At 39.2% G+C, this 144,179-nt stretch overlaps 1 protein-coding gene across 1 annotated transcript; it reads left to right on the top strand.

The window, feature by feature from the left end:
* The first annotated feature begins 35,307 nt into the window (after positions 1-35,307).
* RGS7BP (regulator of G protein signaling 7 binding protein) lies at positions 35,308-137,272 on the top strand. The gene is made up of 6 exons (XM_046670933.1): positions 35,308-35,476; positions 36,363-36,529; positions 100,307-100,437; positions 117,885-118,032; positions 121,106-121,176; positions 131,941-137,272. Exons 1-6 carry the CDS (start codon positions 35,312-35,314, stop codon positions 132,030-132,032), a joined length of 774 nt encoding a protein of 257 aa, XP_046526889.1. The 5' UTR covers positions 35,308-35,311; the 3' UTR covers positions 132,033-137,272.
* The last annotated feature ends 6,907 nt before the right edge of the window (positions 137,273-144,179 follow it).

The following is a 144,179-nucleotide window of genomic DNA, read 5'->3' as shown; positions in this document are numbered from 1 at the left end:
CAGTCTGTGTGGGCCCAGGGTCTGAGAGGGAGAAGGCCCCACAGCATCCAGTGTCTTCACCAGGTTTCCGCTCACCGCCTTCCATCTCCATCCATCCACCGCCCCCGCCTGGGGACTGGAAGGGGAACTTAGCAGCCACACCTAGCGGCACCCCCACGGGCTCCGCCCCCCCCCCCCGGCCTCCGGGCAACGTAGTGAACAACCTTGAAGTGAAGGAAGGTCAAGTCATAGGGCCTGATGTATCCCTGACCTGTCCCCCAGGTCATGGGAGAGGGCTCAGCCTCCAGCTCTGACGGCCGAGGCTGGGCCACCTGGGAGCTTCTTCCGGCGCCTCCACTTCCCAAGAGAGCGCTGGGCGCTGACCGAGTGGGTGGAGCGGCCCGCGCTGCTCCAGCAGCTCGTGGCCTTCAGGCAACGCCCGCCAGGCCTGGGGCTGGAGATATGGGCTAGGTGGCCGCGGGCTCTCCAGGGCCTAACGGAAGCCCTGTGCATCTCATCTCTTTTCACTGGGACGCTTGAAGTGGATCTGAAACTGGCAGAGCTCTTGGCTCAAAGAGGTTCGTCAAAGCTCATTGCTGTAAAATCTTAACGGGGAAACGTTCTTGTCTATGAACCTCACACCTCTTCTCTCTGAGGATTTTGGCCTCTTTACAGAAAAATAGGTCATTAGTCAAGAACTCTTTAAATAAAACCCTGTCTGCACCCACTTCTGTGGTTCTGCCCCTCTCTCTCATTCTGAGTCTTTCAATTTATCCATTAATTCAACGTAATTAAATACCCTTGTTCCAGGCACTTGTGCGTGGAGCTGGGGCTAAAAAGGACAGGATAAGCACAGCCTTTGCCCTCAGGGAGACTGCACCAGATGCCTTCACCTCCCCCTCCACCAGTTCTTTTCATTCTTTGTCACAATCCTAGAGGCCCTTTTCTGCCTCTATCATAATCCTAACGTATGTGGACACAAATAATCCATAACCAATTTATAAATCGATATTGGGTGAGTTTATTATGAGCCAGATTTGAAGACCATATAGCCAGGGAGAGTCCTTTCACAAAGGGATAGAGCACTCCAAAGACGTAGGGGTGCACAGCGTGGTTATAAACAGTCAAAGAGCATGTTTCACTTATGATTGAAATGTCCCTTTTACAATGGTCACAGAATTGCCCTGTCAGCATATCGATTTATGGACACAACAGGCAGCAGGTCTGTTGTCTCCTGTTGGGTGGTCACAGGGTGGACGCAGCAATCAATTCCTAGCCTAGGGAGAGATGCTTATCCTAAAGGAAATGACAATGTGGGCATTATCTTAAGGGCATTATTTTCTTGTCTTTGGGACATAGCAAATGCTTAAAGCAAATATACAATGCATGCTCAATGGCCTCATCAGGCCCTTTTGGAAAAAACAAGGTTAGGTAGAATTAGTTTAACACCAAACGGTTTCCTCATACACACCAGAATATCCTATTGCTTACCATTTGTTTATCACGTACCTTTCCTTCTTTCACTTGTACTTAGAATCTAGGCACTTCACAATTTTCTTTCTGATTTACCACATGACTCTTCAGCTGTAGTTTTCTATCATATCTAATATTGCAACACTGAAATGCTGTCTTCCATTGTGGTGTGGGCTCTGACATTCCTTGTTGGGATGGCGTAGGAGAGAAACTAATGTTTATATTGAATTATATTTTACAGTAGTTATTATGAATGGTGGAATCCCAGTTAATCAATAAAGTACCCCAGAGTACTGCAACCTCTTGGAACATTGCCAGTTGGTCATTTGCTAAATTGAACCTGGATTAAATGGATACATCTAGAAGAATACAAAGTGCCAAATTTGATAAAATAACAGTAATAAAACTTTAACAAGTAAGTGAACATTAAAGAAATTGAAATGGTGGCCAAAGATCTCTCCTTTTAAAGAGCTGCAGGCCAAGAAGGTTTAACAGATGAATTGTATAAAGCTACTCAGTTTATCGCATGAAGCTAGGGTAATCATGATTCCAAAATCAGATAATAACAGAAAAAGAAAAAATTATATACTCATTTTATTTACAAATGTGAGTATAAAATTACTTTAAAGAAAACCAACTAAATCCAATAGTACATCTAAAAATTACAGTGTTTAGAATTTATCCAAAGAATGTAAGTATGGATTAGCATCAAAAAAATCTATCAATATAACTCACCATATTAACATACTGAAATACAAAGCTGAAATGATTATAGCAAATAATGAAAAAAAGTCTTTAATAAAGTTAAGTAGTATTTATTATTAAAAATTTATAAAAATCTAAGGAATAAATGGACCTTTCTCAGCTTAGTGAACCAACAGCAAAATTTTACATAGTAAACTAACTTTAAATATGTTCCCTATAGGATCAAAAATAAGACAAGGCTGTCCTCAACCACCACCACTGATTAGCAATTATTGGAGGTCCTAGAAAATACTATGAGGAAAAGAAAAGGAGAAAGCAAAGGAAGAAAAAGTAGAAGAGGACAACACCCACACAATCACCTCAATAGACACAGAAAAAGCATTTGACAAAATCCAGTGCCTATGCTCAACAAATGAGAAATAGAAATGAACTTCCTCAACTTGATAAAAGACATCTCTGTAAAGCCTACAGTTAATATTGTACTTAATGGTAAGAGTCTGAACACTTTCCCCCTAAGATTAGGAACAAGGCAAGGATGTCCACTCTTACCGCTTCTATTCAGCATTAAACTGGATGTTCTAGCCAGTGCAATCATGCAAGAAAAAGAAATAAAAGACATCTAGATTATAAAGAAGTAAAAGTCTCTTTATCTGCATATGAAATGATCCTATATGAAGAAAATTCTAAGAAATCCACATACCAAACAACTATTTGAATTAATAAAGGAGTTCAGCAAAAATCACAGGATATACGATCAATTTATAGAAATCAATCTTATTTCTATATACTACCAATAGTCCCTCTGAAAACAATTCCATTCATAACAGCATCAAAAACAGCAAAATACTCAGGAACAAATTTAACAAAAGCAGTGGGAGACTTGTATGGCAAAAATTACAAAATGTTGTTGAGAAAAATTAGAGAATATCTAAATAAATGGAGAGAGACATTCTATGTTCATAGATTTGAAGACTCAATATTATTAAGATGTCAGTTCTCTCCAAATTGATCGATAGATTCAGTATAATTCCTATGAAAATCTCTGCAGGCTCTTTTGCAGAAATTGATAAGCTGATTCTGAAATTTATATGGAACAGGAAAGAATCAAAACTTTTTGACCAAGAAGAACATTTATTTTTAGCTCGTTGAACATATTTTCCTTGAATTCTATGAATGCATGTATAATAGTTGCTTTGAAGTCTTGGTCTCCTAATCAACATCTGGGCCCACTTGGAGTCATTTTCTATTGACTCCCATTTTTCCTGAGTATGAGTCACACTTTCCTGTTTATTTGCAGATCTAGTGATATTTGGTGGGAAACTAGATGTTATACAATAATATGTTGTAGTGACTTAGAATTCTGTTGTGTTATCTGCAGAGTGTTGTCTTTTTGTTCTATTGGGTAATTCACTTGCTTAGATTCAAATTGCAAACATAGTCTTCCCTGTGTTTATGCAACTGCTGATCTATCTGTTCAATCTTATGGTTTGTAGTTACTGCTCTGTTAGCCTGCGCACACCCTGTGTCTGTGTAATTTCACAGTCATCCAAAGATTTGGACAGACATTATACTTGTATTTGAGGGCTCACTCTAGGGAACCCACATTCCCAATTGCAAGATAATCCACCATGCTCAGTTTCTGTCCTCTGACTTGTCAAGCCCTAAATTTTCAGGTTTATCCTGCCCAAACTGCATATGATTAGGAAATGCACTTGGTTAAAAAAAAAAAAAAAAAGGCAGCAAATTCACAGCTCTTACTCTATTAAGCTCTCTCTTTCAAGTATCTCTTTTTTGCTGTATATCCAAAGTTCCTTCTACACATGGGTAGTTTAGCTGTCAGCCAGGAATTTAGGGAGAGTTTATACTCAGATTTTGGGTCTTACTCTTCATTATTGTCCCACTCAGAATTTCTCCTTATATTTCCAGCTGCTTTTTCAATCCTGAAGTCTGATCTGGCGCCTTGTTGAGCTGGTATGGCTGTGGTTTACATCTGCAGTTTTCTAACTCCATAGACTTGGAGGTTAGGAGGATTCTTGAGGTGAAGCCCTTCTCAGGCCAGTTCACAACCTTTCAATTCTTACCCCTCCAATTTCAGTTTTTCAAAAGAAAACTCTCCTTTGTCTTCTATTTCAGATGCCTACCAGTACCCTTAATTCATTGCATTTTAAAATACTTTATCCAGTTAATATAATTATTATCTATGGTGTGATTCACATAATTATGTCACTCCACAGCCTTTTACTAGAAGTTTCCCTTCCTCTTCTTTACTTTAAAATTTCCAATGATTTGGAAGTTCTTTTAAATTCTATTAGTGGTGACCTTTAAAGACACTATTTAATTTATTTTTGTTTCTGTTAAAGTTGATACTAAGCAACATATTTAGATTCTCCCTGTTTGAGGCCAATGGTATGGGAGAGGGTGAGCAGTGGAAGCAGTCTCAATGGGTTTAGGAAATTTAAATGGTTTAGAGAATTTAAAAACAAGAATAAAACCAACTTAAAGTTGGTCAGCTTTTTATTATTACCTTGCACCAGCAATTCTGAACAATGTCATTGATTATATACTACTCCCCTCTCTCTGAGTATGACATTGTTGTTGTAGCACATTTTAACCCCACATCCTCCTCCCCTCTAGTTCTCAGTTTTTCATGACAATATGTGAGATTTGAGATCTAGATTATTATTATGATATTTTATTTATACCTTATAACTTCTTTTCCAAGGTAAGTTAATAACAAGTGGTATCACAATTGCTGATAGCTAACTTTGTTTGGGCTGATTTTAATGCTTGCCCCCATTCCTCTTATATTCGTAGTTCTTAGCTTTGGTTAACAAAGTCTAAGGCTTGAGGTCTAAAGTATTGCTATTGTGTTATATTTATACCACATATTGCCTCTTTTAAAACTAGTTATATAACAAGAGTTGGTGTTAAGATGGCAGTGTAGGCAGACTCTGAACTCACCTCCTCCCATGAACACAACCAAGCTACAACTAATCGTGGAACAATTATCCCTGACAGACAACTGAAAATTGGATAAAAAGAACCCCTGCAACAAAGGACAGTCCTAACTCAGGTGGAAGAGGCAGAAATTCCTTCTGGAGAGAAAAAAACTCACTTCCACAAGCCATGGTGCTTCACAGTGAGCCAAGAGCAACCCTAAGGTAGGCAGCCTTCCCTGGAGCAGCAGGGTACCTGAATATGGGAGTGTTACTGCTATAAGCATCCTTCAGACTCAGCACAATTGAGACAAGTCCCATAATATCTTGCTTTGCTATTTAGTAACTACAATGGAGAATACCGCTAGAAAAGGTATCAAACATAAGCGGAAAAAAACTGGCTCTTAACCGGCCCATACGCAAATTCACCCATTTCGGAAAACAATCGAAAATCACAAGAAAGGTGCACAGTCCTTTGATAAAAAGAGACTCACTTGATAGGCTCTGGGTGCATCTCTGTGAGACGTGAGACCTCTCCAGAGACTGAGACACTGGTGGAAGCCATTATTGTGTCCTAGTACAAGTGTGCTGACACAGACGCTTGCAGACGCCATTGGAGTTCTTCCACTGGCCCGTTAACACCAGGATCTGACTCACTCACTAGAGGGCCAGTTTAATTCAGCTCAGCCAGGGTGGCAGCCACCCTAGTGACTGGCCCCACCCAAGAACAAGCCCATGAGCAACTTTTTGACCTGCATAGACTAGGTGCCTGGATCCTCTGCAGGCAGCTGAGTGGTTCCACCTCAGTGTGGAGGGCCTGCATGAGGAGCGGTGGAGTGGGTGGGGTGTTGGTGGAGCATATGGGGGCCTCTGCAGTGGGACAACTGCATACACTCCAGGGGGCTGGGACATGCACAGGTGCCAGGACTGTGTGACAGTGTGTGTGGACCTGTGGGCTGTAGGGCTTATCAGCAACAGAAGACCTGTGATTCACAAACAGCCCCATAGGGGATGAGCTCTGCCTTCCAAAGCCTGAAACAACTGGGTGCTCCTGTGCCTGGGACAGCCCTACTCAGCTGGAATCCTGAGAGAGCTGACAAAAATCTTGCAGGCCAGAGGCCTCCAGCAGTTATAAGCCCCTAAGCCTAGCAGCCAACCATGCTGGGGGGCCACTCACTTAACAGAAAAACTGCAACAGGAATGTGCTATTGACCTTGCAGCCCACTGTGGTGGGGCTACCAAAACCCGATAAAGTGACTCAAAGGTCCGTAGCAGCTGCATGCAGCTGAGAATTATAACCAGATGGCCAGGGGCACAGCCTAGCTTCCCTGGGCACCTGCAGCAAAACCAACCCTTCCACAACAGAAGGACACATGTAGCCCACACAGGGGTCACTCCTGGCACATCTGGAACTGGTGACAAGAGGAAAGCACACTGCTGGGCCTCAAAAGGCATCTCTTACTTAAGGCCACTTCTCCAAGATCAGGAGACATAACTGACCCACCTAATATACAGATACAAGCATAGAGAAAGATGCAAAATGAGGAGGAAATGGATAACTTTCTAAGCTAGGGAACACAATAAAAGCCCAGAAAAAGAACAAAATGAAACAGAAATAAAGAATCTACCTGTCAAAGAGTTCAAACAAAAACTCATAAGGATGCTCACTAATCATGGGAGAAGAATGGATGAACTCAGTGAGAATATCAACAAAGAATTGGAAAATATAAAAAAAGAACTAATCAGAAATGAAGAATACAATACTGGAAATGAAAAAGGCACTAGAGGGACTAAATAGCAGAGTAGATGATACAGAAGAATGGATCAGTGAGCTGGATGAAAGACTAGAGGAAATCACCCAAGCTGAAAAGATAAAAGTAAAAAGAATTAAAAAGAACAAACATAGTCTAAGGGAACTCTGGGACAACATCAAGCACACTAACATTCTTATTATAGGTGTGCAAGAAGGAGAAGAGGAAAACAAAGGGGCAGAGAATCTATTTGAAGAAATAATAGCTGAAAACTTTTGTAACCTAAAGAAGGAAACAGACATCCAAGTACAGGAAGCACAGAGACCACCAAACAAGATAAACCCAAAGAGGACCACACCAAGAAACATTGTAATTAAAATGTCCAAAATTAAAGGTGAAGAGAGAATCTTGAAAGTTGCAAGAGAAAGGCAACAAGTGACATACAAAGGAAACCCCATAAGGCTATCAGCTGACTTCTCAGCTGAAAACTTACAGGCTAGAAGGGAGTGGCCCAATATATTTAAAGTGCTTCAGGAAAAAACATACAGCCAAGAATACTGTACCCAGCAAGGTTATCATTCAGAATGGAAAGGAAAGATAAAGAGTTTCCCAGATAAGTAAAAATTAAAGGAGTTGATCACCAAGAAACCAGTTCTACAAGAAATGCCAAAGTGACTTATTTAAGTGGGAAAGGGAAGACCACAAATAGGAAGAAGAAAGTTATAAAAAAAAAAAAAGCAGCCAAAAAAATCACTGGTAAAGGCAAAAATACAGTAAAGGTAGCAGACCTGTGAAGATACTATGGAGGTCAAAAGACAAAAGTACTAAAATTATCTATTTTGATGATAAGAAGGTAATGGATACACACAAAATAAGAGGTTAGATATGATATCAAAAACATAAAATGTAGGAGGAGGGGAGCAAAAGAGTAGAGCTTTTAGAAAGAGGTAAAACTAAAGAGACCACAAACTCAATACAAATGGCTATATACATAGATTATTATATATGAACCTCATGGTAATCACAAACCAGAAACCTGTAATAAATACACAAACAATTAAGAAAAGCAAACCAAACATAATACTAAAGAAAGCCATCAAACCACAAGAGAAGAGAGCAAGAGAAGAAGAAACAAACAAAGAAGAATACAAAAACACCCAGAAAAAAGTAACAAAATGGCAATAAATACATATTTATCAACAGCTATTTTAAATGTCAATGGACTAAATGCTCCAATCAAAAGACAGACGGTGGCTGACTGGATAAAAAAACAAGACCCATATACATGCTGCATACAAAGGACACATTTCAGATCTAAAGAAATTCACAAACTGAAAGTGAAAGGATGGAAAAAGATACTCCATGCAAATGACAAAGAAAAGAAAGCTGGGGGAGCAATACTTGTATCAGACAAAATGGACTTTAAACTAAAACTGTAGCAAGAGTCAAAGAAAGGCATTACATAATGATAAAGGGAACAATCCAACAACAGGGTTTAATACTTGTAAACATCTATGCACCCAACATAGGAGCACCTAAACATATAAACCAATTATTAACAGACATAAAAGGAGAAATAGACAATAACACAATAATAGTAGGTGACTTTAACACTCGACTTACACCAATGAATAGATCAGACAAACAGAAGATCAATAAGGAAACATTGGCCTTAAATGACACATTAGACCAGATGGACTTAGTAGATATATATAGAACATTTCATCCAAAAATTGCAGAATACACATTCTTTTCAAATGCACGTGGAACATTCTCTAGAATTGATCACATCGTAGGCCACAAAACTCAATAAATTGAAGAAGATTGAAATAATACCAACCATCTTTTCTGACCACAAAGGTATAAAATTAGAAATCAACTACAGGAAGAAAATCAGAAAAGCCACAAATATGTGGAGATTAAACAAAATGCTACTGAACAATGATTGGGTCAACAGGGAAAGGAAAAATTAACTGGAGACAAATGAAAATGAAAATACGACATGCCAAAATCTATGGGATACAGCAAAAGCGGTTCTAAGAGGGAAGTTGTTAGAAATACAGGCCTACCTCAACAAAAAAGGAAAATCCCAAGTAAACAATCCAAAAGTGCACCTGAAGGAACTGGAAAAAGAAGAATAAACAAAGCCCAAAATTAGTAGAAGGAAGGAAATAATAAAAATCAGAGAAGAAATAAATGAAATAAGGACTGAAAAACAACAGAAAAAATCAATGAAACCAAGATCTGGTTCTTGAAAAGATAAGCAAAATTCACAAACCTTTAGCTAGATTCACGAAGAAAAAAGAGAGAAGGCTCAAATAAGTAAAATCAGAAATGGAAGAGGAGAAATTACAATGGACAGGTCAGAAATACAAAAGATTATAAGAGAATGCTATGAAAAGCTATCTACCAACAAATTGGATAATCTAGAAGAAAGGGATAAATTCTGAGAATCATACAACCTTCCAAAACTGACTCAAGAAGAAATAGAGAATTTGAATAGACCAATCACGACTAAGGAGATCAAAACAGTAATCAAAAACCTCCCCAAAAATAAAAGTCTAGGACCAGATAGCTTCCTTGGTGAATTCTACCAAACATTCAAAGAAAACTTAATACCTATACTTCTTAAACTCTCCCAAAAAATTGAAGAGGAAGGGGAGCTTCCTAACTCATTCTACAAAGCCAACATTACCCTGATACCAAAACCAGACAAGGACAAGGACATGACAGAAAAAGAAAATTACAGTCCAATATCATTAATGAACATTAATGCAAAAATCCTCAACAAAATACTAGCAAATCGAATACAAGAATACATTAAAAATATCATACACCATGATCAAGTGGGATTCATTCCAGGGATGCAGGGATGGTTCAACATCCACAAATAATCAGTGTGAGGCACCACTTTAACAAAATGAGGAATAAAAATCACATGATCATCTCAATACAAAGAGAGAAACCATTTGACAAGATAGAGAATCCATTCATGATGAAAACTCTGAATAAAAATGGGTATAGAAGGAAAGTATCTCAACATAATAAAGGTCATAAATTACAAATCCACAGTTAAGATCACTCTCAATGGAGAAAAACTGAAAGCTCTCCCTTGAAGAACAGGAACCAGACAAGGATGCCCACTGTCAACACTCTTATTTAACATAGTATTGGAAGTCCTAGCCAGAGCAATCAGGCAAGGAAAAGAAATAAAATAGATCAAAATTAGAAAGGAAGAAGTGATACTGTCACTATTTGCAGATGACATGATTTTATATTTAGAAAACCCTAAAGAGTCTACAAAAATCTTTTAGAAATAATAAATGAATGCAGTCAATTTTCAGGATACAAATCAACATAGCAATATCAGTTGCATTTTTATACACTAACAACGAAGTAGCAGAAACAGAAATTAAGAATACAATTCCATTTACAATTGCAACAAAAAGAATAAAATATCTAGGAATGAACTTAACCAAAGAGGTGAAATATCTGTACACTGAAAACTATAATACATTGTTGAAAGAAATTGAAGAAGACAGAAAGAAATGGAAAGGGATTCCATTGCTCTTGGATTGGAAGAATTAACGTAGTTAAAATGCCCAAACTTCCTAAAGCAATCTATAGATTCAATGCAATCCCTATCGAAGTTCCAACAACACTTTTCACAGAAATAGAACAAAGAATCCTAAAATTTATGTGGTACAACAAAAGACCCCGAATAGCCAAAGGAATCCTGAGTAAAAAGAACAAAGCTGGAGGTATCACACTCCCTGATTTCAAAATATGCTACAAAGCTATAGTAACCAAAATGGCATGGTACCGGCACAAAAACAGATACACAGATCAATGAAACAGAATTGAGAGCCCAGAAATAAACTCACACATCTACGGACAGCTGAGTTTTTGACAAGGGAGCCAAGAATATACAATGGAGGAATGAAAATCTCTTCAACAAATGGTGTTGGGAAAACCGGACAGCCACATGCAAAAGAATGAAAGTAGACCATTATCTTACACTATACACCAAGATTAACTCAAAGTGGATTAAAGACCTGGATATAAGACCTGAAACCATGAAACCTCTGGAAGAAAACAGAGACAGTGCGCTCTTTGACATCAGTCCTAGCAGCATATTTTCAAGTATCATGTCTGACCAGGCAAGGTAAACAATAGAAAAAATAAATAAATGGGACTATATCAAACTAAAAACCTTCTTCACAGCAAAGGAAACCATGAGCAAGACAAAAAGACAACCTAACAATTGGGGGAAGATACTTGCAAACCATATATCTGATAAGGGGTTAATATCTAAAATATACAAAGAACTCATACATCTCAACAACAAAAAAACCTAACAACCCAATTGAAAAGTGGCAAAAGACCTCAACAGACATTTCTCCAAAGAAGATTACAGATGGCCAATAGGCACATGAAAAGATATTCAACATCATTAACTATCAGGGAAATGCAAATCAAAACTACAATGAGATATCATCTCAATCTTGTCAGAATGGCTATAATTAACAAGACAGGAAACAATAAGTGTCAGAGAGGATATGGAAGAAGGCAAACCTCATACACCACTGGTGGGAATGCAAACTGGTGCAGCCACTATGGAAAACAGTATGGAGATTCCTTAAAAAATTACAAATGGATCTACCATATGATCCAGCTATCCCACTGCTGGCTATTTTTCCAAAGAACATGAAAACACAAATGCATAAAGATATAAGCACCCCTATGGTCATCGCAGCATTATCCACAATAGCCAAGACTTGCAAGCAACCTAGGTGCCCACGAAGGGACAAATGAATAAAGAAAATATGGTATGTATACATACAATGGAATTATGCTAAGTGAAATAAGTCAGAGGAAGAAAGTCAAATACTGTATGATCTCACTCATAAGTAGAAGATAAAAACAACTACAAAAAAAGCACACAGAAACACATTGGATTGGTGGTTACCAGAGGAGAAGGGGGGAGGCAAGAGGGCAGAAGGGGTGATTAGGCACATATGTGTGGTGATGGATGATAATTAGACTTTGGGCCAAGAACATGATATAATCTACACAGAAATCAAAATGATGTACGATCAAAATTTACATAATGTTATAAACCAATGTTACCACAATTAAATAAATAGATAGATAAATAAATAAATAAATGAAATGAGTTATATAACCAGATCAACTAAATTAATCATATTTAGCATTGTTTTTTATTCTTCTGCCACTCTTGAGCTCTTAATTCTGTTTCACCTATCAATAATTTTATCAGGAAAAATATATGCCACTAAATATAAGAAATGTCTTTCTTTTACTCTCACATATAGAAAAAATTTGAGAATTAAAATCTTTTTCACTTATGACTCTATATACCTTACTCATTGTCTTCTGGTATTTAATATTGCAAAAGAAATCTGAAGTCAGCCTGATTTTTGTTACTTTGTAATTAACCTACTTTCCTACCTTTTTGCTTGTAGGATTTTTTTTTATCATGATGTTTGAAATATTTTGCAAGCATGTATTTGGGTGTAGGTCTCTTTTCATTTATTTTTACCTGGACTGCAATGAGCTTTTCCAATCTGTATCCATAGATGAGAGATTTGGGACTGGCTTAGGGGGCACCAGAGAAGCTACTAAAATTTCAGTGGGAGAATGAAAACTAGAAGGACGATGTGACTTGGAGGGGGAGCTTAAGTTTCCCCCAAGGGAATCTGATAATAGAAGAGGAATTCATATTTTTTTATTTTAAATTTCAGGAAGTTCATATTGCTAATTTTATATTATTTTACTACGTTGTCATCTGGTGACCTCCTTTTTCTATGAACTCAGTTGGACCATGTTACTGACCATAAGTTAAGATAGGAAGTAGAATTAGAGGTGAATTCTTGGCCTAGGGTTTAAGGAAGCCTCAAATTACTTAGGTATTGTTTTGGTTTTGATCATTTTAGAAGTTTCAGAGGACGACTCCAATAGGAAGGAGTAGTGGTAAAAATTGAAGAAGCAACCAAGAAAGTTACAGATAGGAATTCTCTGATATTCCTTCAATCTCTTTCTCTCCAAAGGAAATAAAATCATAACTTTCGTAAACCAGTGGGAAAATTTTAAGACCATTAATTTAGATTAAAAAAACTAAAAAAAGAAAGAAAGAAAAAAAAAAAAGCATAGGAATGTTGGCCTCCAGAGAGAAGAAATTGAATGCTCTTCTCCATTCCTCTTCCCAAAACACACACATTTCATACCATCCTCAGAAAAATGACTGTTACCATTGACCAAGCATAGGGACATTTAATTGGCCACTATACCTGGTTAAAATTTTAAACAGATATGTGGACACTTTCATCATCTCTCATATTACCATGTGACTAGATTATTAAACAGGCCTGTGCTGGCCCAGCCACCCTTCATTTTTTCTCTCTTTCTCTCTGGCTTTTTCAGACTCTTTTCCAAGACTGTGGAGAATTAAACATTAGCTGGAACTTAATCCCTTTGCCGTGCTGTCTCTTTCTTTCACTCTCATGGTCTCACAAAGGTTATATGGAGCATCTAGAGCAGTTTTCCTCTTCATATAATCACTGTTCTTCGAGTGTCTACTATATGCACAATTCTAGAAATCTGGCGGGCATTTTCTGAATATATTTTAAAATAATAATTGAATGAATAAGCCTATCATCAGCTCGATTTTTATTTGGGACTCTTGAACCACTTGAGGCTTTTCCTGGATCTAAAACTATCTTCTTTTCTTTCTTCCTTATCCTGTGTGTGTGTGTGTGTGTATGTGTGTGCTTATGTATGATATTCTAATGTTTTTCAGTTCCTCTGAAACAAAATAATAATTTTCACTAAAAACACAGAAAAGCAGATTAAAAGATAATAGTAATCAATCTTTCTTACTATACATCTTATGTGTCAGAAAAAAAACAAATCATTTGTGGGTAGAAAGCAAAAATTAAAACTGGAAAAGAATTTACAACAAATATAGAAAAATGACAATATTCTTACTACAATCAGAACAACCAATTTTTTAAATCATAAAGATACTTGAACTACTATAGATAAGTGGGAAAAGGAGATAGAAGGAGAATCTACAGAAAAATACAAGGGGGTTAGAAACATGAAAAATTTTCAACCTCACTAGTAATCAAGGAAATACCAAATAAAATAGAAAGCAAATTCCTATTGTCTAGGTTCATTAATTGGAACAGATGTACCTCCCTGGTGGGGGAGATTGTTAGTAGGGGAGGCTATGCATGTATGGGTGCAAAGCATATGGGGAATCTCCGTAACTTCCTCTCAATTTTGCTGTAAATCTAAAACTGATCTAAAAATTAAAGTCCCTTTAAAAAACTCCTATTGTCAAAATAGCAAAGATAAATTTAAATGATAATATTAAACGCCTGTTCGGTTTCATAAGTTGAAAACAATCTGATGGTTGCAGTTTAATTAATCTGACAGAACTTAGAGAACAATTTGCTAATACTTATTAAGGGTCTTTAGGATATTTATGGTCTTAAAGGAGTATAATGGACCAATGTCTTTAGGACTTTAGGGTCTTAAAGGTAGGCCCTATTTTAAGAATGTATCATAAAGACGCACTGTGAAATGAAGACAAATACCTTTACTACACGGTTATTTACAATGTTGAAACATTTGAAAACTCTGTAAGCATTTGGAAAATCAACAAGTAATTATTGTCATCCACATAAGAGAATATTATGTCAATAAAATGATATTTTAAATAATTTTTAACAACAAAGAAAATGCAAAGATAAAATGAAAAGTAAGGTTACAAAACATATATATATAAAACACAATGTTAACTATGTAAAATAAAGTGTACAAAAAAATTTTTTTTAATGTTAAAAAAAAGATTACAGGGGGCCAGCTGGTGGCATTATGGTCAAGTTTGCACGCTCTGCTTTGGCAGCCCAGGGCTCACAGGTTCAGATCGTGGGCACGGACCTGGCACTGCTCGTCATCAAGCCACACTGTAGCAGCATCCCACATAAAAATATAGAGGAAGATTGGCACAGATGTTAGCTCAGTGACAATCTTCCTCAGGCAAAAAGAGGAGATTGGCAACAGATGTTAGCTCAGGACCAATCTTCTTCACCAAAATGAAAAAAAAATTAAAAGATTACAGGAAGATACACCAACATGTTATCTCTGTTTCTGGGTGTTAAGATTATAAATAATGATTTTCTTTTTCTTTTATGCCATCTAACTTTTTAACTATGAGCATGTTTTACTTATTTTAATTATAACAATTTACTGGTAGGTTATTTTAAGTTTTCTATATTGATAGAATAATTCCTTTCCAATCCTATTCTTTTTATTTCTTCTTACATTATCATAATGGCTATATCCCAAATTCAATGTTGAATTGAAGTAGTGATAGCAGGCACCCTGGTAGTTTTTCTCATCTTAAAGGGAATGATTTCAGGGTTTCATTAATCTTTCTTCTATTTCCTAGATTGCTCATAGACTGTTTATGTTGAACAGCTGCCAATTTTTATCAAATAGTTTTATCTGTTAAAGTCATCATACAGTTTTTCTCCTTTCAGCCTTCATCTTTCAAAATATGAAAAATTACTTTGGTTTTCTTATATTAAACCAACCTTTCATAGAAGAAATGAACTCAACTTGGTAATGATATATTAACATTTTCATACATAGATTTCGATTGCTAATGCTCGGTTTAGAGTTTTTGCATATACACCAATGAGTGGGATTGACTTGTACTTTTCCTTTCTTGTACTATTCTTGTCAAAATTATGCTAGTGTCAAGCTAAGTCAGGAATATTCCCTCCTTAACTATATTCTGGAACAGTTTGCTTAAGATTGGAATTATTTTTTGCTTAAACGTTTGATAAAACTTGCCTGCAAAGCCATCTGGGGTTTGTATTTTTCTTTGTGAAACGAATTTTGTCTTAACTTCTTAACATAAGTTTTTCTAAGAATTTTTCTATGTCATCTAATTTTGGAGTGTGTTGGAATAAAGTTGTTCCTAACAGCTTCTTACTGTCTTTATGTCTTCAACATCTGTAATAATGATCTATATATTAGATCAAGAATATTGTTTATACATTTCTCCTCTCTAACTCAAGTTTGTCAGAGGTTTATGAAACATATTAATCTTTCAAAAATCCAACCTTAGTCTTGTTGATCTTTTCTATTCTCAGTTTGTTCTTATCTTTATTATTTTCTTCCTCATATTTTTTTAGGTATTTTTCCTGCTATTCTTTTTCTAACATCTTGACTTGGATACTTAACTCATTAATTTAGCCCTTCTTCTGTTCTTATTTAAACAACTAAAGTTCTAAATAACCCTCTAGATACTACTTTAGATGGATCAAACAAATTTTGATATATACTACTTTAATATCATCTAATATAAATACTTTTAAATTTGAATTATGAGTTACTTGACATATAATTATTAGAAGCATGCTTTTCATCAATTTCCAACATATGAAATTTTCTAGTTATCAATTTGTAATTCTAACCTAACTGTTAGTCAAAGAATACTGGAGTCAAAGAATAAAGTTTGAATGCTTCCAGTTCTTTGAAAATTGTTGACACATGATTTATGGCCCAGCATGGAGTTGATTTTCCTAAGTGTATATATTTTGTTGCTTTAGAATCCAGGGCATATGTCAATTCATTGTCCTATATAGATCTACACTACTATTGAATGTTTTAACAGTTTGATCTACTAATTATTGAGGAAGGTATGTTAAAATCCTCCATTATAGTTGTGGATTTGTCTATTTCTCCTTGTAATTAAGTCAATTTTTATTTTATATATTTTGAGGTTATGTTAACAAATAGCTTCCTAGTAAGTTAAAGTTTTTACCATGAAGGAGTGACTCTCATCTGACATTAGTGCCTCTTATTTATCTTATTTTTTGTCTTCAAATAATTCCTCTTATTTTAAAGTCTGTTTTTTCCAATATTAATATATCTATTAACATAATTTTGGTTATTATTTTCATGGAATATATTTTCTCATCCTTTAACTTTCCACCTTTTTCTATATTTATATTTAAATGCATCTCTTATAGAGGAGAGAACACATCCAAAATCATTTTACAATGCCAGCATTACCCTGATACCAAAACCAGACAGGGAAACCTCAAGAAAAGAAAATTACAGGCTAATATTCCTGATTAACATAGATGCAAAAATCCTCAACAAAATATTAGCAAACCAAACTCAACAATACTTTAAAAAGATCATACGCTATGATCAAGTGGGATTTATTCCAGGAATGCAAGGATGGTTCAACATCCACAAATCAATCAATGTGATACACCACATTAACAAAATGGAGAATAAAAATCACATGCTCATTTCAATAGAAGCAAAAAAAGTATGCAACAAAATTCAATATCTGTTTATGATTTTTAAAAAACTCTCAAAAAGTGGGTATAGATGGAATGTACCTCAACACAATAAAGGCAATATATGACAAGCCCACAGCTAACATCATACTCAATGGTAAAAAGCTGCAAGATTTTCCTCTAAGATCAGGAACAAGAAAGGATGCCTACTCTTGCCACTTTCATTCAACATAGTATTGGAAGTCCTAGCCAGAGAAATTAGTCAAGAAAAAGAAATAAAAGCATTGAAATTGGAAAGAAAGAGGTAAACTGTCACTATTTGCAGATGACAAGATATTATATATAGAAAACCCTGAAGATTCCATCAAAAAAGTGTTAGAACTAATAAATGAATTCAGTAAAGTTGCAGGACACAAAATCCAAATGCAGAAATCTATTGCATTTCTATACACCAGTAATGAACTATCAGAAAGAAAAATTAACAAAACAATTGTATTTACAATTGCATCAAAAAGAGTAAAATACCTAGGAATAAATTTAACCAAGGAAGTGAAAGACCTGTACACTGAAAACTATAAGACATTGATGAAAGATGTTGAATAAGATGGAAATAAATGGAAGGATATTCCATGCTCATGGACTGCAAGAATTAATATTGCTAAAATGTTCATACTACCCAAAAAATCTACAGAGTCAATGCAACCCCTATCAAAATTCCAATAGCACTTTTCACAGAAATAGAACAAATACAGAAACATCAACTTAAAATGGATCAAAGACTTGAAAGTAAGATTAGAAACCACAAAACTCCTAGAAGAAAACATGTGGTAAACTTCTTGACATCCATCTCGGTGATGATGTTTTGGGTTTGACACCAAAAGCAAAGGCAACAAAAGCAAAAATAAACAAATGGGACTACATCAAATTAAAAAGCTTCTGCACAGGAAACGAAACCATCAACAAAATGAAAAGGCAACCTACTGAATGCGAGGAACTATTTGCAAATCATATATATGATAAGAGGTTAATATCCAAAATATGTAAAGAACTCATACAACTCAATAGCAATAAGCAAACGATCCAATTAAAAAATGGGCAAAAGACCTGAATATTTTTCCAAAGAAGACATACAGATGGCCAACAGGTACATGAAAAGGTGCTCAATATCACTAATTTTCAGGGAAGTACAAATCAAAACCACAGTGAGATATCACCTCACACATATTAGAATGGCTATTATTGAAAAGACAAGAAGTAAATATTACCAACAAAGTGAAGAAAAGAGAATCCATGTGCACTGTTGGTGGGAATGTAAATTGATGTAGCCACTATGCAAAATATTTTGAGGATCCTCAGAAAATTAAAAATACAACTACCATATGATCCAGCAATTCCACATCTGGGTATTAATCCAAAGAAAATAAAAACACTAACTCAAAAAATATATACACCACCCTGTTCATTGCAGCATTATTCACAGTAGCCAAGACATGGAAACAACCTGTGTCCATCAATAGATGAATGGATAAAGAAAATGTAATATATATATATATATATATATATATATATATATATATATATACAATGGAGTATTTAGCCATTAAAGAAAATGAAGTCTTGCCATTTGTGACAACATGGATGGAACTTGTGGGCGTTATGCTAAGTGAAATGAGTCAGACAGAGAAAGACAAATACCCATGATCTCATTTATATGTGGAATCTTAAAAAAACAAAAACAAAACAACAAGCTCACAGATACAGAGAACAAATTGATGGTTGCCGTGGCAGAGGGGTGGGGTGGGAAAAATGGGTAGAGGGAATCAAAAGATACAAACTTCCAGTTATAAAATAAATAAGTCCTGGGGATATAATGTACATTTTGGCAACTATATTTAATAATACTGTATTGTATATTTGAAAGTCACTAAGAGAGTAGATCTTAAAAGTTCTCATCACAAGTAAAACATCCTATAACTATGTATGGTGACAGATGTTAACTAGACTGATTGTGGTGATCATTTTGCAATATATACAATTATCAAATCATTATGTTGTACACTTGAAACTAATATAATGTATGTCAATTATACCCCAATAAAAAATCTAATAAACAAATGTGTCTCCTATAGACAGCAATTTTTTAAGCTTTTTATTTTGAAATAATTAGAGATTTACAGGAAGTTGGAAAGGTATTACAGAGAGGTTCTGTATGCCTTCACCCAGTTTCCCCTAATGGTTACCTCTTACGTAAGCATAGTCCAATACCAAAACCAGGAAACTGATATTGGTACATTGTGTGTGTATAGATCTATGTCATTTTATCATATGTGTAGTATTGTGTAACTACCACTGCAGTCAAGATACAGTACTATTCCATCATCACAAACATCTAAGCAGCCAAATGAACAAGATGACTTATCCAAGTGATGTTAGTTTGTCAGTGCTGCCCTCTCCCCTCTCCACTGTTGGTATGATGACTTATAAATGAAGTGGCCATGTAGGCAGATATGGTATAGGACTACATTTAGGAGTGTCTGGTTCTAGGGATTCAAATGAAGTCATTAGGACCCTGTCTCTGCTTTCCTCTACGTTGGCTTTATTGTCAGGCAGGCTTTCTCTATGTGGTACATAAGAGGGCTATAGGAAGCTTCTGGCTCCCATCACCTATATAGCTAGTGCTTCCAGAGAAAAGAGTTAAGCCCTCTTTACCCCAGTCTCCAGGCTAAATACTAAAAGGTCACTGAGTCATGTCCCTACCTTTGGACCAGTCACTATTTCTAGGAGATGGATGCTTTGAATATCCAGATGGGGTTGCAGGTCCTCCTTTATGGTGGGGAAGTGGGACCATATAATTGTAGGCCCTCCCCCCCCCCATCACCACCAGAGTCATATGGAGAGGAAGAGACTCAGTTTCTACAACGAAAAGAGGTCTTCTGTCATCAGAAGAGGGGGCAGGCAGAAACAACAAAACTAGCGATTTTAATACACGGCTTGAGTGGAGAATCGCAGTTCTAATATGTTCTCCTGGAGAATCATCTATTCTCAGGGCTTAAACTTTCACTTCTACCAGGAGCATCCTCAGACATATATCTTGAGCTCTAATCTCTTTACTGAATTCCAGACCTGGCATTTATAATTATCTGCATGACTTCTTCCCTGAGATGTCTCATTATCACCTCAGTTTAACACATCTAAATCCAAGGTAATTATTTTTCCACCAAACCAGCTTCTCCTCTGGATTTTGGGATATCGGGAAATGCTCCCATTATTATTCAGCCTCCTAAATATAAAACTCTGGAGACATTCTTAATACTTCCTGTTAAGTATTCCTTTGTAATGTCTTTCACAATTCTTCCTTTCCTTTCCCAAAGCTACTTTTGAATTCCAGGCTCCATGATCCTATGGCAATAGTCTTTTTCATTCTAATCTCCACCTTATCCAGTCTATACACTGATACCAGATTAATCTTTTCAAAATATTGCCAGACTTTCACTCCCAAAATAAAAGGTAAAATCAATTTTCTCTGTTGTTTATAGAATACAGCCAGAAATACTTAGCCTGGTATTTCAAGATCTCTGATAATCTGGTTCCAATATTCCAATCTACTCGATTATTATTTATTTATACAAACCCTCTGATCCAGCCAAACTGATGTATTTATCATTCTCCACACAACTATGTACATGTGAGCTCCCCTTTTGAGCTTTTGTTCATAGATTCTCCTGCTGTGAATGCTTCCCTCATTCTTTTCTCCATATTTAAGTCCCACTTCTTTTCTCTAAGACCCACTTCAAATTTCATTTTTCTCTGACACTTTTCTTCACAACTTCAGTAATAAGCTGGCTCCCTCCTCTATGTCCTCCTCTATGGCCCACTCCTCATTTAGTAACAAAATGTGCGTCCCTCCCTTTTATAGTCAAATAAGTCACTGTGTGTGCCACAAGCTGACTCATCTACTCCCAGCTCCCAAGACACTCCTCTCTAAGGCAGGTAGTGAGCTAGAAATCTCCACATCTAAAATCAGCCTTGTTGGCAAAGGCCAGATGCCTGGTGTGAATTAGTTTGTACATACATGTGGTCAATGAATTGTAGCCTTTCTCTGTTCCCAAGAGTGCTCTCAATGATCCATATCACTGAACTTCTGCTTTAAATTTTTCTTCAGCTTTCTAGTTCCTTCTGGGAAATGGAGCCCAGCTCTGTACGTCAGACTACTTCTCTGTGACCCCAGAATCTTGTTGAGCTCAGGTCAGTCTGCTTCCCTATTTCCATGTCTGCTGGGAGACTACTCACTCCCAACAAATTTCTCTCACAGATGATACTGCCACCCTATATATTGCTTGCCATTTCTACTTCTGTTACTGTCAGTTCCTCTTTGGAAAAGATTTACCTTATTTGTCTTTGTATCCCCAGCAACTAGTACATAATACTAAACATGAGTCTTGTTTCTTGAACCCAAAAAAAAATCTCCACTAACTAAATTAGACCTCCATGAACATTTGTTCTAATATGAATCATGACAATTTTGTCCTGTCTCTGGATGTGACATAATGGACAGTTATTTCCCTACAAAAGTTCAGTTGTCCTTATTCCAGTCCTGTCTAGATTTTCTTCTTCCTCTTCTTTATCAGTCCATATTACTAATTTCCTAGAATGCCTCATGGTCAGGCATAAGTTATGACATTTAGCATTTGCTATCTTAGACTGATGTCTGTTTGGATGTCTCTGAGAGTGGAAACTATGTCATCTAATTTATTTGACTCCCTATTGCGCAGCCTAGTTCCCTGAAAACACCAAAGGTAATAAAGTTTTGTTGATGATGATCTGAGTTTATTGCATAAAACTGATGTGCTCCATTGTCTTTTAGTCTTGTAAAGAAGAATTATCTATCAATTATTCAATATTACTTTCTTATTCCTCAATATATCCCTGGATTGTGCCAAATTCAGATACTTCCTCCAGATGTGGAGTTCTTGGTCTACTTAATTAAGAACTTTTTGATAACTTTCATTGCAATCATAACTACACAGTAACAAGAAGGATTAGATTTATAAAAAGGAGGGCGTTATTAGCTTATTTTAATGTGCAAAAAAGTAGTCAAATAATATTTAAACAAAGCACTTTCCTTTTGATATTTCTGGATATATCAACCTTTATTTCTGTCTTAACGTCTTCTCTCTCTTTCAGACCTGGTCTAAAAGCCTATTGTTACATTTTTTCTCTTACTAGTATTATCATATAAGATAAGAATTATCTTATATCTGTCATTTGGATCACAAAGTCAATGTAGATTATTAAAGAAATTTAATTTCAAAAGTAGTAGTTAGTGCCTCAATGTATCAGTTAAATATAATATGAAGATATAACAAAGTTTCTTTTACTTTTAATCAGGTTACTATTAGAGACCTTATTATAGAGGTTAGTTTCAATTATCTTGAAATAAAAAATGATTGTGTACATCTTTGAGGGAAGGAGGAAGGAACTAAATTACTTTTGCCTGGAAGGAAAAAACCTGAAAGGTGACTTGATATGATTCTTTAAGGATGTAAGGGTTACTGTCACAAGGATTGTGGCCTCATTTTACCCATGGTTGTGCAACAAATCTGTACAGCTGGTGACGGACTCTGCGCTGGCAGTTTTGAAAAAGCCAGAGGTACTGCGGATGCATTTGCTGCCAAACTGAAAGTCAGACCTCCTCTCCTTCTGCCAGACTACCAGAACAGAGACATCAGATAAGTCCTTCCAACATCCACAGAAATGGAGAAAGGACAGAATGAGCCAGACTGAAGGGGCTAGAATCCATCCTGGTCTGACGTTGAAACCTCCATCTCACAACCCTCTGGAAGGGCCATCTTATTTCCCAATTCCCTCAGGGAGGAAAAACCCTGGATCCTCTATGCCTTGGAGTTAAGAGACACTCTCTCATCCTAATTCTTTCTCCATTTCTGTCAGAGTTTAAAAGACTTGGCTACACCATCATTCTCCAAAGCCAGTTTTTATTTTAACTCATCTATTTTTCTTCAAGTCTGGCAACAAATGCTATTTATTTCCTATATTCACTAAGGAAATGGAATTAAATTGCTCCAGGAAGAAATTTAGAACATACATAAAGAACAATGTCCTGATTGCAAAGTTTGTTGGATGCTAGCACAAGTTATTGAGAGGAATTGTAGAATATTTTTCCAGAACTAGCCTTGAGGAAAAAACACAAGCCAGGTTCTAAGCTGGCATCTCTAGTGGGAGACTCCGAATGTCCCTTACCCCCACTCAGATGCATCAGAATTTCAGTAATTCTATTGAAAACTCAAGAGTTCAAATGCCACAATCCTCAAAGCCAGCTAATGGTGTTATTTTGCAGCCCTTTTTTTACTCAATAGATTATTTTACTAACATATTTTTAGGACCTAGCTACTGTAAATCTGTATTTTATTTTCAGTGTTGAACTGAGATCAACAACCCTGAATTTCTATTAAGGACCCTTGAAAAGATTGTCTAGACTCTTTTGATTTCCAAAAAATCAGTAAAGTTCCATTCATTTGCACATTAGACTACATTTTTTCTTCTCTCCTCTGATGTCTCTTTCCTATAATTATACCTTTTTATTAAAGTAACATCTATCTTTGCTTATCACTGGCTCTTCCCTTCTTTTTCAAATATATCCCTTAAAAGGCAAATGCATACTTACCAGAAGCTACTGTTCTGTAACAATTGTCCTATCTCTTTCCTTGCCCTCATATAGGTGCCTATCTGCTTCTTCCACTTCTTATCCTCATTGTTCACTTACAACTTAGATTTTACTCCTTCCATTAATTGGATAAACACAACTTTGCACAATGCTACAAGGTATTTTTCTGAGTCCTTTTTCTCCTTGATACCTCTAGGACAACATACAGCTCACTCCTTGAAGTGGATCTGCCCTTTGCTCTGTGATGCTGCATTCAGGGATTCTTCTTCCGTCTTTTTGGCAGCGGCTTCTCCATCCCTCTGCTGACTCTTTGCCTCATGCCACCTCTTCTCTATTGAATGCCTCAGGACTTAATCCTGCCTCTGCCTTTTTTCCTTTCTACACTTACTCCTTCCTGGAAACACATCCATCCTCAAGGCTTCATTGACCACTTTTTGCTTCTGACTGCTAAATTTACATATCCATATCTGCTATCTAGTCTACTATTTTTGATTGTCCAAGTCCATCAGGGAAAGCTCCATTTTATAATTTCTCAGACTGGAAAGTTTGAATTCATTTTTAACTCTTTTCTCTCATCACTACTCTGCCTATTTTCCCCAATAGTAAGCAATTTGGAAGCCCACTCTTTCACAGATGGGTTGCACCCACTCAGGGCTACTCATGTGAGCAGAAGGCCTAGGTCCATGATGGGCAGAAGGATAGGGTGAGTGTGGAGGGGATCATTACCAGTCTAGAGAGTATCAGTCTGTAGAGATTCTTTGCTAAGAGGGATTAAATCAGTGGAAGCCTGGGAAGACAAATTGGGAGGCTGAGAGGTAAGAATATAGCATCAATATCAGAGAAATGCAAATCAAAACTACAATGAGATATCATCTCACTCCAGTCAGAATGGCTATAATTAACAAGACAGGAAACAACAAATGTTGGAGAGGATGTGGAGAGAAAGGAACGCTTGTACACTGCTGGTGGGAGTACAAACTGGTGCAACCACTATGGAAAGCAGTATAGAGGATCCTCAGAAAATTAAGAATAGATCTACCATATGATCCAGCTATTCCACTGCTGGGTATTTATCCAAAGAACTTGAAAACACAAATGCATAAAGATACATGCACCCCTGTGTTCATCGCAGCCTTATTCACAATATCCAAGACTTGGAAGCACCCTAGGTACCCATCCAGGGATGAATGGATAAAGAAGATGTGGTATATATACATAATGGAATACTACTCAGCCATAAGAAATGATTAAATCCAGCCATTTGTGACAACATGGATGGACCTTGAGGATATTATGCTAAGTGAAATAAGTCAGAGGGAGAAAGTCAAATACCGTATGATATCACTCATAAGTAGAAGATAAAAACAGTGACAAACAAACACATAGCAACAAAGATTGGATTGGTGGTTACCATAGGGGGAGGGGGGAAGCAGGAGGGCAAAAGGGGGATTAGGCACACATGTGTGGTGATGGACTATAATTAGTTTTTGGGTGGTGAACACGATGTAATCTACATAGAATTCGAAATACATTACGATGTACTTCTGAAAGCTATATAATGTTATAATCCAATGTTATTGCAATAAAAAAAGAAAAACAAAAAAAATTAAAAAAAAGAATATAGCATCAAGATAGAAAGTCAAATGGCCACAAATTTAAAAGTTTAATGATATCAAATTGACCAGCGTGTGGGGAAACAGGTACTTTCATAAACATCCAGCATATATGTATTTGATACAGCCACTTTAGAAAGAAATTTCAGTGTCTCCGACAAATGTAAATGCATATACTCTCTGACCTAGAGATTTCCCTTCTTCGTATATACTTATGAAATATATACCATCATATGAAGAAAGTGGCATGCTTAAGAATTTCATTGCAGCATTGTTAATAATATTAAAATATTGGGAATAATCTAAATGTCTCAACTAGGGAATGGTTTAGTAAACTGTGATATATTTATTATTCTAAGATACTACACAGAAGTACAAGATTGATGTAGATGTGCACTAATACAGAAGTCTCTCCAAAGACACAGTGTTGAGGAGAAAGAAGAAAGGCATTTTGCAGAACAACACATATCATTCTTTAAAAAACACACACATACACAACTCTAAAACACTACAGGTATTTTCAGGGAGATGTGAGTATACAATGATGTAATAGAAGATATACACAGCAAGCTGATAAGCATTATTTCTGAGGAGGCAGGAGGGTACTAAGGCTGGGATGGTGGTCAAAGAGGACTTAATCCTTATCTGCAATGTAATTTTTTAGAATAAGAAAAAGTTATGCTTGTATTAATTGTGGATTATTAGAAAGATAGAGAGGAAGAGGAAAAAAAAGAGAGAGAGAGAATGAGAAATAGCAAAGAGAAACCAGAGAATGAAGCAAAGGTAGGAAATGAGGCTGGGCACAGAAGGATCAAAGGACAGTTAAGAAACCGAGTCTACAGACTCAGCCTGTCCACTGCAGTGTTCCTCCAATGCATGTTTCAGCATACTTGGCAGGCCGAGAAGTGTCCGTAAAGGAACCAAATTGTGTTAGAAGGAGTGACCATTGCAGACAGGGTTGGTGGGGACAGCAGAAGTAAATAGGGCCAGCAAAACAGTGGCTGACTAGTGTCTGGGTATTGTGTGGTGCAGATTAAGTTCAGACCAAAGTTGTGGTTGGCTAGAAAGAGGTCTAGTCAATGGGCAAGAGGTCTCAGTAGAATCCATAGACAAGGCAGTCAGGATTTTGGCCAATGGGTACATGTCCTGTGTACTTAGAAGGCAGGAAAGAGTATATAGAGTCAGAGTTAAATGCAAATTTCAGGGATAATAGTCAAGGAGCTTTGTTATTTCCATGGGAGTTTGACATACCTGTTGGTTTTTACCTTGGATAGTTCATATTGTTCTTTTAGTTAGCCCTGTTATGAAGTAATACTCTAACCTTAAAACTCTCTTAAATTTTTCCCTGATTCTTAAGGACACAGCTAGGTTCCACCTCCAATTGGGTTATTATAGTAGCATAATAAATGGCTTCACTATCTCTTCATTCCAATGCATCCTATTCATCACTGCCAAATTACTTTTATTAAAGTATCACTTGCCTCTTATTAATTCACTTAATGAGGAAATGGCAGTGGCCCTCTTTTGCCCATGGTCTATCCTAACCCAGCATCAGGATCAAACTCCTCTGTTTTGCTCTAAAAGCTCTACATCATGTGAACCATGTCATTCAAAGCTACTATTAACTCCCGTTCTACCCACAACTTGGATCATTTATTCCTCAGAACATTGGAGTTCAGCCCCCAACTCCACTCCTTCAAAAGTATAGGAAGTCAGTGGTGGACATCAGATTAGTCCTTTCGTGCATCTACTTCCCCATGTGGCCTCAAATCATGTACATTATTATCATCCAAAGAAAATTGTTAAGTTATCCCTGCTTCTCACCTACTGTCCTCCTTCCATTCCTAAACCAAAGGAACTGGGTCATTTATCCTACTTCTGTGACCTCAGCCATGCCACTTTCACACTACCTCTCTTCCTTTTCTTCAATTCAGGTCAGGCTGTTCGTGAACTCCACTCTTGTGCCTTTGCCAACTCCTGAAAAACTCTCCCCACTCCTCCGTCTATCCAGATCCTACAAATACCTACCTCAGGTTGCATCTCTATTATGTAGCCTTTTCTAGTAACTTCAGCTTACAGAGGTTGATCCCATCAGTAAATTCCTGCAGTATCTACATATATCAGGGGAAACCAGTGATGTATATTTTATTCTTCTTCATGATTTCATGTGTGTGTGTTCATCGCCCCAGCATAAGCACCTTTGAAAGAAGAATCATATATTTAATTTTATTGTATTCTCTCTAGTCTTTAATGCAATGCCTTGTTCATAGTGAACAGTGAATAAATACCAGGTGATGGATTGATTTGATGTATCTATACTTGTGTACAAGTATTCTCTGCATATTGTATTAATCAGGACTCTTTTGGTTGCAAAAGAGGAGTTAATGATAATAACCAAAATCAAACTGACATTTAAAAAGGATTTGGTTCATCTAACTGAAATTGTAAGTGTAGTCTGACTTAAAGCAAAGCTGGATTCATCTGCTCAGATAATATCATTAAGAATCAATCTTCTTCCAATTGCATCAAAAAGAATAAAATACTTAGGAATAAATTTAACCAAGGAGGTGAAAGACTTGTACATTGAAAACTGTAAGACATTGATGAAAGAAATTGAAGAAGACACAAATAAATGAAAAGATATTCTGTGCTCACAGATTGGAAGAATTGATGTTGTTAAAATGTCTATACTACCCGAAGAAATCCACAGATTCAATACAATCCCTATCAAAATTCCAATGGCGTTTTTCACAGAAATAAAACAAATAATCTTAAAATTAGTATGGAACCACAAAAGATCCCAAATAGCCAAAGCAATCTTGAGAAAGAAGAACAAAGCTGGCGACATCACATTCTCTGATTTCAAACTATATTACAAAGTCATAATAATCAAAACAGTATGGTACTGGCATAAAAATAGATGCACAGATCAATGGAACAGAATAGAGAGCCTAGTAATAAACCCAAACAAACATGGTCAAGTAGTTTACAGCAAAGCAGCCAAAAATACAAGATGGGGAAAGAACAGTCTCTTTAATAAATGGTGTTGGGAAAACTGGAGAGCCAGATGCAAAAGAATGAAACTGGACCACTATCTTACACCATACAGAAAAATCATCTAAAAATGGATCAAGGACTTGAATGTAAGACCTGAAACCATAAAACTCCTAGAAGAAAATACAGGTGTCAATCTCCTTGACATCAGTTTTGGCAATGATTTTTAGGATTTGAACCAAAAGCAAGGGCAACAAAAGCAAAAATAACCAAGTGGGGCTACGTCAAACTAAAAAGCTTCTGTACAGCAAACGAAACCATCAACAAAATGAAAAAGCAACCTACTGAGTGAAAGAAAATATTTGCAAATCATGTATCTGTTAAGGGGTTAATATCCAAAATATATAAAGAACTCATATGACTCAGTAGCAAAAAAACAAACAACCCAATTAAAAAACGGGCAGAGGATCTGAATAGATATTTTTCCAAAGAAGACATACAGATGGCCAACAGGTACATGAAAAGGTGCTCAACATCACTAATCATCAGGGAAATGCAAATCAAAAACACAATAAGATATTGCCTCACACATATCAGAATGGCTATTATCAAAAAGACAAGAAATAACAAGTGTTGGTGAGGATGTGGAAAAAAGGGAACCTTGTACACTGTTGGTGGGAATGTAAATTGGTGCAGCCACCATGGAAAACAGTATGGAAGTTTCCCAAAAAATTAAAAATAGAACTATCATTACAATCCAGCAATCCTACTTCTGAGTATTTATCCAAAGGAAAAAAAAACACCAACTCAAAAGATATATCCATCCTCATGTTCATTGTAGCACTATTTACAATATCCCAGACATGGAAACATCCTAAGTATTCATTAATGAATTAATGGCTAAAGAAAATGTAGTGTATATATATGTACAATAGAATATTATTCAGCCATAAAAAAGAATGAAATCTTGCCACTTGCAACAACATAGATGGACCTAGAGGGCATTATGCTAAGTAAAATAAGTCAGACAGAGAAAGACAAATACCATATGATCTCATTTATACGTGAAATCTTTTTCAAAAAGAAAAAATCAAGTTTATAGATACAAAGAACGGATTGGTGGTTCTCAGAGTCAGGGGATGGGAGATGGGTGAAATGGGTGAAGGGAGTCAAAAGATACAAATTTCCAGTTGTAAAATAAAAAAGACCTGAGCCCTAATTATGAAGATGGGTGCATAGAGCTGTTTGTCCTAACATGACCTTGTGGATGGAGCCAATGGAGCCTCAGAAATCAACCCTCTGGATCAATGACCAATTGCTTTACTTGGCTCCCTTACAGTGCAGTTCTCTGGGACATGCTCAGACTTTCTGGCCATCAGAGAGCAATTGTCAAGATTTGTCAAGATTCTGGGACAGGTTTCATCATCCCTAATTCAAGTTTGCGTGGAGCAAGAAATAGACTCACTTAGAAACAAAACAAAAATAAATAAAAGGCCCTAGGGGTATAATGTACATTTTGGCAACTATAGTTAATAATACTGTACTGCATATTTGAAAGTTGATAAGAGACTAAATCTTAAAAGTCTCATGACAAGAAAAAAATTCTATAACTATGTATGGTGACAGATGTTAACTAGACTTACTGTGGTGATTATTTCACAAAATGTTCAAATGTCAAATCATTATGTTGTACACCTGAAACTAATATGATGTTGTATGCCAACTATACCTCAATAAGAAGAGAATCCACCTTTCTCCATCTCTCCATTCTGATTTCCTCTGGTTTGGCTTTCAGGCAGCCTGTTGACTATGAGTCCAAAGATGGCCACCAGAAACTCCAAGATTTCTTCTTCTCACCCTAGGAACTCAGTGGAAAGAAATCCTTAATATTAGGTTGAAATATAAGAAAGTGCCATTTATGTAGGTCAAAAAATTTTACACAATGGCAATTTCATATGTTTCAACCTAATAGTTCCAGAAAAAGTTCCAAGGCCCAAAGTTCATTGGTTCAGCTTAGACTTCACGCCCCTTATTAAACCAATCATTGTGGCAACTAGAATGTAGTATTACTCTTATTGGCCAGGTCTGAGTCACATGCCCACCCATGAGCCATGCAGCAAAAAGTAAGATTGATTCCTCAAAGGAAATTTAAAGTGCTATCATCAGAAAAGGGAGAATAAAAACAGAGGAGGCAAAACACCAGATGCCCACGGTGCATAGAATAGACACCAAATGTGGAAACTTCCCATAAAGGTAATAAAGCCTAAACTTCAGGGAACCTCACTTGTATTGGCTCCTTCTAAAACCAAATATCTAACTTTATAGCTAAATTTTTGGATTCTTTTCCCTAAAGGGCTCCCAAATTATATAAGCTTAAGGACCAACAAAACCTAATAAAATCACTCAAAAATATTTGTGAAATTAACATGTTCCCAACATATTGTACTTCTTCCTGTTTTTATTGGAAATAAACCATTTAATAGATAGTTTATTCACTAAATTCTTCACAATAACTTAATTTCTTTTGACACTAACAGAAAATAACTTGGTCATTCCCTTCAGATCTCCCCCAACTTCTCAGAACTCAGCATCTTAATGTATTTTTTTTGCTTCTGTCACAGACCCACGCAGATAAGGTCCTTTATCATTTTTGCTCCTCCTGGAACTACACTCCCATATGAAACCTGCCTCCCAGTATCTCCTTTCATGAGAAGCGAGCCCAGTTTGAGACACACATCTCTGGGTCCCAGTGTGGTTCCTTATAGCACCAATCTGAAGAGACTTACCAGTTGTTCAGATTCACTATAAACTAGTATTCATTTTTTTTAAATTCCAAAGCAAAATGAACTCTAAAATTACTGGAGAGAGAACATGAAATGCAAGGTGGGTCTTATATTGGAGTGAATCTAGGATGTGACTTGGGTCAAAGCCATATACCTGAGGAGGACCCATTATGAGGGTTGTGCCAAAATGGGGCCTGTATAACCAGAAAATGTGCCCTTGTTGTTGGGATTTCCAATTGCACTTTACCCTTCTACTTGGCAGTCAGACAGCCCCAGGAATGTAAATTCATGCTGTTTTGAATGTGGGGGAAGGTGAGGGAACAAAGCCTGCCTGCTGCTCTTCTGATTCCAGCATTTGTCCCTGGAAGAGACAGCTCTGGGATTGATGCTATTTTTCTCCTCTCTCAGGAAAATGGCTTGGGCTGTGTATCAGGGAAGACCAAGGGACACCTACAAATGACAGTTTCTGTCATTTAATCTCCCATTAATCTCCCAGCAGTTTTCCAAATCTGTAGTCCTTCAGATGTGGCATTGCATTGGACCCATTTATTTCCCCCCAACACGCATACACACCTCCTGCAAGAAATATGGCACAGAAACAGGGCAGCACAATCATGTTGCCTTTTTTTTTCTTTTTATTTGTTGAAATTGTTTCCAGGCAGAAGAAGCTGGGAGTAGAAACCAGATGGTTGTAGCTGGAGTAGAAACCTACTACTCAGCAGCTTTGAGATGCTCAAATCTCGTGGCAGTCACTATTTTCCTGCAGGGAAAGGGGATGAAATAACAGAGTGGTGGCCAAAGATTTCCAGAAGCCTGACCTCCAGCATCCTGTTTTCTCTATCCTATGTCCACACACGTAAAATGCAGCTCTGTTTCCTTTAATTCTCCAATGCACCACCAACCACAGGCTAGAGCAGAATTTTAAGTTTGGTGATAGTGGGGGGAAGGGTAGTTAATGGTAACAAAAGGGGTTTGTATCATGGGACTTAAACAATTTACAAATGAGTGTTATCTATCCCTCCTAAAGTCCCTCAGCCTTCCTGTACCTTCCTCCTCAGCACCCCAACCACTCACCAAACCCCAGCAAATATCACCAAATCACTTGATACGTTCCTCAACCTCTCCTCCCTACACACGAGTTAACCTCTTTTTTTTAAGAGTATCTTTTATTTTATTTTATTTTATTTTTATTTTTGAGGAAGATTAGCCCTGAGCTAACTACTGCCAATCCTCCTCTTTTTGCTGAGGAAGACTAGCCCTGAGCTAACATCGGTGTCCATGTTTCTCTGCTTTATACATGGGACGCCTACCGCAGCATGGCTTTTGCCAAGCGGTGCCATGTCAGCACCCAGGATCCGAACTGGCAAACCCCGGGGTGGCCAAAGCGCACTTAACCGCTGAGCCACTGGGCCGGCCCCATGAGTTAACCTCTTTTATCTTCCTATATTTGGAGAGATTCAGCCAACAGAAGAGCCTTTCATGCCTGTCTTAGCATCTAAACACCTGGAGGATAGCAGGTACCAAGGTCTGGGATGGGGGCTGAGGCCTCGCTCCCCTACTCTGGTTAGGGAAAACTGACTCTCAATGTTCTGTGAAGTACTATGCAAATGCAGCTGAGTATCCACTCAGATATTCACCTGTTAGGTTTTTTTCCTCCCCAACCAAATACCTGGAGTCCTTTTCAACAGTACTTCTCCAAATATCCAACACCAATGCATCCTACAACTCAGTTCAATTCAGACACTAACTACCGAGAGTCAGCATCAGACTCCACAGGTTTGAGGGCTCAGTCCCAAGAGACTGCCCTCACTTCACAGACCAGTCACAGGCATCAAGTCCCCAGGTTATCTGCTCTTTTCTCTGACTAGGTTACAAATTTTGGGGTTCCCATAAGTCCCCCTCAGATTAGATAATTTGCTAGAGTGACTCACGAAACTTGGGAAAGTGCTTTACTTACCTGTGTTATAAAGGACGCAACTCAGAAACAGCCAAATGGAAGAGATGCACAGGGCAAGGAATGGGGGGGGGAGGGGGTGCGCAGAGCTTCCATGCCTTCTCTGGGCGTGCCACCCTCCCAGCAACTCCATGTCTTCAACTCAGAAGCTCCCTGAATCCATTGTTTAGGGGTTTTTAGGGAGGTTTCCTTATGTAGGCGTGATTGATTAAGTCATTGGCTATTTGTGATTAAGTCAATCTCCAGACCCCTCTGCTCCCCAGAAGTTGGGGGATGGGACCGAAAGTTCAAACCTCTAATCCAGGCTTGGTGTTTCTGGTGACAAGAGGTTCTTATCACCCTTATCACTCAGGAAATTCCAAGAGTTTTAGGAGCTCTGTGTCAGGAACTGGGAGCAAAGACCAAACATCTTTCTTATTATACCACATCACCTTGCCATGTTTCCCTGTCTTTTAAAACCCTTCTAGAGACATCCTCCTTAGAGGCCTCCTCTGAGCCCTCCTGGCTCTTTCTGGCTCCCCCTCTGTGTGTACTCTCCATATTCCTGTAAGAGATTGACCAGGAACCTCGTGTTATTCTTCATTAGGCTTTTCAACATATAATTAGTTCCCCTATGGCAGACCTTTTTAACAAGCTCCCCTCCAAATAAATCATTCATGGGAACAAGCATTCTCAGAGCACTGGAGTGAAGGCCCACCCGACTCTCTTCCGCTCAGAAGAATCTTAGGATGTCAGCCATAAGGGTGGACTTAAATGGCCCAGGAACTCACTGCAGCCCATTTCATGCAGGCATCCTCTCCACTTTGGGGGCCACCTCCATTGGTCTCTGGGTCACTGACATCCCATAAAGGAGAACTGGATCCATCTGAGCGTCCAGGGAGGCCTGTTGGCTCTGACTTCTTCAACTCTCTGTGGGGAAACTCTCAGAGCTGGGTCCTGAGACTCTGGGGACCAAGACCAGGAGCTTTACTAGTTAAAATGGGATGGGTTGAGGATCAATTTGCCAGCAGGCCTCTGTGTATTCTGCCCCACTGGCTGGCCATCCCTGTCCCTGCACACACTCAACAGGACAGAAAACAGAAACACAACAACAAAAACCTCAGGAAACAAAGCTTTTCTGTTATGTTATTAAGAGATCTTCCTTTTGAAGCAAAAACCTGACTCCCTCCTTGGTTTGGGCTTTGATACTCTGCACCCGAGTCTCAGATGGTGAGGGCCTCAAGCCCACACTGGTAGATTTGAAATCCTTATTTAGGTCCCAGCATGTGGCAATGTGCTCCACTCTGATGACACTTTTCCTTTCTAATAATAGAGCAGATGAAGTAATATTGCAATTGATGTTCCTGGGGATTTGATTGGATAAGTGCATAAACTGTGGAGGTAGAAGGGGGTTGCATGGACGGATCACATTAGTATTCCCGTCCTATCAATGTGCGGGGCCGCGGACAACGTCAGCCGGACCGATTCCCTGCGTCTGCCAGTCCCGCCACGGATTCATCTGGGATCCTCAAACAGACGAGCCCGTAACGACGAGGGATCAAGGCAGCCCATCAGAGCCAATTGCCTGCTTCGGGGACTGCCAGCCTTCCAGGTCTGGTGACGGGGGAGGGAGGGGAAAGACAAACGAGCGCTGCTGCGGGAAGACACTGAGGCAAGAGCGACACTCGCCCCCCACCCCCCACCCCCCTTGCAGCAGAGGCTTTGAAAGCTGCTCCCCCATCTGAATGGAAACTCGGAACCACCGGGCGGCTCGTTCCTTCTCACCCAGCCTTGCAATCCATGCCGAGGGGAAGGCGGTGCGAGCCCGCACCAGCTTCCAGCTCCTGGGACAGGGCCGGCAATGCTGCTGAGCAGAACTTGACCGAGCCCCTTCCTCGCTGCTAGTGGAAGAGATGCTGCACGGCACAGCCAGCGCTTCCCCGGCTCTCCTTCAAGCTGAAGGTTACCCGCCCGCGCAGCCAGCCCCAACCCTGTGAGCGCCGCGCCTCCGGTCCCGGCTCCTGCTGCTTGGCGGCGGCGCGCAGGGTAACCACCGGGCCGCCCGCGCCGGGGCGCACTGCACCAGCGGCTTCGGCTTGGTGGATGTGTATGCATGAGTTCTGCACCGAATGGGCGCAAAAAGCGCCCCAGCCGGTCCACCCGCTCTTCGATCTTCCAGATCAGCAAGCCCCCGCTGCAGAGCGGGGATTGGGAGCGCAGGGGCAGCGGCTCCGAGAGCGCCCACAAAACCCAACGAGCCCTGGACGACTGCAAGATGGTAGGTGAAAACTATGCCTCTATTTTTTTTTTTTTTCTTTTTTGGAGGTGGGAGAACTGCATGTATTAATCGTTTGCTTGAACGCCAGCCACTCCCCCACCCTCAGCGCCTCCATGCCGATCACGCGCACATGTACTATTTTAAAATCTGCAGTCCCCCAGATTCCGGGTGATACCGGGTCGTAATGGCCCCGCAAAGAAGTGCCACGGCAAAGGTCTTGGGGTCAGCGGCTGTAGGTCGCGCCTCTACCCCCTCGGAGAATGGTGGACGCGAAAGACGCGGTGAACTGACTTGCTCACTAAAGGAAGGAGGGAATGGAGAGGTGGGGGTGCTGCTCTGTGGGGAGACAGTAGCAAACAAACCCAAACGGACCTCACAGGGCTCTGCGGAAGGGACGAAGGTTCCAACGCAGAAGCTGTGACCAGTCTTCCTGTCAGGCTCCAGAGCCCGCAGGAGGTGAATGGTTTGCCTATTACAACCTACCTTTGGCCTTTATCCCCATGCAACTTCAAATTCGTATCCTAGCGGTAGTAGAGGGGAGCATTCTATGCGAGAGTTCCCACCATCAGTCTCCAGTGACCTGGGAGTGGCATGGTAGCTCCCCAAATACACTCTTGCTCTTCAGAAACTGAGTCTGAACGGGTAGGGGCAAGTAGGTCTGGAAAGAGAGCTTCCATGACCAGACTTGACCGAGATGAAAAACAAACACTTGCCTTGGACAAAGAGAACTTACCATCTTTGTGTCTTAATCTTTAAATAATGTGTAGGCTCCTTAAACTGGAGAGCCAGGGAAGTGGCTCAGGGGTCAGTGAGAGCTCGGGTTTACGTACGCTAGAATAGGAAACTTTCCGTTCAGTCTTTAGTGAAAGAAACGCTTCTTTTCCAGCTTGTCCAAGAGTTCAACACGCAAGTGGCCCTGTACCGAGAGTTGGTCATTTCTATTGGGGACGTCTCGGTCAGCTGCCCCTCGCTCCGAGCAGAAATGCACAAGACAAGAACCAAAGGCTGTGAAATGGCCCGACAGGCACACCAAAAACTCGCTGCCATCTCAGGGTAGGAGTCTCTTGGCATTATTTGATGCATGGATGCTGATAGATATTTATGGTGGCCAAGGCCTCAGAGATGATGTCTGCAAAACTGAAGTTTTCACCAGTCACCCTGAGATCAGGATTCTCTAGAGAGATATAAACAAACTATAGGCAAAATTATAATCTGAAGGTTGTGTGATTTTCGTATATGTATTGAAGATTTGGGTCATTAAGTGATGTTTTAAAAACATATAATTTCCATGTGTTGGTCATATACTGGAATTTGGGGCTTAAGACTTTTTTGCAGGATGTTTGGGCATCAAACTGAAGTTAAACCGTCATGCCTCAAGATTATTTTGTCATCTGGTTCTAAACGTCTTCTGCACAAAAGGCCTGTGCAGTGGAGAGACAAATCTTTGCTAAATCCCAGATTTACTAAACTATTTATACCATGAGATAAATTCCTATGATGCCATTTAAAATGAAATCCCTAAAATAAAGTCTTGGATATAAATTACCGTCTTCACTGTAGTATGCGAAAGGGAAGTTTTAACATAAGAATAGCTTTTTAAAGATTGGAAGAATTCACAAACCTAACTAAACCTCAGCTGTTTATGCCCCCTCCCAAATTATTTTTATTTATTTTTACCCCATTTATGGATTCCCAAGCCTCTTTTAGGTGAGTGAAAACTCTCCTGGAACTCTAACCACTTCTTACTGATCTCTCAATCTTGGATTTTGTTAACAATTGCTATTTTCAGATAAGTATATAGAGCAAGGAAACATAGGAATCCCTACATAAATACATTAAAGCGTTTGATTCCATCTGGATATGGCCCTTTATCTATTTATCTGTGTGAGTGTGGCTTTATCACAGAAGTTCAAGTTAGTCAGACTCACCTGATAATGTTGCAGACTGATCACTTGTAAGAATGATATCTAATTTACTTGAAAGAATCACTCTTTGCCATCTTTAACACCAGAAATATGTAGAGTGACTATTGGTTGATATAAAGATTGCCTCTCTTAGTAACTAGTTTACTTTTGACAACAGGCATTTTATATCATGAAAAAAGGTATACCATGCTAATTTCCTGGAAGTGAGGGATAAATAAGAAATGTTACAAAACAATTTTGTTTAGTAGAAATATTGAGAGGACATCTTTTTCTATTTTAACTGTTAAATTGTACTTAGGAAGTGAATCTCGGAGGTGGAAGGGAATTCAGTGTTTCAGGAATTTGGGGAAGAAATGAAGCTGTGATAAATCCCAGGAAAAAGGGAAGACAAACAATCCGAAACAAGAAGGGGAATAGTGATCGATTATAAACTGTAGTGAAACAGTCATTTAGGAGGAAAAGCAGGTTTAGAACGGAGAATTTCATGCTCAGGGAACAGCGTCTTTATAAACTTTGCATCCAGGAGTGTACGATGGGGTTATATGCAGGATCCCTTTAAGTCGGAACTCAAATTGGTGACATGTTCTAATCGGAGAAAGTGGACTGAAGAAATGGACAAGGAGTTCGATTTAGTCTGCTTTGCTACACACATGAAATTCAGGTTCTTCTAAAGGTCTGAGAAATAAAAAGCCCAAAACTACTGGCTAAAAGTTGAGTTTCAAAGATTTGAGGTGGATTTTATTTACTCAGAGGTTTGTAGCCTTTGCTATTTGTTTGCATGATATCTGAAGATTGATGTTCATAGGTTTTATATGATGTTTCTCATGAAGGTTTATAAGAATTAGTGGGAAAATATGTTGTTCTTAGAACCTTTCAAAGGTGAGACCAACTCTATAAAATGTTGTAGGGTAAAATTTGAAACACTTTCCTCCTTAAAATAATAATTAAATACAGTTTGACCTTCTTTCTAACAAATGACAGCAACGTAATTGGAGGAAATCCCTTTAGCTCCTCACCATCTGGGATCCGTTAATGAAGGATGTGATTCCCCTTGGCGGAATTCTGTTCCTGATATTGCTAGTTATGTGAGCTGTCATTTCAACCTGATGCGAAAGATGGTAGGGAGGCTGTAGGATTCATTTTAAAATTTGAAGCAGAGGGAGAAAAGCAAAGGTTCTTGGGGGAATTCATAGAGAAAAAGACTGGATTTCTTGACTGCCCATTATTTACTGGCACAATCCAGCTAGTTCATAGAATAATCCTCTGAGAGGGGGGTTGCTATCCTTATTCCACAAATCGGTCTCATAGAGGTTAGGGAACTTGCCCAAAGTCACGTAACTAAGAACTAGTATAACTTTGATCAGCCCCGTGTTTCCATGCTTTTGAAATCCATGATCTTTCCTCTATGTAATGCTGCCATTCAAAAAATGTTATGTAAAAAGGAACAAAGTACTGAGACATGCTAACATGTGGGTGAACTTCAAAAAGAGTATACTACATGAAAGAAGCCAGTCACAAAATACCACATATTATATGATTCCATGCATATGCTCAGAAAAAACAAATCTATAAAAACCAGAAAGTAGATTAGTGGTTGCCGAGGGCCGGGGTGGGAACAGGGTGTGACTGCAGATGAGCTTGGGGGAACTTTTTGGGGTAATGGAAGTGTGCCAAAATTGAGCTGGGGTGATGGTTGTACAACTGTACATTTACTAAAAATCATTGAATTGCATGCTTAAAATAAGTGAATTTTATGGTATGTAAAGTACACCTCAATAAGTGTTTTTTAAAAAGGTGTGATCACCATCACTGTGATTAACACTTGCCTTTCGTTGGCTTTATTCTCTTCTACAAATGCAGCTTTTAGTGAAAGGGGTATGAGCTGTAGGAATGAATGCATAGGCTCTCCATGCATTCATCAAGATGCCTGCCCCATAGCCAGCATCCAAGCACCAGTGCTTTGCTCTGTGTAGGAATACAGATGGGGGAAAAGCAGGACTTGATGAAATAAATGAATTATCTCATTTCTTACCAACACAGCCCACTCCTTTGCTGTCTACCACCTGGCTTTGGGGCCAGAGGAGGGAGACAAGATTGAAGGTGGGCGGGATGAAAAGAGGATGAGGCAAGATAAATAGAGAGGAAGACAAAAAGCAATGAGTTAGAATTAAGCCACAAACACCGCATCACTTTCATCCCTGACTAGTTGAAACCCTCAAGGAACGGCAATCACAAGAGAAGAAAACTCAGACTGTGTTTCTCACTAGTTGGCCCTGGGTAAGAAGGCCATTTTCACAGACGCAACTGAAACACTTTCTCAAATTGTGTTTAGATCAGTGGAAGTTTGGGCACAGCCTTTTATTTCAAAGCCATTGCATGTTTTCTGGACAGAACTAGCCAGGTGAATCTGAAGTCTCCTCTGCCTGGCTTGATTTACCATAGTTATTGCACCTTTTCAACACTGATCCCTTCCTGGGTATTAAAGCTCAGAGGAGCCTTAAAGGTCACTTATAGAGTGGTCCCCAAATTTGTTTTAGCAGCCAAATCCGCCCTTCACTCTAAGTGTGGAAAGCCATATTTACCAGGCAGGTCAAGTGGCGTTGCTCTGAACACATGCACGTGCGCACACACACATCAGGTGTAAGTGGCTGTCTGGGCCCTGTCTCCTTGGACTTCCTTCCCAAAATGACTTCTAAGACACCTTTGAAGAATCCCTAGGGCTCCATGGCACGGAGAGTACTGATTTGGCACAGTTTCCTTGTTTTCTATTTGAGAAGTCTGAGATTCAGAGGATTTAAAGTGACGTTAGAGGCAACTTGCCTGGAATACGTACAGATTTTGCAGTCAGGCAGACCTGGGCTGAATACCCTCCTTTGTGACCTTGATGGAATTGCTTAACTCTTTGAATCTCACTTCCCTCATCTGTACACTTGTTGTCATGCTCACTCATGGGGTAGTTGAGAGGATTAAGGGAGCCAGGTACATGAAGCAGGGAGCACAATGCCCTGCCTGTCGATGGCACTCTGCCAGTTCCAGGCTGGTCTACGACTGGAACCCAGGTCTGTCGCTCCGTGGTTAGTGCCTGTTCCACCAACCACACCACCTCCTGATAATGAAGAGAGAGGAGCACAGCACACAAGCTAGGTGTGACCTAGTGGAGCCAATATCCTCCAGCAAACCCTGGACGGAGATCATGCTATGGCTGGTGGTTTAGAATTGTCTTTTCTATTCTGCTTCTATGGTGTCTTGTTGGACAGGATCTTCATATCACTACCTTCTGTCAGGGGCTGCTCAAGAAGGTCAAAGTGAAGTTTCAGGATGATAATGTGAGAGGCAGTATGGTGTGATGGAAAAGAGCATTGACTCTAAATCACATTAGACTTGGATAAAATCCTGGCTTTGCCACTTACTAGGGATACATATGTATTGGTATACAAATTGCTTCCAAGTGGTAACTAACAGTCTGGTACAGTGGTTAAGTACATAGACTTTGGAGCCAGACTGCCAGTGTTCACATCTCAGTGCTGCCTCTCACAAACAGTGTGTCCTTTTACAAAGTCATTGTCCCTCTCTGCCTCAGCTGCTTAATCGGCAAAAAGGGGTTAATAAATAAAGAGACCAAATCATATGTTACTGGAGGACTGAGTGGTTAGTATACGTCCAGCACTTAGAAGCCTATCTAGTACAATAAATGCTATTAAGTGTAGATTGGTGTCGGTGTAATTATTAATAAGACATTTAAAATTCAGGTGGTCCAGATCCGTCTATATTAAAAAGATTAATCCATCAAATATTTTTCAAATAAATATTTTGGCCGGAAAAAATTTTTGTCTACCTTAGTTTCTTACCTTATGTTCTGAAGAATTTTCTGCCTTGAAGTTTCCCAGATGGCTATCAAAAGGCTTTTTCTTGAATACCTTAAAAATCATAGGGAGATGTGAGGGCTCGAAAGTAGTTTGAAATATTTTCTTTGTATAAATCAGCCTGGATTCTTCATAAATCAAATAATATTTACAAAATCTTTTGGCCTAGTTCTGGTATAGGCTGTGTGATGTTGGATAAGTCTGTTCAATTCTCGGTACAGCTCGCTGAGAAGGTTGACTTAAATGGCTTCTGAGTCTTCTGGCTCCATCACTCAGTGTTCTCTGTCAATTCATGTAGCATCACATAGACTTTGTTTACAGAACTGAGCTATGAAAATAAGCACTCTGCAGGAAGTTAGGTGATTGAATTCCAGAAATAATTTGTCGAGCTGCGACATACAATGATCACAAGAAGAATCTTAATTTCCTAACGGCCTTCTGGAACAATATAATGCATATCCTAGAGATCCATATCCACAGATTTCAGGTTTTTCCCTCCAGCAATTATTTTCCTGACCAGCCATGCCTATGTTTCTCTCCTTTTCTCCTTCCATTTCTCCTCATAGTCTTTCTTCTATTTTTTTCTTTTTTTGGCCTATTTTAGTTTTGTTTGATTCCCATTTGACTTCTCTGCTCTATTTTTTCCATTCCCACTTCTAGCTGGTTCTAGTCGGTTCCCTGCTGTTTGCGAGGAAGTTGGGAGAGTGAGGAGAGGGATGACAGAGAGCTGCAGCTTAGTGGGTATGCTCCTGTTCCACACTGGCCGAGACGGCAGCAATTACGTGGGGTGGTGGAGTGCAGAAGTGCTCGGTGCCCATGCAGCCAACTCCCTCAGCTTTCTTTGATCCACATGGTGGAGGAGGCCTTTGGGGTTAGTAAAAGAGGCCTGGTTGGCAGGCCTGCCAAGCCACTCACTCTATCCTTTCTGTTACCTTCCTATCATTTAAAAGCTTTTGCTTTTAAATTTTTAATTCTCACTGGTCAAATAGTGAAAGGCCAGTTATATCTACTCCAAAAGAATATACTATTCACCAGAGATGATGATGGGAGAACAGTTCTGTATTAGTTTGCTAGGGCTGCTATCACAAAGTACCACACACTGGGTGGCTTAAATGACAAAATTTCTTGTCTCACAGTTCTAGAGGCTAGAAGTCCAAGATCAAGCTGTGGCAGGGTTGGTTTCTTCTGAGGCTAGGAGGAAGAACCTGCTTCTGTTCCCTAGCTTCTGGTGGTTTGCTGGCAATCTTTAGTGTTCCTTGGCGTGTTGAAGCATCTCTGCCTTCATCTTCACGTGTCCCTTTCCCTGTGTATGTGTGTCTGTGTCCAAATTGCCCCTTTTATAAGGACACCAGTCATATCCGATTAGAGGCCCACCCTACTCTAGTAAGACCTCGTGCTAACTTAACTGATTATACCTGTAAAACCTATCTCCAAATAGGGCCACATTCTAAGGTACTGGGGGTTAGTGCTTTGACACATGAGTTTGGGGGGTGAAGGAGACACAGTTCAACCCAGAGCAAATTCCCTTGACTCACCTGCAGCAGAATGCACACTTGGGATTGTTTTGCCTGGTGGGGATGGAGTTTTGCCTGGGACTATCCACAGATTCCCTCAACACTTTCACACAAAGACTTCCCAATGCCCAATGTTTTGTTATTTGCAAGATTGTAGCTCATATGAGGGATGGGGTTTGTGATCATGGAATAGAATACTTTCTGTATGAAACGGACGTGTTCACGAAGGTATTGAATCCCCCGTATGGTTAACCCTTTACTTAACCAATTTAGTGACTAATATCTGAAGGTGGAACAAAAGTTCCAACTGTCGGAGAGAATACTAGGGGGAATCAGAGAGGCATCTGACAGTTCACATGTAGAGTGTTCACTTTCTCCGGTGTGCGCGGGAGAGCTGAGCGAGTAGGGTCCCTCAGTGGTGCTCATACTGTGGCTTAAGAAGCATGAGCGTACTCTGGAGCCAGGGACGAAATACTGACTCACTCCAGACCAAAGCAGAGGGCTATTATTAGCAACGAAACTAAATGTGACGTGGAATCTAGATGAGTGCTCTGCCATTGCCTGTTGAAGTTTAGCCTTTTTATGTCTTGAACAGATTGAATGACTTTCACCTTGTTAGAGCCTTCTTAATAGATGTTCCAATTAGAGAGAAAATTAAATCTAAAACGAACTTTTGGAAAAGTCATCGTCCCTTTATATTTATACTGTGAAGTACAAGAGAGCGGGGCTGTGTTTCATCTGTGAGTGGCAAGCTCAGCGAGGATATGTGTGTCTCATTAGTTTATTAAGTTTACTTGGTATTTAAAAATCTATTCTTAAAAGAAACTGTGTCTTGACACAGATTTTAGTAAGAATCGAGAAATTAGATTAGCTTACAATGTATGATATTTCTATTACATTTGAGTGTTATTTTTTTCTGGTTTGTAACTGTGAAACCAATATATTGGTTTTTAAATAACAGAGGGCTTGAAGGGCACACCTGAGATCGATTTCTGAGGCATACATAGGTGTTCTTCATTACAATGAATCAGCGGGCAGTGTGTATTTTAGAATTACTCATAAAGTAATTATGTTTAATTGAGGTTATTTGATGAAATGTCTCCCTAACATCTTCAGCTTGGTGACTTTGTATTGAATAGTTGAATAATCATTTACCTTTGAGATCACCTTTTAAAACTACTTTTTAAACTCTTAGGTCTCATCCAAAAAGATATCTACATAAAGCACAGCTCCAGAGCAGTAACTGTACTGCCACTCAGATCATTTAGTCTCTCGGCTCTACAGGACATGTCTTAAAAAGAAAATAAAATCTCATGAAAAACATTTAATTGCTTGTCTATATACATACATATACACATATGTACATTACTTGTCTGTATACATATATGTATATATAAACTAAGCATATATATGTGTGTGTGTGTGTATATATATAGATAGATAGATAGATAGATAGATACTAAACTTATTTGTGAAATAGACTCCTGTTAGGATATAGTGTCTGAGCCTTTAAATAGAAGAGCTGATTTAGCAAATAAAGGTTTCCAATCTAATGGGAAGCTCTAGATACAATCAAGTCAACAAAAATCAACTTAACATCTGCAGGTGTGGATACATAGTAAACTGATAACCTATACCAATTTAGCCAAGTTTGAGCAAAAGGGGGAAATACATACTAACCCGGAAGTCAGACCCCTAGTGTATCCTGCAGTCATTAGGAATGAAGAATGAAGTCCCCCTCCTCCCTATTCTGTTGGTTACCAAGTCCCGCAGTGTTTTACCTATTTCAGTTTTCTATTTCTCTCCTTCTTTCCCCATTTCTCTGGCCACCCTCTTAGGTCAGAATTGTGTCCCATCCGGCCACCAACTACTGTAGTGCCTCCCCGTTGGTCTCCTTACCTTCCATCTTTCACCTCTTCTTTTCAATTTACTCACTAGATCCAGCCTAATCCTCCTAAAACTCTCCTCTGATCTTGTCATTTCTTTGCTTTAAAACTTCCAAAGGTTCTCTACTGCCTAAGCGTGTTCCTTCAAATGTGGTCCCTGGGTGGCCTGTCTCAGAATCACCTGTGGTGCCCTCAGACCTAAAGAACCAAAATCTCTGGGGAGTGAGGCCTGGAAATCCAACTTTTTAACAAGCACCACCCCATCTCCTGGGAGATTCTTGAACGTGCTAAATATAAGGCCTGTCGGTCTGAAGCAGCGATTCTCCACCTGGGCTGCACATTAGAATCACTTGGGAAGCTTAGAAAAAATGTTGATGCTTGAATTCTATCCCCAGAGTTTCTGATTTAAATGATCTGGGATGCTTCCTGGGCGTTGGGATGTATTTTAAAGCTCCCCAAGGGAGCATCTGTATCAAAATGGATTATATTTGGCTAATTTAACAAAAAATTCAAAGTAGCAGTTGCTTAAAGACACTAGGGTTTATTCTCTGACAGAAAAGCAGCCCTAGAATGGGCACCTCAGAGCTGGTGTAGTGGCTCCATGAAATCATCATTCTGTCGCCCATTCTTAGTTTCCGGCTTCCATCCTCAACGTCACTTTATGATGGAAGGTCACTACAGGAGCTTCAGCCATCCTCCAAGTTCCAGACTAGAAGAAAAGAGGAAGGGTAAAGGCCACACTCCCCAGCTGAGTCAGCTCTCTTTAAGCACACCCAGACAAAACTTCTTCCAGAACTGTATCACATGGCCACCTAACTACAAGGGAGACTGGGAAATGCATCTTTGTAGTCATCGCCACCTTAAATAAAAGGAAGACTTTGTTACCAAGGAAAAGAGAGAGAATGAATATTGAGAAACAACTGAGAATCTCTGCCACAGTTCCCAACCTGTATTTCTGGACTTAGCTTTTACCACTTAACTTGGAAACTCCTTACTTACTCAAACTGGTCTGTATTTTATTTCTTCAGTGTGTGTAACAGGATGGCTCTATCCTATTAGCCTAGATATATGGCTTCTATATGTAAAGCATACTCTTTAGCTATTAAAAGAAATAATTTTCTCCTGAATGTCAGGGTTTCCCTTGCAGACTCATCATACATAGTCCACGATGCTCCTCACGTGATAACTGGAACAGAAAGAATGGTCCCAAAAGGATTAAGAAGATTTTGCTGCTTTTCAATGAACCCATGGGAAAGACAAGAGGTTCAGGAGCCACTTGGGAGGTCAGGAAGTTAGGCAAGGTGCCTTTGAAAGGGCTCGAGTGTAATTTTCACAAGACAGGATGTGAAATGGGATAGGACCTGCAAGGAGTATAAGTAGTGGCACTCAAGAAATCAATTTGAAAAAAATAAATCTACTTGAGATTGAGTGGGACTCTTTTTAAAAACTGTTTAAACTTCCTTTAATAAATCAAAGAAGAAATTTTATGAAGGAGTTAAAATCCAATGAGCTATTAGGAATAATAGGCAGGGAGGCAGGGTTTTCTGGATATGGGGATAAGCTGCAAGATGGTCTATGATCAAGATTATAATGAGTTCATTAAGAGAAATTGAACTTGAAACTCATTATCTCACATAAGCAATGTTACATATAGTAGTTAGGTCATAAACGGTATTTAACCCATACCTCCCTAAATTATAAACCTATTCAACGTATTTGACAGTATTTCCTATGGGGAAATACATTCATTTCCACCTTTAAAAGTCATTCCCTTTCTGGGAACCTATTCATAGAGCACTTACCATATGCCACATGCTTTTCTATGTGCTAGAGATACAGTGGTTCTGAAAAAAATAGAGACTGTCTACCTGCATTCACAGTGGGGGTGATCAAGAAGCGCTATGGTCTGAATGTTTGTGTTCCTGCAAAATTCACATGTTGAAATCCTCATGCCCGATGTGATGGTATTGGTAGGTGGGGCCTTTGGGAGGTGCTTAAGCCATGAAGGTGGAGCCCTTATGAATGGGGCTAGTGCCTTATAAAAGAGGCTCCAGAAAGATCCCTGGCCTCTTCCACCATGTGAGGACGCAGTGAGAAGGCACCAGCTATGAACCAGGAAGAGGGCCCTCACCAAACACAACCACCGTGGTGCCTTGATCTTGGACTTCCAAGCCTCCAGTACTGTGAGCAATAAATTTCTGTTGTTTATAAGCCACCCAGTCTGTGGTATTTTTTTATAGCACCTGAATGAACTAAGACAAAAAGAAACAAGCAAAAGGGAGAACACTTCCGATAGTGATAAATGCAATGAAGAAAACAAAATAGGATGACATTATTAAAGAATGGTAGGTACACTGGGGGTAGTTATTTTCAGATAGGCTATTCAGAAAGGCACCTCTAAGGAGGTGACATTCTAACTTGATATCTGACTTTGAGAAGGAACTAGTCATGTGATGATCTGACAGAAAAGAATTTCAGGCAGAGGGAATAGCAAGTGCAAGGTCCTAAGATGAACCGACCGTGGCATGTCTGAGAAAAAGAAAGAAGACCAGATTATCAGTTTGGAATTGTCTTCAGCTGCAAGCAACATAGGCTAGATTTCAGTGACTTAAACACATAAGAGTTTATTTTTCTCACATAGTTAAAAACCCAGGGGTAGGGGGTTGCAAGTATTGGTTCATGATTTAAAGACATCGAGATGGAGATTTCTGTAGTATGCCAAGCATTTTCCTTGAGGTCCCAAGATTGCTGCTTTAGTTCCGGAAATCGTGTCCATGTTCCCAGCAGGTAGGAAGGACAGAGAACAAAAGGCAAACACATAAGACAATTAAGTGTGTCTGTCTTTAAAGGACTTTCTCAGATGCCTCACGGAAACTTCCATGAACATCTCTTTGGCCAAGACCATGTCATGTGGCTTTCCTGGATAAAGTTTCATGATCTGATTTCTATACATCTCTCTCCATACTAGCTGTTTAGTGAGGACAAAAATTTTCCAATCCATAAGCCAAAGTGATGTTTCCTGAGGCCCAGGACTGGGGAGACAGGAAGGGTAGGGAGCTTGGATGTGAGAATTGAGGAAAGAGTCCTGCAGTGGGGAGAAAGAAGTAGAAGGATGTCAGTATCCACCTCCCCTTCCTGCTCATTTCCTTCTTGGTTTGTTTGTTCATTTTTCTGTTAAACATTGATCACCTACTATGGGCCAGATACTGTTGTAGACTCTGGAGGTATAAAGATAAATAAAACACAGTCCCTGCCTTTGAGGAGCATACTGCCTAGATCAACATGTAAACAAATCACTGCAAAAGAGAGTGATCAATGCTGCAATAGAAATATGTAGATGATAGAGTGGAGGCACAAAGGAGGCAGCGATCAGCTCTGCTTGAGTGGGTGTAGCTGGGAAAGAAGACTTCACAGAGGGGATGATGCTGTTTGGACTGAGCTTTGAAAAGCAAGTAGCAATGTCCTTTCTTGGTCATTTATGTGGCCTTAGGCCTCCTGCCATGAGTAAACCTTAGGGGACACTATTTGTCTGTCTTGAACCAAGGGGAAACAGAAATAGGAGTTTAAATGTGCTGAGAACCAACTGCGTGTTGTACCCTGACTTCATCTTTATTATCCCAGCGGGATAATGGCCTTTTTAAAGGCTGCCATGTTGGCTAGGAGATGCATTTACCTGTAGGGAACAGAGGCAAGCCTACAGTGGCCTAATCAGAGAGCAAAGTATGTAGAAGAGGGGGAGGTGGGATTATTTCATCAGTTTGAGCATGTCAAGACAATGGTCCTTATGATTCTTTTGACTTTTCCCTTATGGTTCCAAGATGGTGGTCCCATCCAAAGCAAATGAGGCTCCAGGGCTTTCCCTTGATTCTAGATGAGGCACACCTGGAAGCTTTCCAGGCGCCCAGAATGCTAGATATTTTATAAAGCTTCATTTTGTAGTAAACTTAGGTTCAGAAAGTTGAGATATTCGGTTAAGATTCTTGGTGGGCCTGGGGTTTGAACCCTGGTCTGTCTGGTGCCAGGTCTTTATTCTTGAAACTATGCTGGGCTGTTTCCCTGGACATCCTCATTCTTGGAGTAGCCCAGGATACGCCTACCTGCTTTCCTTCCCTTTCACTGCCACAAAGTATTATTTCCACTCAGTCTCTCTCCTCCTCTGGACACACTTCAGGACAAGGACCTCTTCAGCCAGCACACAGCTGATTTGAGGGTTTTTAAAGTTTCCTAAGCTGGGAAGAGGAAAACGGCAGACAGGAAAAATAACAAAATTATGGCCTTACCGAAGCTGCCAGTGGAATGTGAACTGTTCTTGGCTCTGCATTCTTGAGTCCTCAGCATTTCTCTCTGGGATCTGAATTTTTCAGATTTTCTTCCTCCATGCTATGTCTACTCAAATTGCTCCATTCTTGGGCACCATTTTTCTTATTCATTTCCCTATGCAAGTCCTAGAAATGACAGTGTCAGAGCAGACGTTGACCTAGATCTAGTTAGGCTGAATTCTGAGTTTCAAGAACTGACCTGCTTCTTCCTAGCAGAGGACATTTGAAGAAGAGTGGGACACCCCATTACCACAGTGATATTGGCCACCCAATACCACTCAGGATGTCGATGAGTAAGGGGGTGAAAAGAGAAATGGAGGTGAGAGTGAAAAATGGTACCAAGTGCTGGAGGGGTTCAAAGGAGAGACAGCTTCCCACTGGGGTAATGGGAACACTCAAGAAAGTTACATTAGAAATTGGGTGAAAAGATGGGAGGAACCCATAAGGAATGAGACTGGGAAGAGATTACTAGACCAATCTCAAAGCACCACTTCTTAAAATACCCTATTCCTTTGTCAATAAACCCACAAGAGCTCCTACTTTCCCAGCAAATGGAGTTTAAAATCATAATAGTAATTATCTGAATTGCCCCCCTCATGGTATTTCCAGTTTTTGGCCAGAATGATGGCTTGTTAAATCTTGAGCTCTGAGTGTTAGACTCTTTTATTCCCTTAGTGGGTCTAATTTTGAAGCATTCCAATTTGATTTGGAATTCTCATTTCCATTCTTGCCATCCACTCACTAAATTGAGGAATTATGTGAAGCTCATGGTTTTTTTCTCTCTCAGATGTTCATTATCACTAAACAGATAATTTCTGACTTTTCGTCTTCAATGTCATATTCCTATTATTCTATGACTGTGAAAATTCCTATTTATCTTAGAATTAAAGAATAAACCATTCCCCCTTATCCTCACTAAAATATTTCTGATGTGGAAAAAATTTAGGTAGAAAATAGAAATTCCTAAAATTATCCCTGGTGTATAATCATGTATAATTCATGACTCTTGAATTATACACTTCAAACATTTGGGGTTTTGTGTCATTATTTCTTTTTGAAGAGGAATTATTTTTTTTAAAAAAATGCTACTCCTGTCTGTCCTGTTCTGCTATAACAAGAAGCAGGTGGGATAAGAAATGAATAATGGGAAAGTGAGTCAACAATCAATCACCTTAACACTCTTGTTCTTACTAGCACTTTATTAACTTTTATGAAAATTATTTGTTTTGGTTTCATGATCATCCTCATCTGGGTCCTGTTCAAACATCATGGCTGGTGTAGAAAGGCCTTCCCTCTGAGGACCACAACAGAGTTTCCCCACCCCCCAAAATGAGCTAGATGAGGCAAATATAAATGGTCACACTCTTTCTGTGGTTGCAATTTGAGAATGCATAGTTAATATGAGTACAGCTGTCCCCTCTATGGAAGAGAGAAATACGCTACTGAGAGATGAGTGGAAGGTCTCTCCCAAACTGAGTGTATTAGTAAGGGTTCTCCAGAGAATCAGAACCAATTGGAAGTGTGTGTGTGTGTGTTTGTAAAATGAGGAATTGGCTCATGCAATTATGGATGCTAAGTAGTCCCACAATTTGCTGTCTTCAAGCTGGAGACCCAGGAAAGCAGGTGGTATAGTCCAGTCAGAGTCCAAAGGCCTGAGAACCACGGGAGCCAATGGTATAAGTCCCAGTGCGAGGGCAGGAGACTGATGTCCCAGCTCAAGCTGTCAGGCAGGGAGAGAGAATTCAACCTTCCTTCACCTTTTTGTTCTTTTCAGGCCCTCAACAGATTGGATGATGCCCACCCACATTGGGGAAGGCCATCTGCTTTACTCAGTCCACCAATTCAAGTACTAATCTCTTCCAGAAACACGTTCACAAACACATCCAGAAATAGTGTTTAACCAGCTGTCTGGGTGTCCCGTGGCCCAGTCAAGTTGACACATTAAATTAACCATCACACTGGGTCAGTTCCCTTGACCACAGCAGATGGCTGAATTCATAATTCTCAGAGTGTAGCTGTGTGGGGATCACCTGTGGACATTTAAGAAACCTTCTCTGTGTGCGTAGCAAGAGGGGAGAGTTGAAGTAGCTCCTGCCAGTCAGCACACAATCAGGAATCAAGACTCATTCGCCCCTCACCTGAGAGTACTACATGCAGAGCAACAGGCTATGGAGATTATTGTATCTTTCAAACTGGATGACTCCCGTGAACATTTTTCACCATAAATCATGTTTTCTTACTATCTGAAATCTGAACTCAAATGGCTGCATCTGTTTGAGTACTGTACCATCACTGAATAATGAGGAAACTGCTCAGATTATTTTAGGCCACAGCAGGCACCATAATGCAAATTCATTCGGCAAATGTTCCCTCCATAAAACAAGCCTTATCAACTGTTTTTATATTCATAGATTCAATCTTTTGTTTTCTGAGGATGAAATATGTTTGAAGCTACCAAGTCTGTTCAGACTCAGAGTGGCTTTAAATTATTCTCTGAATTTTAGTGTTAGGTGATTGTACAGGCACCATTGTAGATCTGATGTGAAAATGTGAAACAAACCCAGATTATCTGTTTAGATGTAATCTTTCCAAAAGAAGTGCCATCACAGTTCATTCTGGGAAAGTCTCGCTTCATGCTTCAGCAGACAAAGGAGTTCTCCAACTTCTGAGAAGGAAATTTTGTGGGATGCGAAAGGGAAAGAGGCAGGAAAGGAGAATGGTTTAGCTGAAAAAGAAGAGAAAAAATGGGGAAAGAGGAACTAATTAGCTCTTTGGGAACCATGCTGATTAAAGAGTTGGTACTGCCAAGAGACAAAGGAATAAAGTTGAAGGGGAAAAAAAGGGAATATGCAGTAGTAGGGTTAGTGGTTGGAGGCAGTGTGCAATTCAAGCTCTCCACACAGGTCTGTCAGGGGCCCAAAGAGGCACTGTGGAAAAGTGAAGTGGGCAAGGTGGGGCGGTGGTGAGCTGGAGAGCACGTGCTTGGAGATCTGAAGCAGGCGGCTGCCACCCGGGGTTCATTGATTGCTGACTCCCATGTGGAAATGTGGGCCAAATGTGCCATATTTGTGGCTTTTTCCTTAAGAGAACCTGCGAACTCACGTTTGTGTGTGAAATATCACGATTTTTAAATGTTGCCCACCAGGAAAATTCTGCCCACTAAAAGTGGCCCTCAGCTCTTACTGTCTACCTAGTTAATTGTCACTTGCTTGCTTGCACAGAATATTTGCAGCTTGTTGGATGTGAACAATAAGAGAAATGCCAGGATGTCTTATCGTTTTGTGTTTATATTAGTAACTGTGACCTGTATCACCTTCTTAATTTCCTTGTTGCTTTCAGAATGGCACATTGTGGAGTATTAAAACTTATCAATACTTGTCACCTCATTTAAAAAAAAATCTTCCAAATATAAAAAAATGAAAAAACATATTTTGGCCTTGAATTGTTAGTTAATTAAGCCCAACCATATTTAATTAGCCTTAGGAACATGTTAAACATTTCTGGAATTGAACCTAAGGAAAGAAATTCTTATATTTGTACATTTGTCCCAAAGGCAAGCTGACCCTCTCTTTTGTTAAGAAGACAATTATTTAAATTATCATGTAGCTCACACATTACTCTCTTGTATCAAACAGGAGCCACTGATCTTATCATCATCAAGATCAAGACAAATAGCCTGTCAAATATATAACAGAGCTCAGGGTCCACATGAATTTTGAATATTGGGCATGCATGTTTTACTTTATCTAAATGAAATCCCAAAGGGGAAAAATACTCTCTTATCCTGATTTCTTGTTATTTATATGATTTAGTAGCTGGTAGGATTTAACTGAGACAGAATACCATATGTGAAATACTGACACATGTCAATTTTCACAAAAGAGTTCATGGTTATCTCTAGATAGCTATTTCTGAATTCTCTCAGTAAAGAGTCTTCATTCTATGATCAGTTTTTTCTGCTTACAAGTGTGGAACCTGCATCAAACATTTCCTTTCCAATACTCAGTGTCCCTGTTCCAAGTCTCAAGATTTAATGTGGCCCAGGGGGTCATCCATTCTTTCCTTGGCCTTCCTCCTGCCTATCCCTCCCTCTCTCAATAAAGTATTCAGGTGAAATGAGACCAAGGTGAAGGGGATTGTGGCTAAAAAGGCATAAGCGGCACCCACGGAGGGAAAAGAGTTTAGAGAGGAAATTTATGCATTTGTAGAGAAGCTGGATCAAATGACTGACCTATAAATTCTTGAAAACTCTAAGATCCTGGGATTCTGTAATAATTTAACTTTTTCTTGATAGTTCTTTCTAGTTATAGATTCAGCATCTATATTCATGATTCAACATCAACATTTCAAACATCAGTATTATATTGCTGATGCAGTTATACCTGCTGGGGTTTTTGAGTCAGTAAGGTCCCAACTCCTAAGCTTTCAGAGTGCTTTAAAACATTTTGTTGTTTATTACTATATTAGTACCCAAAGAGATGGTGCACATGAGCCCCGTAAAAAGTCTGTCATCACAGGTACCGTGCTCTTCTAGCCCTGCTCTCCCTGTCCTGCTTCACCTGCCACTTGTCCATGCCCACTGCCCAAAGGCCCCTTAGCACAGCTTCCATGCCATCATCTTGAGAAACTAGTTGAAGGAACTGTCCTGAGGTGCTCTGACAGCTCCCAGCCCCAGATTGGCAGAGTGGTACTGGGTTCCATACTGAAGACGGAGAATGGCCTCTTATCCAACTCTCTATCACACTTGCTCATCTGGGGCTTGAAAAAGCCCTGTTCGTAAACTTTTGACATATTTATTGAAGCTTCTGCCTCTACTTCATCTCTTCACAGAGGTTCAAATTTATTCTAGAGTCCAGGTGATGAACAGACACCATTCAACCCACCACTTCTTCTTCCTTCTGCCTGGGTCTATTTCCCACTCAAATCTACTTCCTCCAGGGATCAAAGAGATGCCTCCAGGCATAACCACAGATGCAAATACTGATGATGGAGGTGGAGATGGGGATAGCAAATAAGCAAGAGATAAGGGAGGATATTCTTGATGTGGGGACATCCCCAACCTAGTTTAGCAGTCTAAAAAGGTCAAGTAAACAACTGGAAGAACAGTTACTGGGGTTCATATTCCTTCCCAGGAGGTCTCGTAAAGACCCTTAACTCTTCCTACCACTGCTGGGGTTCTTTGGGGCCTAGAGCTTGAGAGCTAAAGTGGGTGCTGCGTACCATTCCATGATTGCTTGGAGCCTCAAAGGACCCTGGGAAGTACACTTACCCTTTACTGAGTAAATAAAACCCACTATCACCATGGATGTTCTAGTGCTTTACAGGATGCAGAGTGCTTGCATAAATATGATGTCATTTAATCCTTTTTATACCTCTATGAGCTGGGAATTATTATTCCTGTTTTACATATGTGGAAACTGAAGCTCTGAGATGTGCAGTGACTTGCCTTCTGCCACACAGCCTGGGAGTGACAAAGTTGGAATGAGAACCAGGTCTCCTGAATTCTAGCCCACAGCTCTGTCCACTGCCCCACAGGCACTGTTTTCCAACCATTCCTTGGTATTTGTCTTTAAGGAATTTCTGGCTAATCAGAGCTGAGCCTACGCAGATTCTTCTATCGCTTGTAAATGTACACAATGTTCCCTATTCGTATTCCCTCCTTTACCTTCAGTTGGTGTTCTGAGGAATTATACAGATCTGAAGAATCCCGATCATAGGAGGAACAGCAGGGAGTTCCCAGGGGCAAATCCACCATAAGGAAGAAGGAATCTACCACTTTGCAATAATTTCTAAGAGAGTGGTGTTCTGAGTATAGCATGGCCCCTTAACTCTTCCCAGCCCAGGCTCTGGGATGGAACTTGTGCCTTTGAACTGAAAGCTAAATCACTAAATGCTAGAGTATTGCAGTCCAATTAACTTTGCTTCCAGGTGCTTCTTCAAATAAATGGAAGACACAGCGAGCAGTCTTTTTTCTAACTTGCAGTCTCTGACCTGGAGGAGTAATGGATAAGCTCCACTTCCCCCAGCCTCAGGGTGCCATCAATTTCCAGCTACACTGCAGCCAGGAAGGGGCAGTGGCAGTGACAGCCAAGTTCTAGTCTGATTGGCACCTCCGAGGGACAGTTGGGGCCTGAGGCTGCAGAAGCTCAGGCCAGTTTACTGTGGCAGTGAGCAACTAATGGGACTATTTAGACACCTACCAGTATTTTACAGAAACACAACCCCAGGGTTTTTGGAGATGCCTGGGGAGGCTGGCTGCCATCAAGCAGAGGGGGCTCAGAGCCTTTGAGACCTGACACTAATGCTAAAAGGCTTTGTAGCTGTGAGTACAAGTGAAAAATCCAAGACACTCAGATTTTCCTCAAGCTGCAGCTCATTTGCCCTCCAGCACTTCCCCTGTGCTAGCACTCAAGCAAACGTTCAAAGCTCTCTAAAACCTGAGCAGTTACTAGAATATGCACTTCTCTTTCAACTTTCAAGACCAAATCCCCCACGAAAATTGACTGAGAAGTCACCAGAGTAACATACTTGGGTGTTAGCTCAAGAAAGAGTAATTGTAGGATGTTTCGAGTTCCCCCCTTAACTTGCAGAACCAAAAGCTGAGAGGATCCCAGGACATCTCTCTGTGAGTCCTGATTCCAGAAGCCCCTGGTGTAGAGCTCTGGTCCCAACTCTGCTGCACATTCGAGCCCCTGGAGTTTTTGAAAATACCGATACCCGGGCTCCACACCCCAGATCACTTAAACCAGAACGTCTGGGGGCGAGGCAGGACGTGCTGTTTTTAAAAATCTCTGCAGGTGGTTTGAGTACCTGCAGCAGGGGTTGAGAACCACTGGTCTAGACGAAAGAGGCCTGGACTGATAATTGGTTCAGAGTTTCAGCCAAGCTTTCAACTGAGTAATTTGCATCAATTCCCTTGACTACTCTGGGCTGTAGTGATCATATCATTTCTAAGTTGCCTTTAAGCTGCCAAAATGTATATGTACATTACAGCATCACTTGTAACAGTGAAAAATGAGGAATGCTCTAAATATCTAATTTAAGATTAATTAAATAAATAATGTACTTAGGTGCTAGAATATTATGCAGATATTTAAAATGGCATTAAGTGAAAAAAGCAGATTATAAAACGGTTTTACAGTGTGACCCCATTTTTGAAACAAAATGAAAATTATGTAAATAGAAATAATTGCAAGGATATATACCAGAATCTTTAGTTTTTCCTTTCTAGATAAGTGACTTTCATTTTCTTCTTTTTATACGTCTGTGTCTTCTATACTCTCAGTAACACTGAATATTCTGTATTAACTATTAAGAAGGAAAACCTACTCACACATGCCAAGCCGTGAATATCAGTCTTGAATACAGTTGTAGAATCTCAAAAATAATTATACTGGTATATGTAGAGTTCTATCCAGCTCCTATATTTATTAGGCAGCTATATGCAAAAACCTCATGCTTGTCCTCTAGGTTACCTACAAAAATGTACTTGCCTTAGACGTGTTCATCTTCCTGATTTAGAACTACGGATCTAGAGAAAAAATGAGCGCGAGCATTTCTGCCGCAGTACTTGTTCTGGGTCCTGGCGGGGCTGCCCCCATTTCATTGGAGAGAATAATTAGAAAGGAAACAGGAGGGAGAAAGTCAGGAGGACAGAGAGCCAGCAGAGAGGCCTTTTGATCTGTTTTCTTCCTTAGAGCCTGCTGTCATACTTTTTTCCTGGTGCGTTGGTGGTTCTGAAGATGAAATGAGAGACGTCAGTGAAAGGACCTAGCACACAGTTAGGCACACAGTCGCTCACTGAATTTCTGTTCATTCACGCATGCTTCTGACGGGAATAACTTAGCTACTTACCCAGGGTGCGACCTCAGAGTGTTCTCATCCCCTGCGAGCCTCAGTTTCCACCCCTGAAAAAGTGAGGGCAATGATAGCATCAATCTCACTGGGCTGCTGTGAGAATTAAGTGACGTGATGTAGGTAAAGCACTAAGGAAAACATCAAGCACATCATAAGTGCTCAATACATACCAGCTCTCATCATTACACCTTACGCTAATATTCCTTAATGAAAACAACTTTTCGGTATTGATGAGGTTTTCATTATAATCCAGAAGAAGAGAATTGTACAAGCTTATAGCTTTAATAGTTTGGGATGGGAATGATAAACATAGTTTGGAAAATTATATTTTGATTAGAAAAATGTATTTTTTCACCATTTCAGTACTAAAAAAAGGGTATTATTTCAAGTGCTCAAGAATAATCCCTCTGTGGTTTAACACCAGGAATAGAATATTTCATTTCAGAAAGAATGCCTTCGAGAAATGACAAACCACCGATAAAGGCAATTATGCTAGAAAGTGACTATGAGTTTAAGACAAGTACTTTTCTCTTATAAAAGTGACTGGGCCTTTGGAAATGTTTTCAGAATAACACAGTCTATGCATATGATATAACCAATGTATCTTGACTTTTGTTGTCAGGCTCGATGTTCAAGAGAACCAGAACCAGGTAGAGGAATGGGGAAAAAACACCTTTGACGTTGATGGTTTCAATTCGCAAGCTTTATTGAAATAAATTTGGGTATGAGAATACCAGAGACCAGCGGTTCCCAAACTTGTGATGCCCTTGGAATCACCTTGGGGGCTTCAAAAACTGCTAGTGCCTGGATCCCACCCTCAGAGATTCTGATTTACATGGTATGGGGTGTGACCTGGGCTCCAGAATTTATTGAAGATTCCCAGGTGATTCTGATGCATAGACCAGTTGGAAAACCACTGGCGTAGCCAAAGGATCCATCTGAGCAGACAAGGCTCCTAGTATCTCTCTTCTTCCCTCAAAGGGATGTTCCTAGGGCATGGCAATGGAATGCAGCCCCCACACAGGACCCTCTGTCTTTCCCCTTCTTTTTCCTGCCCTCTGCTGGAAGAGTTACCTCAACTGCCCAGAAACAGTTTATGTTACATCATGACTGGATTTCAGATTGTAACCCTTTCTGTGCCAGCATCATCCACCTCCCTTCCACTGCATCTCCGCCTCAGTTTTCACAACCTTCCTTTAGCTGTGCCTGCATCGCATGACCAGAAAACTTCCACTTATGTCCACTTGAGAGCCTCCACAGGCAGGACTTTAATTCTGCACTAAATGACATCAATACACCAGGAAAACATTTCAACCACATTAATTTTAAACTTGAAGCCAAAGTTCAGATGGTAGCTTTGAAAGTGATCAACAGGCAAATGAGCTATGGTTTGAGCTATGCTCTACGTGTGTGTGTCTGTAGAGGAATTAGATAAGATGGGTCAAATATAAACTTAGCTTTTGGATTGAGAAGCAACGAAGTCATCTACTCATCTTTTCAACATAGTTTAAGCTTTACTGCTTACATTGGAAGTAATGATATGAGGTACTTTTTTAAACTAGATTTTGAAGCCACTAGTATTTTACCTCCCAGGCTATATGCAAAAAATAAACTAGGAAATATATGGCAGGTGTGGATTATGTACAAAATGAGATTATATAGAAGAGATTTTCTTGGCCTGGAATGATAAAAATAGCTTTAAAAGAGCTTCCATGATAAAAATAATCTCATATTGTCCTTAGAATACACTTGTGTGATATTTTTATTCTTGTGCTGTAGGTGAGGGAATGGACGCTCATAGAAATTAAGTGTCTTGCCCAAGGTCACAAAGTCAATAAATGGTAGGGTCGGTACTTGAACTCATAACCTCTTGACTCAAAGGCCACTAGACTTTCCACTGTGTCATGACTGGAAAAGCACAAATAATGTCTGAATGTGACTCAAATTTGTTAGATAATTTATGACGTTTTGCTTTCCCCCTTTTTTATTTATAACTGCCAGGAGTTGATTTAGCCCTGTTATTGGTCAGTAATTGAGGAGATGTATGAATTAGGGCTTTTTTTGCAAGCAAGAGTAGCTTGCTCTAGATATCTTAAGCAAATAGAATTTACTGAAAGGTTATGGGGAGATCATACAATCAAATGGGGAACGTGAGGGAGGGCTGGGAAAATGCACACAGATCAAGGAGATTACACAGGCTACCTGGCAGAAACTGGCTGGCCAAGATGGACACTGCTGCCCCAAATGAGTCCTAACCATCTCTTCCTCCTAGGTGACACACTGCAGCTTCAAATCCCTGTAGGAATGCGCAGCTGGTCATGTGCAGCATCCTGGCTGCAGGTAGAGGGAGAGAGGCTCTCCTCCTGTCACTTTCCATAGTGGGAAGCAGGACATTGTGACCCTGTCAGTACCATTGATAATGGGGAATCTCCCAACAGGAAGAAGGGTTGAATGTTGTATGACCAAAGAAATGACAGTTGTCTCCTGCAGAACAACACTGGTTTAAAAAATATATACATATTTTTCTATTTCCCTGCAGTATTAGAAAACCGAATCTAAAAGAGAGGATTCTAAGGAAAATTACAAGCTACTATAAGAAGAACCAATCCTAGTAGTGTAGTAGTTAAGATTTGACGCTCTCACCACAGTGGCCTGGGTTCGTTTCCTCATCAGAGAACCACACCACCTGTCTGTTGGTATCTTACTGTGGCCGCTGTGTGTTGCTGTGATGCTAAAAGTCATGCTACCAGTGTTTCAAATACCAGCAGACTCACCCATGGTGGACAGGTTTCAGCAGAGCTTCCAGACTAAGACAGACCAGGAAGAAGGACCTGGCCACTCACTTCAGAAAAAATTGGCTATGAAAACCCATGAAGAGCAGCAGAGCATTGTCTGACATGGAGCTGGAAAGTAAGAGGCTGGAGCAAAAAGACCAGACAGGGTTCAGCTCTGCTGTACCCAGGGCTGGAATCAATTGGACGGCACTAACAACAACAGCAAACTATAAAGAAGAGACTATCTTTATTCATTCTTTTAATTTAAAAAGCCCTGTGGTTAATCACTCAAAATCATTGGAGACATCAGTCAATTTGCAGATTGAGAAGAAAACAAAACTCTGCACCTGGGGAGTTTGCTTGGGGCATCTGCGGGGTTGCGCTCTCATTTGCTGTCTAATCCACCTCCAGTGCATGAGGAAGTCGCCCCATACAGTAGGTCACAGCTGCTCTAAGCCAGATTCTGGAAACATACTCCTTGTTTGTTCCTTCATTCAGCCTACGCTTATTATGCACTCTTCCATGTGCTAGGCACTGAGGTTTTCAGTACCTGGTTCTGGGAATACAAAAACAAAAATTCATAGATCCTGGAAAAAAATCTGGTTTGTGCATGTGTGGTGGGCTTGTCCTTAGATGTATGATTTTCAGTGTATGTATGTTACCATGCAAAAATTAAAGGTAATCTAATTTTCAAACTACATAGGGGATTTAGGTAATTTAGAGAACCCCTTTATTAATAACATTGGAGTAGCAGAGAAACCAGTATGTTTAGACAGTGTTAAAATTTTTCATCATCTTGGAAATTCACCTCCTCTTCTATCCTCTGGGTTTTCTCCCTGCTAGGTTTCCCCCTCTTTTTTGCTACATGCATACATGCACAACCAGAGAACAAAAATTCCTTATTGGTAAGTACTATTTTTAGAGAGAATCTGAGATCTTGAAAGATTTGGTTTCATAAATCTTTTTGGCATGCTTACTGTCTTTCAGAAAGGTAAAAAGGAGGAGCTCACCAGAGACAGGTTTATGCTTAAAGTCAGGCTAATTTAGGTGATAAATCCAGAGCTGGAGTTCTATATGAGAAGAGCTGAACAAGTACTTAATGCCATCATTGTTTAAATCTTTTTCTAAGCAGTACAAGCACCACCACAATGTGTTGTAATATCCTGTTTTTTCGAAGCTGTGCCTAGGTTGTATCAGCTCAGTGTCTGTTTTCATAACTGAACCAGAAAGAGCTCTTAGAACAATGAGCCTTAATCTGCAAAGCAGAGAGGGGCAGAATGGGCTTTATAAAGAGCAGTTACTCTTATGAGAAATTGTGTAAATACCTTTTCAAGTGTCAAAATAATAACCTTTTGTTTCTGGAAGTTGAATGTTAGAGCACCTATGTTTGCTTTTGTAGGTTTTTAGAAGGCCACATCCACTTAGAAACAAGTTGAAAGGATGATGCTCTAGTCTCCCACTTCACAAAGTAAACGCACCAGCTGCTCAAATACCTCTATAAATAATGAAACAAAGTTTTTCTACATTCTCAGTCCCTGGGGGACTACTCTTACCCTCAGTCCCCATCCGACATTCTTGAGGGGTCTAGTATTCCCTGTGCCCCACACACTCCCTTGCCAGGCCATTCTGTTCTGGTACATTTGGGTAGCAGAGGGTTGTGTCCTACACTCACTGCTGAGTGAGCCCATGCTGCAGCCTGGGTCACTGATGTTACCAGACCACCCCCTTCAGTATTGCTCTTGCCTCTTGTGTCTCTGGATCTCTTTCCTCACAGCTTCATCCCATACACACTGATTGAAATCTGGACTGCCGGTCCTGTGCCTTTATTTCCCAAGGCCCTGCTAACATAGAGCTGCTGTGACCAGTTAATCTCCCCTCCTGCCCAAGCACCCCCTGGATGCCATCCCTGAGAACAATCCCGTCTATTGATACGGTCCAGGTCATAACCATACCAGTCTCTCCACTGAACCACCCATGTAGCGCCTTCGTTTCTTTCCTCTTAAGTGGACCATCATCCCTCACCTGCATTCAGTTCTCTTCGTTGCTCCTGAAACGTCATGAGCCTTTTGTTGCCTTCCCAGCTTTAGAGATACTGATGTGGTTGGTGATGCTGATATTCAGCCAGGATAAAGTAGGCCTTTCCAACCCTGGTTGTATTATGTATAAGAAGCTGTAGAAATGTCTAACACTAGATTCTAAGACAAATAGCTCTATTTTCTAGATTTCATGGGCTTTGGAAATCATATTTCATAAGGTTGAAAAATATCCCCTAGAACAGGCGTTCTCAACTTTGGATGCATATTAGAATCACCTGGAAAGCTTTTACACCTCCTCATGCTTGGACCACAACCCACATCAATTACATCAGCATCTCTAGGGGTGGGACCTGAGCTACCCAGGTGATTCCAATGGACAACCAAAGTTGAGAACCACTGCCCTGGAAAGTGGCAGGATTAAGAATTAAACATAAAGATCATCACCTGGTATTTTATCTTCCAAAAATGAACTTATGTGCCTACAAAATACCTGGATTTTCAGAACAATTTCACACACATTCAAAGCTTTATGCCTCTTTGTATTTAGACACATTGAGGTGAAACTGTGTTCCAACTAAAGGTTGGAGGTTACTCCAATCTTTTTTTCCTCCTGATTCTGGGCTACAGTTACTCTTTCTGCAAAGATTTATTGAGCACTAACTATGTACAAGGCACTGGGGGTACCCTAGGAAATAAAGCAGACATGGTGTGCCCTCATGGGAATTTGTATCTGCTAGAGAACACATATGCTAAATAAGAAAAGAAATAAATGGGATAATTACAAAAGTGGTATGCGTAAAGACAACAATATAAAAGGATAACGTGTCATATCCATGGGCAGGGGAAAGGCTGCTGATTTAGGTGGCTAGGGAAGTCTTCTCAGAGGGGCTGACATTTGAGATAAGACCTGAATGGTAAAAGGAACTAGCCATGTGGAGATCTGGGGCACAGCATTCCAGGCAGGAGGAGCAAGTGCCAAGACCCTGAGGCAGGACAACTTGGCGAGTTCCAGAACCTGACAGACTGGAGTGTGGTGAGAGAGTGGGAGAGCAGGACAAGACAAGGTCAAGGAGGGAGTTAGATGCTGGCCCGGCAGGGTCTTATTAGGTCACAGGGAAGAGTGGATTTGATTCAAAATGCAGTGAAAAGCCGTTGAAGGATGAGATTTATGTTTTTAAAATGTGTGAGGGCAAGAAATAAATCAGTTGCTCAGGTGATAGTGACTTTTTCTCATGGTATTCTTTTAGAGGTAAGGCCAGAAGGACTTCCAGATGGATTGAGGGTTGCAGAGGGTTGGGTAGGGGGATGAGGAAAAGGAAGAATCAAAAATGAATCCTTCATTTTTGGTCTGAGCAACTGACTGTACGTAGTGTTCTATCATGAGACAGGAAAGTCTAGGTGAGGCACACTTTCAGGGATGAGAGAACAAAACTGAAAAGCTCTGTTTGGATATAATAACTTAGAGATTCCTTTAGGCATCCATTAATATCCATTAGATGCTAATGTCCATCAGGACAAGTCTGGAGCTCAGATGAAAGGTCAGGGCTGTAAATTTAAATTTGGAAGTCTTTGGCATGGAAGTGTTATTTAAAATTTTGGGACTGGATGAGTTCATTCAGGGAGACAAGTAGATAGAAAACAGAAGACAGTGAAGGACTGAACACTGAGATACTCTTAAAGTGTAGGAAGAAAAGAGAGATCCAGTAAAGGAGACTGAGAAGGGGCCAGGGATTTAGGGTTATAGGGCCCTGGAAGTCAAAAGAAAAAGTGTCTCAAAGTGGAAAGTGTGATAGTTGCACCAAATGCTGCTGAATTATCAAATAAGGAGAACAGAAGGACCAGTGGACTTCTCGAGAGAAAAGTTCTTACTGACCTTGCTATGAGCAGCCGGTGGTACAGTAGGGACAGAAATCCAGACTGGAAAGTTAAAGAGACAATGGGAGATGGAAACAGTGGCTACTGACAAGTGTACCAACAACTTTTGCTGTTCCTGGAAGCATATACTTCTTCCCTATCCTGATTGAGACCACTGAATAGACAGACCCATTACAATGTGCACATTTCTCTTGAGGGGGCACAAGTGGATACATTAGATGCCTGGCCCCAGTTTGAATGTCATATATCCATCCCTGGTTGGAATAATGGCTGCAAGAAACTTGAATGAGTGCTTGGGGTGGGATTGGTTCTGCTCTCACCCCATGTATGAATAACTTTTGAAAAGCTTCTTCCTACCAGGCCCACCTCTCCAGCTAACCATCATAATCAAAGAGCAAAGTATGTGGTCAGCTTAAAAAACTACAAGTAAAAGTTGATTATTAAAGAACAGGAAAGACCAACATAGAGAGCTTTGATCTTAAATAGCCTTAAGTAAGACTTCCTCACATTCCGATTCATTTCCACTTGAAACTTGAATAAAGTTGTATGGCTTTTAGCTGAACTAGATTTTCACCTTCCTTCCATAGCAGATAGGAAGTCACACATTGTCCTTTATGGATATTAAATGGTCCTACCAGCGTCTTTGAGGTTGTGGCCTCAAGAAGCAACTAAATGTGTTTGACCATTACTGTCAGTGGAACAGCTTAATATCAGTTTTAAAAAAGGCAAAAATCTAGTTTCTTGGAAGAAGGTCTTGGGAATCAAAATGGTTAACACACGAAAGACTCAAAGAGTCCTAGTTGTGTGGCATATGCATATATACAAGCCCTTTCGGGTACACTCATGATTGAAATAAATTACTATAGAGGTGCCAATTTAAGCCTCTGTTTTGCAGAGAAGGAAAATTTGTAACTCTCAAAGTCAAAATAGTCTTGCCCTGCATGGTAGGGTTTTCAGAACTGGAGTCCAGAAGTCTCTTCACATAGGTAATATCCTTATTAGATATCAAGTAACAGCCAAAAAGTGGCTCATAATCTTGGAGCAGGGCTGAGTTTGAAGACAGAAGCCTGTAGCCATAGCAGTCAAAGGACGATCTTTCTGATCTTTCTGATTTCTGTGGGCAAACCTTGGCTGAGAGCAAGAGGTGGTGATCATGATGAGGAAGTAGAGAATCTATAGAAAATTCTGAGAGGGACCGTGTGAAGAATCCAGTGGGCATCAGATATCCTGGGTAGGGGTGTGGTGGCAGCGTGGGGAAAAGAAACTGTGTTAACCAGGGTGATTATGTTTCTTCTGGTGTTTATTGCCACATACATGTACAACAAAAAAACCCAAATATGTTTAGTAGTAGCAGTAGTGGGAGTACTTGTAGGATGAAAATCTTGATACTATTTGCACCTCATCCTGCAACTCGTCTTTGTGCAGGTGGGTGGATTTTCATCGAGGCAAAGAATGCGTATCACACCCTTTACTTTTCAAAACAAAATGTAGATAAAGCATACATGTAGTCTGTTAATCAACAACACAGAATGCCTACTTTTCTGGTACTATAGAGATTATTTTAAGTGACCTTCACTTACATGAGTCACGGATTAAGAGAGTGCCCCAGTCCCTCAGTAAAACCTACTGATTAATGCCCCTGTTAGCAAGCATCTTCTAATGCCTGCCATGGATTTCTGCCCCACCAGGTGACATGTATGCTTATCAAGAGTCAGTTACGTTGGTTTCCAAACCTGTTTATGTTTATGCTGTAATTCTGATTAGGTAACCCAATGACAGAGAAGGGGCAAAAAGAGTGGTTAGTATACAAACTAAGTAGTTGAATACTTCAGAAAGTGACCGTAAAAGTGAGCTGGTAAGAAAAAAAATTGCAATCAAATTAGATGTGGACAAGATAACTGTAAAAGGCTATGAACAAGACTCATAAAATTCCGGGAGGATTCTGCGCTTGCCATGCATCTCAAGAGACTTTAAGTTCTTGCTGTACTTTCAAGAAATTGCGACTAGAATTGGAGATGATGTATTATGGATGTGGTTTTGCCAAATGGCTGATGCCAATCAGTGGATCCACTGTCAAAGAAAAGACCTTAGCCTTTCACCAAAAGACTTGTGGATGAGTGTGTAATTATGTCTCAGCTTAAAATAACAGTGTAAGACATAGAGTTATAGCTTACTCATTAGCCACCTAATTACCAGTCTCTGTAACACTGAGTAAGAGAGTTGCTGCTGTGCCTGCTAGAGATGTTCATTTTGGAGTCTCTGAGCTTTAGGTCCTACTAGAAGCTAGGCTAAAATCATTTACATTCCAGAAAGATATCCTAGGAATATGTTAGCCATGAGCTTCTCTAAGTTTTATCCCTGGGTCAAGTCATATCCCCAGAAAGCTACGTCACTGACCATTTTGCTCTAGATTATGATGGAAATTCCTTCATAGCAATATGATTGTAGTGTTAGACTTTTGACTTTTATTGAGGATCCATAAAGGAGATGATCATAGGAAGAATACCTGCTTGGTCTGTCAAACTGCTATCTAAGCTTTCTGATATACTGTTCAAAGCCTGGGACATGAAGAACCACGTGATAAACTTGACTCAGTGTAGGGGCTGGCCCCGTGGCCGAGTGGTTGAGTTTGCGCGCTCCGCTGCAGGCGGCCCAGTGTTTCGTTGGTTCGAATCCTGGGCGCGGACATGGCACTGCTCATCAGACCACGCTGAGGCGGCGTCCCACGTGCCACAACTAGAAGAACCCACCACGAAGAATACACAACTATGTACCGGGGGGCTTTGGGGAGAAAAAGGAAAAAATAAAATCTTAAAAAAATAAATAAATAAAAAAAAATAAAATGAGAAGTTCAAAACCATATTTAAAAAAAAAAAAACTTGACTTAGTGTTAAATTCCTGAACGTAGCCACATGGGAAGAGTGGGAAAGAGAGGGAAGGATGAGGAGAGAAATCATAGCCTCAGACATAATTGTCACAACCAATTAAATATAAAGCTCCTTTTCCCCTCTGCTTTAACATGTTTTCTTGTGGATTTATGAATCTTAAAAGTTGACAGACTTAGTAAATATGCATTATTTTATCCACTTGACCTAAACCATATACATAGCTAAATTTAATTAATATTATATCAAAGTTTTGAATGTCTATAAAACTTATTTCAGCTTCAACAGTCATTTCTCAAACTTTTCCCTTTTAGTCCCCCTACTTTATTTTATTTTTTATTGTTTTAAAATTTATTTAACTTTCACATAGTAAAATTCACTTTTTTGTTGTACATTTCTCTGAGTTTTGATGAGGGCATAGAGTTGTATAAGCACCAGCAACATCAAGATACAGAACACCTCCATCACCCCAAAAATATTCTCCCGTGCTGCCCCTTTGTAGTCAATCCCAGAATCCTCCTCATCATCATAGGGTATTAACATTATTCTTAGGAGTGGCCAATGTAATGGACAGAACCTAGTATCTCTTTCTTTTCATTTATTTTGAGTTTTCTTAATTAGTAATGTAGTTGTACTTACGTTCATTGACGTAAGTCAATATGTATGAATTTGGCAATTACTTGTTCATCACCTTTGCTTTTTTTCTGTGGTGTTATTTTTTCAGGCATTTTTTGACTCCTGCTATACTAAATCCACCTTAGTCAAATGTGGTACAAATACATTTCTTCAGTTTGTTCTTTGTCTGCCACTCCTTTCTCTATTAGTTCTTTCTATTTTTATTTATTTATTTTTCTTCTTACAAAGAGCTTCCCTAAGTCAAAATGAGAAATATTTTCATACATTTTCTATTTTATTCTAGTTTTTTATGATTTTCCTTTCTTTTTATTTTTTGTTCTAGTATATAATCTGAAAAGGGAATCCATTTATTTCTAAATATTAACTAATTTTCACAGTGCTATTTTATAAATAATCTATCCTCTGTCTCTATTCTGAAATGACGCATTTATTAGCTTATTGCTCATATATACATGATGTATTAACCAAAGAGTTGAAAAGTAAAAGTAGACTCATGAGTATCATACATCTTACCCAAAACCCAGCTTTACAAAGGATACTGGCAAGAACCCAACACAGATGAGGCCTTCTTTTCTGGAGGAGCTTGAGTCTGTCAGACACAGCTTCCCAAAATTCTCCCTTTCTCCTACGTTAGCATGTTCTGGCTTCAAATTAACAGCCTATTTCTGAACAATTTATATGAACATGTTGCACTCAAAAAAAAGTCATTTTGGTTTTGGGGTTCCAAGTTTTATACTCCTTTTGTTAGACAGACAGAAAATGCTTACATGATGACTTCCTAATCTCCAGTCAGCCATGCCCCATAAATCCATAAACTGCAGGTTTACTTACAATACACAGTCTAGACAGACCAGGTCTATGCTGCCAAAAAGCGTTATTTTAGATAGGGACTCTCTGGTACCTTTGCATTAATGAGGAGCTCTGGTTCAGACCAATCATTTTCCCCTAGTGGGTAGGGAGGAAGTCTCAGGCCTCCTGTTAACTCTTTACGTCCCATGTAGGCATCACTTGATTTACCAAAAAAAGGAAACATGCATGATTTATTTTGTGTCTGTTTTCCATGTCCCTTCCAGCACCATGAATTGAATAATAGCAGTTGTGTGTCTAGAATTCATCAGCATTTTATGGTCCCACATTTTCATCACTAGAATGAATAGATAAATACATACAAAATTATTACACATATGATGCTTGTCTCTCGTACATGCATCATCCCCTTTTGACCTCATACAGTGCTGAAGTCAGTGTTGAGGGAGAACTCCTCTACGTCATTCTAGATACTTTCTTCCACGTGGAACTAGCCTCATTAGTGTCATATTTCTGACCTTTTGAACCATAACAGGAGGCGTATCTCCATTTTAAAGATGGTATAACATTGATATTTCATAATACTTAAATGGAAAATGTTTAGAGTACACATGATATATGCAGGAAAATATATAACTCTTTCAACAGAGCTTGTCTTAAACACAGAAGATCTACTTAAGTGTGAAGAAGTTCTCAAAAAACCTTTAGAACTCTAAGCAAAAGATTCCCCATCCTATTCAATTTGCTTAAGAAGCCTTAATATAAAAGCACTAGACTGATGAAGAGAGTTAACATACATTAGAAAACTGCATTGAAAACAATCATAATTTTAGAGTTGTAAATAGGGTAATGACAAGAATTTTTCACACACAGACTTGCCCCCTGAGTAAGTAAAGGAGTCATTCCTGAAGGAGTGGAGTGGAGTTCTTCACTCCTCCTTGTGGAGGAGTCAATCTGTAGATACGTATACAAGGTTTACACCGGGAAAGACGTCTGCTGGTAGGACACAACCATAGTCCTACAAGACTGTTGGATGTTTGGGGAACTTTCTAATGCTGGTGTCAGCAAAGACAGAAACATTGTACTCTGAATTAGACAAGATTCTTTCAGTTTCAAGTGGCAGAAACCAGTGTTGAACTAGCTCAGGCCAAAAAGAGAATTATTGGTACAAAAACTCCATGAAAGTATTGAAACCAGCTGTGAGAAGTATAGGGAAGTCCTTGTCCTTTCAGAATAACCGAATCCAGAACTTAAACACCATGGGGAGTCTCTGTTTGTCATCTCTGTGACAGTTCATCCTCTCTCACTCAAGACTGGCTTCATTCACCTGGAGAGAAAAGTTTAAAAAAAAAATCCCAGAAAAGGAACAGATTTCCTTCCATCTCTAGACTAATCAGTTAGAGGCAAGGAGTGGGCATTATAGTGATACAGCTTAGGTCCAGTGTCTACCTCTAACCCGGGTCTGGGGAAGCAGGGTCATCAAAGAAAATGACAGATCTGTAGGAGCTGCATGAGTGGAGCAGGGAGAGGAGTTGTTCCCGGGGGATCTGTGCTCAGACAACGTGGAGGTGTGTAGGGCAGAAGCAAAGGGTACCTACTCTATTCTCCCTGTAAAGAACAAATAGAAAGGAGAAGGGCAGGGGCCTGTAAGCCATGGTCTTCAATCATGAACTTTAAGACCCAAGTTCTAGTTTCTGTGGCCAAAATAAAGTCCCTGGTATCTGTACAATAGTAAGTTTGAGTACTTAAAAAAACTTTTGAATAGGGTCCCCTTTCCAGAAATGCTAAAATGAAGATGCTTTGGTTGCCCCTCATTCACTACTTTCTGTTAGTAGCATAGTTATACATAAAGTACACTAATGATATTTAATATACATAGTACTTTAGAGATGGTTGGCTTATTCTTCATTTAACAAATACTGAGCCAATGTATCAGGCACTGTATTAGCCACAGGGCACAAAGTGAATAAGATAGTCCCTGCCTTCATCAAGCTTACACTGCAGTGGTGACAGAGAAGCAAAGAGGCAATGATAATTCAGTGTGATACATGGCATCCTGTGGATAAGTCTAGGGGTACTGCTACTGCATAGGGAGAGCACCTAATGCAGGTTAGGGATTTTAGGGAGAATTTCCCAAAGAAAGTGATGTTGACATCTATTTAAGAATGTGTAGGAGTTGGAGAGGACAAAGGAGTTGAGAAAAGTGTAAAGAAGAGTTGGTGCAAAGGCCTTGGGTTGCCAGAAATAACGGCACATTTTAGAACTGAAAGTGATTTTAATATAAGGCTGCACTAATCAATAAGCAGAAGAGAGAGATTAGGCTGGAGAGGTACCCAGGAGCCATGTTGGAAGTCATATTAAACAGTTGGCTTTTATTCTGAGGGCAATGGGGAGCCACTTCAGTGGCTTTTAACAAAGGACTGACGTGAACAAATTTGCATTTGCAAATTTGTATTTGCATTTTGGAAAGTTTACTCTGGCTATACCTTGAAGAATGAGTTGGAAGGGGTCAAAACTTAGGAGGATGTTGGTGTAATTTATGTGGGCAGTGATGTTAACCTGAACTTGGTTAGTGTAGTGAGAACAGAAAAAAGCGGAAGGAATTGAGCATAATTCAGAAGGTCGAATTAAAGGAGTTAATTGTACTTGAGGAAAGAAAGAGGGGAATAAATTAAGGATAACGCATACAATTCTGCCTTGGTTATCTGAGGGAATGGGGGTACTATTCATTAAGGCAGGGAATTCAAGAGGAGAAGATTTGGGCAGGATTATTACATTGACTTTGGGAAATTGAAGTAGAAATGCCTAGAAGGCTGCCCGATAAATGGATCTGGACTTTTGTAAAGTGGTTTGGGCTGGAAGTAAACTTGCAAGTCTTAATGGAAATAATGGGAAGGGATAAGATGGCTGAGAGAGAGCATGTAAAGTGAGATGAAGAATGCCAGGGCAGAACCCTGAGGAATACTGAGATTAAGAACAGACAGAAATAAAGGAGCCAGTAGAGGAGACTCAGCAGCAACACCCTGAGAGGTAGGAGTAAAATCAAGAAAGGCAGTGCCGCTGAATCAAGGAAGAGAGATTGTCAAGGAGGAGGGAGAAGTCAAGAGTGTGGAATGCTCCGGAGAGGTCATAAAATAACTGAAAATTATCCATTAGATTTAATAGCAAGCTTCATAGATATCTTGGATAGGACTGTTTTGAGGAGGGAAGAGGACAGTAGTTGAAGGAAGATTGGGAGATTAGAAATAAAGAGAGTGAATACAGACATCTTTGAGTGGTTTTCATAGGTCTTCAGTTCTCTTGGGTAAACGCCCAGGAGTAAAATGCTGGATCATAGGACAGGAATATATTTAGCTTGAGTAAATATAGCCACAATTTTTTAAAAGGAGTAGTACCAATTACTCTCTCAATATCAATGTGTGAAGATTCTTCTCACCAAAACTTGATATTGTCTGTCTTTTTAATTTTAGCTTCCTGGGGAGCAGACATTTTGAAAGTCTGGTTTTCTGAGATTATAAACCACACCTTCTGTGTTGGTACTTAGAAAAATTTCAAAGCTTTCTACCTTAAGCATCTCCACTGTTGGCTACTGCTCTCCATCAAATCAAATCTAGTATTAAAAACATGTAAACATGATTCAGGATGTTTCATGAGAAAGAGGTAATTTAATACTCCTTAAAGTTAGCTAAATTATAACATAATGATCAGGCAAATCCTGACAGAAAGAGTCTCACTCCTAATTATGAAGATGTAGGAAATATTACCATCCAGTGTACTAGTAAGAATCAAGTGGCTTATATGATGATGGAAATTCTTCATTGATACATCTATTCCAATTTGCATTCTGTATAAGTAGTGAGCTTGGAGATGATGGCTCTATTTCCTCTTCTCATTTTCATTTTAATGAACTATATTTGAAATCATCATTCACTATGACCAGAATTATAGAATCCACTATTTTGAGGAATGCTAGTGAGTCTTTTGGGGGAAAATAATGAAAAAAATAAAGTATTGACATAAAATTGAATACTGATTATTTTGTAATTTGACTCACAGTCTTTCCCTTGCTTTGATGTGGTTTCTGTTTAACGCAATATCTGAAACCTGACAAAGAAAATAAATATATGACATTCAAACAATCTAATTTGTATGATTTATTGTTGCATGAAATAAATATTTATGTTAACATTACCCACAAAATTGGTTGTCAACATCGTCACCTAATTATTTATTTTTCACAAGTGTCATGATAAATCTATTTAGAAATCTGTTCACACGTTTTACCAAATAAGATGGGTTACAGATTTAAGTGTCAAACCTGAAGTGATAAAAGTACTGGAAAATAATAGAGAAACATGTTTATATAATTGAGTTGGGAAAGGCCTTTCTAAAAATGACACCCAAAGCCAGTGACCATAAATAAAATGTTTGACACATTTGACTGTATGAAAATTTAAAATTGCTATATGCAAGTAAAGACCACATAGAAACAGATAAATTCAGCATGTGAAACATTTTATCGGACAACTGACCTGGTCTCTTCAAAAAAGGCAAGGGACTGTTCTAGATTAAAAAGAGGTGAAAGAGACTTAACAGCCTTGTGTGTGCATTGACTGACTCCTGGTTTTAGAAATTAAAAAAAAAGAGAGAGGTCGGCCTGGTGGTCTAGTGGTTAAGTTGTGCACTCAGCTTCAGTGGCCCGGGGTGCGCAGGTTCAGATCCTGGGTGCAGACCTAACACTGCTAGTCAACCTACCCTGTGGCAGCATCCACATAAAATAGAGGAAGACTGGCACAGTGGTTAGCTCAGTGACAATCTTCCTCAAACAAAAAGAGGAAGATTGGCAACAGATGTTAGTTCACGGCCAATCCTCCTGACACACACAAAAAAGAGATTTAGGGACAATTGAGAAAATTTGAAAACTTATTAGGTAGTATTAAGAATGTTTTCTGTATTAATTATATAATTAATATATTTATTTATTAATTTCTGTACCTATTTACTTATTTAACAACTTAATGACAAACATAACTAAGAAAAATATCTTCAACAAATGTTTCAGACAGAAATGAGTAACTCACTTTAAAAATTTTTACAAATTAGTAAAAGAGACAAATACTTCATGAATAAAATAAGCAAAGGATATGAAATGCCAAATCATGAAAGAAGAAACAAAATGATCTGAAAACTTATGGAAAAACTCCCTAGCTCACTAGTAATCAAAGAAATGCAAATTATATTGCCAAAGATTGAAAAAAAATGATGGAATCTATATATTCTCAGAAATGACTGGTAGAGGACATAAATTAGTTTAAATTTGATGAATATTTAGAAACATTTATGAAAAGCCTTAAAAATATTCCTGCTTTTCATATACCTGTTGGCTATTTGTGTCTTCTTTTGAGAAATGTTTCAACATCACTAATGATCAGGAAACACAAATCAAAACCACAATGAGATACCAGCTCACACCTATCAGGACGGCTCTTATCAAAAAACAAAACATAGCAAGTGTTGACAAGGATATGGAAAAAAGGAACCCTTGTACACTGTTGGTAGGAATGTAAATTGGTACAGCAATTATGACAGTCATGGAGGTTCCCCCAAAATTTAAACATAGGAGCAGGTCTGGTAGTGTAGTGGTTACATTTGTGCACTCCACTTTGCCTGCCTGGGGTTCGTGGGTTCGGATCCCAGGCACAGAACTCCACACCGCTCATCAACTCATGTTGTAGCAGCATCTCACATACAAAATAGAGGAAGATCGGTATAGATGTTAGCTCAGCAACAATCTTCCTCAAGCAAAAAGAGGAAGATTGCCAATAGATGTTAGCTCAGGGCCAATCTTCCTCACCAAAAAAAAACAAAAAAAGTTAAACATAGAACTACCATATGATCCAGCAATCTCACTTCTGAGTATATAGCCAAAAGAAATGAAATAAATATCTCAAAGAGATATCTGCACTCCCATGTTCATTGCAGCATTATTCGCAACAACCAAGATATGGAAACAACCTAAGTGTCCATGGATGGATGAACAGATAAAGAAAATGTGGTATATATAGGCAGTCCCTGACTTACGATGGTTCAACTTACAATTTTTCCTTTACAGTGGTGCAAAAGCAATATACATTCAATAGAAACTGTACTTCAGATTTTGAATGTGGATCTTTTCTTGGGCTCACGAATGCAGTAGGACACTCTCCTGTGAGGCCGGGCAGTGTCAGAGAGCCACAGCTCCCAGTCAGCCACACAATCAAGAGGGTGAACAACCAATACACTGACAACCATTCTGTACCCATACAACCACTCTGTTTTTCCCTTTCAATGCAGTATTTAATAACTTACATGAGACATGCAACACTTCATTATAAAATGGGCTTTCTGTTAGATGATTTTGCCCAACTGTGGGCTAATGTAAGTGTTCTAAGCACATTTCAGGTAGGCTCGGGTAAGCTATGATGTTCCATAGGTTAGGTGTATTGAATACATTTTTGACATATGACATTTTCAACTTTTGATGTATTTATCAGAACATAACCCCGTCATAAACTGAGGAAGATCTGTATATAAAATGGGATATTATTCAGCATTTAAAACGAAGGAAATTTTGCCATTTGCAACAACATGGATAACCTGGAAGACGTTATGCTAAGTAAAATAAGCCAGCCACCGAAAGACAAATACAGCACGATCTCACTTATATGTGGAATCCAAAACAGTCGAAGTCAGAAAAGGAGAGTATAGAATGGTAGTTACCTGAGGCTGGAGAGTGAGGGAAATGGGATGATGCTGGTCAAAGGGTACAAAGCTGTAGTTATGCAAGGTGAATAAGTTCTGAAGGTCTAACATACAGCATGGTGACTATAGTTAAAAGTATTGTGTTGTGTATTTGAAATTTGCTAAGAGAGTAGGTCTTAAGGGTTCCCACCACACACATGTACAAAAAGGTAACTGTGTGAGGTGATGGTTGTGTTAATTAGCTTGATTGTGGTAATCATTTCACAAATGTATACGTGTATCAAAACTTCACATTGTACACCTTAAATATATACAATTCTTGCCAATTATACCTCAATAAAGCTGCAAAAAAATATTCCCACCTTTGATTTGGAAATTCCAATTGTAATGATTTATCCTGAGGAAATAATCACGCATTTTGCAAAGATTTGTGGATGTTTTGCTTAAAATGGAATTCTTTGGGTATACTAACCAGGAAAAGTGTTCACAATGGAGCATTATTCTAAAAGCAGGTTACAAAACACTATGATATATCCCATTCTTCCTAAACTTGTGAATTTTGTGTATTATATATTCACTTAAGAAAACATCGGAAAAATAGAATGAAAGTAAATAATGACTGCATGGAATTATGGGTGCCTTTTTTGTCTTCCTCTTTCTAAGGTTATTTTCCAAAGATTCTATGATAAGCATCTATTAATTCCTTATTAAGGAAACAATGTTACCCTTAAAAGAGAGTGATCCCTTAGGCAGCTTTGCTGGTCTTTTGAGAAGAGTTTGTTTTCTGCTTCCCTTTGCCACACAGAAAAGTGTTCAGAACCAACCTAATTGTAGCTCCTGCTATATTTCTATCTGATTTAAATCTATCCTGGGAGATATGAAGTACTCTTCTACATACTATCTCCACAAAACGCTATGAAGGCATTCGAAATAAGTCTTATGTCTTAGTTTTATAATTAAACAAAGAGAAGGTCATAGTGATGAACCGGCTCCTTTCCTTCTGTCACAGGGGAGTCGTGGTGAAGGGGGGCCCAGGCCTCCTGACTTGTTCCATCGACCCTTAGGAGTTGTTTTTGAAGCAGTTATCAGTGGAGGACAGCACGCTAACAGAGCCAGTTTTTACTGATTTTTTCTTTTCGGGGATTGACTCATGAAACCGGTATGACTGTACTGTTTACTGAACATCATCTTGAATAGAACCTAAATATTGCTTAAGTGGATTTCAAAATGAAAGAATTTTTATGAATTTTTTTCTTTAGACGTAATTTCAGACTTACAAAAAGGTTGCAGAAATAAAGGTAGGGCAAAGAATACCTGCATACTTACTGTGAATATTTTATTCACTTATTGTAAATATTTTACCCTATTTGCTTTATGATTTTTTAAGTATATATCATTATATATATATATGCTTGTTTTCTGAATCATTTGCGAGTAAGTTGCATACATCATGGCCCTTTATGCCTGAATATTTCAGTGAATATTTCCTAAGAATAGGAATGTTCTCTTATGTAACCACAGTACAGTTACCAGCTTCATAAACGTGCACTGAAATCATAATCATCGAATCTGCCATCCATATTCCGTTTTTGTCAGCTGACTGAATGCTGTCCTTTATAGCATTTTTCCCTCCTTCCAGTGTAGGCTCCACTCTAGGTCAGGTATTGCATTTAGTTGTTTAGTTGTCATGTTTTTTTAGCTTCCATTAATCTGGGATATTTCTTCAGACTTTTTTTTATCTTTTATGACATTGGCATTTTTGAAGAATACAGCCTTCCCTTTTTTATAGAATGTCTTAGTCTGCTCAGGCTGCCATAACAGGGTACCATAAGCAGGATGCGGAAACAACAGAAACTAAGTTTTTCGCAGTTCTGGAGGCGGAAGTCAAGATCAGGGTGCTAGCACAGTTGGGTTCTGGTGAGAACCCTCTACCTGGCTTGCATATGGCTCCCTTCTCACTGGGTTCTTTCATGGCAGAGAGAAAGGGAGACAGAACAAGCTCTCTGGAGACTCTTCTTATAAGGGTACTAGTCTCCTCAGAGCAGGGACTGCACTCATGACCTATCTAACCGTAATTATCTCCCAAAGGCCACATCTCCAGATCACATCTCCTTGGGGGTTAGGGCTTCAACATATAAATTTTGAGGAGACATAACCATTCAGTCAATAACAAAGAACATTCCTCATTTTGTAAAACAAATGCACTTTTAAATATATTAAAAATGAAGTGGTCTAAACCTATTAAAATATTATTTTTCTAAAGCCATTAAACCAGAATAAAGTCATAACAGCAATTTCCCACACTGAATGCTCACTGAACTGATATTTTATTTCATTGAAACCTCAGTCATTACCACCTAGTCTCTGTATTGGGCTTTCCATTTATGTGTCACCATCATTCAAGAATGTGCCCCCTTCTGCCAACACAGTATTAAAATAGACAAAGGTTACTCTCTACAGAACCTCACTGTGTCTTGAGGATTTTTATGGGAGTCAGCCTATATCAGAACCATAGAATGTGCCTCAATTCATTTTTAGATAAGTATTCAGAAAAGGTATTTCAGATCAGCACTCGGCTAATAAGACTAAAGGGATTTTTCCCTGCAGCTTCTGATCTTCCTTTTTAAATCAGCATGATGCCATATGTTTTTGCTGCTCTTTGTTGAAATATTGCATTTCTTTCCTTTCATTATGTTTTAAGCAGTTATTGATGTTAAATTAATTAGTTCATTACATATTAGTATACTATTCTTTATTTGTTGTTAGTGCCGCTGAGTCGATTCTGACTCCCAGCGACCCTGTGTGCAGCAGAGCAGAACCCTGCCTGGTCTTTTTGCGCCATCCTCTCACCTTCCAGCGTTATCTCAGACCATGTTCCACTGCTGTTCAGAGGGTTTCCATGGCCAGTTTTTTGGGAAGTGAGTGACCAGGTCCTTTTTCCTAGTCTGTCCGATCTGGAAGCTCTGCTCAAACCTGTCCACCATGGGTGACCCTGCTGGTATTCGAAACACCAGTGTCATAGCTTTTAGTATCGCAGTAGAATACAGCCAGCACAGTGTGACAACTGACAGACAGGTGGCATGGTTCCCTGACTGCAAAGCAGCCTGAGCCATGGTGGTGAGAGCACCGAATCTTAACCACTAGACCACCAGGGCTGGCACTATTCTTTAGAGTTAATCTAAAAACTTTCACTTTTTAAATTTTAAGAAAATATTTCAATTGTTCTGATTAGGTATCATCTGGTTCACATACAGGTTTAAAAAATATATGTATTTGTTAACCTGACGTCCTCATATTAGGCTTACCAGTATACCCCAAACAGTTTCAGGTTAGTTTACCATCTCTATGTTTGATATCTTGCAGCCTTGACCTATGCTCATTAATCAGAATCTAGATCTGCACCTTTTTCAAATACTTTTGAAAAATTAAAACCTCTCATCATTTCTTATGTAGGGAATTCATTTTTGTTTTCAAGGTATATATTGCTTTAGCAAATTACCTCCACACTCAATAAAATATGCTTTTGATGATTCCAGAATGTTGATAATGTGGTCTAATGGAAATAGTCTAGAGAAGTTTACCCGCATGTTTTAAAACGTACATATTAGGAAAATTGTCCTTTTTTCTTCCCTTTTCTTCTACCAATTCTGATTATTTCTTCCAAAGTGTTATTTTCTGATTGTCTTTCCAAAATTTATCCAGTTTCTAGACTATATTAGCTACTTCTGACATTTTTAAAAATCTTATTGAGGTCACAATAGTTTATAACATTGTGATATTTCAGTTGTACATTATTATTTGTCAGTCAGCATATAAATGTGCCCCTTTACCCCTTATGCCCAGCCCCTAGCCCTCTTCCCCTCTGGTCTCCACTAAACTGTTCTCTTTGTCCATGTGTTTGTTTATCTTCCACATATGAGTCAAATCATAAAGTGTTTGTCTTTCTCTGTCTGGCTTATTTCACTTAACATAATACCCTCAAGGTCCATCCATGTTGTTGCGAATGGGACAATTTTGTCTTGTTTATGGCTGAGCAGTATGCCATTATATATATATACACCACATCTTATTTATTCAGTCTATGGTTGATGGGCGCTTGGGTTGCTTCCACATCTTGGCTATTGTGAATAATGCTGCAATGAACATAGGGGTGCATAAATCTCTTTGAATTGTTGATTTCAAGTTCTTTGGATAAATACCCAGTAGTAGGATAGCTGGGTCATATGCTATTTCTATTTTTAATTTTTTGAGAAATCTCTGTACTGTTTTCCATAGTGGCTGTACCAGTTTTCATTCCCACCAGTAATGTATGAGGATTCCCTTTTCTCCACATCCTCTTCAACACTTGTTATGTTTTTCTTGGTGTTTATAGCCATTCTAACAGGTGTAAGGTGATATCTTAGTGTAGTTTTGATTTGCATTTCCCTGATGATTAGTGATGTTGAACATCTTTTCATGTGCCTATTGGCCGTCTGTATATCTTCCTTGGAAAAATGTCTGTTTATATCCTCTGCCCATTTTCTGATTGGGTTGTTTGGTTTTTTGTTGTTGAGTTGTGTGAGTTCTTTATATATTTTGGAGATTAACCCAGATATATGGTTTGCAAATATTTTCTCCCACTTGATGGGTTGTCTTTTCATTTTGTTCCTGGTTTCCTTTGCCTTGCAGAAGCTCTTTAGTCTGATGAAGTCCCATTTGTTTATTTTTTCTTTCGTTTCCTTTGTCTGATAGACATGGTATTCAAAAAGATCGTTCTAAGACTGATGTCAAAGAGTGTACTGCCTGTATTTTATTCTAGGAGTTTTGTAGTTTCAGGTCTTACCTTCAAGTCTTTGATCCATTTTGAGTTAATTTTTGTGTGTGGCGAAAGATAATGGTCTACTTTCATTCTTTTACATGTGGCTGTTCAGTTTTACCAACACTGTTTATTGAAGACACTTTCCTTTCTCCATTGTATGTTCTTAGCTTCTTTGTTGAAGATTAGCTGTCCGTATGTGTGTGGTTTTATTTCTGGAGTTTCAGTTCTGTTCTGTTGATCTGTGTGTCTGTTTTTGTACCAGTACCATCCAGTTTTGATTACCATAGCTTTGTAGTATATTTTGAAGTCAGGGATTGTGATGCCACCAGCTTTGTTCTTTTTTTCTCAGGATGGCTTTAGTTATTCAGGGTCTTTTCTTGCCCCATGTGAATTTTAAGAGTCTTTATTCTATTTCTGTGAAGAATGTCATTGGGATTCTGATTGGGATTGCATTGAATCTGTAGATTGCTTTGGCTAGCATGGACATTTTAACCATTTTTATTCTTCCAATCCACGTGCATGGAATATCTTTCCATTTCTTTATGTCATCATTGATTTCTTTCAATAATGTCTTGTAGTTTTCATTGTGTATATCTTTCACCTCCTTGGTTAAATTTATTCCTAGATATTTTATTCTTTTTGTTGTGATTGTAAATGGGATTGTATTCTTGAGTTCGCTTTCTGTTAGTTTGTTATTAGAGTATAGAAATGCAACCGATTGTTGTAAGTTGATTTTGTACCTTGCAACTTTGCTCTAGTTGTTGATTATTTCTAGTAGTTTTCCAATGAATTCTTTAGGGTTTGCTATGTGTAAAATCATGTTGTCTGCAAACAGCAAGAGTTTCACTTCTTCATTTTCTATTTGGATTCCTTTTATTTCTTTTTCTTGCCTAATTGCTCTAGCCAAAACCTCCAGTACTATGTTGAATAAAACTGGTGACAGTGGGCACCCTAGCCTTGTTTCTGTTCTCAAAGAGATGGCTTTGAGTTTTTTCCCCATTGAGTATGATATTGGCTGTGTGTTTTTCATATATGGCCTTTATTATCTTGAGGTAGTTTCCTTCTATATCCGTTTTACTGAGATTTTTCATCATAAGTGGATGTTGGATCTTGTCAAATGCTTTCTCTGTGTTTATTGAGATGACCATGTGGGTTTTATTCCTCATTTTGTTAATGTGGTGTATCACATTGATTGATTTGTGGATGTTGAACCATCCCTGTGTCCCTGGTAGAAATCCCACTTGATCATTCAGTTTGCTGTATTCAGTTTGCCAATATTTTGTTGAGGATTTTTGCGTCTATGTTCATCAGTGATATTGGCCTGTAATTTTCCTTCTTTGTGTTTTCCTTGTCTGGCTTTGGGATCAGGGTGATGTTGGCCTCATAAAATGTGTTATGAAGTGTTCAATCTTCTTCAATTTTTTGGAATAGTTTGAGAAGGATAGGTATTAAATCTTCTTTGAATATTTGGTAGAATTCTCCAGGGAAGCCATCTGGTCCTGACTTTTCTTTTTTGGGAGGTTTTTGATTAGTGTTTCAATCTCTTTACTTGTGATTGGTCTATTCAGATTCTCTATTTCTTTCATTCAGCTTTGGGAGGTTGTAAGAGTCTAAAACTTTATCTGTTTCTTCTAGATTGCCCCATTTGGTGGCATATAGCTTTTCATAGTATTCTCTTACAATCTTTTGTATTTCTGTATTATTCATTGTAATTTCTCCCCTATCATTTCTAATTTTATTTATTTGCACTTTCTCTCTTTTTTTCTTTGTAAGTCTTGCTAGGGGGTTGTCAGTTTTATCTCCTGAAAGATCCAGCTCTTTGTTTCATTGATCCTTTCTACTGTCTTTTTGTTTCAATTTCATTTATTTCTGCTCTGATTCTTACAATTTCCCTCCTTCTGCTGACTTTGGGCTTTGTTTGTTCTTCTTTTTCTAATTCTGTTAGGTGTAATTTGAGATTGCTTATTTGGGATTTTTCTTGTTTGTTGAGATGAGCCTGTATTGTGATGAATTTCCCTCTTAGTACCACTTTTGCTGTGTCCCATATGAGTTGGTATGGTATGTTTTCATTTTCATTTGTCTCCAGATATTTTTCGATTTCTCCTTTAATTTCTTCAATGATCCATTGGTTGTTCAGTAGCATGTCTCATCTCCACATCTTTGTCCCTTTCTTGGCATTTTTCTTGTAGTTAACTTCTAATTTCATAGCATTGTGGTCAGAAAAGATGCTTGTTATTATTTCAATCTTCTTAAATTTATTGAGGCGTGCCTTGTTTCCCTACATACGGTCTCTATCCTTGAGAATGTCCCATGCACACTTGAGAAGAATGTGTATTCTGCTGTTCTTGGATGGAGTATTCCAAATATATCAATTAAGTCCATCTGGTCTAGATTTTCATTTAATCCCACTGTTTCCTTGTGGACTTTCTGTCTGGGTGATCTATCCATTGATGTGAGTAGAGTGTTGAGGTCCCCCACTATTATTGTGTTGTTGTGAATATCTCCTTTTAGGTTTGTTAATAGTTGCTTTATGTACTTTGGTGCTCCTGTGTTGGGTGCATAGACATACATGTTGTGTCTTCTTGGTGGAGTGTCCTTTTTATCATTATATACTGCCCCCTTTGTCTCTCCTTACCTGTTTCATCTTGTAGTCTACTTTGTCTGATATAAGTATGGCAACACCTGCTTTCTTTTGTTTGCTGTTAGCTTGGAGTACCATCTTCCATGCCTTCACTCTGAACCTGTGTTTGTCTTTAGAGCTGAGAAGTGTTTCCTGATGGCAGAATATTGTTGGGTCTTGTTTTTAATCCATGCTGCTACACTCTGTCTTTTGACTGGAGAATTCAATCCATTTACATTTAGAGTGATTATTGAAATGTGGGGGCCTAATGCTGCCATTTTATCACTCATTTTCCAGTTCTCCTGCATTTCCTTTGTTTCTCGTCCCATGTATTTTGGGCTACCAATTCAGTTTGGTGGTTCTTTATGATGGTTTTCTCATTACTTATCATTTGTGTCTCTTTTCTGATTGTTTGTTTAGTGGTTACCATGAGGTTTGTATAAAAAAATCTCATAGATAAGATAGTCCAGTTTCTGATAGCCTCTTATTTACTTAGTCTAAGCCAATTCCGTCCTTTTCCTCTTCCCCTTCTAAGTTGTTGTTGTCACATTTCATTCCATCTTGTCTTGTGAGTTTGTGGTGAAAATGACAAGACTATATTTATTTTTGATGTTTTCCTTCCTTTTATCTTTAATGTTATAATTAAGTGTTTGCTAACCCGTTCTGATAGAGAGCTGCAATTTTCTGATTTGATTTTGTCTGCCTATTTATCTCCTTGCTCAAAGCTTTGTACACCTTTCCTTTCTTTTTATTTTCAAGGTATAAGAGCATTTTGATCATTTCTTGTTGGGGGGAGGGTTGTCTTGTGGCAATGAACTGCCTCAGCTTTTGTTTATCTGTGCAAGTTTTTATTTCTCCATCATATGTGAAGGATATTTTTGCAGTATAGAGTATTCTTGGCTGAAAATTTTGTCCTTCAGAATTTTGAATATATCATTCCACTCTCTCCTAGGCTGTAAGCTTTTTACTGAGAAATCTGTTGAAAGCCTGATAGGGGTCCCTTTATAAGTTATTATCTTCTGCCTTGCTGCCCTTAATATTTTTTTTTCTCATTGATTTTTGCCAGTTTTTCTACTATATGCCTTGGAGAATTCTTTTTACATTGATATAGTTGGGAGTTATATTAGCTTCTTTTACTTGTATTCCCAGCTCCTTCCCCAGGTTTTGGAAGTTCTCAGCTATTATTTCTTTGAACAAGCTTTCTGATCTATTCTCCCTCTCTTCTCCCCTGGCATACCTATAATCCTTATGTTGCATTTCCTAATTGAGTCAGATATTTCTCAGAGAATTTCTTCACTTCTTTTTAATCTTAGTTCTCTCTTCTCATCTATCTGAAGCATTTCTATATTTCTGCCCTCCACACTGCTAATTCTGCCCTCCCTTATATCAGCTCTGTTATTCAGGGACTCCAGATTTTTCTTTAACTCATCATTGTATTTTTCATCTCCTACATTTCTGATTGGTTTTTCTTTATAGTTGTAATCCCTTTTGTGAAGAATTCCCTCTGTTCATTAATTTTGTTCCCAATTTCATTGAACTGTCTATTTGTACTTTCTTGTAACTTGCTGAGTTTTTTTATGATAGCTATTTTGAATTCTCTATCATTTAGGTTGTAAATTTCTGTGCCTTTAGGGTTGACTTCTGGGTCCTTTTCATTTTCCTTCTGATCTGGTGTATTAATATAGTTCTTCATGCTATTTGATGGCATGGATTTGTGCCTTCACATAGTGATAGTATCTGGTTGCAGCTTCCACCTGCTACCACTTGGGGGGTGGGGAGATGTGTATTCTGAGCCTGCTGCAATCCCTGGCATCTGTGCCTGTCATTTAGAATCTATGTTGATGGGGCCCGTCTGTGATTGCAGGCTAGCTCACTCACAGCTGCTGCTTTTCTAATGTATGTTTGGACACTCTTGCTGACCAGCTGAGCTGGAGTGCCAGGTAGGGAGAGGGGTACTTTCTTTCATGTGTGCAAACCTGAGGATGTTCTTGCTCTGCCCTCACTATCTGCTCCCCTGGGGTGCTGGCTTGATGAAGACATCCCTGTAATAGCTTAGCCACCTCTGTGTGGGGCTTTCCCATGGGCTGCAAGGGAATTCGGGGAATGAAGGTGTTCCTGCAGAGAGCTCCCCCTCCTCTTTTCTCAGAGCTGTGGGGGTATTGCACCCTGAGTCACTGCCACTGGGGGAAGTAGAGGAGATCCGCTTACCTCCTTCCATTTCTTCCTAGGGGTTCAGCACCTCCACCTTCAGATGTGTGGCTGCATGGGTCTCTCAGACATCTTTTGTGTTGTATGAATTTCCTCTGTTGGTTTATGAATATCCTTTTCATTCATGGGGGAGAGAGACTAAAGAAGAGCTCACTCCACTATGATGCTGACGTCACTCCTGACATTTAAAAAAATTATTTAGCCTTTCAAGTAGAATGTATATTACTCTATTCCAGGATTTTTTCCTTTTTCTTTTGTGTTTTGCTCTTTTGCATTATTTTCTTAACAAAGCAGAATTTTTCTTTGCTTTTGCAAAACAAAAGCTTCAAAATATAATTGACTCAATATACCTAACCTATCTTCATTTTTAATTTCTTCTACACGTGAAGCATTTATTTGACCTGATTCAACATAATCTGGAATCATTTCTTCTTTGTGCTCTACGTCAACTCCTAACACCTGGGTCTGAATTTAAGTTGAGGGATTTCTGGACTTTTAGCTGTTAGTTTTTTTCTTTCCATGGTGTCTGTTGACTGTTTTGTTTATTTGGATGCTTTTGATTCTGTTTTGAAGTAACAGGATCATGATTCAGTTGTAAATGCTCAGATAATCTGAAATCAGGATAATTTTATTTCCTAGGCTTGCCTTGGCCAAAGGAAAACAAATTATCAGGATTTACCTTTTTTCCTCCCTTAATGATGGCTTCTGTGGAAGAATCAATGTCAGATTCACACTTTCAACCTATAAAAATTTAATGCTAGTTCTTATATGAAGGAATTTCTGGGGTTCTTGTTTTTTGTCCTATTTATCTTTTCTTTTTGGAGCTTTCCAGTTAATCTTACAGGTGACCTAGTATTACTTAAATCTGTAGGCTGGCTAGCCTGCCTTCTTTCCTTCCTTCCTTCATTTCTCTTTTTCAAAATGGCAGCATGCCTGCATCCAACATTTAGTAGAAAGAGCCCAGACTTTGGAGGCAGTGTTCCAATATCAGGCTTAACAGTTCTGTGATCCCTGAGAAAGTAACCCAGCCTCACTTTCTTCATCTTTAAAATGTTAATAATATCGACATCAGAGAGTCTGTGTAAGAGTGGGTGAGATAACTTGTGTCTTCTATTTCTGGTAATACACTGGGTTAGATAACTCTAAAACATACAAGACCGATAAGTTGGATAAAATGTGACAAACACCCTTTTAAAGGTGTAACTGAGCTCACAAAAAAGTAAGAGAAATCTCCAGAGTCACAAATGAAGAAAGAACAAAATTGAGATGGTAGGCAGCATGCACTGATCCAATGGCTTCCCTGGAGAGGCTCAGGAAATGAGCAATAAACTTTGCTACACCTTTCAGCTGATTGTTTCCTTATGAACTGAATGAGCTCTTCATATTTCATACAAACATATTTGTCTCTTTTACTCAATGCAATCCAGTGTTTGCATCTTTCTTTTGTTTTAATAGTAGCTTAGTTTTTATGTAGTTGAAACTGTTAGTCTTAACTAAAGTTGTTTTAACCTTCAAACAAGAAACTGTAAGTGAAAATGCAGAAACATTTTAAGCTTACTAAAAAATACAATGGGGAAAAATTATACTGAACTTCTAGGGGATACAAATTAGAGAGGAACTAAGGAGTATTTACAGTTGGTAGGAACTACTGCCAGAAAAAAGGAAAAATATTGCATGGGGTTTATAGCAAAGACCTCAGCTGAAACTGGACAAAGCGTATGGACACGTAATTGGAATAAGCAAACATGAGGGAAAATATTCAACTATATTAATAGTTGAAAAACCACAGGGTAAACAATATATAGAAGTTTACACACTGTAAATTAGCAAAATGTCAAAGAATGATTACATCCAATTCTGGTAATTCTATGGTAAAATTGGTACACTTATATATTGCTAGAGACATAGACATTTAAATTTATATAATTAAAACAAAAACTTCAGTTCCTCAGGCGTGTTAGCCTATGTCAAGTGCTCAATAGCCACATGAAGCTTGTGGCTAATCATACTGCTGAGCACAGAGGACTATCTCCATCATCACAGGAAGTTCTGTTGAACAGGGCTGCTCTAGACAACAGACATAGGAGTAGAATTGATGGGTGGTTGCATATGCACAATTTCCATTGTACTTGATACTTCAAATTGTTCTCCAATGATTGTATCAATTGACCTTTCCATTGGTGCCTTGCTCTAGTTCCTCTTAAGCACTTGGTATTTTCAGACTTTTATTTTTCTGATCTAATGGATATGAAATGATGTATCTTACTGATTTAAATTTGCATATCCTTGATTACTAATGAAGCTGAGTATTTTTTTCCTGTAATTATTATCCTTTCATATTTCCTCTTCAGTGAGTTTCCTGTTTTTCCCCCTATTACCATGTTGAAATTATTTAAAATGGGAAAATGTTTATCATAAAGTGATGTTAAAAAAAAACACAAAATTGGCCTACAATAATTTTAATTGAGTAAAAATAAATATCCAGATGGTCAAAATTTGGAAAATTTGTCACAAAAGTTAACATAGATACATTAAGATGTGGGATTTGGGGGTAATTTACTTTTCATCGAAAAATGATTTAATGTTGTCGTAATACTGTTATCTTATTTTCAAAGAGCCAACAAGTATAATATTGCTTGATGTTTGGGAAAATTGCCCTACAACTTCTTACTCTGTTTTCTAAGTCTTCCTCTTGGCTCCATGTAGACTGAGTGATTATTTTTCTTTATGCCTGCTATTATTTTTACTTGACATTATTCCTTTCTGGTAGAACACTGTGTGCTTGACCTAAAAAAAAATCTGTGTGTGTGAGTGTGTGTGTGTGTAAAAGCTAGGATAGAGTGCTGAGAGAAGAAAAACATTTCAAGATTTGTATCTTTAATTAGATGACATGTTTAAATTGCAATGGAAACTGCCTTTCGTAACTCATGGTAGAGGGAAATGAATTTGTGTATTTCACTCGGAGATATCATGTGTTCATATTTGCAAATGTAACTTAAGCACACACTAGTCTAAGTAGTCAACTTGGAAAAGGAATGACATTCTCTAAAAAGTTGAACTCTACTGTTTAAAAAAACAAAAGCAGAAACAAGACAGAGAGAAATGGTAGTGTAAAAATCAAATATAAATTAATTCGTGCCCCTTAAATCCTTGGGAAGGAATGGGCTCTATTCTAACTTTCACTGCAACATCAGCAGCCGGCATGTGTAACCTTCCACTAGTGAAATGTAGTTAAGTTCCCACACACACCCATTGGTCCTTTCCCTCTGTCTTGTCAACCAGGCTTCTTTCTATTAATTTTTCATTTCCTGCCTGGATCAACTTTTCCAATTTCCCTGTTACATGCTGCTGGATGATGTTTCCCACCCTTGGTACAAGCAATCTTTGCAGCAGGTCCAGAAAGCATAACCAGGATTTTTACCTTTAACAAAATCAGACAGGAGTTGTCTTTATACATTTTCGCTGAGGCTGCGGGCCCCAGTTGATGCTGCAGCCTCACATCTTTCAAGCGATTTTTGTCAGCTGTAGGCATGTTGGGTATCTGTTGCGGATCTCTGGAATTTCAGTAGTGTGAGCCGGAATGTTCATTCTCTGTCCTTCCCACTTGCTTCCAAACTAGCATCCCAGTGAATGATTTGTTCAGAGCAGGGCGCAGAGAGCCTCTGAGTTTATCGTTCTTGCCCTTGCCTGGAACAGTGTCACTTTCCAGTTGTCTCACCATTTGTGGCCCTTTGTTAGCTCTTATACTAATTTGTAAAGTAGGTGTTGCATTTCCTTTGATTTGCAATAAGATGTCAGTTCATATTAAGAGTGTTGCAATGTGAGTTCAAGGACAGGAAATGAAAGAAGGCCAAAATGAAGAAAAACTTTTAAAACAAGATGTTTTTAAAATTAGGGTAAAACCTTGCCCAGTAAAACCTGGAGTGCAAACCAAATGGGATTTGCAACTTGAATGCACACCCTCCAGGAGGCCTTTCAGAAGAATCTGCCAAGCAATGCTTGGCTTCTTGGGGATGCTTGTCATGCAGGATGCCATATCACTGTGGTCCTAGAGCCTCCCATGGTCTTCCATCTGCTTAACTTTGAGCTAAGGTGTGGGTTTGGATCTACTTAGTACATTTTCCCTAATGTGTATGCTGAATGTCATCTGAAAACATTTTTCTCCTCAAGTGCCTGGAATGTGCTTGGATGTTTACTGAAGTTACTCTTTCGCTTAATGGAATTAGCTCTGTGGCCGTGTGTCATGATTTGGAGGCTGCTTTAAATATAAGCCTCACCGCCGGCATACCAACATTATTGCTTCTTTCCTTTGGATGCTAGATGCCTTCCCTAAGGGGTATGGCTGTAATAGGCTAACCCATTGCTTCTCAAAGTGCAGTTCCTGGATCAGCTGGGAGCTTATTAGAAATCAAACGATCAGGCCCCAGCCCAGACCCACTGAACTAGAAACTCTAGGGATGGAGCCCAGCATTCTGTGGTTTAACAAGCCTTTCAGCTGATTCTAATACACGTTAAAGTTTGAGAACCTCCCACCTGAGCCCATGGGCTTCAAAGTGATGTGTGCAAGGTGATCTGAAAAAAATTATAACTTTATATTTTATAGTCTCCTTTTCTCATATCTTTTTGTACATTTTTAATATATCAAATATGTTAGTGTCATTATATATGTATAATTTGTCAACAAACACATTGCATATTAAAAGCACATGTTTGATTTTTTTTTTTTTTGAGGAAGATTAGCCCTTAGCTAACTACTGCCAATCCTCCTCTTTTTGCTGAAGAAGACTGGCTCTGAGCTAACATCTGTGCCCATCTTCCTCTACTTTATATGTGGGATGCCTACCACAGCATGGCCTGACAAGCGGTGCCGTGTCTACACCAAGGATCCGAACCAGCAAACCCTGGGCCGCCAAGAAGCGGAACGTGCAAACTTAACAGCTGCACCACCAGACCAGCCCCCTGATTTTTTTATGGATAGAGATGCATGACATACAAAGTTTGAAGACTACTTGTCTAAGTATAACATTTAAAAACTCTTAAATCCAACTGAGTCATTAGCCGCCAACAATGTCTAATATTTACATTAATATATTTATCTCACTGCTCACTTCTAAAATGCTTTGGAAATAATTTACAGTGTTTGTTTCTTACCTTGTGCAGAGAACTCTCACATTCCCAGTAAAGTGGTCAAAAGAGACCTCTGCATTGCATCCTAGACCCTTTGGCAGAAGAGAGAATAATGATGACCCATGAACAGCATCAATGTCACCTTCCCACTTCCCCCTCAGTGCCTTCATTTTTGTGCATGCAGAAAAGGGTACAGAGAGCTAGAAACAGGATTTTATACTCAATCATTACCATGCCCTTTTCCCATTCTTATTGCTCTGCTTAGATGGAGGGATCCCTGTGGGGTGAGGGTATACCCTGTTCTCATTGGCAGTTTTCCCCGCTCCCCCACATACGCCAGCTTGCACTAGCTGACATGCCTCCTGTGTTACACACTTACACTCCCTTTGTGTTATGCCTTTCCCTGAGCTGGGCAGAAAGTATTGTGTGCTTTCTATAAATGGAGGAACCAAGAGTAGGGCTGACTTTTAAGCCATGATAATTTAGGGGTTCAACAAAGAAAAAGTAGAGTAAAATTAGTTCACTCCTAGCACAATATTTTGCAGAAAGTATGCTTTCAGTAACTGTGCACAGGATAAATGAATAAAGATATCAATATAGTTCAGTTCCTGAGCACTCAGTTCTGATAATATTACATAGCAGTTAAAAGCATAAATATAGGTTTGAGTCTTATCGCTCCGTCTACTATTTGTGTGACTTGAGCAAGTTTCATAACCTCTCCTAAGCCTCATTTCCTTCAGTCTGTAAACTGAGGATAAGGCTAGTAACTACGTCATAGACTCATTGTGAGAATTAAATGAGATGTAAGTGCTTAGTGTGGTATCCGGCACATAGTAAACTGCCAGTAAACATTAGTTGCATTGTATTTTGTTAATGCTGAATCGAATGCCAGGAGATAATAGAGCATATTTCTGCCCTCAAGTCCTTTGTCGGTGAAGTTCATGAGCCTTTTTTTTTCCTAGCTAAGGGTTATGATCTTACATAATTTATGCCATTTTGAAAATCCAAAGTAATGCTTCTGTTGGAGAGACGGACTAAACATTTGTTAATCACCGTCTCCTCCTGCCTATGTGTCTGTCTGCCTGAAGAGCTATTTCTGTTCTTGAGCTAACTTTTGGCAGAGGAGAAGTCTTTTCATTCTGTTTCACCTAATGGTACATTATACTTCATCATTAAGAATGAAAGAAAAAATTGTATGTACATCTCCATGGTGGAGCCATTTAGTTGAAAACTCGATGGCAGGAAAATGATACCACATCAAGGAAGGAATAAAAGGCTGAAAATTTTCTATCACTCTTCAGAAAAATTAATTTGTCTTAGAGGAGTCTTTACAGTATGTTATCATCAAATAAAAACACTATGGGATAATAATGAGAGTTTCCATGAACTCTTAAAAAAGGACTCCAGAAAAAGGAAAACTTTCCTTTTGTATTTCCAAAATTCATCCTTTGTGAATAGCAAGAAATTAATAAATATTATTCAAATTAATAATTAGGTTGGAAGAAAGCCTATAATAGAGATGTAAGGATGTCTACACATAATGTGCAGAATTGCCTCCTTGCAACACTTCCCCGTCATTTGTGCTTGTTATGACCATATATTATTTCACTTAAATCTTTTCAATAATGCTATGAAGTAGGTCTTACTATCTTAATTCAATATTTGAGGCTCTGAGAGGTTAAGAAATTTGCCCAAGATCACGCAGTTAAAAGTAATGAAATCAAGATATAAACCCAGAACTCTGACTCCAGACCGCTTATGCTTCATGTAGAGGCTGGAAAGTGGCCTATTTTTTTCCTTCTCTGAGAAAATGTGAACTACTGCAGTAAGGTGGGCTCTTCCTCCTGAAGTCAGACCACCATTGCTTTCCTTCTCTTGACTCTGAAATTACCAGCCTTGCCTCTTTGAGGAGTCTGCGTGTATCACATGGACTCACATACATGGTGAGCCTTGAATGTTCAGTTTGATTCGTTTCAAGAAACACGGATTGAGAGCCTTCAGTGAGCCAGGCAATATGCTAGGTGCTTGGCAAACAGAAACAATGGATAAAACTTCCTGCTCTTGAGGATATTAATCTGGAAGGAAATATACAAAAATGTTAATAATAGATACTTCTGGTCTTAGTATGTCATCTTTTCCTCTTTTTACTTATCTGCATGCATTATCTGTTAATATGGTAATATTACTTTTATATAATAGTTTAAAGAAAAAAAGAGGGCTGCAAGAAAAGAAACTCTTAAGAAAACGATCTCTAATGGTGACATAGAGCAGATGAAGGCAGAACCAGCACTGTAACCCCAGCCCTCTGGCTCCTCACATCATATAGGCACTATTTTTTTACGCCAGCTTGGGGTAACTGTTTAATTGAGAACCTACTATGTACCAGACAATCTGTTAAATGTTGGAGGTTATAAAGATAAATAAGATAAACTTTCTGCCTCAAGGAATTTATAATCCAGTGAAAAAACTCATGGTGGAATATGATATTTTCCATAAATTGATACTCGCCTCTTCTGTTTACATAAAGCTTTTGCCTTTTTGTAGAAAATAGCTCTTACATCTGTCTAGAAATGCACATTTCCATATTGGCATGAAGTGTTATCTTTTGAGAGTTATGCAAAAAATACAAATTATCATTGTGTGCCAATGGAAAGAAAGAATTTCTAGAACCGCAGAATCCTATTAGATATAACACTTAAAGAACCTCTAGTGTTGGGTAGGAGTCTGAAGTTGAAAAAGTAGACTGCAAAATGCTTAAAAAGTTCTAACTCTTCTCTAAATCCTTCATATAAACTAAAGAATGAACCAGAGAGCTAAATCGGCAGTGCTGAAGCTCTGCGGGAGAGTGGAAGCTACATGTATTTGCTATTGTTATTAATATGATAAATAGATGACATCTTCCTACCCTATTCCTAAACCACCCCAAAGAGCCTTTCTGTTTTAATATCTTTGTAAGTCTAAAAAATAGAATTTCAGGCCTGTGTGGGCCATACTTTGGACTCTCATGGTCCTTTGTCATCCCTTGGACTATCACTAGAGATAAATAGTCTCTCATATGTAAGAGGAAGCCATTGGCCTTGGCAGCCACGATGGATTTGACGACTAGTTACTCTATAACTATACAGCGGATATGTCATAATTAATTATTAAAGTGTTGATCAACATTTTGTGCTGTTACAGTTCAATGAGATGCAAGAATTTCTCTTTTTATCAAAAACTCTCTTTTGGATTAATTTAGTTAAATTTGGTCAGCACGGTTATCTCAGGTTGTTTGAAAGCTGTGTCATTGTTTCAGCAGTAGTGTGAAGGCTATAGCTTTAGTTAAAGAGAAATACAGCATCACCTAACTTAGTAACATAATTAAGAATAAAGGGCTAAATACCATTTAGATAAACCAACAGTTTAATATATTGAGCCCTAAAATCCCAGTGATAAGAGCAGGAAATAACTACCTGCTGTAATTAATGACCTAGACTTTGAATATGATGAAAATTAATGAGCTGAATTCTTTCCCTTGTAACACATGAAAGTTGAATGATAATTGACCTATGAAGATCCTTGGTATCAGGTACAAATAGTAAGCATCAGAGGTTGAAAAATCTTGATTTTCAATGCAAAAAAATATTCTCCAGATTAAACAGAAACAGATATATGCTTATTTAATTTAAATATAAATATATACACACACACACATATGTATATATATATATATCTTTTAAAATAAACTGGTCCTAACTGTGGTCACTGGGAAAGGGCTGCGTTCTAGCCATATAACCCATGGTGCTGATTGTCATCCCAGCAGAGATTCAAGAATCTAAGACTCAGACTCCATCAGCCGCAGGCCTCTCTCTGCTGTAAGAGTCACAGCAACTGGTAGACCAGGACCGAAAGAGCTGTTTGCAGACCCCATAGAACTCCCAAGAAAAGACCATAAAGAGAAAAACATTGAGAGAATCAGAGGGAAAAATGAAAACACCAAGAGACTCTCAAGCCAAAAAAAGGATGAGAGGAGAAAGGAGGGAGGGGGGAAAGAGGCCAGGATAGAATAAGAAAGATATTTTATTTGGGAGAATGAAGAAATATTGCCTTGTAAGCGTTAGTTTTCTCCTGGTCAATAAGCATGAGTTTCAAGAATCAAGAAAAAGAAGTCATGATGTGCAGCCCATTAACAACTTCAACCTCTAATGCCCTGAGAAACGCCCAGAGAGCCCCTTCAGATTCGCCACAAAAGTCACCACCTAGTCCCAACTCTCACCAGTAATGCCTTAACCAGTAAATTTCAAGATAAATAAAAGACGATTTTTCAATTCAATAGTAGTATTTTTAATCTTACTTCATCGCAAGTAACTTAATGTTAGCAAACTGATGGCTATTGATTTTTAAGTGTTTAAATCTGTTAAAATATAATTTTTACTCTTTAAATGGAAAAATATAAGGTGCTTGGTAGTGCTACCCATTATTTATCAACTCTCCCAACTGGGTCATGGGGAAATGTCAAAGTTCCTGCCAGAGAGCAAACTGAAAGTAACAGGGAGATGAAGACCAGAATATGGCTTTAAATCATAAAAAGTGCTCCCCCTCTGAGCCCCATTGCTTTGCATAAAGGTACCCAAAGTCACCACCAAAAGCTAATCCAGTTGCTAATCCAGTTGAAACTTCAGGTTTCACTCTGCTGTTAAAGTCAAGTTTCATTTTTGACTCAACCGGAGCAGCTCCAGGGCAGAGTTTGATTCCGACTCGTGTTCAGTGGTGAGGAGGTCACTGAGCCATATGTTCCCACCAAATGACACGCTGTGAAGTGAGGGGAATTATTGCAATTACTTCATCAGAGGCTCCTGGGGGAACCAAACTTGCTGTGAGTCTCTGTGAAGAAAATACAGGAAGTTTCCACCTAAAACACAAGTTTCAGAAAAACTCACTGGAGGAAGATGACGAAAAAAATGGAGACGATAGAGAAACTCAACTATTCTATCTGTAGGTACCTTGAAAAGTATCTTGTTTCTGTTTCTTCTGATTAACTGGGCTTCTGTTTTTATTGCAGGCTTATTTTGGTATAAAAAAGTGTAGTCATTTAGTAGGTACCTGGCATCTGTTCTGTATTTTTGAGCTTGGATAGACCCTGTAATTACCTTTAAGAATTTGAAACCTAAAATAGTATCTTGATCACACAGGCACACAAACAGATGCACACACACATATACAAACACAAACACACATTTGTGCCCTCCGTGTCCTCTGACTATCTATTGATTCTGTAAACTCATGGGGCCACCTTGGGAAGTCTCCTTCACGGACACCATATGTAGGCTGGACTCTGAAGCTAGCACTGAATTTGGCTCAGAATTAGGGTATATCCTTGTAAATGGAATCCATCTGAAAGGAAACCACTAGGGTTATTTGAAGAGATATTCTGGAGATCGTGATCCTTGGGTAAGTCATTTAATTCCTTTCCTCCCTAACTATTTGCTCTGAAAAATAAAGCAGTGGATATCATCCCCTTCCCTCATCTCATTTGGCTTCCTGAATCTTTCCTTGCCATTTGGCTTAATAGCCAACAACAGAATTGATTCTGAAAAGGGATGTATTTGCTGCCACAGGAGTTCTGGTTTCCATCTCTGCTAGCTGACAAACCCCAAGTGTTTATCTGTCATCACTAAAGTCTGTGAAATGCTGAGTGGTTGTCAACGGGGTCACACCTTCTTTTCTCAGACTAATGGCATGTTTATTTACCCAAAGGCCATATTTGGGAGCTGTAAGAAAATAAAGAATGTATAGAATAGCAGATAATTTTTTAAAATTAAAAAAAAATGTTTTATTGTGGTCATAATAGCTTATAACATAGTGAGATTTCAGTTGTACATTATTGTTTGTCATACACCATATAAGTGTGCCCCTTCACCCCTTGTGCCCAGCCCCCACCGCCCTTCCCCTGGTAACCACTAATTTATTCTCTTTGTCCATAAGTTTGTTTATATTTCACATATGAGTGAAATCATATGGTGTTTGTCTTTCTCTGTCTGGCTTATTTTGCTTAACATGATGCCCTCAAGGTTCATCCATGTGGTTGCAAATGGGACAATTTCACAGTTTTTTTGTGGCTGAGTAGTATCCCATTGTATATATGTACCACATTAGCAGATAATTTTTAAAACTACAGGCTATATGCCAGCATAAGGCTAAGTAAGCACAACGTTGATGTCTTAAGATTGATTACAGCCAGCTTCTAACAACCCTTCACAGTTTTTGCTTGTTTTCCCCACATAATCTCATTTGATCCTTGCAACAACCTTGAGATCCTTCCGTCGTGAATAGGTGTTATCCCTGTTTCACAGCTGAGGAAACTGAGTCCCGGGGAAATTAAAGTGGTTTTTCTAAGATCACAATTCTCAGCAAAGTCTCTATTTAGAGCTAAGTTTTCTGAGTCCAGAACTCATTTTTTTTATTATGTCTTGCTGCCTTCAACTAAGTATATAAACCATCACCATTAGGGACAGACTTTCAAAACAACATACATTTTGAGGGTTTTTAAAAAGCGATTAGCAGCTTCACAGAACACCAAACTTGGCAAAACGGGGCAAAAGAGCAGACAGATGCGGGCCAAGGCATTTTGTAACTAAAATCCCCAGTGTGTTAACTTCTGAACTTGACCTTACTAGTCATAAATCTGCTCAGTTGTTTTGTTCAATTTATGTCATGTAATTATTTGGGGAAATGTAAATGCTTGGGCAATAAGGAAATACTCATCACTTAGATTCTACAGTTATCATTTTATTGTGGTTGCTTTACCGCATATCTACCTATCTGTCCATCCCTCTCTCCAACCAGCAACCCATCTTATTTTTCTGAAGTTGCAGACAGTAGTAAATTTTACCCCTAAACAGTCAGTACACGTATCATTTACTAGGGTTCCATGTTTGCTTATGTTTCTTTTTTTTTTTTTAAGTAAAATTTGCCTATAATCAATGCACAAATCTTAAGTGTACCATTCAATAAGTTTTACCAAATGTATACACCCATGTAACTCAACCCTCTAGATATAGAGTATTACCCTCACCCCAGAACGTATCCTTCCCTCATGCCCCTTGCCAGTCAATTCCCTCCCCACCTGTTCTAATAATTTGTCACTATTGATTAGTTTTATCTGTTCTAAACAGGTACTCTTCTGTGTAAGGATTTTCTCACTCAGCATCATGTTTTTGAGATTCATCCATGGTGTTTTGTGTACCAGAAGTTTACTTCTTTTAATTGTTGAGTATTATTGTATTGTAGGAATATACTAGTTTCTTTATCCGCCTTCCTCTTGACAGACTCCTGGCCTGCTTCCAGTTTGGGGTTACTCTAAATAAAACTACTCTGAACACTCTTACAGAGATCTTTTTGTGAATATGTTTTCATTTATCTTGGGTAAATACCTAGAACTGGAATTGCTGGGTCATAGGTTAGGTGTATGTTTAGTTTTGTAAGAAACTTCCAGAACTGTTTTCAAAGGAATTGTATACTTACACCACCACCACCCCCCTCCCCCCCGCTGCAGCCAACAATGTGTGAGAATTTCTGTTGCGGCACGTCATCGTCAACATTTGGTGTTGTCAGTCTTTTTAATTTTAGCCGTTCTGATGGTTGTTCAGTGTATCACTTTTTGAATTGCAAAATCAGAATATCCACAATAGAGAGCATTTCCATTATCAAGGGGCAACTTAGGCAATGTCTGTATTCATGTACCCCTAGCACTAACCAGTTTGGATTTCTTAAGTCATATGATTAACATATTAAATCCTAATTCTCATCCTTAAAGAGTTGATTGAAAGACTCATAATTTGGTGCTTATTTTAAATGTTTTTGAATTCCGCTTGAGGTCTAAATTGCTGAACTATTGTTAAAGTTAATTTTTAGGGTGTTTTTCTATTAATACTAAGACTTTCAAATTAATCAAAATGATCAGGTTAGTGCTTGACTTAAGCTCAATAGAAAAATAATCACAACTGAGTCACTAACTCAAAGTTTCTTTGACTGAATTGAATGAGCATCACCTCAGGGGCAGCTCTCCTAGACTAAACTTTGATTACAAAGAGCGAATCATTTTAGGAGAAGCATAAATAAATAACTCCAGGTTAAGTTGCTTCCAGTTCCTGGAGGAAGTCCACAGGCCTAATTTCATTTTAATGTAAATGTTTCCTTGGGCTTTATAATTTATCCCTGAGAAGTCTCAAGCTTTTAAATTGCCGTTTTCTTGGCTTCTCCTTCCTTCTCCGTGCTCTGACTCTTGCTCATTTGTTATGAAAGTAATCTAAATGCTCTTAATGCTTCTCAAAAATGTATTTCGGTCCACTGCTTATAACGTTAGATATATTATAACTCATTTGACAATTTGTCTTTTAATGAACTTTTGGTAATCAGTAGCAGAAATATAGCTCAGAGCTCTAAAATGGGAGAAATGAACTGTACAAGTCCTGAGGCCAGTGTAACCTGGTTAAGGCAGTGTGAAACACTAATATAAAAGATATCCTAACTTTCTGACTGCTCTTTAACTAGTTTCTTTCTTTCTCTATACTTCAACTTTCCAAGATATTAAAGGATAATCAGCCAGTATATGTGTGAATTTTTTAACCAGAAAATTTATAATGCAACTTTAGCATCAATTAATTTTTGTTTAGGGGATTGCATTTCTGATGGCATCGATTCAGTTCCTTCCCATAACATTTAGGAAAGGAGAAATGGTTCCACAGTTTCTTGAACCTCCATTGGTTACAGAGGCGTTAAGGAGATGGCATCCAAGGAAATGTTATGAATTAGGCATTTTAATCTCTATTCTCACTTGCCTTTTTACAGAAGCACTTAATACATTGCTTTATCTCCTTCTGTCTAGCTATAAAATAATAAACAAAATATACTGTCTCTTAAGATATGTTAATATGGTAGTCATTTCTTTAAGTTACATAAAATGTCATCTATATATGAAGTTTGCATATTTTTGGAACTAAGCCATTAGGCACATATTTTGTACTTCTGAAAATAAGAATACTCCATGGCTTGGAATGCTACTGTACTGGCTAATTGTCCCACTCATCAAATTTACAATTCAACAGCAGGTTTATGATAGGGTGTTTTTTAAATCTGCATATGAGCCACCAGGGCCAGTGTTATGCATAGGTGAAAATAGGCAGCTATGATTGGGATGATGGAGCAGCACAGAAAGGACCTGGCTGCCTTAAAATCTTTTCCCTCTTGCCTGCCTTTGGGGTAAGACACTATCTTCAAATTATTCTATCAAAAGCAATGTATTAGCAGCTAATACACCAGGATCAGTTTTTATTACACAGACCATTGATGCCCATTATTCCTTCAGAGTCCACCAGGGCCATGAGGGGTAGGACACAGTCAGAGACATTTTGAAAGGCTGACAATGATGTGAAATGATGAGTCTTTGTGTGTGTGTGTGTGTGTGTGTGTGTGTGTGTGGTGGAGGGGGTGTGGAGGAACTCCAGGTAGCAGGAGGACAGCTCGAAGGTGGAAGGCACTTGTGGGAGAAAGCTCTGAAAGGAAATCTGGGACTTTTGCCAAGGACAGACATGCTTCCAATGTTGGCCTAAGGCTGGACCCATGAGACGCAATGAGAAAGTGATGTAGACTTTTATTTTTCAGATGAAGCCACATTTTGCTCGTAAGCTCTTTTAAGGCATTTTGTTCTATCTGACACAGGAAAGACAGGATGCCTGTGCAGGTAACACTGGTACTGAGGCAAAGAATCTTGCATTTTCCTGTGTTGTGTAAGCCACACAGTTAGACCAACTCTGGCTCATCTACTAAATAAGTATTGAAAATGAAAACTATCAGGGAAAAGGGCTGTGTAAATATAAATTCTTTTTACTGTGATTTCAAAACTTAAATAAAAATGAAGCCACCATTTTTTTTTCCTGATAATTACTCCTGACATTTTGCCACTGACCCACTTTACAAAGGAATCAAATCCAAAGGCTGCATTATCTAATCAGATTTCACTGCATTTTAAATGCGTGGGGATAGAAGTAAAGATAGCACATTAGGACAGTTGACAGAGTTCACGTTTATGCTTCTTCCATTTCTAATCTATCTCTAAACATCATCTCTTTTATTTAGTTTGCTTTATTCAACACAGGCTATTTTAGTTGCATATAAAAGAAAGAGTCTTGTCACAACTAACTCCTCTCTTCTTAATCAAAAGATAAAAGTGATCACTTCGTGTTTCATCATATTCACATTTATATATTTTATCATAGTTAATAGATAAAGGCTCAGGGACTTCAGTACAAATTATAGAACATAAGTTCAGTGTTTATTTAGCTTTAGATTGTTAAGCATAATTATTAGAATTTTATTACTTTTCTCTTCATAAAATTTTTATTTTTTCATTAAAAACGTTTGGCCTTTGATAAATTAACCATAGCAAACAATAAAGGGATATCCTTTAGACTGAGACAAAAGACCTTGATAAAGATGATTTGTATCAAGCCATTTGTATCAAATGGCTCTCTAATCATATTATTCCAGGGCCTTAATATTAAAGAGCTATCTTATAACTAATAATTGAAGAGCTCTTCGGTAGTTTCTCTAAAAATAAGAGTTTTTAATCTCTTCTTGCAGGCTAAGATATTTTTATGGTTTAAATATATTTTGGAAATTTGTTCCAACACTTAAATTGAAAATGTCTGATATTTTCAATTACTTAAAACATTTATGATCTTAAGCTCCCAGAAGAAATCTGCTGCTGAAGGGGAAAAAAATTAAGAGCTGTTAGTCAGAAAGACACTTATGTAAGAACTGTGACTTTGGTCACTGGTTTGAAAGGAGAAAGTCCTATTTTTTAGACTCCAGGCTTTGAGGAATCTTTATCGAGCATTTTCCCATCTCGGAGCTGAGACAAATGACTGATGAGTGAAATCTTGAGAATGTTCACAGCTTTTCTCTTTCATTCTGTTGCAGCCCCGAAGATGGTGAGATTCATCCAGAAATCTGCAGGCTTTACATCCAGCTGCAGTGCTGCTTAGAAATGTACGCCACAGAGATGCTAAAATCCGTATGTCTGCTGGGATCTCTTCAGTTTCATCGAAAAGGTACCTACACTTAATATGTTGCCATAAACACTGAGGATGTTAAACAAAGGCCCATCTTTTGCAAAGGCCTCTATGCACTGTATGTCTATCTACACACAATTAGAAGGGATGTCAACGTTCAGGAAATGTGTGATATAAATTAATGTCTATATCAATACTATCTAAGTGCGTGAGAACACTGATCACCTTAAACAGAAATTGTCATAGAAACAGTTCTCAAATTTCTTATTTTACCGCTTGTGAAGATGACTTTGGTTAGACTCAGCATAGGCAGCAAAAATATATAATGATCTTATGAGGGCAGTAAATGCTATCCAAGATTGCTGCTATTTCCGTAAATGAATTAGGTTGCAAGAAGACAGATTCCATATTGTATCCCAAAGATTTAAAAATAGGGAAAACTCAGCAAACAATAGGGAGGCATATTAGTAATAGAAAATCTCATTACCTGGCTTAAACTATATATAAAGGGGATATATTGGCTCAAATGACTGAAGCCTCCAGACGTGGCAGTGGCTTCTGCATGGTTTGCTCAGACTTCTAAGTTCTATTCTGAGTGATGCTGTGTCTTCTCCTGGGTATTGGCTTTACTCAGGCTGTCTTCCCCCACGTTAGCAAACTGATTGCAGCAGTTCCAGTCATCACATCTGCACCCCACAGGATCCATAATAAGAGAGAACTTCTCCCCACTATAGAGTAGCAAATGTCCTGAGCTTCATTCTGATTGACCCAGGTCAGATCTTGGGTCTACACTTGAACCAATCACTGTAGCCACATGGGTGGAGTTATACTGACAATTAAGGGTCATTTCTGGAGCTAGGAGAGGAGTGGCTGTTATGTGATGAGAGAGGGTGAAATGGAATGTATGCTGGGGAGGAAGTCAAAAGTTTTCATTACTGGAGGATTCAACCTATATTTTTCCTAATTCATCAAACAGTAATTTATTGGGACCCTTCTAAATGCAAACACTTTGTGCTTGAGCTCAGGAGAATAGGGGGGTACATAGAAGGTAATACTTGCCTATGACTTAAATTCAGAAATAGAAAAGTTCAGTAAACTCTGTAATAGTCAGGGAAAATCTTGTAGAAAGGGTGAGACTTGAGCTGGGTTGTGAAGATGGGGTTTAGGTAGGGAAGAAAAAAAGATTTCAGGTGAAGAAATAGTTAAAATAGAGATTTGCAATCAAATGAGCCTGCAATTTGGGGGGAACTAAATGATATGATAAAGTACTTGTAAAAACCAAATCTAGTGTACACACATATGTGTGCACACAACAGGACTAAAAACAAGATTATGCCACGCTGCTCCAAAGAGAGAATATTTGATATACAAATATTATTTATTTTTCCTTTTGCCTTCTAAAGGCTGAACTTTCAAGAATTTCCATCTTTACTTCTGTTGTTAATACAAGTGAACATGTTTGGAGAGATTAGCTCCTTGACAGTCCTGATGCCTCATCAGAAGATTGAATACTCAGACATGTTGATGACATCCAAACAGGTTGTTGTTGGCTTGGTGTCTTTACTTGTCCTCTCTCTCTCTTTCTCGCTCTCTGTCTCTCTCTCTGTCTCTCTCTCTCTCCCCCCGCCCCCCCACACACACACACTCATGTGCATTCACACGTAAACACACATACAGAGTAGTGTTTTCGTTCTTTTTAATCATGGTTGGATAGTTGAATAGACTGGGTACAGGTAGTTTTTCCCCAGGTCTGCATTGGCTACACCTGCAGTATTTCGTGCCCATTTGCCACTGGAATCTGCCTTGTTGATGACATGCCCTTAACACCCCAAGACCTCCACCCCCACTCTCACTCAAACTCCTTGGTTTGCTGCCTGGTCTCTTGCCATCCACTCCTAATTTTTGTCTTTTCACACGTGACTTTTGGAAGGTATATTCCTCTCTGCTAGCTCTTTGTTTAAAAGTAGAAGCGATTCCCTCATCCAGATTCCTTCCTCTCGTATTTGGTCTTGAGCACACAAAGCAAAACCACATCACCTCTTAACTGATCAGCTCATTTGCTCTTCACTGCTTCCTGTCTTCATTGTCAGTCTCTGATCTGCTTCCTTCCTTGCCTCTTCTTTAAAAAATGATAAACCCCTGCATCTTGCTCTAGTGCTTAACCTATGTACAACTCTAAAGAGAATATACCTGATAGTGTCTTTGATTTGTCAAGTCTCCACTTGGATTTCTATTTTATTCTTCTAAAATCATTATTACTTAAAGTTTAATCCTTAGAAGATCTGCTTCAAAATTATTCAGGATGCTGGATAAATAGGTAGATTCCTCGATCCTCTCCAGGATCTACTGAATCGGAATCTCTGGGGCACACCAGCTGATTCTGATGCACAATGAAGATTGAAAACTGTTGCTCTACCCTTTGAAACAAAAACAAATCACCCCACCATATGAATAAAAATTAAAACTTCCAAGCCTTTACCTTGCCATTGTCCACTCATCTAAGGACATGCTTCCAACTATGCTGCATGCTTTCTTCTTTATCCCCTAAGCCCAGGAAAAGCAAATACAAAAGTGGTAAGTACCTCTGATGAGCATGAGCTCTGTGATGGCTCACACAGCATGTTTTCTTCGTGAACCCTTGATATGACCATTGAAATAAGATTGTGGTTCTCAAAGTGTAGTCTGAACGAGCAGCATCAACATCAGCATCATTTGTTAGAAATGCAAATTCTCGGGCCCTACCCCAGAACTTCTGAGTTAGAAACTCCTTTAAGTTTACTTCTTTTGCTGCTGGAAAAAGTTAAAAGAACAGTTTATTTGGGCACTTCTTCAACTGAATATATTTGTAACCTTCTGATCACCATCTGTAGTCAGCAAACCACATATCTCTCCTTTTTTTTGAAATGTGTGTATACCATCCACTCCTGGCAAGCCTCTTCTTTTTCCAGAATGCAAGTCCAAGAGCCAATTGTCTTATGGATTGTACCTTTGTCTGGGTACCAGTACAGTTAAGGCAATGAGGAGTAGACTTCCTTATTAATGAAAAATTCTCAAATGAGAAGTAAAGAAAATAGTAATATTTAGGGTTAAAAAACTACATTGAAGATGGAAATAAGTGACTAGCAGTAGGTATCAAGGAAAATGTCATTAAACCAGAAAAAATAAAGCACTAGAAAACATATGCATTAAAATATATAGTTGACAAATTTCCTGGAAATTTCTGGAATGCCAAATAAAATACCAGCTCTTGGGAGAGGTATAGTTCCATTTGAAAAATCATTTTTAGTTTTCCTAGTCCTATATTTGTATTATATTTATTTTTTATTTCTTTGTTCTCTCCATTAATCATTACATCTAAGGGATTAACGTTTAATTATTGTTTTGGACTCCTGGCTTGTTTGTACCATTTGCTAGTTTATATTCCCATCATCAGGATAGCATAGAAGATGTCAGCTGATGTCACTAGATTTTGTTCTTTCTGTCTTTGGTATCATTGGAAACTAGAGAGTAACCTGTCTGTGTCCAGAAGCCTCCAGCTAATACACGATAAGTATGTGAAACCTGCTGCTGACGATCTGGGAGGCCCTGGCTGAAAAGAGTAGATGTACTCGGCTCCAGTGACCATGGACTGCCAGAAATCAGTCAAGGAAAAAATATGTCCACAGACCCAGAACAAGAGTATTAAACTTTAAGAGAAGAGTTGGGCAAATTAAGAGATGTAACATGTATCTTGTCCTGGAAACATGGGATCCCTACTCATAAAAGTAGACTGAGAGGAGTCAGCAAGCCTGAGAAACCTTCCTGCAGTATTGCAGTGGAAGGCAAACAAATGCCTCGTCTTTATGAAGACAAGACAGGGGGGAAGGGTGGGGAGGAAGGTTCTGCTAATATGACTTCCTCAGGGACTGAGTCAGGATGTGTGATTAGGGAAAAATATGCATAGACTCTGAATGAGCAATGGAGTGGAAACTGAAGTGCAGGTGATTCCAAATTTCAAGCAAGGTGATAGAAGTGGCAGGGAGAAGTATGGATGAAGAAATCAGTCCCCTTTCTCCAAGATAGAAAGATAGATAGATAGATAGATGGATAGATAGATACAGCTATAGAAATCATGTCTTAGCAAAAAGAGCATTTATCCACTAGAAAAAGTCTGTCTACCAAGATTTAAGATGCCAGGTAATATACTCTTTATCCAAACGGTGGTGTCTCTGGTGTGGCCTTGGGCTAGGAAAGGGGCCTGTCTAAAGCCCTTCCTAAGTCCCCCTTCCTTCAAGAAATCAAACAGTCCTCAGAGTCTCTGGGGAAGAGTGACTCCCATTCTAGTCTGTAACACTTGAAATCTCTTTCTGCTTAGAATCTCTTTCTGGTATGTTTCTTTTAATGCTATGATAAAAACACATATTTTGATAACTTTTAAGTGTTTCTTCTCCCTCCCTGTGTTACAAGTTGGCCATTCCCCTCTTCTTTACTATTTCTTTTCCATCAAGAAAAACAAAGGACTTGTAATTGAGTCATTAAGTTTGGCTTATATGAGAGTCTCTGGTCAATTTTTCATTGAGATTAGATACCAAAACCAAATTGTTTCACAGTTATCTGTACTTTGAATTTATTCTTATTTCTAATCACCTCCCTGGCTGCCACAAGAAGTCCAGCAAGTATTGTATATCACATTTAGTTTTACTATTGTATTGAGTAGTTATGAGTTTAGTCTAGAGAAAAAGGACACACATGGTCACTGCAGGAGTGAAGAGAATGGTCTCTTTCTGGGAAAAATAAGCCTCAAATCATTTTGAAGCTCCTGCAGTGAGCTGGAATTTAGTAATGAAGATTGTCCTTCTGTCCCAATTAAGCAAATTATAAATATCGTAGTCCTTAACAATATCTTTGGTGGATCTTCATGCTTTTTCAATCACCATGCTTCTGAATTTTTACTGTCTCATAAATCCGATTGGTACAATCTACTTGGAAATCTTTTATACTTTACAAGATAATGCTATTGCCAAAGAAATAAAAAAAAGGACTAAAATGATTTTCTTTTTTTATGGCCAACAAAGTTAGAGTAAATTACGGTAATGTGAGGTAAATCCATATTTCATAAAGTCTATTGGGTTGTACCATGCAGAGTGTGGTTCTGAAAAACTGTGTTTGTTTCAAGAAGACGACAGGTGGGAATACTTTTAGTCATTTTGTAGTTTCATATTTTAACACTTGAAGTTGTAAATTGGACCATTACTTGACAAAGTCTAATTTCTATGTTTATAATGAAAAATAGTTGTTCTCACTTCTTCATAGGTACTTAGGTAGGAAAATCTTTTCCCATAACTGAGTCCATGTATCACATTTACCATTAATGCCTGTTTCTTGCCACCAGAGGAAATGAGATTGCCCGTTTCCTTCACTCCTTTGGCAGAAAGTGGAGCCAGGTCTCTAAGGAAATTGGATGATTCTGCTATTTCGACCGTGGGTTTCCTCTATCTCACATTCTCTCCCCATTCAACCAGTTTGGGCAGCATTCCCATTCTGAAAGGAGCAGAGATGATAGAACACTGCAGTGCAGTACCCCTTCATGTGTGAGCTTGCTGTTCCCATCTTTCTTCTTGACTCATCTTGTTCTGTCAGTGACCCTCTCTGATTCTGCTCTACCTCTCTGCCATAGCTTACAGCAAAATTGTCCCCAGGTCATATGAGGGTATGCCATCCTCCCTTCCTCCGCCTAAGATAAGACAGGTTCTTCCTCTGAAGTGTGCCATCATGATATATACAGAGACAAAAATATACAGAGGAAATATAATCACAAAAGGGAAAGAATAGAGAAATGTTAGTTGAAAGATCTTAATTCAAAATCTAGTGGGAGCCGAGAGCTCAAGATGCTCTAATGAGAAATTAATGAACCACCATCCAGCAAAATACAGGATGAACTCAAGACAAAGAATAGAATATGAGCAATAAAGACTCCAGTGTGTTCAGCGTCATATTAAGAAATGTAAAGGAAGTGACCCACACCAATAAAAGAAACGAGCAACATAAAGACAGAAATAGAATATAGCCAAAAGTAAAGACCTTATTTTCCAATGTAATGAGGCAGTTGATACTAAAATAGAACAGCAGATTAGAAGAAATGAAGCAGAATAAATCTTAAAATAGACTATGATTCAAATTCTGAGTGGAAACATGCATTCATTCTTTGAAGAAATATTTATTGAGCACCTATCATATGTAAGGCACTGGTCTAGGGGCTGGGAGTCTGCAATGGCCAAGGCTGAAGAGATCCCTGTTCTTGTAGAGTATATAGTCTGGCACAGAAAAGTAGTTATTATTTTTGTTTGTTTTTTGAGGAAGATTAGCCCTGAGCTAACATCAGCTGCCCATCCTCTTTTTGCTGAGGAAGGCTGGCCCTGAGCTAACATCCATGCCCATCTTCTTCTACTTTATACGAGGACACCTACCACAGCATGGCTTGACAAGTGGTGCCATGTCCGCACCCAGGATCTGAACCGGCAAACCCCGGGCCGCTGAAGCGGAACGTGCGCACTTAACCACTGTGCCACTGGACGACCCCGAGAAGTAGTATTTTTAAAAAATCAAATGTTCTAAAAACCCCCAATACTAAATGCAATGTCAATGATTAAAATAGAATGGGTGATGTAAAAGAAAGTGATTGGGTGGCCACTTTAGAAAGGATGGTCAAAATTCTCTGAGGAGATAGCATTTAATCTGAGATTTGAATGACAAGAGGAAACAATCTCATAAACGCTGGTATCTAATGCAAAGGACTCAAGAACAAACTTAAACTGTTTGAAGAATATAAACATAACCAACTTCTGGAGTCTAAGGGTAATCTACAACCATCTATTATTCTATCCTCATGTCTTCATATACCAAACTGTTAGTAGGACACCATATTCATCACCTTTTGTCAAAGTAGATGTCAGCTGAGGAGTAGATAATAGCAATGATAATAGCTTCCACGGGTTGTGTACCTTCCATTTGCGAGCTGCTTTATACGTGTTACTTCATTTTATCCTCAAGTATTATTTCCCCCATTTTACAGATGAAGAACCTGAGGCTGAAAGAGGTAACTTGCCCAAGGTCACATAGTACATTGCTCCCACTGCAAAGTTTGTGATTGTTCCACTAAGCTTCATTGGGCAAGAGAACATATCAAATGGAGAAATGAAGAATAATAGCACAATTGGCTGAATTTTAGCCACAGAGTTGATTTATTTAATGATTAGTGAGCATATTTCAAAATACCATGTTTAATGGCTAAAATCCATTGTATATTTAATTTCTTACCAAAATAACGCTAAGTTCAGAGAGTTACTTTTAAGATGAGAGGGAAAGTTAATTCCATAGATCATTTAATGATTTATAAAATATTTTACTTTGGGTAAAGAAGTTTAATTCTAAGAAATGATTATGTTTAGTAAAGTAAAATAAAATAAAACGCAGCATTTGTGTGATCCAAAGGGAGCATGATTTAGCCATAGATACCCATTATGAGAAGGTTGGAATTAATTAATTATACAGTAAATACATCTTATACATTATTCTGCCCTACTTTAGAGCCTGGAAATGGAGCAGCCTCATAGGGACCTCCTCCAAAGGCATCTCCCATCATCTGTTCTTCTCCGATGCTGCAAGGGGGCCCCATGCTTCTGCTTTCTTGCATAGCTATGTGGAACCACCAGGATGGCTGCTTTCGGGGAGCAGCGATGGGACTACAATGCTATAAGAAGCACAGAGAAGGATGTAGGGCAGTGGGGGAGGGGGATACTTCCACATCTTTTCTGAACTGGAAAATGTTTATTTCCCAGTGTCTGGGCAAGAATGGAGCTCTGTGTATGGAATAATTATTATTTTCCACTATGCATTTTATAGCACTGTGAATAACATCTTACCACAGTGTAGAAAAGCATTGGAAACTATTTTTTAATATAGGTAAACAACTGAATTAATATAACTTATTTCTATTTAAATTACATGCTTTATAAAAATGTGAAAGAGTAAAAGTGGGTTACTTAATAAGCAGCCAAGTTTCCACAGCCCTTTTCACAGTGCATGGAGTTAAAAAGCACCTACCAGCTATGAAAATGCACAAGAGTGAGAACAACTATTTGGATAAGCTCCCATCCATCTCACGTAAGCCATGTTCATTTGTTGTTCGCAGTCAGTATGAAAACTGTCCTGAAATCCTTCCCCGTGCATAGCATCAGAGCAGATAATGTGTCAGAAGTCCAAAGGACATAGGAAATTTGCCCTGCCCTCAAGGAAATGATAGTGCAATGATATATTGTTAGCTCAGAGAAGATTGGTTGGTTTTGTTTCCATTCCTGGGGAAATTTACGCAAATGGAGAAAACTGACTTTGCCGGATGGTAGAGGCCAAACTCTGGGCCTCCAAAGGGACGCTGTCTATGACAACACTTCCTGCTGTCACTGGTAGGCTGAAGACAGGGAGGAAAGCAAGAAAGAATGGACGGAGAAAATATGAATAGAGGGGAATGAGAATGGGGGAAATAAGAGATCAGGAGATGAAAAGAGGTCTCTAGAGTGGAGTGTGATAAAAGACCCCCATCCTAAATAAATGATCCCAGCCCAGTCTCCCAGGGCCAATGCCTAGGGCTTCTGAGGCTGAGGTGCTCTGTGGGACTCTGGAGGCTGCCCTAGAATCAGATGTTTTTGTTCCTCCTAAACAACTGACCTTTTCTCACGAATATAAGAATAGCCAGCCTTCTAATCTGGTATGTGCTTCATGGGTGTTTTCCCTTAACTTTTCCTAAAACATTCCATTATTATATTATCCATAAACAGGCTAAAAATACATAGAAATCCCCAAGGAGCTGAAGGCAAAAGCTTTGCAAGGCACTGAGGAAAGTGGCCAACGTTTGGATGTCCTAGTTCTGCACAGCGAAAAAGCCATCATACTGTGATTTCAAGGTGCTCTAAAGACTCTCCTTCTCCCCTACCTCCATCCTCTCCCCAAGCAAATATTTGTTCACTGAGGCCTGAAATTGATTTTTGAGGGGACAGGGTTTTTCATTTCATAATAAGAAATGGTTTTAAATGCATATTCACTCTCTTGGGTGAAGTGAAACATTGTCTTGAAGTTACCATTTGGAAGCAGGTTGACCCCTTTCCTGAGAGCCCACCTGATGGTAGAGAACAGGTGCTCCATTCTAAGGACAACTGGTCAAAGGAGGGAAGCTGAGGATGAACTCAAATTGGCCACTGTCCAGATTTGTCCTCTGCTGACTCCTTAATGTGGCTGAGAAAAATATCTATGAACTGACCCTGCTAACCTCTCCAGCCTTATCTCTCACCAGCAACCCCCACCTCACTGCCCTCTGTGTCCTGCCCTGCCACACTCAAGGCATCTTTAACTACTTTGAGGGATCTGAACTTGCAAGTTCTTTCCAGTTGCTTCCTCTGCCTGGAATATATTACTCACCCTATCACACCCCATGCCCATCCCTTTCACCTGGCCCACCCCTGCCCTTTCTTTGAGTCATAGCTTAGACAGGACTTCCTGCAGGAAGCTTTTCCTTGCCCTCCAAGGCTGGGCTGATGCCCACGCAATGTGTCCCCCAAGCATTTCGATGGCATTGATTATGGCACATGTTCCATTGAGGTGTAGCTGCTTGGTTTCTGATCTGTTGTCTCCTCTAGAGTTGATCCTTGAGTGTTTACCATTGTACCCCAGCATTAGCACAGTGCCTGGGAGCAGAGTAAAGTTTCAACTAATAATTATTGAACAAGTGAATGAATTGCTTTCATTCTGCATCTGTTGTCAAAAAAGGAGGAGCGTAATTGGAGGAAAAGCTTGTCCAGAGATGTTGAACTGAACTCATGCATATATTTTCCCTCCTACTGAAAATCCAATGAAATGAGAGAAAAAGATATAATGAAAAGAATAAATCCATATTAATTTTTATATTTATCAGGCTAGGGTAGCTATTGCATGACACAACACCAAATCTCAATGGATTAGAACAATAGGAATTCATTATTCACCCAAGTCATAGTCCAATGCCAGAGCTGAGATGGGGTAGGCAGTGTTGTTCTTTCCATTCCCTACATCCCATCCAGTGGTCAGCAAGAAAAGAAAGCATGAGGATCCTGTGGGAGGATGTTCAGGAGCCAGTCTGGAAGAGGCATACACCACTCTTGCTCAGAAGCCATTGGCCATCACTCTGTCACATGCCCCTCCTAATTATAAAAGGAAAAGAAAATAGGAGTTGGCGAACACAGTCTTCCATGCCCCTGAGAAACAAGGAAAGATGACTTCAATAAACTAGAAATTTTGAGGAATTTCTCAAAGCTAGAAAGCAATTTGGATTGGATTGGTGGATATAAATGAATAGAGGAAACCATAGCTGAGAAGAAACTTGAGAAAAAACAAAAGAAATTCATGCAGGAGAAAATTGCTACAAAAATGAAATCAATTTCAGAGCTACTTCAAACTTGGAGTCAACAAATACAAATAACAGAAAAGATTTCTGGAACTGTTGTCAAGGAAATTAATGTTGAAATTGCATTCAGAAAAGCTGGACTGCCCAACACTGAGCAACAGAGACCATCATTGCTTGCCCCAGGAGGATGCCCGGTGTGTGTCAGGACTGGGCAGCAAAGCAGAGCAGAGTATAAGTAATTCTGAGCCTCCATAAGGACAGCTACAAAAGAAAAAGAAAGCGAGCACGATTCCAGTTTTTTCTCTCAGACTAAATTGCTCAGCATATCTCATTGGAGTAGGAATTCTAAATAAGAAATGCAGAGCAGGCATGAGGCCCCAAAAAACAAGGAGAGTGCCCAGGTAACTCATCACTGGAGATGGGAAGCTCTTGGAAGACAAGCTTTAGACACACATTGTCCAGCCACACATCCTGCTTCTCTACAAACACCAGAAGGACACTGTAACAAGAATGATAGGCAAACAAAAATTCTCAGATACAAATCTGAATAGACATCCAGAAGTGATCAGATTTTTAAGAAAAACCAACACCCTGAAAGGGAGATAAACACAACAAACAAACAATTCATACTTGAAGAACTGGAAACAGATGAAGAATTTAAAGTAGTTGTAATCAATATTCTCAGAGAGATTTATGAATCTGTCATACCCATAAAACAATAATTGTCTGAAATGAAAAGGAAGTAATCAGGGTTTTTGGAAATAAAAATGTTATCAATGAAAAACTCAACATATGGGTTACTTTGTGTTGGGAGACAATTCTCCATTGGTCCTTGCATTTCTGCACATCTTGCAAAATGAGGCACTGACTGCCCTTTGTTTTATACTATCTTTTCAGGATGTTTATTCAGCAAATGCCTTGGAAAATAGAGACAGTGTCTTCCTCTAAAGCAAGGCATGCTTACTGTTCAGTATATACGATTCAGTATAAAGTATCAGCATAAACATTCAGAAAATGTTGCCCTCTGGAGCAAAGGGCAGACATGCTTCTAAGAGACTCAGGATCCCCAAGCCCAGGGTTTCTCTCCTGTCACACAGCGCTCTATGTATGCAGATGTGATCTGGCCCTTTTTATGCCTTCCTGTGGGAATCAGGACCCAAGAAACCAACACAAATGTGATACTCTGGCTACTGCTATTCTATGAGAAATAGACTGTCTTTGTCTCTGACCCAGTAGTCTCATGTTTTCTTCCAGTATCCATGAAACTGTGGCAAGCTAATTCACGAGTAGAGTAAAATCTCAGATCCTTCACAGTTCTTAACAATTACAATGGAAATACTGAGAGCCTAAAACAGTGAACTGAAAGATCAAGTCAAGGTATTCTTCTAGAATTTAGCCCCAAAAATATGAAGCCTGGGGGCCAGCCCGGTGGCACAGTGGTTAAATTCGCACGTTCTGCTTCAGTGGCCTGGGGTTCGCTGATTCGGATCCCGGGTGCGGACATGGGACCGCTTGGCAAAAGCCATGCTGGAGTAGGTGTCCATGTATAAAGTAGAGGAAGATGGACACGGATGTTAGCTCAGGGCCAGTCTTCCTCAGCAAAAAGAGGAGGATTGGCGGCAGATGTTAGCTCAGGGCTAATCTTCCTCAAAAAAAAAAAAAGAAGAAGTCTGGGGGATAGTTAAGAAACATGGATAATAGATCTAGAGACTCCAACATGAAATAGGAATTCTCTCCTGTTTCATAGAAGAGAGAGAATAAAGAGAAGCCGATAATGAAGAAAAATGGAAAAACCTTTACCAAACCTAAAGAAAAATCTTTAAATTGAAAGGCCATAACATCTCAATGAATCACTCCATAAATTACTTACTAATTACAAAGGGAAAAGCCTGCATCTACATTGGTAAAAGCTGTCCAAAACCACCTTAACCAAGCAATCAATAAGATTTAACTAATGTTATTAGTTATGGGACAAACTGACTCGTGTGCTTTCTGACATAATACACTAGGAAGCACACAATATCACTTCCATAATATTCTTGCCAAAAATATTTACTCTGATTCTAGACATGTGGAAGTAAGACAACTCCAAATTGAAAGACATTCTATGAAACAACTGGCCTGGCCTCTTCATTCAAAAATATCAATGACATGAAGGATGAAAAAAGACAAGGGTGCTATTCTAGATTAAAGGAGAATAAAGAAACATGACAAGCAAATGCAGTGCTTCACCCTTAATTGGAAACTTTGGTTTTAAAAAAGCTACAAGGGACATCATTGGAACAATTGGAGAAATTTGAATGTAGACAATATATTAAATTATAGTATTGTATCAAATTGCATTGAATTATATTTAATCAAAGTTAATTTTTTCTTGGTGTGAAAATTGTTTTGAGGTTATGTGGGAAAACATCCTTGTTCTTTAGAGATGTATGCTGAAGTATTTAGAATAAAGTGTCATTAATGTCTGCAACTTGTTCTTAAACGGTTCATCAAAAACTTATATATGTAATATATGCAAAACATATATATATAAATGAGAGAGAGATTTGAGTGTCAATTATATATACTCTCGCAAATTTAGGAGTCATTTCATAGCTAAAATGTTTAAAGATAACATCCTTAAAGTTTTTCAGACAGCCATAAACAGGTTACATACAAAGCATCCCTGGATTTAGAGAGAAGATGAGGGAAGAATATCACCCAAGTTCTGAGAGAAACTTAGTTTGCACAGAGATTTCTATATCCAGCCAACTAGAATTTAAGTGTGAGCACAAAGAGAGAAAGGGAGAGAAAAGAAAAAGTATTTTCAATCATATAAAGGCTAAGAAATTTTGCATTCCACAGATCTGTGAAATAATCAGTCAAGGATGTGCTCCAACAAAATGAAAACAGAATCCAAGAAAGAGGAAGATAGGGAACCCAAGAAACAGTGGTATGCAAAAGTCACGCGTACACAGCATTAGGGATGTGAAACAGTTACAAGAGAAAATCATATTTTACTTTATACTAGTAAAAATGTGTTTGGCAAATGGTTTTATAAGACAAATGAATTATCAAAATTAACTCAAGAAGAGCAAAAATTTCAAATAAACCATGAAACCTGGACAATAATGAGAAAGTAATCATTGATTCATCCCTCATTAAAGATCCAAATCCCAGAAGGTAGTAATTTATAGTTTCAATTACAGTAGATTAAAAAAATTTTGAAAAAGAACCATGTAGGAGAACTTTCCTTACCAAATACTGAAAGCTTAATAATTAAAATATCATAGAACTGGCACAAGGATAGACAAATAAATATTAAGTAGAATAGTCTTTCCAGAAATAGACCCACATTTATACTGGAACTTCAAAATAGAAAGAACAGTAAAGTCAATAGAAAAAGTCAATAAATGGTGTTGGGGCAATTGGCTCTTCATTTGAACTAAAAATTTAGATCTTTACATCACACCATATGTAAAAATAAACTACAGACGAATTAAAGAGCTGAACATTTTAAAACTGTGTAAGTGTTATAAGAATAGATGAGACATAAATCCAAAAGACATACAAGAAAAGATGAACAGCTTTGATTAAAAAAATATTAATTTATGGAAAAATACATTGTAAACAAAATTAAAAGACATGATACATTAAGAGATATAAGCCGTATACATAACAAATGATCAACATCCATTTTACCAAGAGAATCCTTACAAATCTACAAGAAAGACGACCCTATTGTTTAAATGAGCAAATGATATGAATAGAAAATATAGAGAAGAAGAAATACAAGTGGCCAATTAACATATGAAAATAAATCTAATCTCAGTAGTAATAAAGGAAATGAAAATTAAACTGTAATGAGAGATTCTATGTTCCCCCTTCAGATTAGCAAAAATCAAATATTGATGACGGGAAGTTCTGGCAAAGGGGTGGGGAAATGGGTCCTCTCATTCATTGTTGGTGGAAGTGAAGTGTAAATTAGCATAGCCTGTTCAGAGACCCATTTGGCAATATATTGAAATAAAATGTGAGTAGATGCACTGTGTCCCAGTTTTCTACTTCAAAGGATCTGTCCTGTGCAAATACTGGCATACTGTAAGAAAAGAGAACAGTTACCATCTAAATTTCTTACTATGGAATACTACCCATTTATTACAAAGCATGAAATAAATCAAAATGCGCTAAGATGAAAGTCTCTCTAACCATATGAACTTGGCAAAGCGAGTTGTATAACAACGTATATGTATATAATTAATTTTTTTAAATGCTATATATCTATTGAAATCCTACTATATGTAAGGCTTGGTCTTTGCTACTAGGCTTATAGAATTGAAGAAAACAAAGTTCCTGGCCTCACAGACTTTAAATGTCTAGTTTGGAGATGTGAGATGAGGGTGGGGTTTGGCAGGGCAAATAGTAAACTAGTTAGCAAATACATAGGTGAGATAATTTCTAATAGTGGTAAGCTCTATGAAGGCAATAACAGGCACTGTAGCGGGAAGGGAGGCCCAGCATATAGTCCGTGCTATCAATAAATGAGAGCAATTATCTATTTGCAGAGTACACTTGACCCCCTTATATATTCTGGAATTGAAAACCCGTTAAATTCATATTGATCTCCTCTGTTTTTTAAGACATTTCAGCCAGAAAAGATACAATATGATGAAATTCTGCAGAGATTTTTGTGAACTGATAGAAGCCACTAAACTCCAACTCCAACATCCAAGGTTTTCATTCTTGTTCATCCACGTTAGCAGCGTTAGATCTAGAAGTCACTGAAACAGAGGGAAAGGAGCATATTACCTGCCATTACAGCTCATAGCCATGTTTCGGGAATATATGACTAGTTATATTACTTTGAAAAAGTTATAGAATGGTATTTGTCTTATATAAGCAGTAGAACTATTACAGGCAGGAAGTATAAATGAAGTGACTGTGGATTGGATTCTATCTTTTTTGCATGTAAACCGTGTCCATATGAGGTGGACAGAGGACTCCAAGAAGGAACATGCACTGTTCTCATTGGAATGAAAGCTTTGCGCTGTTTACCGCTGACCACAGGTCAGGGGCTACTGTGCCCCCCAGCCGAGCAAAACCCATAAAGCAGAGAATTCCGTCCCTGTGTGAATCTTCCTCCCCCGTCTGCTGTGCAAACTATACTCCATTCTTCAAGGCATTTCAGTCCCACAGGAGTGTAATAGGAGCCATGTGTGCATTCAGATGGCCCTATCCTTCAGAGTTTTGAAAAGCAGGAGGCTGATTTTGGGGAACCCTACTTTTGCTTCTGTCTCAGACCTTAGCTGCTTGCTCAGACTCGCATCCGAGGGCTGACCCTACTCAGAGGTGGGTGGCAAATGGACTGACTGCGTTTGTTGCACTCTACCAGGAGGCACAATGCAAGTGCTTTTAAGAGGTCAATGCCCTCCAACTATGAAATGGTAATATGCTAAATTAGGTGCTTAATTTCCACTCAACAACATAACATAAAATTAGAAAAGCAATTCCATCACCTAGGATCAATGTACATAAAGTACACACTAAAGGATCAAAAGTTCTCATCAGCAAACTTGTGTTTGTGCTTCAGCTGAACATTCAGAGGTCCATTTCTACTACAGGCTGGTGAATGATGTACAGTTAATTACCATTTAATTGCTTGTCTCTTTCTCCTTGTGTTGCTACCATATGGGTTAGAAATTACAGGGAGATTTTTGTTGGTCCCCTTCAGATCAGGAATCCAAGGGAAAAGCTTCACATTAGATTTTACCATAAACATCCATCTTCTTCACAAGTGTGTTTATTTTTTATTTGTTTTTTTAAAAATAAAAAAATGCAAAGACGATCACATCAGGACTAGGGAAACTGAGCTAAGAGGTAACCTGTTGTAGCTGCTGTCTCATGAATATTTGATGATATGGGTTGTAACAATTTCCTAACAACTAGTCTAGAGCTGTAGGTACATAATATAAACAAAATTAGATGGAAGAGTAAAAGAAACAATATAGCTACCCTTTTTACCAGACTATATAATATTATACAACAGCTTTGTAATTATTTGTATCATTTTTTAAAATTGTCTATCTCCTGCACTTTAAGCTTCATTAGACAAAGACTATGTCTTTTTTTCATTTCTATATCTCTAGCTTCAAGCCCAGTAGCTGATACTTAGCTGATACTCAAGAAATATTTGCAAGTGAATGAATGAATGAGTGAATGAATGAATGACAAAATGAGGTTTAAAACCCAGTTCTCAGGTCTCCTAGGCCATTCCCATGATACCAGGATACCCCCCAGCAGATGCGCAGATTTTCAAGGCAGAATAAAAGACATTAACACAGGATACCTGGGGCACAGACTGTAACTCCGTTTAATTTCTATGAATTTATAGCTGAACGAATTTGGAAATTCGTTTCCAGAAAGTATTGATTCATTCACTTGAGATCAGTCATGGTAAATACAAGTCTTAGTGGATTGGCAGTGTATTGTTGTGGATGACTACCCAGTATACGGCACTTTAGTTGATGGCATTTTATGGTCTCAGCAGAGTAAGGCTGGATCTTGATGCCAGGCTCTTTCCTCACAGAAGGATGCACTCAGGGAGAATGGAGAGCCAAGGAAATGGAAGGCAGGTCCGGGATCTCTCTTGCTTCCCAAAGGCCAAGAGAGCCAGTGTCAGAATCAGAGAGAAAGGCAGGAACTCCCATTCTTTCATCTGGACGTCACCTGCTCCTGGTCCTCTTACCTGCCTCTGCATCTGAGGACCAAAAAGCAGCATGGTTTCACAGGCTGAATCCCGCTCCCAAGCTAACCTGATCTAACTTACAAATTAGAATGGGTTACAAAGCACCAATACCCAAAGACAGGGCCCTTACTTTTTTCTTGAACTTCAGGTTGCATTGACCTCAAGCTGTCTTTCCCAGAATGTTGTAGAAAATGCTGCATACACACACACGTATACATGTATATATAAATTATTTTAGTATTCACAAAGTTATTAAGGTTAATGGAGCATTCGACTCAAAGCACAGCCAACTTTTGCAATGATTTCTTAACCCCTTCTCTTTACCAACACCCCCGTCTCCCCCATTAGGAAAGGAGCCTGGAGGGGGAACCAAGAGTTTGGATTGCAAAATTGAGGCAAGCGCTGAAACACCTGCTCTAGAGGACTCCTCAACATCCCCCGTAGACATTCAGCAACATTCCTGGCAGGTTTCCACAGACATTGAGAACAGTGAAAGGTAAGTGGAAAGTTACCCTAAATAGACAGCCAACTCTCCTACAGTTAATACTCCTAGGGGCTACACAGAGTCGAGATTTTTCTCTTTCAGACTCAGAAATAGAACTCTCAGAAACCCGAGACGAGGGAAGGTAAGGAGTCCAAGCCCTGTGGTGGAACCATAGCAAAACGTCCAGCAGACGCCGGCTCCCAGGCCTCTGCTGACCCCTCCACCACAGTGTGTCTCCATGGAAATGAAAACAGAGCGCTTCCTTGGAAGGGAGAAAGTTGGATCTACCTACTATCACAGCTCCCCCACTGGACTGGGTCCCAAAATTTCCCTTTGTTTAAGGGAGAAGAACGTGAAATCGGGCAAAGATGCCTCCAGCAGATTCTCAGATTTCGGGAGTATGGAATGGCCTGCTTAGCTGCCAGTCAGGGGCTGAGCATTCTGTCCAGTTCAAACAGCGATTCCCAGAGCTCCCTTTTTCTCTCCCACAATGGAGCTGATGGCCCCTTAGTGGTCAAAGTGAGTTAACGCATTTGTCTTCACCAGAAGCTCACTGCTGGAGGAGGAGTTTCTTTCTTGAGAAGATGAGATTCCTTTTCATTTGGGAAAAGGGAGCAATAATAATATAATCAGTGCCATGCCTCATCTAGATGTTAAAAATGCCATTCTGTGAGGCAGAAGGATGAGAACGCTGTTTATTGGCCTTCACACTGACATCTTGGCCTTTGCTACTAATGTCCCCAGGGGCCGCACGAAGTGGCTACGTGAATACTGGGCACTTCCACGGAGTGCTCTGCGTGTTTGGGGTTGAGGCATTCACAAGATAATGAACATTTCATTTTTTTATTTTTAGAAATGTAGCACACAATGGGATTTATAGCCATTGTGGTTCTACTTTCAGATTGTAATATAATTCTAAAGCTAATTACCAAATTTCTGTGTTTATATAAAATTGAAGCATGTGGTAATTATGTGCTATTAATAAAACTTGGATTTCGTATAAGCTTGGAAATCCAACAATTCAAACAATAAAGCTGTTGGGCACAGTTTGATAGAACTATAGATAAATGATGGAGTGATTTGTCTTAATTTATAAAATAAGAAAATGTTTTGCTCTATTCCCAGGAAGAAATATCTGCCTTGGTCAGGGCATAATCCATCAGCAAAGCCATTTTCCTCTTCAGAAACCTTGCTCGGCAGCTATATCCAAGCCTTGTAAGCTCATAAGAAAGCAAGCTATGGCTGCAATAAGAATAGGAATGCATAGCCCACAGTGTTGGCAGTGTTTCAGTTCTGCTGCAAGTCCAGACTGCGGTCAGAGGTGGTGGGAATGACTGAGAGAAGTAGGCACAGCAGACCCGGTTTGAGAATGCAGCTTCCTCAGTTCTCCCTGCCTCTCTGCCCTAAGAGATCAGTGGGTCTCAAACTGGGCTGCACATTAAAATCACCAGGGGAGTTTTTTTAAAAAACATTGATGCCTGGAGCCCACCATAAACCAACCAAAGCAGACTCTGGTGGGCTGGGTATATGGTGATTCTCCTGTGCAGCGGCGAAGGCTGAGAATTGGTGGTTTCCAGGGAGACCTTGCCTCAGTCTCACATACTGCATCACTAGCCCGTTCCACCTCCCACCCATTCCATCTGCCCTTGAGAACTGTATGTGAAAACAGAATGTACCCCCTGCCCTTCTGGTTATAGAGCCCTGTCCTCCTCACTCCCCCTCCCCTCCTCTCACCTTCCCTCTCTAGAAATACCTTCTGGGGCTTATCAGCACCCCACAGACCTCCCACAACCTCACACCTGTAGGAAAGCATTCTGAGTGTTTTTAGAGGTATATTTCTACAGATCCACAAGGCTGCTTTCCACTCCTTTTCCAGTCAGCTATTCCCAAGACTAGAGTTCCTTTTCACATGTTAGTCAGTCCTTGAGGAGGAGACCCCATGGGGTCTCCAGCCTCCACTAAGACAGTGGTCCTCAACCATACTCAACAGAACAGTTGCATTTTGTGAAATGGACTGAGGGGTTTTATATCTAAAATACAGGTGGCTCTCTTTCCTCAAACAGCAGAAGAAAAATAAGTTAGTGGAAATGACTTTCCTCAACTTTAGGATTATCTTCCCCAAAAAACTTTCTTAAAGCCTTGGTATCTGCAATTGCCTGCCTATTCTAGAGTTAACTAAAAGATGTATCTAATTTTTGCTCTTTTAAATGAAATCTACCTGTCCTGGGATTTCAAGAGCGCTAATTTCAGTGGAGAGCCACCTGAACACGTAGGGAACAAGTGTCCCAAGGACTTGAAAAGTCCAACTCACCCCTTACCCCAGATAGAAACCCACTGAGCTGGCTTCCTGCTCTGCAGCTCGGTGGTTTTATGGTCATATGAGACAACGGAGGATGTTAGAGGTATGCAGTGCCTTTCATACATGCCAGTGGCTAGAGGAAGGCCCAGCTGGTGCAGGTGCTTCACTCTCTTTCTTTCATCCACTGTGAAGAGCTCTTCTGTGAAAGTTTCAGAATTTGTCATACTCTCCCATCATTCCACGTAAGTTTAATAACTATTGGCCCTTGTGAATGCTTGACACCTGTGTTACAGCAAGTTCCAATTTGGGTAATGAGAAACTTTTAAAACCAAGCTGTCAACAGGGAGTGAACCTACACAGCCATGACAGCCGGCTGACCAGAAAGCCTTGAGAACACTATTGCCTGGTATCAGCTTTGCCCAGAGTACCCCTGCCATCCTAGTTGTGTGTCCTTCAGCTCCCCTTGGAAATCTGAAGAACTGTCCTCATTACTGGAGACTCTTCTCTGATCTAGTCAGGTTCCACTGAAGACAGAGACGAGCGCTCCTGCAGCAGAATGCCCTGCAGAAATGTTTGCCAGAGTAGTTCGCATTCCTTCCAGAGCCAACCCATCTCAGATTTTTTTTTTTCTTATAAAAGCAAAATAAATTCAATACTTGCCCATTGAAAACTAGAGCTAGTACAATTAGGCACAGACTCTTGTCCTTCAGTTGTCTCATAGAACAGACTGAGATTGCATTTCAAAAATTTACAGCTGGTTATTTTTTCTTTTTATCCATTTTACAGAGACATGCGAGAAATGAAAAACCTTTTAAGCAAACTCAGGGAAACTATGCCTTTACCATTGAAAAATCAAGGTGAGTCTTGTCATTTCCCTTTGAGGCAGAAGATGTTTTTAACATGATAACCTTGGGACTTGTTTCTTGAGAAATTAAGGCAAGTTTTTTTACATAAACACTAGAAGGCATTGAGCATACAGTTATCTTTTCCTGAGAAGATATGATAACAAGAATGGAGTCCCTCAGGTGAACACAGTTTTGCTGTGAGGAGAGCTGGGATACACTCAGACCTCAAAACAGACACCTCCTCCACTGGCCCTGTCAATCAAGAGCATTTAGTCGTTGCCCACACTATAGTGGAAAACGCTATACCAGGGGTGGAAAACACAAAAGGACTGAAGACTTGGCCCTTGGCTTTAAGAAGTTTACAGCCTAATAGAGGAGACTTAAGAATACTTCCAAAGGAAGATTGATCCCTAACATCTAGTTTAGTTATCTAAAGGAAGTAATGATTAACATATATTGAGAACTTATAGTGTGCCACTATGATTCTGCCTCCCATTCCACTGTGTAGGGGTTTTTCCACACCACCAAGCAATTCTCGGATGCCAACTAGGTGTCCTACAATTCAACTGAATTCTGATACTACCTGGAGATAGCATCAGGTCCCACAAGTTAAAGGTTCAGTCCTACAAGACTGCCCACCCTCTCCACCTCAGACACCAACAGCAAGTGAGGTTGTCACCTATGCTTCTGGCCAACTGGCCATAGAGTGCAGGTTCCAATGACCCCCTCCCTCAGTTTGATTAATTTACTAGAGTGGCTCACAGAACTCAGAAACATTTTACTTACTAGATCACCAGTTAATTATTAAAGGATATCTCAGGCACAGCCAGATGGAACTGCTTAGGGAAGGGTATGGGGAAAAGGTGGGGAGCTTGCATCTTCTCTGAGCCCACTCGCCTTAAATCTCCACATGTTCACCAACCCGTCCTTTTGGGTTTTTATGGAGGCTTCATTACATAGGCATGGTTGATTAAATCATCGGCCATTGGCGATTGATTCAACCTCTAGCCCTTCTCCCCTCCCCCCAGAGATTAGACTGAAAGTTCCGCCTAATAACAGGGTTGGTTCTCCTTGCAACCTGCCCCCATCCTCAGGTGTTTTCCAAAAACCACCTCTTTAACATAACAAAAGACGCCCTTATTCCTCTCATCCCTTAGGAAATTCCAAGAGTTTTAGGAGCTCTGTGCCAGGAAAGAGGTCAAAGACCAAATAAATATTTCTTATTACACAATCCTAATATCAGAGCCACTATTCTAAGTACTTTGGATATATTAACTATATTAAATTATTTAATGTCAATAACACTTTTGAGGGAAATGCTAGTAATGTTTCCCATTTACAGGAAATTGAGGCAGGGAGAAGTTAACTAACTTGGCCGAGGTCACACAGACTCTGAGTAGAAAGGCTGGGCTGTGATCCCAGGCAGTCTGTCTCCAGAACTCTCCTTCAAGAGTCCCCACCCTAACACAGAAAGGGAAAGGGGATATTCTCTAGAATGTAAGTTCCAGGAAAGAAGGGGCTTTACGTGCTTCTGTGAACTATAGTGTCTTTAGTACCTAGAGCAATGCCTGGAACCTAGTAGAATAACACCTGGCATGAACCATAGATGTTCCTTAAAACTGTACCCCAACGTAACAGCCACAGGGTCTGAAGATATGTACAAAGGACTAATCATAAGCACTTTCACTATGCATACATGGCCAGAGCAGACTTAAGTGGAGTGTCACCTTCAGAGAGTGGCACATAGATAGTGGGGAAAGTGTTTTTAGCAGTAAGAAAGAGACCCCTCTTGTTTCCTCAGAACAAAGCCTAGGTGGGAGGGAGGACAGGGTGCTGTTTGCCTCTGAGTGAGGAGGGAGAGGATTTGGCAGCAGAGCTGGCGCCTCTTGGCTCAGGGAGCAGCGTGGCAGAAGGTGGAGAGTTGGAAGTGAGAACACCAGATGAAAGGGCTGAGTTGTAGTGTGGCCTGAGCTGCATGGGATGGAGGCAGGGTGTCAGAAAATAAGAGGCAGGGGATGTGGTACATCAGGTAATTTGAGGCACCCCCTGAAGGTCCTGGTGACTAACTGGCTTGAGCCATGGGTATAGTGTTTTGGAGACCTTGTAGTGTTTTAAGAAAGCAGTGTTTTATTGCAGCGCATTCTGGTGACAAGAGCCATTTGACCACACCATGCAAGTTTGTTGCAAGAAATAAGCATGGTGGTTAGGACCAGGGACTTTGGATTAAGGCTAGCCTTGGGTTGAAATGCTGGCTCTGCCACTTACCAGCTTTATGTCCCAGAACAAGTTAACTTCGGGAAATTTGCATTTTCTCGTCCCTGAAAAAAAACAAAAAAGTATAACCTACCTTAGAGGGTTGTTGTAAGGATTAAACGAAGCAACACATGTCATATGTCTACTACTGACCTTAAGAGAGCAAACGCTAACAACTGCTTTAGTATTGTTGTTGTTGTTGTTGTTATTCACCAGCTGTCCCACCCAACCTAGTTCTGGAAAACTCCCTATCATCATCAAATAGAACAATCCCGGCTACCACCCACTCTGAAGCAGACTGTGTATAGTGTCCAGGAAAGACTGGCCTTGAGCCCCCAGCTAAGAACATTGGTCCCTGTGATCTTCAATTTGGGGCTCATGTCTGGAGCTATCCTCAGCTTCTTATGTTTGACACTCTACCCCCATCAGCACCACGTGGGCCTCTTGCTCATTCATCTGCACAGAAGGATGGCTGCCTAGGGTCCCCAGTCTGAATTTCATGTGTGCCACATAGCCTCTATTCTAAATCAAACCATCCAAACGTTCCCTCTCCCTTTAGTGAAACTTCATCTAACAGTTTTGAACCAGGCATTAATGGAAAGACAGAAATTTTATTTTACTTACTTAGGACATTTTTATAATCATATGAAGTATAATAAAAATATTTTGTCTAACTTTGTATTACTTCTATAAGCAGAAAAAATAATTAAAATTTTTAAAACATTTTTAAAGTATAATAGTAGTAATTAAAGAGAGATACTATGAATAAAAACATGAGCAGAAAAGGAATGGTTATCCAGATAAATGATACCCAGGACTTGAACTCTGAATCCCTTTGGAGAATGAAAAGGAAAAAGCTAAGAGATGCGAGGACTTCTTCAGGAGGGAGTAATGCAGTAGGATTTTAACTAATTAAAAAATTGAGGTGAAGTTTTGAGGGAAATTCAGGTTTCTTCATGTGGGGGAAAAATGGGAACCATTACCATGTGACCATACATCTCTGTTCACTACATGTTTAATGTACCCACAGCATGATGTCACTAGGAGCTGACCAGTGGACACAGGGAGGTGTGAGTCTTGGCCCTAGGGTGTGAGAAAGCCTGAGGGAAGGAGAGCAGGTCTTGGGGTCCCTCCCAGAACATTTGTTAGCAGATATGTATGGTACCATTTTAATGAACAAATCAGCCAGATTCCTCTCTCTGACTGCGTATACTGAGATAGACTGTAAGGGCTTTCCCATGACCTTCCGGAATTCTTTTCAGGTGACTCATCTGTTATACAGGTCTGTGTTAATATAGAAGTGATATGGGGTAAAATTCTGAAAAATATATTTCAGTTCTTTTCCGTAGGACCTTATAGTTAAAACATAATTCTAACTGGATGAAAACCATTATAGAAAGCCATCTGTTTTCTTTCTGGCTTCTTATTTCCTTTCTCTTTTTATTCCATTTACATGTGTGTTTGAAGCAGAGAGGAAAAAAGGGAAAAGATAACACACCTGGTCCCCATTTTTCCTACCTCAAACACTGACCATGTGAAAATCCTGCCAGGCAAGTGCTGGGGAAGCCTACACTGGAAATGCTCATGTTCCCCCATTCACCAGGCTCCATCCTTGTCCTCAACTCAGAAACTATTCCACATTTATTTTAGCATTTAAAAATTTAACCATGTCTTCTCTCTTCCTACCACAATCAAAACTTGACTCAACAACAGTTTGCTATAAATTGATTTTCAGTGGCAAATAACAGAAGGTGGCCAAGAGCAGGAATTTTAATCGTTAGTGATTATGCTTTCATTTTTAGACAGGGCCTTTTCTTCTCCATCTTTCCAGTTTAAGACTGGAGACAAGGAAGTGCACAAAAGAAGAGTTAGCCGCCCTTGTTCTTCCACGGCTCCATGGCAGCCTCCCGACAATGTCCGGGTCTCCTGGCTCTCAGGCTACTGTTATTTCCACTGCTCCAGCGCCTCTCCTGTCCTACATTCTGGGTCACTGGTGGTGCTGTAGGGAGCTTCATTAATTATGATAGTCTTGCTGTGTCAAATGGATTACAAATGGAACCACCTGTAGAGAGCCCGCAAGGTTACTGACAAAGGGTAAAAGGAGATTGGAAAGTGAAGGACAAGCCTCTTCTAAATGCATGCTGTAATCAAACAAATCAAATCCGCAGAAATAAAATAAGCCTGAAAGACAGTTTCACCTCTTTCAAACTTCTGACTTAATGAATGCTGTGGGATCTGTTGGCACATTCACTCTTGCCTAGAATTCAGTTGTTTGTACCATGCATTAGCATCAGTCTGAAGTGGATCAGTCAGGAATTGGATCTGTTCTAGAATGGGTCACCTCCTGTAGACAATTCTACTCCAGACTAAACTGAGTTCAGGAACAGTTCCCCAGACTCATACCCCCAATTCGGTCCTATCTGGACCTCCGTATCCAGAACCAACCTAGCCACGTCAGGCAGAAGAGTTCTCCGATATCTGGCTGAAGAACACTGGGCGGTTATGCCACCTGCTAACCTGGAGACAAGCTTTTAGGTCCTTCCCCCAGGGCCTCATATAAAACTTTCTGTGCTTCAGGCTAGTGTCTGAATGTTACTCTGAGCAGTTTTTACTCCAGCAACCTCATATCCTTTGTAATTTCTGCAGCCTTTTGTCTAGGATTCACTATGACATAATCCCTCTTTCTCCTCCAGTCTAATCCACACATCACTGATCACACACCAGTTTCTTAAGGCATTACTCTGATTATGTTGAGCCCCTATTCACAAATGTTAAATGTCTACCCATTGTCTACTGAAGGAAAGATAGACTTCTCGCCCTAGCATCCACTGTCCCCACCATCATCCAACATGTGATGGTCACCTATGATGTGCCAAGTCCTGTGTCAGGTGCTGGGGGTATCTCTCCCCTAGAGGCTCTCCATCTCAACAGAACAAATTGAAAGAATCACCTGGGAAGCTTTTTTAAATGACATATGCCTCCCCTCGCAAAGATTGTGATAGGGTCTTCAGGGTAGGGTGTGTGAATTCTGGAAACAACTAACACACACACACATACACAATTGGAAAGACAGAGAAATTAGTGCTTAGAATATAACAGTGCTGTAATAGTTAGACACAGGTTGCTACAGGGGCATATTGGATTCTCACCTAGCCAGATTTGATTTGTAAGGTGAGGGGGCGGTATTGAGAATTGCTTTTTGGGAAGCATCTGAGCTGAGATTTTTTTAGGATGAATCAGAGTTAGCCAAAGAAAGAGATGGAAAAAAGATAGTCTAGGCAGGAGATTCTGGATATGTGAAGGCATGTGGGGCGATGAAAGAGTGGGGCATTTTGATGAACTACAAACACTTCATTAGTTAGAAAAGTGGTTAGAAAAGAGGCTTAGGAGAGAGAGTAGAGAGGTAGCTGGCCCTATATCATTAAGGCACCCGTAAACCATGTTAAGAGGTTTGGACTTTATCCTGAAGCCATTGGAGGGATTCAGTTAAGAGGCAAATGTAATAATCCAGGTGAGAAATGCTTAAGATCTGACCAGAATCCAGGGAGTTGGAGAAGAACATACGGCCAGTCGGATGAAGTACATAAGAGAGAAGGCAGAATCAAAGATGAAACCCAGGGTCAGACTTGGAAACCAGAACAAATCATGGTGTCATTCACTAAGTTAGAGAGAACAGAGGAGGAGCAGTAGAAGTAGAGGATGATTGAAGCTCTGGACATGAGGGGACTCCAAGAGCATTCTCAGTGATTAATAATGGATATATAAGTCTTGTGCTGAGGTGAGACATGTGAGCTGGGAGGACTGGGAATACAGCTTTAAGCATCATCAGCATAATGGCAATTGAAACCCTAAGAATGGTTGAGATGACCCAAGGAGAGTGTGCATAGAGAAGAGCCCTGGAATACCAAAATTTAAAGTTTTAGGAAAAAGGAGAGCAGTTTACAAAGGGGACTGAGGAGAAAACCAGAGAAGCATTATGAAATATATCAAAGAAAGTTGCAAGGAAGGAATGGCTAATAGCTCAGGGCAGTCAAACTAGATAAGAACTGAAACTGTCCAAGGGATTTGGCAACAAGGCAGTCACTGGTTGTGCTGGCAAAGCAGCTTACTTGGAATTTTGGGCCTGGAAGCCTAGTTAGGAGGGTTGGGGAGTAAGTGGGAGATGAAGAGCTGGGGCAGCAAGGGTACATTTATCAAGACTTTTGTAAAGAGTTGCTTACAGATGGTAGATAGGGTTGGAAGCAAATAATGTGCAAAGGACTATAGCAGTTGTTTATAGAAGGGATGGAAGCACAAAGGAATGCAGATGCATGGAGCAGTCAGAAAAGACTTTGCAGGGAAAAACATGCTTAAGCTAATCTTGAAGAAGGAGGGACTGGCATTTGTCTAAGAAGAAAGGACTTTTCTGGAAAAAGAAATGGTGTGTGTAAAGGCAGGGAGGCAAGAGAAGATATAGCCATATTTAGAGAATTCTAAGTAGTTCTGTTTTGTACTATCCCCTCCTTCATATGCCCTTCATTCCAGCCAGACTGGACTGTTTACTTGGACCCAAAATGAGGCTGCCTTTGACCTCCATGTCTTTGTTTACACTGCTCTGTTCACCCAGAACACCTTCCCACCCCTCTCCCCCTCCTCACCAAATGTCCAAGTTTTCCTCACCCTTGTGGCCCAGCATGAATGCCAAGGCCTCCATGAATCTGTTGTGAACATCTTCTGCCTTCTCCTCCAGATGGGAATAATTTCCCCGTCTGGGAATTCTTGTAGCATTGTATTAGTATTTCTCTTATGGTGTTCCTAATGAAGCCTTAGTTACTCAAGGAGAGATCCTTGAGGCCAAGAAACATCTTTCTATTGGGACCCATCTGGTATTACCTTCAGCACCTGACACAGAGCCTTGTACTTAGCAGGCCTTTGGTGTTCAGTGGTTCTCAAAGTGTGGACTCAGGACCAGCAGCATCAACAGGTCTGGGAACTTGTAAGAAATGCAAATTCTCTGGTCCCACCTCAGACCCACTGATCCAGAAACTCTGGAGGTGGGGCCAGCAGTCTGTGCTTTAACAAGCCCTCAGATGATGCTGATGCAGCTAATGTTTGAGAAGCACTGGGTTAGCTGAAGGTCTCCTCTTTTTCTTTTTTTTTTGGAATAGAAATTTGCAACCGCTGTTCCACTATGAGCACTTCCCTTGAGTTTATCTGAGAAGAGCTTTAAACTCAAACACTCTGTTCATTATTTGAAAACTCATTTCCTCATTTCCATGTCCTTCTGTTTATTAACATCTATGTAAGAAATCTTTTATTAGCAAAAGAAATTTGAACACTAGGGAAATGGTATTCTTGTGTTTTAGGGGACTCAAGCATCGCTGGGTGTAGTAGCATCCAAGAATTAAACAGGGAATCACTGAGGTTTGAACTTACCGATGGCTAATTTCCTACGCTCCTCTTCTTTCTCTTTCTCCTATGCGTTCCTTCCTCCTCTTCCCTTTCTCACTTTTCATTTTCACATTTAAAAGTGTCCTATGTTACAGTTCTCTGAGAGTATGCACTTTGGAGAAAAGATGCTGTAAACATCTCCAACATTTGCGATAAAAATCAAAGATTTCCCAACAAGTTCAGGTGGGTTAGCCCAGAAAGTTCAGAATGACTGGGGACGCATTTCCATTTCGCTCCTATTCTTTCAGCAGCCCATCACTTCAGAGAAAGGATTTCAATCAATGTGGAAAGACATCTTTCCTTGGAGTTAAAATTCACTTCAAACCATTCTGGGTATATTTACTGCTGGGTGAATTTCGGCATTTACTGCAGGTGTCAGCTTCCTGTGGTGTAAAAAGCTGCTCTGAATTTATGCCGAGAATTTTTGAGCTTTTGTGTCGCCTCAGCCCGAGGTGATGATCAGATGAGCTCTGGGCTAGGCAAAGGTGTCACAAAAGCTCACAAACATGGCTCAAACCAGCGGTAGTCCTTAATGGGCAGCCTGTCCTTTGCTTAACATATGAGCACTTTCTCATCAATTCTAACACTCACTATTCACTTGAGAATGCTGTGTGTGTGTGCATGCATGTGTGCATACAGCACTCACAAGTGAACATATATATATATATACACACACACACATATATGTGAAAAGAAGGCTGAGTGAGGAGAATTTCAATAGCACAAAAGACTTTTTAATTTACTGTAATGAATGCACAAGTACAAGGGTCAGCCTTGATACAAATCTCATAATACCTGTATGCTTTTAATATACACGAAAAAGAGAGAATGGGAGCAAACATGCCACCACAGCATATGCATACCACAACACACACATACATACTTCCTTTGAATATACAACATTGCAGTAGTGGGAATAATACACATCAGAATTGCATTTTATAATATATAAATACCAGTTAGGTCACTTCCCCAGTCTCTTAAATGTTTGGGGAAAAAGAAGGATATATGAGAATTGAGGAAATAGATCTTCCAAGTCTTAAAGAAATAGAAATAAGATTTTTCTCCTCCTATAAATATCTTCATAGTTTTGATGATTCTGTTCCAAGGAAGCATTGAATTCCAGGGCTTTAGGAAGTGTAGTCAGCATCCAAAGAGATATCAAGAGGTAAAATTCTTTACACTTCAGAGTCTGCTGTATCTTTGCCTTTTTATCCAGTTAGGTTAAGTTCATTGATCATTTGCTGGTTAAACAAATGAGTCCTAAAAAATGATGAGAAAGTGAGTAATCGTTTCTTTCTGTTCCAAATATATCATGCTCCAGCTCTGAAAGATTCTCCTGAGAAATCAGGCTCATATATAGTATCTGACATTGCTTTCAGTGTCATAACTATTTGGGACAAGTTTAACTATAAAAGAGTGATGTCCTATTTTTAGTCTCAAAATGTTGACATCTAGATTATAGTGAATTCCTTTTCACTATGAAAGGACAAAGAGAGTCCTCTTTTTCTCCATGTAAGCAAAATATGAGTTTTAAAAGAGAATTTCAATCTGTAGAGCCTAGAAGAGTGGACTGTTTGATTAATTGGATGTGCCACCTGATTTTTCTCTGGCCCCGACTCACTGCTTCATCTGAATGTATAACATAGAGCACCATTCCAAGGAGCGTGGTCAACTTGGTGGGTGATGCTAATTTACAAATAAGCATGACACATGTGAGCCTTTGGGGAAGGGGAGGAAAAGCCCAGTCACTTGGATGACACAATTTATGTAAGAGGAGTGGAAAGCCGGGACTCATTTTTGTTCCTGACAGTTTCCTGAGTGTCTAGGCTCAGGAATCAAGAAAACCAACCCCCATGTACAAACCAGTCTTATTGAGGTGGGGCATGTTCTTTTCTATACCCATCTCTTCCTCTAACTCCTGATACTGAGCTCTTTCCCAAGGTCTTGTATCCTCAAAGTTAGGATGGAAAAGGAGGGAGGCTCTTCACTCCACTCTAGGAGGGCAGTGCAACTAGTCCAGGCAGAATTTAGGTCCACAGCAGTTTCCAGAGCCAACAGCCATAGGGTCGCCCCTAGCTCCAGCCTGACCATGTCCTAGCACTGCCCTACTTGGCAATTTCCAGGTTATTTCCTTCTGGTCTTTCTCCAGCCTCTAGCACACAGACTGACCAGTTCTACTCCAACAGGTTGTTTCTACCTACCCTCTCTTTTGGACTGTACTGTTTCTTAAAAACCCAGCTCATTGAACCAGATGTGGTTTACCAGTTTATTTCTTCCTCTACTTGTCGTCATGCTGAAAATTTCAAACCAAAACTTATGAGTTCAACAGCTAGCAATGTTCTCTGAATGCCCTTGTGTAAAGAAATGTATGGAAAGTGCTAGGGAAGGACACATCGAGGAATAGTTGAAACTTCTTCCTGAGGCATAAAGTAGGTGAGTGGAGGCAATGGTCCTATGTAAAGGAAAAGAGTTAATAATAGCTATATTCACTGAGTGCTTCCTCTATACTAAGCTCCAACATCACCACCCAAGCTAAATGTTTTTCATAGATTATTTCATTTAATGCTCATCTAAGGTATTATTAAATTCTGTTTTACAGAAGGGGAAACTGAAGCTTAGTGAGTTTAAGTTCCATGTTGAAAGCCACAGAGCTAGTAAATAGCAGAGGCAAGTTTAGAAAAGAAGCTAACCTTACTCTTACGCGTGGGCTCTTTCTAAGAAGCTCTACTTCTCTCAGCTGAAAGATTGCCCAGAAGCAGTTTGAATTTAGTTCTAAGCAGTAGTTCTCAACTGTGGGCTATTTACCCCTCCTCCAAGGAACATTTGGCCACATCTGGGGACATTCTTGGTTGTCACAACTGGTGGGAAAGTGCTACTGGCATCTAGTGACTAGAGGCCAGGCATGCTGCTAAACATCCTACAAGGCTCAGGACAGCCCCAAACAACCCAGAATTATTTGGTCCAAAATGGCAATACTGCTGAGGTTAACAAAGCCTTGATTCAAACAAGGGTGCATTTTTAAAGCCAATTCATAAAAAGCAGGTGATTTTGTCTGTACCTCACTCATCTGTACTTTCTGTCCCGTCACAGATGACAGCAGCCTTCTAAATCTGACTCCCTACCCCCTGGGTAGAAGACGGAAGAGAAGGTTCTTTGGGCTGTGTTGTCTCGTCTCAAGCTAGGCGATTCCTCCTGGAAACCCACCATTGGGAAGACCTGAAAATATCACAGAACCCAAGGACCTCCAGTCAGCCGCACCACAGTTATTGGGTTTTGACTATGTTTTCTATGCTTCCTTATTGCTTTGATCCGCCTCCCCTGCCCTCTTAAATGATTTTACATTTGAAAGCAGCTGCTGTCAAGAAAAAAAAAAGATTCAAAAAGCAGGCTGTTTTTAAAAATATTTTTAAAGCTGACATTGTGCATGTCTGCTCCAAACCATACCATGACAGAAGCAAGAATTATGATTTTTAAATTACTTAGAGGTTTTTTTTAAATGAATTATACAGAGAAAAATTATTTCATGTATGATAGTATATCTATAGCTCTTGCTGATCTCATGTTAACAATTTATCATATATGAAATAAGTCTTTAAACATAGAAACCTATTTAAAACTGCAAAACTGTGTTCAAAAATCCAATCTATCAATATCATTAGAAATAATATTATAATCAATCATATACCACTTCACCTATTGCTTTCTCTGCACTCATTTACATTTAGTCTTCCATTCTGTCAGAATCTAAGAGCTTCAACATAAGAATATCTTAATTTATAATGCAACAAAACCATATATGAAAAGTATTTAAATTTTGTAAATACACAATAACCCTAATACCTTCGTACCATGCATATGGGCAACTAATTTCCTTTTGATCCAATGTTGTCTTTTTCAGCTTCTTGAAGAGTGAAGTAATCCAGTTAGGAAATGGTGTAATACCATATCCAATTACCCTCAAATGTAAAATTGAATATTCTCACATTTTGTTCTAATTGAAATCTGAAGCATGATGTCTGCACATCAGCGTAGTGTTAAATCTTATAGGGCATGCTGGAATTAGCTCAGATCGTAAAAATATTTAACATTTTACATTGTTAATAAAATCTTTTTAGTTAAGCTAAGCTTGTCTCATTTTAGATGACTATGCAGATATGACTTTTCCAATGTGTACTTGGTGTCTTGTCTTATGCTTAGAATCTTGACAGCAGGACACATAAGCAATACTATATTTTAGAAAGGAGGAAACCACACGCTTTGTTTTTTGGCTCACAGATTTGTTGTGATCTTCCTCCACTAAACTTGTAACATGGTACAAATTTTGTTATATTTTCCCTTGTTCTTCCTTTGGCCCATTTCCCAGACAGAATTTCCCATGGGGTGAGAAATCAGACCTTTGGACTTCTCTTGTTTTCCATAAACTGAAAAATCCTAAAGTCAGACACGAGGCGCAACTATCTAGGACAATAAAAGGATGAGGTAGATGCCTATAAGTGGTTTATCCAGGATGCATCTTTAGTCCCAACCCCATAGTTTCTCAGTACTTATATGCACAGGCATTTATACGCCCACCAATGTTTTGACCTAAAAAGTAAATATGTTAAAGCTTTTAGCTTTAGTGAAGATGAAGAGAGGTAGAAATGAACTACCAGAATAATTATTGTATTAGGTTGAATTATATGAAATTGCTGATATTTGAGTGTTTTGACCTACAAAAATGACAATTTCATATAGTTCAACCTAATATCTGATGTTTGTGGAAATTATACTTGGAATTGTCTTCTGGCTTGAAGTGAATTGAAAGTGAAGGACTAAAGGGTTGGAAGAGATCTCAAAAGGCTATGCAGGTCTCTATTTACATTATACCAGCTGGTTTTTAGCCTTATTCTTGGAGTCCAGAGTTGTGTTCCAATGAACTGGTAATTAACTAATGCATGGTTATAGGGATGCTTGACTTTTATAAGAAGTACCCTTGAAAGTTTATGAAAAAAAAAAAAACAATTTTCTAAATCAAATATTTGTAAAAACAGTTTGTGGGAATATGCTATTTAAAGACACCTAGGGTAAATATTCCCTTGCAAGGCAGGTAACCACTTCCAGATTTACCTGGTCTGCAAACCCTGATTTTTGTAAATCAGGTTTGATTAAAGCTTAATATCCTTTCCTGAATGTGGTTCATTTTCATCCCCTGAGGTTAAATCACTTCAGGTTCATTGTTTTAGAAATTATAAAGCAGCCCAATTTGGCACGCTCTCAGCTCCTGTCTCTGCCCTCTCCCACCCTTCCACTATATTGAACCCTTAGCTTCAAATTAGTTCCTACTAATCCATGCAAAGTTATGAACTGATAAGCCCAACCTTGGTGTTCAGCACGTTATTCTTAATGCCTGAGCTAAATCACTTCTGCTTGGTTAATTTGTGCTCACTCTCGCCTTAGTCTCAGTGTGAAAGTAACACTTACCTTCTGTGCAATGTCCTTTGTACAACTGAAGACTGTTAATAAATTCAGGTCTCACCTCCGTGTCTGGGAGGGCTATAGTAGCTATCCATGGAGATGGGAATTTGTCTAATTCCCTTGCTGGGCTTTCCATAGCTAAGGTAAATAAATGCAGCCACCTTATCTTTTATTCATAGTGCCTGTTTCCCAGCCTTTGATCAGTTTTGTAGTTCCTGTGGACACACTCCAAGATTTATAGATCTTCTTTCACTAGCAGGTCCTAAAGTTAAATTTAGTGCTCAAAGTCTAATAACCTACACTGGCTCATGGTTGCAATAGGTAATTCACCGTCTCCCATTTGATATGCCAATGCATCTCTTTAGGAGCTGACCCCACCCTCCTCTCACCTACCAAAGGACTTTCTCAGGTGTAGTTCCATGGCATTTGGTTCTACTGTCTTGGCTTCCTGCTGGTAGTTTGCTCTCAGATTAGCAATAACCCTGAGGTGAAACAGAAAAGGATGCGAACTTTTTCTGGCACACAATCATCCATTTTACCACCATATTTTTAATACCCCACGTTGATTTTTTTTTTCAGATTGTAGAGGCAATATAAGTTCTTTGTGGGAAATCTGAAAAATACTACCAAATATAAAGAAAATAAAAATCATCTGAATCCCACCACAATCATATTCTTTCAAACCACAATTCCAGGCTTTACATCAGTTAGTGGCTGGGCCCAAAGGCACTTTTGGATAAAGTATGTAAAGAAATGCCTCAAGGCCAAGGTGTCACTTTAAAAAATCTGTCCACTAATGTTTTGCACACATCTAGGAACGGATTCACTGCACACTTCTGGTTGCACCATTGTTCAGGGGTGCAAAGAGGACTTTAGAACTAGCACGGCCTTGATGCCTCCTCTACTGAAAGCTCTTGAGGAAGCTCTAAAATCCTGCCAGATCATTTTGTTCCTCAGCGCTTTTGTAACAGTTGGGATACTTACTGTTTGGCAATACTGCCACCTACTGAAAGCTGGGCTTTAGAGTGAGATGGGAAAACGAATACACAGAGGATAAAAGCATCTAATTTCTTTTAGACAGCAAACAATGCCAGATTAACAATGATCCCACATGGAATTTCAGACTCTGGAAGTCTCAAAGTTGAAAGGATTAAAGATATCATCCAGACTAACTCCCACCCCCATACACATACCTAAGCAATGCCTATCATTTCTTTGTGTTCTAGAACATCACCAAATGTAAAATGCTCAACTTTCAGGTAAATATAGATAGGATGAGAAAAAGCAGTGATGCTGTTAGCCTAGAATAAATCACTAAAATTGAATATAAAGTCCAGAAATAAACCCAAGAACACAGAAGAATTGAGATGACATTTCAAATCTGGGAGAAAACCTGGCTTATTAAGTAAGTTATATTGGAATAACTGGTTAGCCATTTGTTGGGGGAAATATTAGATCTATACCTCATAACTTTCATCAAAATAAATTCTAGGTGAAGTAAAGATTTAAATGGTAAAGCACATAAATAAACATATAAAAGGACTAGCAGGCAATATTAATGAATGTTTATGTAATTTTACTGTGGACAAAAGGCTTTCTAAGCATGACACCAAAGGAAGAAACCACAATGGAAAAGATGGATGGATTTGACCAATTAAAAATGCAAAACTCCTATACAGTAAAAAATAACAAACCAAATTAAGAGAAAACAAAATTTGAAATACATGCAACAAAGAGTATAGGTCTCTGATATATGTCAAGAGCTTAAACTCCATTACCTTTGGGAAGTTTCTATGATCTACAGCCCCCTTCCCAGCCAAGTGTTCCCATTTCATTCTTTCCTCATTGTGCTTTTTTCATTATTGCTTGTTTAATAGTCTATCTCCACTAAACTGGAAGTTCAAGAAGGCCACAACCATGCCCATTCTGCTAACTGTCATATCCTCAAATCTAACACAGTGCTAGATGCAAAGCAAACACTGAAAACATGTTTACTGAATGAGTGAGTAATGAATGCACGAGTAAATGACATTTTATGACTCAAAAAGAATCAAACTTTCCAGTAGAAAATTGAGCCAAGAACAAAGACTGGCAATGTACCATAAATTAAAATAATGCACTAATAATAAGTATGAAAATATTTGAAAATACTAGTAATCAAAAAATGTGAATTATTATGATAACTCCTTTTTATGTATCAGAAAGGCAAAGGGTATAAAGAATTAAAGTTCCCAGGGACAGCAAGGAAGTGTGGAAATAAACATTCTCTCACAAAGTCAACAAGAGTGTAAATTCATTTGACCCTTCTGGAAAATATTTTGGCAATATAGTTTTAGTGTATGCCAAGTAATTCCACTTTAGGGAAATTCTCTTTAAACGGATCAGAAAAAAATGAACTAAGAAACCTTCATTCATTGTTCAAAAAGTATATGCAGGAAAGAAAGCTTACAGCAGCATTATTTGGAGGAATGGAAAAAATGTAAATAAGCCTACAGTATAGTGTTGGTTAAATATAGTAAAACCTTTCAATGGAATACTGTGCACCAGTTAAGAATAAGCACCATATGTATATTTATTGAAATGAACAAGCTATATTGTTAAATGAAAAAGGAAGTTACAGAATATCTATAGTGTGATCTCATTTAAAATATATATATATATACACGTGTGCATTAGAGTTGGAAAGGATATTTGCTAAAATGTTAACAGCATTTATCTCTGGGAGGTGAGATTTGGAGCAATTATATTTTCTTTTTGCATATCTGTAATTTCTGATTTTTCCACAATGAGCATGTAGTATCTGTATAATTTTTTCAGGGAATAAAGAACAATGTTCACAATATGTATTAAATGAAAAACACATGTTATAAAACAGTATGTATAGTATGACACAATATTTGTAAAAAAGAAAATTATATATAAATATATCTATGTATGTATATATATATGCATAAGAAAGCTAGAAGGACATACACTAAAATGTTAATAGTAGTTATTTATAGGTAGTGGGATTATGGGTGATTATTTTTTCTTTTTGCTTTTCTGTGTTTTCTAATTTTTCTACAATGAATATGTATTACTTGTGTAATAAAAACTAATAATAAAAGTTTTAAAAAAAAATGAAAAAGTGAAAGGGATGTGGTGACTCACCTTGGCCCTCATCCTCCCCACCTCCCCACCCCCTTTACTTAGTCCTTATCTTCAAAATGTGGGCAGTGGGGATACGGAGAGAAAACACCAGGGCACCATCACTTGTGAAGGTAAAACAGGGAGAGACAGACAAAGTGGGGTGGGGAGGAGGCAGGGGGATGGGAGGAAGAGAGGGAGAGGGTAAGAGAGAGAGAGAATTAAGTGAAAGCGAAGTCATAGAGGAGGATTAAAAGAGGCTTTGGAAACTTGTTCACTAACAATAGCTTATAGCTTATCGTCTTTAAATTTAGCTCAGTTTTCCTAATAGCTACGACAAAAAAAAAAAATACATTGAGTTAAATAATTTTATTTTCTAGTAAAAGGAAGTTATATACAGGTCAGGAGAGACATCTAGGAATTAAATTCTGACAGGAATGTACCCTGAGAAGTTTTTCTAAAGGCAAGCTGTTGCAGTCCAGCTAGTTGTCAAGGGCTGTACAGAACAGCCTGGAGTTACGCAGACTTTTGTGTGAGTCTCAGATGTATTGCAACCAAGTACACAACTATGGCTAGCCGTTCCAATATCCATTCTCTCCTTTCTTCCTTTAGTAACAGAGACCCCAAATTTCAGTAAGACATGGGCCACCTAAGGTGAAGACTCCACAGGCTTCGTTGGTTCTGGATGTGGCTATATAACTGAATTTGGGTCAATAGGATGAGTGTAATTGTATGATTTCTAGGTAACAACCCTAAAACAAGGGGCATGCATTTCTATGCTCTTCTCTTCACACTGGGCTGCAATGAGAACATGAGGGTAAGAGCTGAAATAACTGTCTTAGACCCAGAAATGGACACCACGTGAAGATGACAGAAGTGTCTTGGCAGACCTGGATCACCAATCTCCATACTGTTATCTGCTTCATTAAATTAATTAATTAATACTTTCTATCTTTTTTAAGGCATTAATAATGTGAATGTTTGTACAGAAGAAACTATTCACTAAATTAACTTCTGTTAAGCCTCAGTTTCCTCAGAGTAAAACGAAGATAATATCAATATCACAGAAGTTTCAACCAAATAACTGGCCAGTTACTTGCATAGAACCAAAGCTCTCTTATGAGAAAAATCAAACAAATGAAACATTGCGGGATATTGTGTGGCAGAATAGTGGACAAAGGGAAATCTTTTAAATAAATAGTGTTCTTAAATCAAATAGTCAATTGTTTCTATGGAAAAAAAATTAAATTTTACCCTTGCCTTATACCAAGTTAATTATTGATCTAAGGGTAAAAGGTAAAACAATAAAGCATCCAGAGATGATAAAGGAGAATATCCTCATACCCACAGAATTGTAAAATAGTTCCTAACAGGACACACATCACTTTGGCAAACTGTTCAACATTATCTACTGTCTTAGAAGATATGCATACCCTATGATCCAATAGTTTCACTCCTAGATAGAAACCCAACAGAAATGTATGTGCGTGTATTCAAAGACAGGTAAAAGGATATCCATAGTGGCATTATTTGTAATAGTCAAAAACATAAACAATTCAAAGATCCGTCAACAGAAGGATGGATAAGTAAATTATGCTATATTGATACAATAGATACTTGAGAGCAGTAAAAAGAAATGAACTCCATTACAGCCATATACAACCAGATGAAAGAATAAAACCATTATAATGTCAACTGAACAAAACCTAAGTGTTGCTTACTGTCATTAGCAACCAACACTCAGCAGCTGAGAGATGGGTGCTGTGTTTCAGTAAAACAAATCTGGGCAGCCACCAGTGCACCTAGAACACTCACCCCAGCACTGCTCAGATCCACTTGCTTCTCACATTGATTTTCTCCATACAGGTATAGCTTCTTCTGGATTCTGTTGTTGCAATTCACATATACAAAAAGAGGGATAGTGGGATAAAGCACAGCCTCTACTTATGTATTTGGTCCCAAGCCTCTATAGTTGATACTCATCATCTCCCTTCACTACCACCCATTCTAGATTCCCTTCATCTTAGTCTGCCATTGTTGCTTGGTATGATGACACAGACATTCAACTCCCAGGGGTCTGAGATCTGTTTACCATGCCCTTAGTCGGTGCTTGTTGTACTCACCCATTTACCGTTAAACTTGACATGAGCAGAACAAGAGGTGACCCACTGGGTCATCTGAGTGCCAAACATAGTCCTCTGTGACTTTAGTATGCTGCAGTAGCCTCTCTCCTCATGATCTCAGGGCCAATAACCTCTGTCATTATGGTCACTCTTTTTTTGCCTGTTAGTTTTCGGGCATGAGGAATCCAAAGTGACCAGATGGCAGTGGTAGGTTAAAGTTTAGTGGAACACTTATTTTCTCCACACCAGCACCCAGACATCAAGACCCCCAAATAGGAAGCACAAATTTCTCAGTGGATCACTGGGGTCCCTCCTACTTTCACCCCTTGATTTTTGGACCCATATATTCTGTGTATCAGTGACTCAAAACCAAATAGTCACCAGTGATTTAAAAAGTATAGTGCATCCTGAAGGTTAGCACCCAGTGTGGCAAAGTGCCCTCTCCTTTAAGAGGCCATGCCATCACTCTATTTAGATGGCGGCTTCTGCTTGGTGGTGTGTGTGTAGGAACAATGGATATCTTTCCCTGACTCTGACTCTTCAACCTCCCTCTTATAGGGACCTTCGTTGTTACAGTGGGCTCACTCAGATAATTCAGGATAACTTTCCCATCTCAAGATCCTTAACATAACCAGATCTGCAAATTCCCTTTTTCCGAGTAAAGTAAGATACTTACAGCTACCAGGAATTAGGACATAAACATCTTTGGAGGGCCATTATTCTGTCCACCACAAAGCCAACGCTGTTGGGTACATTCACAGCCTCCATCTCTGCCGGGAGCTGCTTTTTTTTTTTTAAAGATTGGCACTTGAGCTAACATCTGTTGCCAGTCTTCTTTTCTTTTCCTTTTTCTCACCAAAGCCCCCCAGTACATAGTTGTATATTCTAGTTGTAGGTCCTTCTGGTTGTGCTATGTGGGACGTCACCTCAGCATGGCTTGATGAGCAGTGCCATGTCCGCGCCCAGGATCCGAACTGGTGAAATCCCGGGCCTCTGAAGCGGAGCGTGTGAACCCAAGCACTTGGCCACGGGGCTGGCCCCAAGGAACTGCTTTTTGAATGCTGTATCATTCTGTGCTGCAGATAGCATGGCCTTGCTCTTGACTCTAAGGATCTGTGCCATGACTTTCTTATGAGAGTCTGCCAGAATCTCCATAGCATCTTTTTACACCCAGATACCTCTAGTACCATGGCTTCTGCCAGATGATATGACCCAAGGGACAGAGCTGCATACGCTGAAGCCTAAACCTGCTGCAGATCCCCTTCTTGCTCTGGGATCCACTTAAAACCAGCACTCTTAATATTAGCCAGTAAATGGGTCAGAGCTCTCTCCCCAGGTGTAAAATACACTGCCTCCCAAACCTGAAGAGGTCAACCAAGCCTCATGTTTCTTTCTTAGTGGTGCAAGGGACAGTAACTTGTTTTTACTTTGGAGGGGATGTTCCAGCATCCTACAGACCACTGGACTCCTAAAACTTTCATTGATGTAGCAGGCCTCTTAATCTTTGTAAGGTATATATCCCATCCTCTGGAGTTCATGTCTTACCAAGGCATTCAGAGTACTCACCACTTCACATTCACCAAGTCCAGGTAACGTGGTGTCATCAACTTAGTGGACAAATGAGACATTCTCTAGAAAGAACACTCAGATCAATAGGCTCAGACTAAGCTATCATGAGGCATGGTGAGGTCTTCTAGGGATAAAGAAGCCTGGTTCCAAAAGGTCTTCTGAGAACATGGAGTTATTCTGTGTCCCAGGTACCCAATCACTCAGTGATGAAAACAAATATTACACAAAGGGAGCACAGAGTGCTGTAGACGTGGGAGGTCTACTAGAGGTAGACAGGCCTGGTTCCAAAAGGTCATCTGAGGACACGGAGTAGAGCTATACCCCAGGTATACTGCTGCCATGTAATAACATTATACGATATTATATGTCCTCCATGTCCTCACTGTTAGATAAAAGCCCATAAGAGTATGGCGTAATTTGTAACAGGGCATATGCACTGGCTGGTTGATAAAACTCAGCCCGGGTTTTTAGGGATTTCCTCTCCACCTGCCCCCAGAAAAACCTCTGCTGGGGACACTGAAGGAGAGTTTCTTTATTGCAGGGGAGAAAAAAAGTAGCAACTCTTATTGGGGACTTACAGCCTCTCTAGAATCCTGATCCTCTCCGAACTTCTTGTATCTTTTTCTGTCCAATAAAGCACAATTAGTAGAGATCTTTGGAACTGTTTTGAAGTCTCATGACATACCTAAAGCTGTATTAATCTGTTCTAGTAAAGATACCACTTTCAGTGCAGTAGCTATTTCGGGGGCTTCCTGGTAAGTTTGTGGCAGTGCATTTCGTCTGCCATGATCCATCCAGTTTTTGAAGGAACCAAGCTGGTGAATTAAATGGGGGATATAAGAACCACCACCATGGAATCTATTCTATCATCTTTGATTTGTAATAATGTTTTTGATTAACTGTCTTCATGACTATGGAAGAAGCCTTCAGGAACTTCCACTTAGCCCTTCTTACTACAATAGCTCTCCCCCTACATGTCAAGAAATTAATGTGATGGTACTTTCCACTGCTAAGTATGTCCATAAAATTATATATTTGGGAACTAGAGAAATGATTATGAGGTGGGTCCATGGACACAGCTGACCCATTGTGAAGCAGATCTGGGCCAGCACTCCATTTATGACCTTACCTTCCTTTGTTCTTTCCCTAGTAGAAGTGAGGTCCCCGGGTATCAGTGTCAGCTCAGACCTTATGTCTGAAGTCCTTGAAAGATCAAGATAGTCTCCTTTCTCCATTGCTTGGTTAACTGGGTAAACAGCCATAGGACCCTTTGGGGAAGGACTGGAGGAATTATTACTGTATAAACCTTGTATATTCTGCTGGGACCATCTTAACGTCCATGCAGGTTCAGCTTCGGATAACTGTCCCAAGTCTGGAAACTGGTTTAAGAGACTGTCACTTTCCTTTGGGGAAACTGATGTCAGCCTTCTGTTCATGCATTTTTGATCTCTTCAAATTCTAAATATTAAGTAATACCCTGCCCACTTGTCTTACCCCTAGGAATACAATGACCACCACTATTAGCCATCTTCAAACATCCCTGCAGTTCAGCCTCTCCTGCTGTTATTCTAATCTTGCTGCCTACTACAGTAATTATGCCCATCTCACTTCTGATAGTTAGGTGCTCTCACCTGGTCTTTGCTAACCCAGAATCCTGTCATCCCTATTGCTACTAGGAGCCCAGTTAAATAGCAGCATCTATAAACAGCCCTGGCCTATAGAGGATGGACTCCACCAAGCTCCTTATTGATGCTGCTCTTCCCCTCATCAGCACATTCCTTATTGCCTTGAAAATAAAGTGTTCTCTGGGTCCTTCCAAGGAACAGAGTCAGCTGTGGGTTTTCCCTTAACCGTACCAGAACTCATCCTCCATGTGGATGAAGAGAGAAAAGTCTTTGTCCCAAGTTAGGCATAGAGTGGACCAGCATTCATGTTGCCACAGATGTTCAGAACCCTGACTGTGGCACCTGATCCAGGCTTGCCCCTTCCACCTCCTCCAGGAGTCCATTCTACCCATGACTTCCCCAAATCCCCTCCCCCAATTCAGAAATCATTTCTCCTGTGTTTTACTTTCTCACAGGGTGAAAGTCTCCATTACATTACTCAATGTAGGGAACTGTGACAATGTAGACAGTGCTTCGAGTTGGCTTTGCAAACTATTTATTTCATTATCTCCTTTTTATTCTCTAATTGTTCCCTTTTTAGAATATCCTATATTTTATTTTATTTCATTTTTGTTGTAGCTCTTGCCTGACTGCAGAAGTCTATGTACTTCTCATTCTATGTGATCCTGGGTCACTATGTTTCAGTCACTTCATCTGTAAGATTGAACAATGTACCTAAGGAAAAGCCATCACAAACTCGCCTACTGCACTAGGTAGCTGAGAGGGAAGAGAGAAAAAAGGAATTAATTACATCATGTAGGAAAGCTTTCCCATGGAGAATTTGTTCCAATCTAACTCCATTTTTTAAAAATCCCCTTCACTCTCCTACTAAAATGCCATCTCCTAACACACTGCATTGCATATCTCATGTGATAACATTGAACATCCATTCATGATTTAAAAAAAACAACACAGCTCAGCAAGCTAGGCATTAAGGGAAATTTCCGCAAGAGCATAAGGGGCATCTGCAAAAAAACCTACAGCTAACATTATACTTAATGGTGAAAGACTGAATGCTTTCTCCCTAAGAAGAAAGAAGTGAGGATGTTTACTCTTACCAAAATTGTACTGAAGCTCTACTGTAAGACAGAAAATAACAAATGTTGGCTAGAATGTGGATAAATTGGAACACTGTAAAATGGTACAGCTGCTTTAGAAATGGTACAGTAAGGCTATTCCTCAAACGATTAAATGTAAAGTTATCATATGACCCAGAAAATTAACTCCTAGGTATATGCCCAACAGAAATGAAAACATATGTCCACACAAAAATCTGTAAATAAATATTCATAGCAGCATTATTCATAATAGCCAAAATGTAGGAAAAAACAAATGTCAATCAACTGATGATTACGTAAATAAAATGTGGTATAGCAAAACAATGAAATATTAT

This window comes from Equus quagga, chromosome 9 (genome assembly GCF_021613505.1).
Source record: "Equus quagga isolate Etosha38 chromosome 9, UCLA_HA_Equagga_1.0, whole genome shotgun sequence".
NCBI lineage: Eukaryota > Metazoa > Chordata > Mammalia > Perissodactyla > Equidae > Equus > Equus quagga.
This window is presented reverse-complemented; position numbering and strand designations above follow the sequence as displayed.

Excerpts from the sequence above, each read along its gene's own strand:
- RGS7BP (XM_046670933.1), top strand. The coding sequence starts at position 35,312 with ATGAGTTCTGCACCGAATGGGCGCAAAAAGCGCCCCAGCCGGTCCACC. Across the intron at positions 100,438-117,884 it reads TCTTCAGTTTCATCGAAAAG|GAAAGGAGCCTGGAGGGGGA; the intron begins GTACCTACACTT and ends CTCCCCCATTAG. Across the intron at positions 121,177-131,940 it reads TTTACCATTGAAAAATCAAG|ATGACAGCAGCCTTCTAAAT; the intron begins GTGAGTCTTGTC and ends GTCCCGTCACAG.